Raw genomic sequence first — 144179 nt, forward strand, 5'->3', positions numbered from 1 at the left:
ACCTTCCAGCCAATGGGAAGGGGAGAGCGCGAAAAACACGCCCCCGAATCTGCCGGCCGGGACACCCCAGTGACGTCATTCCCCGGGCCGCGCTGTGATTGGCTGCCGGCCCGGGACCTGACTTGTTTTTTTTTGTCGTCCGTTTGTTTTCTTCCCATTCCGCGGCCGACCGCCGCCGGAAGAAGTCCAGGTGAGTGCCCGTTCCCGCCCCGCCCCCCCTCCCGCTGACCGTGTGCCGTTCCCGCCCCCCCTCCCGCTGTCCGTGTGCCTGCCCGCCACCGCTGGGTTGCGCTAACAAGTGCCTGTTGTTTACCTCGCCTTAAAACTGCAGGCTGCTATGATAGCTCTTTGGTCTTGGCATCCACCCAGAGTCTAGCCGTCAAATTTGAATTTATGCCGGTTGGAGACAGTCTTACATCCATAGCTCGACAGAATGACTACCCTTGAGTTATGCAGCGATAGGACAATGGTTGAGGGCTAGAACCATTCAACTTGTGCTCTGTGCTGCTATGTAAATAGCCTGTGTTCTTCAGACAAGTTGACATTGCAAGCTTATGTCTGTACATTGCAAGCTTCAGACTTTCAGAAACCCACACAGCTGGGACACGCATTTTAGTGAATAGATGCCACCGGCTGGCACCTTTTGCCCTCGGTGCCATCTCCTCCGCCCTGCTCCTTGCATTCCATCACCACGCGGGTCCATTCACAGATTTTGTGGGGCCACGTTTCCACCATGCAGCATTTCATGCAACGACAAACCTCCCCCACTGCTGGCGCATGTCAGAGGGGCTGGGGTGGAGGCAGTGTGAACATAAGTATGACCAATGCTGCATGTCGTGTGTGTGTGCGTGTCACTTACAGCGCAGTCTTCACCCCCTGCCCCCTTTCCGCGGGGTACATCTCACCGTCACTAATATAGTTGGTTCAGCAAAGGAGGTCTGCTCCGAACCAGTGTCCCCCAAGATGTGGCTTCACTGGGACTGGGAGGTGGCACTGGAAGGGGCCTGCGCGAGAAGCCATCTCAGGCTGGGCGTAGTGTGGGGGTGTAAACGGGGGATGTCAGCCATGGATGCAAGCCAATGATGGCCTTGGGAGCGGAGGGAAGCTTTTGGGTTGTGGGGGGGGGGGGTTGGCGGATGGGGGGACTCTTGGCCTCGTTCAGGCAGTGGTGGAACGGGCTCCGCCGGGTTCTTCATTCTAGGTGCATGCCCGCTGCTCTGCATCCGTGGGGGGCCCTGTGTGTGCAGGGGGTGGTGTATGCAGGGGGGGGGCTTCCATTCTCCCAGGACAATGGTCCCCACACAGCACCGAGGCCCGGCGCTGGGAACTGGGCCGAGCTCCACTGTGATCCCCAAATTCTCTGGGGAAAGGGGGCCTTGTAATCCCCGAAGCCTACGGGGGCATTATGCAAAATGAGAACACGGGGGCAAGGACGAGGGTCGCCAGGCCTCGCCCACTCCTTCAGAGCGGGCAGAGGCCGCCAACTTACTTTATGACTATAAGCGGCTGAAACCGTTTGTATAGTGCCCACTGCGAGCCGCGCAAAGCGCCCACTAGAAACCTTAAAAGAATATATCATCTAAGCTTGACATTTTATGATTCTAATCACGAAACTAGCTTGTGTCGATGGCGCTTATGACTGACAGCGCGCCTCTTCAGGGCGTTATACATGAATCGGCGCTGCCTTATCCATCTCAATAGTTTTCGTTCCATCGGTCTCGGAAGGATGAAAAGTAGAACCGATCCTCAGAGCCCGTGTCCTGCGGTTACGCGCAGGATAGTATAGCGGTTGAACCCACCGAGCTATCCTGCAGCAGCAACGCTGCTCCTTTTCAGCGAGGAAGCGTCTCCCTGTCTCTCACTTCCAGTTTTCCCAGCACCTTTGACTCCGCCTCACCCGCCTCCCACACCTGCCTGGGAGGAGAGGCGCATAGGGAGTGCAGAGTGCATAGGGAGTGCAGAGTGCATAGGGAGTGCATAGGGACTGCATAGGGAGTGCAGAGTGCATAGGGAGTGCAGAGTGCAGAGTGCATAGGGAAAGCAGAGTGAGTAGGGAGTGCTAGGGAGTGCTAGAGAGTGCAGAGTGAGTAGGGAGTGCTAGGGAGTGCTAGAGAGTGCAGAGTGAGTAGGGAGTTCTAGAGAGTGCAGAGTGACTGCAGAGATTAAGCTAATGGCAATGTAAATGACAATGCCATTTATTTATCTGTTTTCAAAACCAACACATAAATACAAATTTTGTCATTTACAATGCCAATAACTCTAACTTTTCCAAAGGCGAAACCATTACATTGTAAATGCTTGTTTATTTTTCTTATGAGGTGAGCTTGGACTGTGGGGGCCGCAGGAGCCTTTTTTGCTTCCTTGAACTTCAACTAAAGAAAACTCTGATCTCTCTTACAGGTACATTATTCACCGCCCTTATCTTGGTATTTTTATTATCCATCCACTGAGAAGAAGTGGGAACATGAGGAGCTCTACAACAACAGATGACTTTACCTTTGGGGTCCGCTGGTTTATTGACTTACTTTTATACATTATTATACACAGACAAAGAGAAGGGCTTGTACACATGAGGTTCCCGCTGTTCTTTTTGCTCCGCTGCCAACCTGAGAGCACATTCATTTAAATGCACATTAGGTGCTTTGAAAGGCTTAAATGATGGGCTGCCTACCAGGCGTGCCTCATGTGCTCGTCAGGTCTTAGGCTGTCTGTCAGTGCTCATGAACAACAAGACATGCTTCTCTGAGTTATTAGCAAGATAAGAAACACCAAAATGCACATCAATGGAACTGTCCTTCAGTGGTTTGACTCCTTCCTGAACCAACGCTCACAGCTAATCAAACTAAACAACTCGACCTCAAGAGTCCCCCAACAGCTGCATTCAGTCCATTGGGGCAGAGGGGCCACGCCCCTCACCCTTTTGCCCCTCACGAATGTTGTCTGTCAGGCTGAATAAAGGTAAGGCTGACAGATACTGTTCATTTCAGGTAAGGCAGCTAGGTGCCAGACATGCGCTAAATGCACAGGCTCCTGGCTGCCTGAGCTGAACTTTTATGGGCTGAGGAAGTCACAGCTCCTTTGGGCGTGACGTCCTCAGCTCAGCAAAGGTCCCTGAGATCCTCCCCTTAGTGATGAGGGGTAGAGTCACTGATAGCCTCGCACCTGGGCACTTCAATTTTAAGCCTTGAAGTGCCCAGGGTCGAGTGTCAATCAGTGACACTTCATCACAGAGTGGGGAGGGGTCAGCAGTCTCACTGACCATATCCCACTCTGTGATGACTTTGGGACTGCTGCCTTTCATCATTGGCTGACCTTGAGTCACCCAATGAGGAAAGGCATTAGTCCCAAGCCTCCTGACCCTCTGAGGCAGAGCTGGTTGCAGGTAAGTGTGATTTTCTTTAAAAAAATGTTTGGTGCGTGCTTGCGTGTATGTATGAATGTTTAGTAAAGAGTGTTGTGAATGGATGTGTGTGTGTGCACGCATGTGAATTCATGGCTGTGAGTGTTATGTGTATGTGTCCAGTCCCACCCTCCAAAACGTACCGGACGCCACTGTCCCTCAAGGGTCAATTCTGTCTCCTGCCCTATTCAACCTTTATATGGAACCCCTTGCAATGATCCTGAAGCAAGCTAGAATTGCTTATCATCTCTCTGCAAGTGACACCCAATTCTAGCTGAAAATCTCGCTAGATAAAGATGTCCGGCAACTTAACTGCATTCTCTCCACTGTTCACACACTGAAACTCCATACAAAAGCCATCAAAGCTCTAAAGACAGAGGTGCAATACTTAGTCCTTACCAAGCTGGACTACGGTAACACAACAATCACATACGCCCCAAAAACACACCTAGCCCCCTTGAAAGCTACATTCCATGCAGTGGCTAGACTACTTTTGGGGGAGAGTCGCTTCAACCACATCACTCCCAGTCTCAAACAACTCAACTGGCTTCCAATCGAGCATGAGCTATACTCAAACCTGCTTCCATAACTCACAAAGCTCTCTACACGGGAAAACCAGTCTACCTCACAAATACATTATCAAAAGCCATTCAAAAGAGACCTCTTCGAAGCTCTAACAGACTACTCTTGATTCCACCAAAATTCAAGAAAGAGAACTTTTGTGCCTACTCCCATGATCTGGAACTCACTGCCCTAGTAATCATTCCCTCACTTTAAGAAAAAAACTGAAACTTCTTCGCTCCAACAAATATCTAAACCCTCCTTAAACCATCTGACTGGTCTGTTGCTCCTTTCCCCGCACCCTCTAAATAAATCTGTGCGTCACTACCTAGGTAAAAACTATGTCTCAACTCTCTCCACTGTTCACAAGAACCTATTCTAGCTATCTCAGAACTATATTGTCCATCTATACAACTGTTCATGGTAATTTCCCTTTAAATGTTGTGAGTATTTATTTTTACTCACTCCATGTGTAATCTTGTGCAATGCTGCTGTGCTCTGTAAAGCAATATATATATATATATGACCCTGCTTGCAGGCAGATCACACCCCATGCTGCTGTGCGGCTCTGCCAGTCTGGGTTTGCCTTGTCGCCCATACCCGCATTGTTGTGCTCGTAACTGTTGTCCGCTGCCTAACTTGTTTTCCTTTTTTTCCTTTTACCAACTTGTTTGCCCTTTTGTGTAACTTGATTTTCCTCTGTATTATTCTGTTCCCACTTGTCCTCTTGTGCATATTTTCTGTCCCTCGTCCGTTTTCCACCGCTGTGTCCCTGTGGCCCGCCCCCCTGCAATCCCATTCGCCACCCTGCTCCCGCCTCCCAGTTGCTCCTCCCTCCCACACCCCCTCATATGAAGGCCGCGCAGCGGGCGCGCCGTTGGCGCGCCTAAGGCAAGCCCGTCGGCGCCCGTCTGTGCCTGGACTGCGCCCAGCGCCAGAACCCCTGGCCCCCACGAACACCACGACGCCCGACTCCACTACGATGCCAGCACCCTCCACGCACTCAACTCCGGACAACAACACACCTGCTACCGGCCACCCCAAGCGCACCCAAGGACCCTTCACCTGCCAGGAACTTCAGCTTCACCAGCATCACCTCCGCCAAACCTACGCCCAGGAAAAAACCAAACCACCTCAGTTGCATCCTCCTCAACACCCGCTCCACCTTCCAGGACCGGCCCTGGCAAAGTGCTCGTCCGGCCCGCCTCCCCGGTCGGAGGGGTTGGGGGTGCGACCAAGCTCTTTGCCGGGGCTGGTTATCGGCCGATTTTGTTACAGGGCCGATTTTGCAGCTATGCTGCAAAAACAGCCCTGTAACATAAATGGCCCCCAGGGGCCCAAAACCGGCCCCCACCCTTGCGGCGCACCGGGGGATTGCCCGGTGCCCGCAACGGCCAGTCCGGGCCTGCCACCCGCAAACACGCAGTTGAATTCTGGGACCTTCGCGGTGAGGAATAGGAATACAATTAGGCCTTTCACGGGGACATAGAGCGTAGTTTCTTAGTTAGTGTTCAGCGTGATGCAACTAATTAGCATGCTACGTACGCCTCTATGGCATAAGACACCCTTTTAGTTACACTCTGTCATCCTTTATGAAAACCATACTCTAACCCCTCCTTGTAAATAGGTTAGCGCCGCTTAGCAGGACCGGGGCCATTTTTAGGCCTAGTCAGTCTGTAATGCTGTTTGAAATCTTCCATGGCTCTGCGTTTTCACGTTTCCCTGTTCTCATGAGAAATAGCTTAACATATGTTGCAAGCAGCTGCTTCTGCTTTTGGGCCTGTCAAGGTTATAGGAGGGGGCCGGCCAGATAAGCACATTCTTGCAAGCGCTGTGCGGACTCTCACCGAAACTACCAGAAGGGAGTCGACCAGCGTGACCTTGCTATACTGAGCTCAGATAGAAGCTTTGTGTTCCATATATGGTCATATCCCTTGCCACCTCCTGTACCAACTTGTACTTTTCCATCTTAGGTAACGGTTGCAAAATGTGATAGTATATATGTGTTGTCCTGACAATGTGCCAGCAGTCTTCTCGGCGGTCCTCGGGGTGTGGGGTCGCTGGGAGCTCCTCTGGCAGAGTATTTTTGCTAATAAACGATTGAACTTTCTACACTGCCAATCGACTGATTATTGATGAATGATATTTGGTAATTGTAAGTATAATCCTTTGGGGGTTGGTGAAATTTAGGTACTTCAGCGGCTCAACCTCCCCAGACGTCGCCTACCTTACAAAGACCTGGCTGAACCCCGCCTCAGCACCCAACATCACCATAGCCATCCCGGAAGGCTACAAGATCACCCGCAGGGATTGCACCAACGGAGTAGGAGCAGGAATCGCCATTGTCCACAAGTACACCCTCAGAGTCTCGACCAAAACTGATGACACCCTCAGCACCGCCGAACACCCGCACTTCCAGATCCACACTGACCCCAACACCACCTCAGAGGAACCCTCATCTACAGACCCCCCGGACCCGACCACAGTTCAGCGACTCCATCACCGACTTCATCAGCACACATGCCCTCACCTCCACGGACTACATCCTTCTCGGGGACCTGAACTTCCACTTCAAGAACACCAAAAACACCAACTCAACCACCCTGATCGAAAACCTCGCCATCCTCGGACTCAGACAGCTCGTGACCACACCCATTCACGCCGCCGGCCACACGCTCGAACCCATCTTCTTTGCAAGCCCCCACATCTCCTTCGACCACACCAATGAACTCCACTGGACCGACCATCACTGCATCCACTTCACCTTCAGGAAGCCCACCACGCACCACCGCACCCAAGAGATGCCTCGTCGCAGCTGGAGCAAAGTCACCGAAGACCAGCTTACAACTACCCTCGCCCAGAGCCCACCCACCAACCCCAGCGATCCCGACACCGCCACCCGCAACTTCAGACAGTGGATCGACGACTGCGCCAACATCCTCGCCCTGCTCAAGAAACCCTCCAACAGCCACACCAGCAAGAAAGCCACCTGGTTCACCGAAGACCTCCATGCCTCCAAACGATTATGCCGAAAACTGGAGAAGAACTGGCTCCACGAACGAACACCAGACAGCTACGCAGCCCACCCGAAAAACACCATCACCTCATCATATCCGCCAAAAGGGCCTCATTCAACGACCGCCTAGATAACAACGCACACAACAGCAAAGAACTCTTCAACATCGTGAAAGAACTCTCCAACACCAATGACATTCCACCTTCGCAAGACCTGTGCGACTCGCTGGCCACCTTCTTCCACCGCAAGATCGCCGACATCCACAACAGCTTCAATGGGTGAACAACCTTTACAACGAAACTTTTACAACGCACTACCATTACAACGCGGTCATTACAATGCAAACCATTACAACGCATTGCGCTGGGGGGCGCTCTAGGATAGGGAATATGTTTAATTTACTATCCAACACCTTCCCTAGTGTCCACGGGGACTGGTGTTGGAATAGTAAATTAAACTTTTCACTATCCAGCACCCCAAAGCGCTATGCGTTGTAATGATTGCGATGTAAAAACCACGTTGTAAAGGCAGGCGTTGTAATAGCCTGCGTTGTAACGTCATACATCCGCTTCAATGTCACGACTGCCCCAACAACCACGGAGACTTCTGCCCCCACAACTACCACCCACACCAACCGCCTGCTCTCCTGGACCAACACCAATGACAAGGACACCAGCAAAATCATGAACACCGTCGACTCCGGATCACCACTAGACCCTTGTCCACACCACATCTTCAACAAAGCCAGCACAACCATCGCACCCCATCTCCGGAAAGTAATCAACATCTCCTTCAAGACAGCAACGTTCCTGGAAAGCTGGAAGCATTCCAAGATCAACGCCTTACTCAAGAAACCCAAGGTGGACCCCAAGGACCTCAAGAACTTCCGGCCCATCTCCCTGCTCCCATTCCCGGCGAAGGTCATCGAGAATACCGTCAACAAACAACTAAACCACTAACTCGAGGAGAACAGCATCCTGGACCCATCCCAGTACGGATTCCGCAGCAACCACAGCACCCAAACCGCCCTCATCGCCACCACCGATGACATCAGGACCCTGTTAGACAACGGAGAAACAGCGGCCCTCATCCTCCTGGACCTGTCAGCCGCCTTCAACACGGTCTGCCACCGCACACTACGAACATGCCTACACAACGCCGGGATCCAAGAGAAGGCCCTAGACTGGACCATATCCTCTCCGGCAGAACACAGAGCCTCCGCCTCCCCGCTTCCGCTCCAATGCCACCAAGATCATCTGCGGCGTACCCCAGGGCTCATCCCTCAGCTCAACCCTGTTCAACATCTACATGGCACCTCTCGCCCTCGTCACCCGACAGCACGACCTCAACATCATCTCCTACGCTGATGACACCCAGCTGATCCTCTCCCTCACCAAAGACCCTCACACCACCCAAACCAACCTCCACAAAGGACAGAAGGCCGTCGCTGAATGGATGAGGAACAGCCGACTGAAGCTGAACTCGGACAGGACGGAGGTCCTCATCCTCGGATCCACCCCTTCAGCCTGGGACGAATTCTGGTGGCCGACCACACTGGGAACAGCTCCAACACCCACCGATCATGCACGCAACCTAGGGGTCATCCTCGACTCCACCCTCTCCATGTCTAAGCAGGTCAACGCCGTCTCCTCCTCCTGCTTCAACACCCTCCGCATGCTCCGCAGGATCTACAAGTGCATCCACACCGAAACGAGAAGAACGGTCACTCAAGCCCTCATCGGCAGCAGGTTGGGGCAGCCACATCACACCACACCTGAGAGACCTGCACTGGCTCCCCGTCAACAAGATGATAACCTTCAACTCCTCACCCACGCACACAAAGCACTCCACAACACCAGACCAGCATACCTCAACAGACGACTCAGCTTCTACACCCCCACCCGTCAGCTCCGCTCCACTGGCCTTGCCCTCGCCGTAGTCTCCCGCATCCAAAGAACAACTGCCGGCAGCAGATCCTTCTCCCACCCCGCCGCTAAGACCTGGAATACCCTCCCCACCCACCTACGGCAGACCCAAGACCTGCTGACCTTCAGAAGACTCCTCAAGACCTGGCTCTTCGAACAGTAGCAGCACCCCCCCCTGACCCCCCAGCGCCTTGAGACCCTCACGGGTAAGTAGTGCGCTTTACAAGTGATTGATTGAGATATATATCTATATATATATATATATATCTATATATATATATTACCTACTGGCGGTCGCCAGTAGGTATATATAGTTAGGATTTTTTCTCTATGGGATTTTAGAAAATTCTATGTCTAATAACTTTGGAGATTGAGGACGGAATTGGCTGAAATTTTCTGGAAAATGGCACATTTTGTTTCTGAGCAGCCCTTGAAAATTTGGGGGGGGTTCATCAAGGGGGGGCCGAGAAAAAAGGGGGGTCCCAAAACGTGTTTTTAACATTGAGTTTTCCATAGGGCGGTTGGCCTCACTTCTAGCCCGAACGGCTGAATGGATTTGCACGAAACTTGGCAAAATTGTAGGGACTGGTAGCCCGATGTGCCTTTTGTAGGTCTCAATATATGTGCTACAGTGGATTTTGAGAAATTAACGTTTAAAAAAAGATATATATCTGTAACAGCGGACCGGGCAGCGCTCCAGGACGCGTACTTTTCGCGCAACGGAGCTTTGTGAAGCGAAGCTGATTGGTTCTCCGGCGTCTGTCAACATTCCAAATAGTCCGTAGCGGCCGCCATCTTGTCTCTCGGTAGGATCGAGAGACAAGAGGAGGCGAAAGCGAAGGGGCAAATGACCATAAGGGGGAATAGTAGATCCTCGCTGACCCCCTAGGTTTGATGTGGAGGTTTTAAAAGGGCCCCGCGGGGCAAAAAAAAAAGATTATAATAATAATCGAACGGCTGAATGGATTTGCACGAAACTTGGTAAAATATTAGGGACTGGTAGCCCGATGTGCCTTTGCTAGGTCTCAATATATGTGCTCTAGTGGATTTTGAGAAATTAACGTTCAAAAAAAGATATATATCTGTAACAGCGCTCCGCTTCGCGTAATGGAGGTTTGCGAAGCTGATTGGTCATTCTGTCACTGGGCTATAGTTGGGCTACATCTGGCTGATATTTGGGCTACATTTGTTTTTTTTGTCTCTGGCGGCCATCTTTGGGCTACATTGGGCTACATTGGGCTTCATTGGGCGTCATTGGGCTACATTGGGCTACATTTGGGCTCCAACATATATATAGGCCAATGTAGCCCAATATATATTTTTCAAAGTTAATTTTCGTAAAAACCACTGGAGCATATATCTTGAGACATAGCAAAGGCACATCGGGCTACCAGTCCCTACAATTTTGCCAAGTTTCGTGGAAATCCATTCAGCCGTTCGAGCTAAAAGTGAGTCCAACCGCCCTATGGAAATGAAGGAAATGAATGGGTAATTTGTAATTAGCAAATAGCTAATCGCAAACTAGGAATGGTAAAGAATCGCTATTTATTCCTTAAAGTTCGCTATTTAGGAAATGCAAAAAACTTTGATGATACATATGGCGGTTCATCTCGAACAAGATAAGAAGCATAGGGATAGATTTATGATGACTGGCGCATCACCAGGGATGTGTTAGTCATTCTGTGCCGCTGTTCCGTCACCTATGGTGTGCTGCATTTACAATGCGGCGCATCATGGGGCAAAAACAGCACAGATGCGTGATGTAACTGTGCCGTAAAGGTGGCGCATTGCTGGAGTTGTATCGCAAGTGTGATGAAGCTCCAGGAAGGGTCGGGGGTGCCCCTGTCGCAGCAAGCTAGGTACAGTGTCACATTGGATATAACAAACTCTCAATGTTTAGACAATCCAGAATATGAACTTATAGTACCTCAGGATACGTGGAACTCATGAACAGTCGGTCGTTATATATTTCTTAGAAACCAGAACATGGAGTTAAGAAGAACACATGTGTATTTGAAATGTTTATTTACTAATGCCGTCTTCTCAGGCGTAGTATCTTAGATAATACAAGTACACATATTATCAGTAGCAAAATTACCAGCATAGTTACTAGTACATAAAAAGCGAATGGTGACAGTATGTTAACATGCTGTAAATGAATAAGAGTTATCAACACTTATAAGCAGCCACGGGCCGTGGAGGGAGTTACGGTGGGGCAGGGAGGCGGGGAGGGGGAGGGGCAGGGTGGAGAGGGCTCCACCCTGCCCCTCCCCCTCCCCGCCTCCCTGCCCCACCGTAACTCCCTCCACGGCCCGCGGCTGCTTATATCTCACCCTCCCTAATACACATATTATATTATTTGCTAAGAAGGTCTCTTTGTGTTGGTTTAGGGCGTGCCCATACTTTAGTGTCTTAGATTTGAAGGAATCACATCAGCATACACCAGCTCTCTCTTCATGTGAACCGCATCAAGTGTTGTGGATGTGTGTTCGGCAAAGCAATATAAAACCCGCCTCATGCCCAGAATTGGCAGAAGCTGCACTTATGTTATGAGTATGAAGTCGTGGAGATCAGACCTCATAACAATTCTGTATCGTGTTGTTCTTGAAACTTCAGCACTCGCTGTACAGATATAGTTTAACAAGTAAAGCAGATAGTAGAGCAATAACATATTATTCTCATGTAAATCACGATGAACTATTAGGTTGAAAGCTAAAGCAACAACTAAGTGTCGTGTGCAGAAGTTGCAAAAAAGGAAAAATGGCGTTTAAACCGGTAATGAGCCCATGCTAACTTAACACTGTGTAAAGATATCCAGGACCTAGATGACACCTCCCCATGATCCGGAAACGAACTGAATAAGATAATAGAAGTGCCATCTCATGAGAGCAGATTGCAACTTTATATGTGGACGGTCCGCAAGGTAAAATATTAAAAACTAGGAAAATTTAATGCTAAAGAAAAATAAAACAGCCAAGTACTTTATCGAGTCTTAAGCCAATAGGCAAGCTAAATAATAAAAACTTGACAAATAAGTCAATGAATTGTCAATGAAATGCTAGTACTCAGCATATCAAAAATGAAAAAGGTCTATGACATAACTGTGTATGCAAAATAAGCTGCAACAGCCTCCAATAGGAAGTCACCGTCTTCATCCGAAAAGAGTTCAGCCATCCAATTTAAAAGCGGAAAAGAACATACGTGCTCTCCCAGCACCGGATCCTCTATCACCATCAGAGGACAGCTCGGTGGGTTTTCAAGAAAGCTCTGTTCCAAGAAAGACTGTGTTGCCGCCAGTAAATTCCAGGGACCAATTAGTCCATGCATCAATGCCACAGCCATAATCCTTTCGCCAGGACAAACCAACTCGTGAGTAATGATAGGAGTCATCAGCTGATTATAGTCGACGTCAGGAGAAACCGGTCCGCAGAGACACAAATCAATGGCCCAATCGAAATCACAGGTCAGGCAGTGAAATACAGGCTGGACACAGGTGAAGTAGGAGAATCGAAAAGATAATCCATATGCCGTGCTTAATATCGCCAACGGCATTGTGCCATAATATTCTAGCATGCGATTGCGGAACAGTGTCAGCAGCTGCAGGGCGGGAGGTTGCATAGGAGGGACATCCATATTTAACAAGCATTTACAATGCAATGGTTTTGCCTTTGACAAAGTTAGAGCGATTGGCATTGTCAATGACAAATTTTTTATTTATGTGTTGGTTTTGAAAACAGATAAATTAATGCCATTGTCATTTACAATGCCAATAGCATAATCTCACGCAAATGGACGATGGTTACAAATTTTTTTTAAAAAGTGCTCTATAGAATCAGGAGGAGTTGGGGAGGGATAATGAATAGAGATAGAGCCAAGAAGGAAAAACAAATTAGGGTGAGAGAGAGTGGTGCATTGGAGAGAGTTAGCAGTGTGTTGAAGGGAGAGTGAGTGACGGGATGAGAGAATGAGCAGAAGAAAGAGAGGCAGTGAGAGAAGGAGAGTGTGGTGAAAGGGAAGAGTGAGTGATGGGATGAGAGTATGAGCAGAAGAGAGAGAGGCAGTGAGAGAAGGAGAGTGTGGTGAAAGGGAAGAGTGAGTGACGGGATGAGAGTATGAGCAGAAGAGAGAGAGGCGGTGAGAGAAGGAGAGTGTGGTGAAAGGGAAGAGTGAGTGACGGGATGAGAGTATGAGCAGAAGAGAGAGAGGCGGTGAGAGAAGGAGAGTGTGGTGAAAGGGAAGAGTGAGTGACGGGATGAGAGTATGAGCAGAAGAGAGAGAGGCGGTGAGAGAAGGAGAGTGTGGTGAAAGGGAAGAGTGAGTGACGGGATGAGAGTATGAGCAGAAGAGAGAGTCAGTGAGAGAAGGAGAGTGTGGTGAAAGGGAAGAGTGAGTGACGGGATGAGAGTATGAGCAGAAGAGAGAGAGGCAGTGAGAGAAGGAGAGTGTGGTGAAAGGGAAGAGTGAGTGACGGGATGAGAGTATGAGCAGAAGAGAGAGAGGCGGTGAGAGAAGGAGAGTGTGGTGAAAGGGAAGAGTGAGTGACGGGATGAGAGTATGAGCAGAAGAGAGAGAGGCGGTGAGAGAAGGAGAGTGTGGTGAAAGGGAAGAGTGAGTGACGGGATGAGAGTATGAGCAGAAGAGAGAGAGGCGGTGAGAGAAGGAGAGTGTGGTGAAACGGAAGAGTGAGTGACTATTATCTGAATGGAACAGTCTTGAATACCAGTATCCAGCAGGGGCGCTGCCGAGCAACCCCCCGACAGGATTTAAAGAAAAGTTCTTACAATGCACTCCGATCTTCTGCCCACGACATGAAACTATCGGGGGAGCTTGAACCGGCTTCAATGCAGGGAGTGGTGCTTATGATCGACCTAGACGGGATCCCTAGTGAGGCGGGCAAGTCAATGGGGTGGAGCACAATAAAAGCGTGTGGGCCAGCGGGCATGACGCCATGGATAGGACCACGACAGCGGCACACACCTGCCCAACGCCGCCCTCTCTCTGACCCGGGCGCCGGGCTGTGACCTGTGAGGCTGGCCGCCACCAGGGGCCCAGCTGACGAGCTAGGACCATCGGTCAATGCCCGGCGGGCAGGCAGCACCGGAGGCCCCTCGCTGCAGGGGTACAGGCTCCCCCACAGCCCCCCTAAAAGTATTAATAAGCCGCGCACCCACACACCCATCTCACGATGACACCCCCGCGCACTCGGCGCCTCCCGCGCCCCGCCGAGACTTGTTCCCAGGGCAGGCGGGCGGACGGCCGAGTGCGCCCCTCCCCCCAGGGCTGCACCCCTTACCTGCACATCAACCGCGGGAGGGAAAGCGATGGCGGCCGCGCCGAGAGCAGGCCCTGCGTCCTTGTCGAGGCGGGGTGGGGCTTGGACAGTGTATTAATATCTGGGTCCTGATTCACGGGCCTGGAATGGCAGCTGTGAGAGGGGGCACCCGGGCATTCCTCCCAGCTCGGGCAGAAATAGCAGCCTCCGGCTCCCGGAATGCGCGGGCCACCGTGCCATGACACAGACATTCCTAGCGTCCGTCACAGCGACCCGAGGCTTCGCAGCGCACGTCAGAACGGAGCACAGGCTCGCCTCTGGCGTCTCTACACAACTGAGCACAAAAATGTACATAAAAGGACACTAGGTACCTGCGAGTATTCTGAAATATATATATAATTACAGACATTATTTGCCAATGAAGCACTCCATTGTCTAGTGCCTCCAATTACTCCAATGAAAGAAGTTATACTGTTAAAGTTAAGCGCCTCTCTAGCACTCAAAAGGTGCAGTGAAAAGCCTCAAAACATCAACAGCAAGCAGCGAGGCTTCCGTGTGCGCGGTACAGCAAAGGACGGCGTTTTTGCACTTGGGAAGACAAAGACAGGTGCAAATAACAGAACCGGTATTTGTGAAAAGCACGCTCCCCCGTGAGGATCTTTGCGCTGAATAACATATGTTTGCTGTTACCCAACCCAATGGGACTCATTTTATCGACCTCAGAAGGATGGGAGACTTAGTGACCCGCCGGGATTTGAGCTTGTGGCCATGAGGTCAAGCTAAATGGGCAGAGTACAACACTAAAATATAAGACGGTTTTATGTCTAAAATGTGTTTTAATGAGCAATAATGCAAAGGCTTCTATAATACTTTTACCAGGTATAAAAACGATTTCATTTATAGTGCCATCTTCTGTTGCTTTTAGACAAATTGGGAATTCAACAGCAAAATGAATGGCTGTAGTGTACAGAGTTTAGACCAGAAATCTATGCAAAAATCCTGGACATGCTATCCAACTCCAACATAATTTTAGGCAAACAGGCAGATGAAGTTCTTCAGTCAATAAGGACTGATTTTGACACTGCAACATCAATAGGGGTCACTTCAGCGGAGACAGGATTCATGAGGTTACAGACTTCTGTCTCAGTGTAGGGGTTACTACTACTGCAGTGGACATTTTCATAATTATAGATTAAATATGCAAAATTATACCCCATACCAGTCTGGCAACTCACAACAGCAGCTAAGAGGACAAAGAATAACACAGCAGAAAACATATAGAAGTAACTGGGTCAAGGGGTGGCGCACAAGCGGATTGGCCGCCATGGGGTGAGGCTCCCGCTGACCGGTTAAACAGTCCTTCAGTTATCCTGCTCTTCGCCTGCATCTAAAGTAATAAATTGCAGGGTGTGATTCCTATCGACTTCGGAGGTAGAGCGGTGCAGTTACTGAAGATGCTGGAGTCGGTGTGTGCTGGTGAGCGAGGGAAGTGCCGGGCGAACTATCCTCTCGCTGTCCCTGGAGCTGCTGAGCGGGGCACTCAGCCACGGGAGGTCCAGGCTCCCCACGAGGTGACCAGGCCAGTGCGAGAGGCAGAGTGACAGATCAGCGGAGGGGGCCGGCACGGAGAAGGACTGCTACCGCTACTGTGCGGCGAATATCTGGCAGGCGCATCGGGGCTACGGACTTTGAGTGGCTGCCCTCGAAGGTCCCGCGACGGCGAGGTGCCCTTTCCTGTATGTACGGAGCGGCCATTTTGGTGGTGCTTGCTGCGGACCCTGATTGCGCTGATACCCGCATTCGTGCTACTGATAGTGCCTCCCGCCATCGCCCATGATACCTGCTTGAGCAGTGAGTGCAAATCCGGTGTGCTGTTTGCGGCTCCTGTGAGATCGATTGGTGGCCGCTGAGTCGGAATAAGCAGAGGAGGTAGACGAGCTGAGGTGGTGCCGCCATTTCCCGCTTTCCATGGTGGCGCCTGCAAGTGAGAGACGCTGCACTACTCCTAAGGAGCGTCAGCGGCTGTGAAACGCGAGGAGAGCACGGTGCCTGATTGTGTGAAGAAGCCTGGGACCATACAATTGTTGCTGATGCCAGGGGTATAAGGAGGGACGGTGAACAGTGCTGAGGGTGCACTACCCCTGTGGACAGTGACACGGAGGTCGGAGCTGGGAGCGGACCCTCGTGCAGATAGGCGGCTGTGCTGTGGCGGCAAGAGACTAGGAACTGTGTAGGAAGGCGTGTGCCTTCAATGCCGGACCAGATTCGGGGGCAGGTCCCGGCCGCGCTGTGATTGGCTGACGTCACGGGGGTGTCCCGGGCCGGCAGCCAATCGCAGCGCGGCCCAGGACAAAGGGGCGGGGCTTAAAAAAGCACCAGAAACGCCCCCGAATCGCGTTTTCGAGAGAAAACGCGATTGACAGCCTCTGCCTCCCAATGGCTAGCCTCCATTTATGGAGCTAGCCAATGATAGGCAGAGGCGGGTCATCACCCCAGATAGAAATCAAGAGGTTTTGCTAGCGCATGCGTACTTCGTACGCATGGCTAAGGCAAAACCTAAAAATGTAAAAAAGCACAAGAGCGTCCGCTGGTAATGCAAGTAAAAATGGCAATCCACGAAGCAGAGTGGAAAAAATAGAATGAAAGAAAGCAGGGATGACTCCAAAGATTTTCTCAAATGAAGTCACGAGACCACTGGTAACAACTTTAAAAAAGTGCGCCAGGGCCTTTGTGGAGGATGCGTTAAAGATAGTCCGAACCATGTCGCTGAAATGCAAAGGCGAATCTGTATTTAAAAGGGTCTGCACCTCTGTACGGGTGTTCGCTATGTGAAGCACGAAAGTTTCACGGGCCGAACTCAAGGCCACCTCTCTCTGAGACAAAAGAGCTCTTATTCTTGCCATGCCGTTGAAATCTGCTCCCAAGGTTGGTATTTGTGGCGAGATTGAAAACTCCCTATGTTCATGTGTGGGAGGAAATAGAACATTTCTGCAGCAAATAACCCGTTCACTTACTGTTACGATAAAAGGAATACTTTTAATTAACCCAGAACAATCTTCATTATTGAGCATCAAATAACTACCATTTTCCAACAACTTGAACGTGGGGATGATAGTAGGAAGTGGCGTGCCTTGCAACACGCAAGCCATATTTGGTCGGTGTTTGTTGCATGAACCGTGTAACTGTATGTGCCTACACATTAGTGAATGATCTGGCGTCTCAGTGCATTCCTCTCCATTCAGATAAACTTCTTGATCATCTTTGAAACATCTGTATGTGTATGGAAGCGACCAGACCTCATGAAGAAAAGCACTACCTAAAGGTTCATAACGACCTATTGGTATATATTTCATACAATTTGAAAACTTATATAAAGCAAAAGGCAGCGTTATTAAACCGTGGATAAGGCACGTTGCCAAAAAACCCGCAATCCTCTGCTGATGATGTCACTGAGCATGTCATGAATGATGTAATATGTGACATCATCAGCAGTGGATTACGGGTAATAGTATCTCTAGTTTACTCCCCTATAGCTGTCTTTCTTTTAACATAAGTGTCTGTTTCCTTCCCTTATACTTACTGTTTTTGGTTCGCTTCCGGTTCGCGTACCGGCGAGCGAACTGGGAAGCGAACTAAGAGAAATAGAGGTTGGCACAGTTCCAAATATTGTACCAATTTTTTAATAACGGGGAGGTAGTTCTGAAAAGAACTTTTTTTTAAATTGTTTTTGTTGTTTTATATTTTTTTTATTATTTTTCGGAACATTTTTTTACTTTTTTTGAATTTTTCTGAACAGTTTTATATTTTTTTGGGTTTTTCTTGGAGGGGGCAATGAAAACGATTCATTGTAAAGGGCTCAACAGGAGCAACAAAACAAAAAAAAAGTATTTATTATTTTGGGCGTTTCGTACAAACTTGCATATGATAGTCAATAGCTCTGTTGATCAGAGTGATGCTTCTTTCTCCGTAGCAAATGAATCCATCGCAATATACGCAGATGTGTTTTACTTCACCAAATCTCATTTGTATATTTGGCACCATCTCCCTACCCTCTGGTCCCGTTACTTCCGGTACAACAGATCTTCTGGCCATAATAGGGAGATTATCTAGGTCGTTCCGAAACTGTGCAGCACTGTAGTTGTTAGGATGCCACCTAGTCATATGGCGATGCATTGTGTAGTTTCCGAAACTGTATTTTTTCTCGGTTCCTCTGGACAGTCTATCTTGACATATAAGGCAAGTTACGTATCTTGCATTTACTTTTTTCTGACCTTTGGGAATTTTAAAAAATTGCCAAATGAAGTTTTCTTTCCGGTGAGACGTCCTGGGCTCCTCAGGCAAAAACTGCCTCTCTTCGTGCTCGTCGTCCTGTTCCTCTTCTTCCTCTTCTTGTTGAATTATAACTTGAGCAGGTGGTCCACTCTTCCTTGGATGTGGTGGAGGTGGTGGGGAAGCACCAGCTGAAGCTACTAAAGAAGCCATTGCTCAGTGATCACAAAGGGTCTTTCTCTCACAATGATGAAAGTCAGAGTGAGGAAAGAAGGAGGGATTTTCATCATTTGGGAAAAACAAGAGTTCTCAACCAATGAAAAGTGTTCATTTTAGATTATATGACCTAGTCTTACATCATTAGGAAACCAAAAGTGAAATGAACCAATGAAAAGTGTTATTACCAAGTCACATGACCTGCTGTGTTTACGTTAAGCGCTTTGCAGGGCCTCCCGGTTTGCTTCCAGAAACCTGCGCTTTGCGACTCGCTTCGCGTACCAGTTCGCTAACGTAGCACGTCATATGACGTATCACGCGACAACGTGAAACGTCATGCGGACGGGAGGCGTCACGATGTTGTTTTGTAACGCGGCAGTTGCGGTAAAGAAACGTTTACCGGCTCGCGGTCTATTTCGCGGCATCAAGGTCAGCTAACGGGAAGCTTCCCGATTCGCGAAGCGGGAACGAAGAAAAAAAATATTAAAAAAAAAAATTATTCATAAACATATAAAATATATTTTTGGATTTAAAGAAGAATACATTTTACAGCTACAGATATTAGCTGTTAAAAAACCAATGAAATTCACTGAAAAAACCATAGGTTATAGACCATATATAGTTAGGAATTAGCATTTACAAAACCTTGAAAATTCACTGAAAAAAACATAGGTTATAGACCATATATAGTTAGGAATTAGCATTTACAAAACCTTATTTTACTCACACAAAACCATTGAAATTCCATATATAGTTAGTTGCACTAACTATATATCGCGCACCCGCAATCCACTGCTGATGATGTCACATATTACATCATTCATGACATGGTCAGTGACATCACTGATGACATCACTGATGACATCTCAAATGACATCACTGATGACATCACTGATGACATGTGATTTGACATCAATGACCACATCACTGATGATATCATTCATGTGACAATACAATGCATCTCTTCACATTTTAATATAACCTCTGTTTCACCCAGTGTTAAATACAGAGTATAATTTTTAAACCATTGACACACCAATACTAGTTACTACATACGCACTCACTGATTCCTATGTCTACACACACATTCACTCATTCACCCATACAATCATTCATACATACAATCACTCATCTTTACAACACTATCATATGCACTCATACACCTATACAGACACTCACAGTCTGCCACTCATCCATGGGGTTACTCACACACGTAGTCAGTCCTGTTAAAGAATCAATGACACTTCCATTTTCTTGTCTATACAGTTAAACATAGAGCACCTTACATTTTCAAACATATACTAACACATACTTACCTTCTTATAGAATCATTGATACAAGTACACATTGATCTGCACAGAGTCACACACCTCTCAGCCAGCCAGCCACACACACACTCAGTCTCCCATACAAATACTTGGACAATCAATCAGTAACCCATATAGTTAATCATATAGCTACTGATCAACACGTGCAGCAGTTTACAGAACAACAGACATAATGATGCTCAAATTAAGATAGTTTAGTCACTAACCCATGCACTCAGTGAGACACATTTAATCACTCACTCATACATTCAGTCATGCACCTACTAAATCCTTTGTCCAGACACTTATACTTCCACTCATTCTTCAATATGTAAGACACATTTTAACTTTACAGAAACACACAGTCACTGGATGATGTCATCAGTGATGTCATCAGTGATGTCATTTGAGATGTCATCAGTGATGTCATCAGTGATGTCATTTGAGATGTTATCAGTGATGTCATTTGAGATGTCGTCAGTGATGTCATCAGTGATGTCATTTGAGATGTCATCAGTGATGTCATCAGTGATGTCACTGACCATGTCATGAATGATGTAATATGTGACATCATCAGCAGTGGATTGCGGGTGCGCGATATATAGTTAGTGCAACTAACTATATATGGAATTTCAATGGTTTTGTGTGAGTAAAATAAGGTTTTGTAAATGCTAATTCCTAACTATATATGGTCTATAACCTATGGTTTTTTCAGTGAATTTTCAAGGTTTTGTAAATGCTAATTCCTAACTATATATGGTCTATAACCTATGGTTTTTTCAGTGAATATATATATATATATATAAAACCCACTGGAGGGTAATAATTTGTAAAAAAGCACTACATAACCCAGCATGCAACATTTGTTGGACTCACCTGCAAAGCCCACTGGGGGCAATTTAAATGAATCACATGCAGAGGGAAGAGCCTTTTGAAAACTACTGCGCAATCCTTTCTACATGCCTGTGAACAAGGGGCTGCTGCCCTGAAACGCGTAAGGCTAAAGAATTATTCTGAAGGGAAAATGCTCACCTTGTCTTAATAAAGAATTGAAAGAATTCACCAGCCTTTGTGTGCGTCTTCGAACAGGAGGATACTTTGCAAGCATCATATATATAAAACTATACATATATATATATGTGTGTGTGTGTGTGTGTGTTTGTGTGTACCGTGTCTGCCTCAAATCTGTATAGTTAACTTTTCCAAATGTCTTTCGTAGACTTTGTTTACATACGGTCACTATGGATTTATTTTTCCTCCAAATGTAACTTTAATAAATAATATAAACACAGTAAAATTCCTTATGAATGATGCAAGAAAATTTTACACAAAACTCACTCACCTCCTTATTCTACCTGGGCCTGGTGTCTGGAGTGCAGTGGCATAAACTTAACCTACACTGTACCTGAATATCAAAGGAAGCTGCTGGACACCTCCGTCAGACTCCAGCCCGCCTATCATAAAAAAATCAACAGGAGTTGCTGGGTCCCAGTGGAAGAGACAAAGATCACTGACACACCCACTCCTATATTGTCTCAGACAGCCTGCCCTGGCCCCAGCCATTGAGATTAATGGAGGTCTTCTAAAGTAACAAGCACTGGCGTTGCCAATAGGTTTCGCATTTGGAAAGTTGGAGCTATTGGTTTTGTAAATGACATTTTATATTTATATATCGTTATTGGCATTGTCAATAACAATATATAAATATAAAATGTCATTTACAAAACCAATAGCTCCAACTTTCCAAATGCGAAACCTATTGGCAACGCCAGTGCTTGTTTACTTGGGTACTTTCAGTCCAGGAGTCTACCTACCCGGTGCTTTTCGATGTCATGTCACTTACACCCTTCACAACCAATGGCAGGTCGGCACGCTGCTGTGGACACGCGGGGAAAGCAAGCGTTAGGGAAAGCATTGTTCATTCGTTGCTTGGCCTCTGTGCTGGAAGCCTGCATACTGGGTGTGTCTTTAAGTGCTCGCTTGGAATGGGTGGAGGGCCGGGGCTGTCTGAGGGGCAGGCAGGGGATTCACACTGGGTAATGTTTCTTTTCTTTTATATGGCGCACGTGTAGTCCGACAGTAGACACTGTCAACTATGTGCATTTAGAGTCGAAATAATCGAATCAGGACGCTTCATCAGGGGTAATAAGCGCTATATAAATAAATAAATTGCCTTGCACTCGTGTCTTCGTCACAGAAGTGCTCTATGGATGAAGGAAGGTTGTGAGTGAAGTGTTTGGTGACCCGCAGAGCAAGAGCGGCATGGCCGGGAGAGGCGCGAGATGTAAAAACAAGAGCCTGTGGGTTGTGTCGCTACATTTTCTGAGATACCTGATGTGTGTCAGCCTATGTATCTCGCATGCATTACCCAAAGGTTACAACACGGGTGTTAATTCTGTGACCGATGCAAACTCCCAATGTGGGCAGCATTTGCCGAGGTGCTGAGGTCACAAGTTTCCGATTCCGCGCTATTGGCTCTTGTGTTTTTGATGGGGAAAAACAACTGAGAATCTTTATTGTCAAATAGCTAAATTTTTTGATTGAGTCCTCTAAATGCACATGGACATTCCAGAACCTGCAAATTGGAGCACCCCTCTGATTTCCAGATCACACAAATCGTGATGTTGTGGTTATTACTGAACCAGATTCTTAGCAAGTTGGACCTGCCAGAAAACATCAGGCAAACAACTGCAAGTTGCGATTTGCCAAAGGCATATGTGAAATCAGCTCGTGGGCAAATACCACCGGATTTGAAACTTTGCGCCGGAAACGGAACACCAAAGGGGAAGATTTGCAAGCCCCGTGCGCCACTTTTGCGTCACTTTTAACTTGGGAAAAGTGACGCAAAAGTGGCGCAAGGGTTTTTAAATCTGCCCCCAAGATTGTAATCCGGGTCTAAGTGCGGATTGCTGTGTGGCTTTAAATGACCTGAGAACCAGCCCTAAAAGGTGCCGTGGTCGTTTCCTGTTCTCTCGTGCGAAGGTAAAGGATTTGTTGCACGCACATGTGCACTTGGTTATGCAGGATATGTTCTAATTGGATTAAACACACATGTAACCGAGAAACAGACAGACACTACAGGAATTAGGAGCACTGTAGGATACACACAACAGAGAACTAGAAATACGGCGTTGTACTCATAAAAAACAGGAACGTGGTAGTAGACACACAGCAAAGTAACAAGACACATAAACAGGAGTAAAACGTATACAGAGAAGGGAAACACATGTACAAAAACACGGGGTTCATTATGCACACACATGTGCTATGTAGACACTGCAGAGGCAACAGAAAAAGCACCCATTAAATTAAAAGGAGGGACACGCGAAAATAAAATTATTCAGAAAAGAAACAGACCCAGGTGCGAGTTGATACGAATCAGATGTACTGAAACACACAGGACTAGACACACACTTATGTTATGAATAAATGCACAGCTATCAGCCCGCCGAGAACTGTGCATACAACAGAGAAATAGACATACACATAGTTGGATACGCACACAACTAACGTGTAGTGACTGCACACAGAGCAGAATAAACACTGATAAAAGTGCCCCGACATATACACGCAAATGATTTAGTCCCTCATGCAACAGAGGAGATGGACACGCTGTCAAATGTGTATAACACAAAACACGTGTCCGCCATATTTCAATGTAAACAAGAGAACATTACAAGCAAATACATTTCAAAAGCAAACGTTACATTATATGAGGCAAAAGTGGCAATTGTGAGCAAACAAAATACAAGAGGAGCAAACGGTGCAATACAGTAGGAACAAGAAACACCGACAACAAGCAGAAGTGGCATAAACAAAGCAATTAGACATGATATTTGAGCCGAGACAATGCAAATGCAGAGGAACCCGGTACATGGAAACAAGGATGAAACAGCGAGTGAAGCTGGGGGAGTTCCTATCTCCATCCAAGCCGGTGCAGTGTGGGGTCCCACAGGGGTCGGCGTTAAGCCCGACCCTTTTCAACATCTATGTGACCCCACTGGCCAGGCTTATCAGATCGTTTGGGATGGAGGTAGTTTCCTACGCCGATGACACCCCGATCCTGCTGTCTCTCGCTTAATCTGTCAGCTCTTCTGCCTCCAATTTTAGACACTGTATGGAGGCAGTTGCTCAATGGATGATTGACAATTCATTGAGGCTGAATGGCGAGAAGACAGAGATCCTAGTGTTTGGCGGGAAGGATGACATCTGGTCCGCGGAATGGTGGCCTTCATCTCTGGGGACTTGCTCCGTACCCACGCTTTTGGCCCGTAATCTGGGGGTCATGATTGACCCGGCCCTGGCGATGGGACAACAAGTGAATAGGACAATCTTCACTTGTTGGGGCATTATCAAGATCCTGCGGAAGATTAATCACTATTTATCCCTGCAAGCCCGGAAGCAAATTGTGGTTGCACTAATAGCCTCGCGGCTTGATTACTGCAATGCTTTATATGCAGGAATAAATAAGTGCTTACTACAGCGACTACAAACTGTGCAGAACGCCGCGGCTAAGTTTGTGCTGGACATGCCTAGGAGGTCATCAGCCACTGTCGCTAGGAAATCCTTGCACTGGCTTCCGATTGAAGCTAGGATTTCCTTTAAGGTTCTCTGTCTGGTTTATGGGGCTTTGACCAGAAAAGAGATGGGAGGATTAAAAGAACTGTTGGTTCCATATGCTCCTTCTAGAAACCTCCGTTCTTCCAAGAAGCTTTTTCTATCAGTCCCTCGAGTCCGAAGAGCTAAATGGGGAGGTAGGGCTTTCTCCAGCCTTGCTCCGAGATGGTGGAATGCTTTACCCTGGGAAATCAGGTCCCTGCCATCGATGCAGGCTTTCAGAAAGGCCTTGAAGACATGGCTTTTTGCCAAAGCTTATCCTTAGTTTTGGGATCTGCCTTTTATGAATCTTTTTTAGGCGCCTTGATGCCTTCGGGCAAAGTTGCGCGTTATAAGTTATTATTCATTTCATTTCATTTCATTTTCACTACCAGGACATGTTACACACATCAACACATGTCCTACCTTTTACATACACTGTACCCTGCCCACAGGAATACCTTGGGCCTACCTTAGTGGTGACTCACATGTAAGAAAGGGGAAGTTTAGGGCCTGGCAAGTGGGTACTAAACTGCACATAGACATTGCAATGGCAGGTCTGAGAACCTTTTGCACGGCTACTCGTGTGGGTGGCACAGTCAGTGCTACAGGCCCACTAGCAGCATTTACTTTACAGGCCCTGGGTACACATAATGCACGGTAATAGGGACTTAGTAGTCAATCATATAAGCAAATTATGGAAACACTAATCCATGACAACAATTTACAGAGGGAGCACTTGCACTTTGGTATTGTACCGCAGTGGCAAAGTGCCCAAAGCATCTAGACCAGCAAAAACGAAGTTCAACAGATAGTAAAAATACAGGAGGCAAAGCAAAAAATAAGGTGGAAATCCACTCTAAGGATGCCAGGTCTAACAGAAAGCAATGTGTTCCACCTGTAAACGGTACGTTAGTGACATTAATTGATTATGGTGTGTGACCTCCCCATGAACACTCACATTAGCTCATCCCATGGACAAAAATTATGGAGGAACAATTTTAAAAAATTACCTTACGCGCAGGAGATGACTGAGGAAACAGCTTTTTTGGATAGTGCTACATGTAGTGGACATGACCATTTTGAATGTATATGCCCCCAATGTAGATAACAGGGAGTTCTTTCTGTGACGGACCAAGTGGCGGACCAACTAGTATGGGATGGGACTTTAACTGTGTCCTGGACGCAGATATGAACAGGCAGCCTCCCCGTGCACACGCCAAACCTGGTATAATGAAGTCACTCACTGTGGTTATGCACAACCTGGGATGTGGGGACATATGGAGGGACCTCTACATGACTAGGAAAGAGTACTCATGCTATTCAGCTACTCATGACATCTATAGCAGATTGGATCGTATTTTGGAGACAGCGACCATACAGTTGGCCACGTATTTGGGCAGGTATCTATAAGACCACTCATGCTTACTCTAGGGGGTGCAGTTCTCCTGGGGGTGTCAGGCAGGCTGGCATCCAAAGGTGGAAGCCCTGTAGAATGCCCCATTAAGTCAAGGAATCAGGGAAACATTCACTGATTATCTGGGGGTAACTGGGACACCACAGGAATGTGGGGTATTAAGTGGGAGGCACTTGAAATAGTGGAAAGCAGTGATCCGGGGGGGGTGTCTGGGTAAGGTGTGTTATCTGAAGACAATTGCAGGAAGACCTCACAGACCTAGAGGACAACCTCACTAAGGCTCAGTGAGGGGAGGCCACCTCCTGGGAAATGAGGGGCATGCTTTGGTGCTGCCAAGATGCCTGGGAGACAATTGGGATAGACACGATAGGCTGACGAGACGTGAATACAGATAGCGGAGACATCGGGAGGGGGACAACCTGGGAAACTGGCTGTCTAGGCATGCAAAGAACAGGACACCCATAGTGGCCCTGAGGAGACGAGTCGCTAGTAACCTACCAATTGGTTATCAATGCCACTATGTGGGAACACCTGCACAAGTTGTGTTGGGGGTGCTGTGGCAGACCCTGATGTTGTGGCTAGAAATTCAGGTGGGGTGGGGCTACGAGTATTTCTTCCTTTTTTGAGGTAGGAGTTGGATGGAGACATAAATATCAAAGAACTTAAGGAGGTTTGGGCAAGGTGAACAGGGGTAAGACACCAGGTGGCGATGGTTTCTCAGTAGAGTTCTATCAAGTATATGCAGCGCAGCTGGCAGAAATGCTGCTTGGCACATGTGATGCACTCTGTGCACTGTAGTGGGGAAGATTTAGCCCTGGCATCGGTGGACATCACCAAGGCATTTGATACCCTTGAGTGGATGTATCTGATACAAGTACTCAAGCAGATGGGTTTTGGATTCAACGTCATTAAGTGGGTTAGGCTCCTCCATGCACCTCCCCCCCCAAGGCCAGAGTGCGGAGTGGCGGTATGTGTCACGGTTCCCAGCTGGCCTAGTAGCTAATTCTCATTCTGCTCTCCAATCAATGCACCAGCACCTGCGTATATATATTTATGCACCTGTGTACATATACTTTTGCTTGTGAGTTGGGTATATGTGCAAATGTATCAGGTATCTGTGTCTGTTATTCACATGTTGCTTTGTTTTCAGAACATGCCAAATTCTATGTTTTGTTGAACCCCGGCACTGCGTGCCATAGATAAAATTCCACATTAGTATGCTTGGTAAATTGTAACATCATTGTGTGGGCCATTACGGCAGTTGCCGAGATCTAGCTGGACCGCGGCAACTCTCGGCAGCCATCTTGGCCATCGTTTGCCTATATAAACCCCATCCAAACTTTCAGCAACCGCTTTGCCTCAAGAACCTTCCTGAGGTAACACCCTACACATCGGAGAAGACCCCCGAAGGCCTGAACTCACCTGATTTGAAGCCGCTCAGCCACCGGTGCCTACAGCTATTCTTTAAGGTTGGATCCCATGCTGTTTGGCCTTCCTGAATCGTCTGTAACTGTCCTGCCAAGTATCACACATCAGGTGTGACGCTCACGCATTTTAGTGTGGTGCTCTGCATCACTGCACTGAAATGCATTGTCACGCACAATGCATAGTGGCAGTCTCAGGTGCACACTCACTGATGGCTGCAAATTTGCGTGTGTCAGCTGGCTGTAGGCTCTGCCTGGGGTCTGCCTGTGCTGGTGCGCTGCTTCCATGGTCTTGAGGCAGTGATCCCAGCTAAGCTATGGCCTGCCAGCCCCTGGCTCTCTGCTACAATGAATCACCTGCGGCGCCGTGCGCTGCTGAGTCCCCCTTCCTGGCGTCACCGCTGGAGCCTAACAGATACTATCGAGGGCGTTGCAGGGTTATGTCATGTCCTGCTGGCTGATAGATCTGGAGTTTATTCTACAGGAAGGCCGCCGCAATCATGTAAGTCACACCTGAAAGAAAGAAAAGAGTTCATCAGTCACAAGGTACCCAACGCAAGCAGGCGCCCCACGCAAGTCTGAAATCCAGTATAGGGGATTTAATAAAAACATTGTATAACACGAACTGCACGTAATACGGTTATATGATATAATGTGAATTTTGAACTTTAGGCTTTAAGATTTGGGAAATTTCATAGTACAGTGCTTATGAACATTGATTATACGAGATAACGTGGACCTAGAAATTGTGGGTAAAGGATAAAGAGAATCCCGAAAAGCATCAGGTTACATGTGGTGATTAACTAGACAGTATGTGCAAAGTGTTCTTGTATGGTTCTATGTTACCTTGAATGTGTAGGAGGTTGTGCGAGCAATAGCCCTGGGTGATAGACACACATGTTTTGTTTCGTTTATCAGGGATGTTACAACGCATGCTTTTACATCGCATGCCTTTACAACGCTGTTTTTACAACGCATGCCTTTACAACGCATAGTGCTTTGGGGTGCTGTATAGTGAATAGTTTAATTTACTATTCCAACTCCAGTCCCCGTGGATAGTAGGGAAGGTGTTGGATAGTAAATTAAACCTATTCCCTATCCTAGAGCGCCCCCCAGCGCAATGCGTTGTAATGGTTTGCGTTGTAAAAGTTGCGTGGTAAAGTTACAGCGTGGTAAAAGTTGCATTGTAAAGGATGTTTCCCGTTTATCAGATGTGCATGTACACGCTACGCAGTCAGCATCCTATCCGAAGACAAATGTGAACGGGCACTACACAACACTATGGATAGCAGTCACTAAAACTACTCAGAGGACATCATGACTGACATAGTTTTAAAAAAAAGTTTTATATAGCACAAACTAGACCCAAGAGATGGCGTATTATAGTGCTTTACATGAGCACCAGTTTCGTTACATGAGGACACAATCATTTTTTTTAGCCATGGGAGATTAAGTGATTTGCCCAGAATCACAGGCTGTTGAGCGTCGCTGCTGAGACTCGAACCCGGTTCCCCAGCTTCTAGGTCGACCACTCTAGCCGTAAGGATACCTCCTCTCCCCAGTTGTAGAAAGGGAGACTAACCACACTATGGGCCATAAACCGAGTGTGGGTGCACCTAACACTAGCAGACCAACTTATGATCCTCTCCTTGGGCCTCATTTATGAAAAGTGAGGCATCGCTGCGTGAAAACAGCGATGCGTCACTTTTCACTGCGCACTCCTTGCGACACCAATGATGCGTCATATTTAATGTATGACGCATCATGTCGCAAGGAGTTACAGATACGTCAGTGTTTCTGACGCATCTGTATGGCGCAAAAGTGACGCATTGCTGGAGTGTGTCACAAAAGTGACACAACTCCAGCAATGCTCCCTTTCACATGGGGCAGGCCCCATGTGAAAGGGCCTGCGTCAGTCTTACGCCTGCTGTGAGGCAGGCACAAGATTTTAACGCAGCGGCGACCTAAAAGTGACGCAGTGAAACCTCATAGATTTCACTGCGTCACTTCTACGACCCTTCCTTGCGTCAATACGCCCCCCTTGCATACATTATACCTGGCGCAGGTATAATGTGGCGCAGGGGTTTACAAAGTGACGCATCTACCTAGATGCGTCACTTTGTAAATATGGTGCAACAAGGCACATTATTTACGCTGCTGGTGCGTCACAAAAAGTGACGCACCGGTGGCGTAAAAGTGACGCACGGCCTCATAAATGAGGCCTCTTGTTTTTAAGGTTCAACAACTATCCCAGCGCACCAAAGACTGAAGAAATATAAACCTCTTATAGGGGTTTACTGATACACCTGGTTCTTTTCAACCAACAAAGAAGGAATTGGCACAGAAGCTGTAATAAAAAAATAATTCATTTATTAACCTCAGATGAGGGAGATTGCGTCACACAGTACCCTCAGGCCACTGTAGGAGGCATTCAAAAGAGTACAGAAAGCAGGGGCCTCGCATATGCATAGGTTACATTAGTCAGCATAAAACCAAGGGGAGGTCGTGGCACATACCAGCATGCATAATGACTAATATGGGTGTTCAAAATTTGCTTGCTCAACAAAGTGGGAGGAGAGACATTTCTCCTTACATCAGCAAGAATAGCCTGACATATTTTTTAACTAGGAGCAGGTGCATTCTATCAGCTAGGCCTTTCTGAGCATGTGCAAGGCTCTGGAAGAGGGAGAAAGCACATGGCAAGCACATGGCTCACTAAGATGGCTGCCAAGTACAAAATGGCTTTCAGCTTATACTAACAGATTCCTGCAATCTTTAACAAGACGACGTCTAATCGGGCAGGGCAGGGTGTCAGGTAAGCGCCGCATTGTTGTAATCTTACAGTATGGTGTCTGACAAGTGGGATGTGCGGAGGGGCATACGACAGGGCTGCCCCTCTCCCTACTCTTGTTTGCCCTGGCACTGGAACCCCTTGTGGAGAGGCCTTGCCACACAATGGAGGAGTTTGGTATAAAGGTGGGCGACGCTACACATACTTTTTTAATAGTATGCTGAGGATGTTTTGTACTACCTGCGGAGGCCCCCTGAGGTGGTGCTGCTGCTGCTTGCTCAACTGAAAGAAGTGGTGGTGGAACTGCAGATAAATAGACGTTAGTCCCTGCTTTTCCTGCTGGGGGCGGTCAGAGAGATCCCGGAGAGGGATTTAGCTCTATTGTGGCTGAGGTGGGAGACCAAGGTATTCCAGTATCTCGGAATCATGGTCAAACATTTGTTGGATAGACAACGTGAACATAGTATCGACCCGCTCGTGAGTGGCCTTCTGGAACACCATGCCGCTCTCGGTGATAGAAAGGATTGCGATGGCCGAAATGGTGTTTATACATCTCCCGGAATCCACACTATACGCTGCACCGTAGCCTTTTTAAAACCCTTGATAGGCTTATGGTCTCCCTGGTTTTAGCGGGAAAAAGGAGGCTAGTGGCGTTGCCTTTTTGCTCAAGCGGGAATTCTTGGAGGGTGGCTTGGGCCTTTCGGACCTGGAACTCGACTATTATCCTCCAAGCTGCAACATGGCAACTCTGGGTAATGGAAGGCGACAACTGCGAGAAGCAACTCCTGGAGGGCACATGTGGCACAAACTCGTTATTGGCATTACTCATGAAGGCTCAAGGCGGCCGTGGAATGTTGCATATTTGGTGTGACCGCTGGTGGAGGTGTTGGAGCACACGATCACAAGGGTCTTTCAGAGACCACCATCTGATAGAGAGCTCAACCTATTGCCGCTCCTACCTGTTACTTGAATTAGCGCAGATATGTCAGTAGTGCGCTGAAGAGAGGGGGGATCAGAGACGTTTGGTGACCTTTACCCAGGGGAGACTTTTCTCACATTTGCAGAGGCTCTGGAGGCATTTGCAGTTGGAAGCGGGCAATTCCTACAGTCCGCTAAGAAGGAGAGTGTGGCACAGGAGATGTGGACAGACTTCCTCACAACCCCCAAATAAATAGAAACGCTATACTTATTGCTCATAGCTGGGGCGGCACAGCATATGGTGACACTCCTATACTGAGCACTTAAGGCGGACAGTCAGGACTGGCCCCACAGCATGTAAGGCCAATGGGGAGGAGTTGGAGTCCCCACTGACTGACAAGGAGAGTGACTTGTGAATTGGTCATGGTCAAGCGAGTTTCCTGCAATGCCAGGGTCCAGCTGCCACATTTTAACTGTACACCGTACTTACCTGAGTCTGATCAAGCTTGGTCTGATGTACAGGGTTAAGGGAGTGGACTGTCCTAGATGAGGAGGTGAAAATGCTTTCTTTTAGGGTCTCGGTTAGCGTAGGCTGCACACATGCGCAGCACCGCTGGCGAGATTTTATGTTTCTTAGTAGCGAGGGTAAACCCCGCCCCTCTTCTCCATTGGCTGGCTTCCTAAACGGCGGGCAGCCATTGGAGAAGAGGTTTCAGTGACGCCATTTTTTCCAGCTAAGCCCCGTCGTTTTCGGATTGAGGGGCGTGTTTTTTAACGTTCTTTCTCATTCTTTCTCATTCTTCTCCATTGGCTGGAATGTTGTTGTTGTTTACATTCTAGCCAATGGGTAGAAAGAAAAACACGCCCGCCCAGTCTGAAAAGGACAGGGCTTCTATAGAAAGAAATACGTCCTCCAGTGCAGTCATACACCGCTCAGCGCCGTTCGTAGGGAATCAGAGGTAGGTGATGTAGAAGACGGGGGAAAGGAGTAGTTGTTTTGAAGCCCGCAATGCCAGCGTCTAATCTGCAAAGCTGACACTGATCAATTACTAAAGCACATCGCAGCCAGGAGCCGCCGCCATCTGTACTGCCAATGCCAATCACCAGGACGTCCGTGGTCTCGTCCTCTCTCGGCGGGACAGGGCCGCGGAGCTCTGTAAGGCAAGTTCCTCGCAGACAGCCCACACCAGACCCCAAGGGTCTGCCGACTTACTCCCCCGTCGTCAGTCCCAGCACCGACGGCAGTCTTGCAACGTACAGACCTTAGCGCCCCAAGCAGTGCCTCCGTAATCCGCGAGCGCAGGCCCCCGGCACTCCAGCCTCCTGTCAGCAGGCCCAGGGATACGGACGTGAGCGAGTCTCACAGGCCGCAGCGCTCCGCCCAGGCCGCAGCCGCCAGACCCTCAGAGCGGGCAGGCTCACCCTATTGTAGCAGTGGCTCCGTCAGCGGGTCTCCCCAGACCGCACCAAGGAGTCGGGATGAAGAGCGTTCATGCAGCCCCCAGCAGAAGGGCCCCTCAATAAAATGGCAGCATGAACCTCCGATTAGGACGGTAGGTGGCCATCTTCTTGCAGCAGCAGTGCTCGGCTCACACCGACGATGCTTGTTGTTTACTGCCACGCTGTGAATGGCTGCAGCTAGCAGCTGCCACGTCAGCGTCGCCATGTTTGTGTTTTCTCTACTGCTGTTTTAAGTCTCTGAGATCCAGCAGAGTACACACGAGCTCACACTGTAATTAAAAATAATTAATTTCTTAAATACTTCATCTAGCAGCAAATAAATTGGAAAATTAGAACCACATTATGCGCGAGTCCTCGCCGTTCCATACATTTTCTATCCAGCTGAAAAATTATGTGCTGGAAATGTGTGTGTTTATATTCCACAGTGTGCGTCTGAAACTCGGGCCACTGTCTTTGACACACCCAGACAGAGATTGTCTAGGCTGCTTAATGTTTGAACTGGTTGACACACTCTAGCTTAATACCCGGCTGCAGAGGCTACCATCGTCAAAGTCCCTCTATCAGAGATATAGATGCGCATGGGTGAGCCTGGAATGAGGGAGAGGGCCTTGAGATACCACCACAGCCTGAGGCAAAATGGCAACAATAATAGAACAATCCACTCACTTTAAAAGGCGTAAGTCGACCTGACATCTGCTCAAGTTTACACTGCGCAGTTACTCCAAAGATGCAGTCTAGCTGCATCAGTAATGTTGTACTGTAGCCGATGTCCATCTTGCATGTTACACCCCCCAAACAACCCTGGCCCCTTCATCTTGTACCCCCATGCCTTTCATCCTCCAGGGCAAGCAATCCCTCACTGTTGTATGTTTATTAGCAAAGTTAACGGCACGCCAAAGGCTTGTTCCCATCCCGTATATTGTAGTCATGATTTGGGTGCCGTCGTTTTTAGTATATTTCCCTTTGTTGCGATATAGGCTTTGGTGTCTGCCATTCCATTAGCACTCCTCTCATCTGCTGCACATTTAGAAGCAGGCTTAGCCCGCCGTGCTCTCTGGCGCGGCGATGCTCCTCCACGCATCGTTGTGACAACAACCACACAGACACTACGCCACTGTGCCCAGATGCACTTTTTCATCCACCTCCGGAGCGCTTAATAAGCCTCCCCTTTAATATCCCAAAACAATAGGCTCCTGTGACGCAATGGCAGCACTGACACAGGAGTGTTGTAGAAGAAACCGGGCCCAAAAGAAACATGAAACAAGTCTTGATGTTAGCACTTCATAAATCATTTTCAGGGCAACCAGGGGAACGGTCCAGGGCAGCCTACTCATTTATGTGGAATATGGGCCAGAAAATGGGAGCAGGCAACTTCTGTGTGTGTGTGGGGGGCTCTGTGTGTGTGTGTGTGTGGCTCTGCGTGTGTGTGTGGCTCTGTGTGTATGTGTGGCTCTGTCAATTACAACTGTCTCTACAACTCAAAATAATTATACTACTAACTTTCTACAATATTAATACCTATTACTCTATAGTACTCACTACTACTCTACTACACACTATATAAAACTATCTACTACTCACTATTATTCACTCTACAACTCACTCTTCACTGCTAACTCTCTAATACTCAGTTTATAATACCCTACTCAAACTATTCTAATAACTATATCTACAAAATACTACTCACTCATTACTACTCGCTATAACACTCACTCTCTACTACTCTACTACTCTCTACTACACTCTAATACTAAAAACTATTAACTAACTACTGCTCTCTAATATATACTCTATTTTAAAAGTCATTCACTACTCACTCTACTAAATAGATATACTACTCCATATACTATCTATAACTCACTACACTACATCTATTTCTATCTAGTACTTTTCATTACTCACTACTACTCTGTCTCTACTACTCACTAAATCCTACACGCTCTCTACACACTATCTACTACTCACTCTATACTACTCTCCACTAATCTACACCACTCACTAACTAATATTGCCTACAACTCACTCCTACTCTACTCTATACAAGTACACTCTCTATTAATCAACTAGTCACTCTCTACTAACTATTAATAACTGCTAATTCTCTCTACTACTCTCTAATGCTTACCTATTGCCATTGTAAATGACAATACCATTCTGAGAGGGACAAGACAGGGGTGCTCACTTTCTCCTCTGTTGTTCGCTTTGGCGATCGAGCCTCTCGCAGTCCAGGCTAGGATGGGACTACTGTATCGGGGCCTTGGGTGCCGTGGGCTTCCGCAATATATATCGCTGTATGCGGATGACCTGCTATTGTTTTTGGAAAATACGGCTGAGGCATTACAGGGAGCAGTGGCCCTGCTCTCGAGATTTGGAGAACTCTCGGGCCTTAGGGTTAATTGGAATAAAACGTGCCTCTTCCCGATACGAGCGAATATGCCTCATCCAACACTGGCTAGGGACATACTATGGGAACCGACTTGTTTCACCTACCTAGGGGCCCGAATATACCATGCAGCTGAGGACATACTAGAAGGGAATGTAGGACGCTGCGTGAGAGCCCTGAAGGGGAGCATGGCTTTCTGGTCTACGCTCCCCCTCTCAGTGGTTGGGAGAGTAGCTCTGCTTAAAATGGTGGCGTTACCTAGGTTGCTCTATTATTTCCGTACGTTGCCGATATGGATCCCCAACAAATTTTCAAGGAATTGAGATCGTTAATCACCGAATTTCTATGGGGTCACGGTAGACGGAGAGTAGCGCTGACCACATTGCTGAGACCTAAGGCTGAGGGAGGAATGGCAGTCCCCGACTTTGAGCTTTACTATTTAGCGGCACAGCTACAGGTCCTTACACAGAATGTTGCGGTAGAATTTCGGGGTCCTGACCTGGCACGAGGTAAAGGAATACAGAGGCATGTCCTCTCATACATAGTTATGCAGCAAAAACTTAACTTACGGGATTTGACATTGGAGGAGAAGACCTTGAGGTCATGCTGGAATAGAAGTCAACGTAGAGCGGGGGTGACACATCCCTATGCACCAGAAATCCCTTTGGGAATGCTGATTGCATTGCCACACGGAGGGGACTGGACCTCACTCGTGGACTGGGAAGAGTTGGGACTTCAGGTGGTAGGGGATTTATATGCTGAGGGTGAGTTGCTGCCATTCAGGGCATTACAAGAGCGGTATGGTCTTCCAGAGGGGAGTTTTCTGCTGCATGCGGCTGTAACAGCGGCAATACGGAAACACTGGAGGGGAGGACAGGTGGAGCCATTGACTACCGTGGCATGCCAATATGTTGTAATGGCTGCAGGGATATTTAAAGCGGTCACTTGCCTACACTCCCGAATGCTGCTTGAGGGCCTGAAGCCATTAGAGGCTTTGAAACTGAAGTGGGAAACGAATATAGGGCGACGAATACCGGACACGATATGGGGCCACATTCTTAGGAGAGCATGGAAGGGGAGCAGAAAAGCAAGATTCCAGCAGGTGCACTTTTTCATATTGCACAGAGCAAATTTGACCCCGGGGAAGATCCAGAATTATTTCCAGGCCCGAGATGCGGCATGCCCTGGATGCACGGCACCAGCTGTGGAACTGGAGCATATGCTGTGGGACTGTCCGAAGTTGGGAAATTATTGGTCTGAGGTAGGGACGCTCCTGTATGATATTACTGAAAGGCAGGGGGAGTATGATATGGCGACATGTCTGTTACATTGGTTTCCTCACACAGCTAAAACAAAAATTACCAGCAAATTCATTGATTTAGGGCTACTACTGGATCAAAGAGAGATAACTTGGCATTGGAAATCGAGAGAAGGCCCGTCGAGTGGGCGGTGGAAAACCGAATTATATAAGTGGGCCAGCAGTGAAAGTATTGTCAGACGGAGGCAGGCAACTCGAGCAGCCAACGACAAGAGTTTAGAGATGGCACAGGCATGGGAAGCGCTGGTACAAGCCTTACGGGATTCACAAATGGAGGATGAAGGCTAGTGAGTGGAGTACGAGCATGTGTACACAGTGATGAAAATTGAGCTGTCCAGTTGTCCGTTAAGCTTCTTTTGAATAATGGAAATGTATGCTTGAATCATGCCCACACCAATTGTTAATAGGGGGGAGGAATCCGAGGGGTTAGCTGGGAGTAACTATGAAGACATGTCTGATGGTTAAATGTAAAATGGTTTATACGCTGGTTTGTGTGCTAATAAAACCAATAAAATATGTTTTTAAAAAAAATTGTAAATGACAATACCATATATTTCTTGGTTTAAAAAAAAAACAATAAATGAAAACAATAACATTTGCAATGCCAATAGCTCTAACTTTAACAAAGACAAGACCATTGCATTGTAAATGCGTGTTGCAAATGGCATGGAAGTGCCCCAGGGTAAATGTGCTATTACGTTGCATGCAGCCACAACACTGTTTGTGGAGATGTCACCCCGGCTGTGTTTATTGGGGATTGTAAAACAACCCAAGAGGGTTAAGATGCAATGGAGGTTTCTGCAGATGGCCCTTGTGTCGTCAAAATGATGACTGGTTATGGGTTACGGGGGTGAAAGGGTCCCCTCACTCATGCTCTGGGTGAAGGATGCTACGTAGTGGGCTCTGGCTGAGAAGGGAAAATTTAAACTTTCACATCATGATGAAAAACTGCAGAATGATTTAGAGGCCTGAGCCATGATGTTCGAACCGTTACAAACAGAGATGGACGGGTGAGTAGCAACTGGGGTACACAGTCACAGGGGTCAGCACTTTCTGCTTCACAGGCTCAACCATCAGTGGGGGAGGGAGAAGCAGTGCACCCACCTTAGCAACCTCTAAAATCATGCCGGGGAGAGGACATTTGGGAGGGGTGACCCTTTCCTTTTTTACTATGAGGGACTGGATGATTCCATGATTAATGACTAATAGTATTTCTTCTCCTTTACCATACAAGATACTTGCCTAGGGAATTGGTAGGGATGTGTCTGGAGAGATGGGAGGAAGGGCCGGATCCTGCTGGAGAATATGATTGGGATTGTCATGCACACTGGGCACATGTACCATTTGCTATTTTCTTATGTTCTATCTGTTGGTTATAATGCACAAAAAAGTAATGTACTGATACCATTCTGTATTACCACGGATGTGGGGTTGCCTCACAAGAATGACTAATAAAAACAGTGTTGTTATAAAAAATATAAATGTTCACTTATATTAAAAAAACAAATATTGGAAACAAAAATATTATCACCTTAAAATAAACATGTATAATATTGATACACACAATATTGACTATAATAATATCACCAAAATAATACAATATCATTAACATATCATTATTATTTAATATAATATAAGTATTTTATACATACGTTTAAATTAAAAATAAACTTAATACGTCACAAAAATATTTACAATTAAACCAAAAAAACATATAACTAACATTATAACACTATAACAAAAAACATTGCCATTAACTACAAACATTTATAAATTAACTTACATTTCAATTGGTAGATAAATATAAAAAAAATTATATTAAAAAATATCAAACTATATTTCAACATTTATAAATAAAACCAAAATTAGAGTTTATCATAAAAGGACAAAACAGATAAAAACATTCAAATTACAAATAAACAAACAAATAAAATCAAACTATAAATAATTGTAATTAATAAAATCAGACAAACATTTAAATCAACACTATAAAAGGTACAAAATGTTACCAACAAAATACTTCTAAAACGCCAACCACTGCAAAATGTGGAAACTCGTTTGGATTTTCTAACCAGAAACTTAAGGAAATAAATATACAGATATCGATGACTACCTAATCAAGTAAGTAAAGAATGACTAATAAAAACAGTGTTGTTATAAAAAATATAAATGTTCACTTATATCAAAAAAACAAATATTGGAAACAAAAATATTATCACCTTAAAATAAACATGTATAATATTGATACACACAATATTGACTATAATAATATCACCAAAATAATACAATATCATTAACATATACTTATTATTTAATATAATATAAGTATTTTATACATACGTTTAAATTAAAAATAAACTTAATACGTCACAAAAATATTTACAATTAAACCAAAAAAACATATAACTAACATTATAACACTATAACAAAAAACATTGCCATTAACTACAAACATTTATAAATTAACTTACATTTCAATTGGTAGATAAATATAAAAAAAATTATATTAAAAAATATCAAACTATATTTCAACATTTATAAATAAAACCAAAATTAGAGTTTATCATAAAAGGACAAAACAGATAAAAACATTCAAATTACAAATAAACAAACAAATAAAATCAAACTATAAATAATTGTAATTAATAAAATCAGACAAACATTTAAATCAACACTATAAAAGGTACAAAATGTTACCAATAAAATACTTCTAAAACGCCAACCACTGCAAAATGTGGAAACTCGTTTAGATTTTCTAACCAGAAACTTAAGGAAATAAATATACAGATATCGATGACTACCTAATCAAGTAAGTAAAGTGAACTGAAAGTAAATAAACTTAAAAATGTAAAGAAGCTTATAATTAACAAAACACTCTCCAACTTATATCTCTTTACATGTAATTCCTAAAAGAAAAGACTGTGGACCTGATTACGACTTTGGCGGTGCTGCACCGGCTTTACGCCGGCACAGCACCATCAAAGCCGTACATGGCTAGCCTGCCAGATTACGAGTTCAACTTGTGTCTGGTAGGCTTTTCTTCTGCCGTTCACACGCGGGTGCCTTGAAAACGGGCACCGCAATGGGAACGCAAAAGTAGTTCCAGCATGGCATGGAATATGCTTATTTCTCATAGTTTTTTCCTCTTTCTACAAAGGAAAAAGTCTCAGGGGATCGTTTTTGTGCAGTAAGGTGGCACTTCCTGCACAAAAACAATTCTGCCTACAATGCTGGGGAGCCTGAGTTGGCGCTAGGCAGCAGTTTGTGCGCAGGCAGAGAGCAGGAATGCTTCGTATAATGTTAAATATGGTGCATTTCTGCCCTCTCCCTTTCACGCAGCACAGCAAGGTGGCTTATTGCGTTGTGTGAATATTTGATAAATATGGGGCGCTAGAGGGCGCACTGCAGAATGGCCGCCTGAGGGTGAGGCTCCTGCAGCCTGGTTCATAATCCTGCAACTATCCTTGCTGTCCGGTGTCTGAGCCTGCTGCAATTGTACACGTTCGTGCAGGATACCATAATCTGCACTCATTCGAAGTTTTAGGGAAATCGAACGTCGGGAACTGGTACTTCGGTGCCACTGAAGTTTCCCCGGGACTAGCGTTGGAGAGCTGGCAGTGACCGCTGCTGGGGATTGCGGCTGGGAAACACCGCGGCTGCACACGCGGGCGGTGGGCCGCGCCACACTGAAATCGCCTTGTGGGAGGTAGAGACTATCGGCGATTGGGGGCTGCCAGGAGCCCTGGAGCAGCGCTCCTAGTTATACACCTACCCGGAGCTGATGCGATGTGTGCACTGGGCGGAGGGCGCCCTTGATGCCTGCTGAGACCCGCGATTGAAATACTGAGGTGGACCCAAAGGCGCCATTTTGGTCCGGAAGCGCGGGTGTGAGCTGACGTGCACGGCGCCGGGAGGCGATCCCAATATAAGGCCACCTGGTGTGAGGCACCTCGGAGATCCTTGCGGGGCAGCTTGTGCAGCGGAGAGGTACAGGCTGCGCAGTATAAGACTGGCAATAGAGGTGGAATACTGGTGGATGTGGCGCGCTGGCTGGAGCACCGATACTCTGCATGTTTTTGCACTGCTGCGGGGCTGACCTGCTTTCCATGAACTAGGACAAGGAAGTTGATGGTTGATCCTCCAAGTGGGTGGCATGATGTTGATACTAATGGATTGATTGCACTAAGCTGAGTGCCATAGTGAAATGTGCAGTGGCGTTCGGTCACAGTGGATTGGTGCTCACATCCTCCCAGCCTGAGGTGGGTCATGATCAAGGCGCAGTGGTGAAGACTACATTGATTAATGCATGGGGACACGCTGATCCTTTGCGTATTTACAACCTAGGTGGCAAATTCGACCTGTGTCACGCTGCGCAGAACTGTGACCCCGGGATTTACAGCGGACTCGATTTTTCTTCGCTCTTTCTCCCCTACAGTTGAACTTGCTGGCTCTGACGTTGGCAGAATGCGGGTAGTGCTTTGCATCGTGCTGCCCGCTAGCCAGTAGGGGTTCTGAGGTGACTATAGTGCACGGTCTGCGCTGATTGCACGAGGAGCCCACTGTGTGCCTATTACGTGTCAGGTTGCAGACATGGGACGTCCAGACTCCCGTCAACCTAAACTCACATTTGACAATTCTAAAAAGGGTTCGACGTCAAGTCAGGACAATGCTCAATCACAGAAGGTTGACCAGGCGCCTGATGGGTCCTCGACTGCGGAGCTGAATAACTAGCAGCTCTTACAGGAAATCAGGCAAGGCTTTGCCACGGTAGTGGACAAGGTGGACAGAATGTCCTCCCGAATGGACGCTATAGTGCATAAAATGGACCAGCATGAAGAACGCATTGTCGAGACGGAGCGTCGGATTTTTGAAAATACTGATGTCACTACAGGACACACGACACAGCTACAGAGGATGGAGAACCTACTGCGGGTCATAGCGGCGAAGAACGAGGATTTGGAGGCTCGCAGTAGGCACAATAATATATGCATAACGGATGTGCCGGAGTCCACAAATACTGGGCGTATGGAGGAGTATGTGGAGAAACTACTGAAATCTGCGATTGGTGCTGATGTATTCTCTACTCAATTTATAGTGGAGCGAGCCCACCGCTCACTAGGACCGGTGCCGAAGCCTGGCGCGCCGCCTAGGCCGATTATTACACGCTTACTGAACTATAGAGATCGAGATGTGGCGTTGCGGGCGGCACGCACTAAACAAACACTGAGCTATGATGAAGTGTCCTTTTCTATATACCCAGATTTCACTCAAATGGTCCAGGAGGAACGGCGCAAATTCCTGGAAGTGAAGAGGAAGCTGAGGACGGCGCAAATTGACTATGCTCTGTTATACCCTGCCAAGCTACGGATTACCCATCAAGGGAAACAGAGATTCTTCAATAATACGGAACAGGTGGAGAATTATCTGCGATCTCTGAAGCAGGCGAAGCGTGGGCCGACGGAGCGAGGTGCAGAGGGTCGAGCGCAGCATCCTGAGGACGATGATGAATCCTGAGATTCTGCTGACTGACCGGGGGGTACCCCCCACCCCCGCGAAGGGGGCACACAGCTGATGGACAAGGAAGTGCCTATGTTGATAAGAGACGGATATTCGGAAGACTATTCCAGCTTGCAGGCTCCGGTTATACCGGTGGTAATGTAAACCAGGCCCCCACCTTCCCCTCTCTCATAGGGCCTGGGAATATACTGGGTCATAGGGCTTGGAGAGGGGAGGTGGTTGTGTTGCCAACTAGTTCTGTCCCCCATCGGGTGATCCCCATTACTACGATCAGTTGATTGGGAGTTGCTAAACTGTTGTATGGAGTTGTGGTCCGGGGGGGGATGCAATCTATTGGAAGGTTGGGGCTGACTGAGTGGGGGGGGTGGGGGAGGGGGCGGGGGAGCTTACAGTATGGTGGGCCTCCACTGAGTTGTGGTTTCTGTTGTTTGCTGAATGGGAAAGGATCGGGGACTGTTGGAATGGGGGGGCGCTCTGACAAGGTTGGGGGTTGTCAGTGGGAGGAGGGGGGGCGGGGTGGGCAGTTACACAGTTGAGTGGGTGGAAGTGCAGATACATGTCTCTATGCAGGTGTTTGATGCTGGAAGCGACTATGTGCTAGGCCTTAGGCGAATATTTTGCTTTGATACGATCATTAACGATCATGAATGATGAACATGGGGGGAAGGTATCGGTGATGTCCTGGAATGTGCGAGGATTGAATGACGCCTGAAAATGTAGAAATGTGTTGGCATATTTGGACAGGCATAGTGTGCACATAGCCATGCTACAGGAGACGCATTTACACCCACACTCCAGTCCCACTTTCGCAGCTAGATGGGCCTTGATTAGGAGATTTTCTTCATATTCGTCATATGCCAGAGGTACGGTGGTGCTCATTAGGAACTTGGTCCGTTTTCAGGCCCTTGGGGATATGGTAGACCCAGATGGTCGTTATGTGGTATTGTGGGGCAGACTTGGCACCGACACGATTACTATTGTTAATTGCTATGCTCCAAATGTGGATACACCTGATTTTTTCACTACACTGTGGGGAAAGGTTGTCAGCATTGGATCAATGCACGTCCTCTGGGGGGGAGATTTTAATGTGGCATTAAAACCGGGCATGGACAGATCGGATGGAAATGCACACTATAACAGGAATGCCAGGGATGTATTGACTGGAATTATAGACGAGGGTGGATTGATAGATGGCTGGCGGTTTGCGCACCCCATGCGCAAAGAAGGCACACATTTTACGACATATGCCAATACCTGGGCTCGTCTTGATTATTTTCTACTGTCCCGAGGATTGGTTGTAGATTTGGGTAAAGTTACACATCTGGCTAGAACTTATTCGGATCACTGCTCGGTGTTGCTTCAGGTTGCTGTGCCCGGATATAGTAGAACACGACCGCAATGGCGGCTTATACCTACGGCACTACTGGATCAGGTTTTTAAGACTGAGCTTGGTGAGGAGATTGAGGCATTCTTTCTTAGGAACAAGGGATCTGTTGATAGTGTGGAAGTGATTTGGGAGGCTTTTAAGGTCACGGTGAGGGGGTGCTGCATAGCTAAGAGTTGTGGTGTACTGAGAGACATACAGAATACTATCAGAAAGCTGGAGATGGACCTGAAGGGGCTTGAACTACAGATGGCGCAAAGCGCAGATGCGGACTTCCATAAAATGTTTAGAGATAAATTGTCACTGTATGAAGAGGAGGCTGCCAGGGAAGCAAAGCTTAAGGGAAAAAACTGGACTGCGAGACAGTATTGTGAAGGGGGTAGGCCGGGTAAGGTATTAGCAACACTCACGAGACACCCACGATGTAGTACACACATTTTGGAAATACACACCGAAGATGGTGGGAGATGTCAGGATACTAGAGGGATACAGGATCTTTTTTTGGAGCACTATGGACAGTTGTATACCACTCAACAAATAGGAGAGGAGAATTACGGGGATTTCTTAGATGACATAGCATTGTGCTGGCTGAGTGATCACCACAGATCATTCCTCGGTGCCCCACTAGAAGTGGATGAGATAAGGGACGTAATAATGTCCTTAAGTAATGGTAAACAACCGGACTCGACGGTATTCCTGTCGAGTTCTACAAATGCTACATTGACATAATGGCACCAGTATTGAAAGCAGTATTTGAGGAATCATTAGAGATGGGCGTGCTGCCTCGCTCAATGCGGGAGGTGGTGATAACTTCGCTCTTGAAACCTGGCAAAGACCCTACGGAGTGCGATTCCTATCGTCCGCTTTCGCTTATTAATTGTGATGCTTAAATACTGGCAAAAGTCCTCGCAACGCGCTTAACCCTTATAATGCAAAAAATTGTTTTGCCGGATCAAGCCGGTTTTGTCCCTGGTAGGTCCACCAACCATAACTTACGCACTCTTTTTTCTTTAATCCACACAATAGCTCCAGAGTTGCCGGTAGCTGCAATATTCCTCGACGCTACTAAAGCGTTTGACTCGGTCGAATGGAACTACCTCTTCGCCATATTACATAGGATGGGATTCCCTAAGATGTTTATAGCATGGATAAAATTGCTTTATACTGAACCTGTGGCGAGGTTGGTAATTACCGGAGAATTATCTAAGCAGATGTCCATCACAAGGGGCACTAGGCAGGGGTGCCCTCTATCCCCCTTGCTTTTTGCGATAGCGATTGAGGCATTGGCGTGTCGCATTCGGCAATTACATAAGGAAAGTGCCTTTAAATGTTTTCAACGACAAATAGGAGTGTCACTATATGCGGATGATGTGACCCTGTATGTCGTGAACCCCCAAGCAAACATTAACCCTATCTTGCGAGAATTCTTGGTGTTTGGGCGCCTTTCAGGTATACATATTAATTGGAAAAAATCGCTGTTCTTTCCACTCACGCCAGCGGTTACACGATTTGCGCTGGATTACCCGATTGAGTGGTGTGACTCAGATCTGCACTACCTAGGAATTATAGTGACTCTGGACCGGGAGGAGACTCTCAGATTGAACTATGGAACTGCTATTACCAAAGTGGCAGATAATATTACACGTTGGATGACGATGCCGTTGTCTATGGTGGGTAGAGCATCTCTCATCAAGATGGTCATACTGCCACGTTTTTTATATCTATTTCGGAACATTCCTTATTTCCCGGGTGCATATTTTTTAAAAAGATTGCGTTCGGAACTCCTCCGATTGTTTTGGGGTGGCAAACAACCGCGGTTGAGGTGGTCCGTCATCACACAACCGTATAGCAAAGGAGGGTTTGATGTCCCAGACTTTGAGATATATTATATGAGTGCACAGGCACAATACGCTTATCACTAGATCCACCCAACGCCGTTCATGCCGCAATTAGCGGTAGAAGATTGGATAGCAAAGCCTCTCCGCTCCATGGCCTGATTCATGGCTCTATAGATGTACTTGAGACTCTGTATACTACGGTGACTTGCACCATTGACACCTGGAGGAGAGTAGCCAGGGTATTAAATGTTGATCTGTTGTATTCGCCACACATGCCGCTTGCCTATCACCCTCGGATAGCTCTATTGCAGGAAACAGGCTTCTGCTTGCTGTGCAGGCGCCTCAAGATTGCCACATGGGGAGACCTGTTTTTCAATGGGCAATTTCGTACACAAGAGCATATGTTTCAAGAGATGCACCCTACACCTTTAGAGGTTTTTTGTTACATAAGATTAAGGCAAGCACTGAAAGAGATATGAGCCGGAAATAGTGATGCCACTTCATACTATGTTAACGCCGACGGGCGGTAGTCATCTAGTTTCTGAACTGTACAATGCTATCAGACTACAACGCACTAGTGTGGAGAACAATGTTTGTCAGTTATGGAGCACTGATTTGGGTAGTGAGATCTCGGACGAGCAATGGACCTCATGTTGTGGCATTACTGCCAACATCTCATCTAGTTGTGGACTTAAGATAATTCATTATAAATTCTTGCAGAGGTTTTATTACACGCCTGCCAGGAAGCTCGATTCTGCCTTTCTGATAATGACAGATGTGAAAGATGCCACGCAGAGGGGGCAGGTTTCTTTCACTTGGCTTGGGAATGTCCAGGGGTATATGAATACTGGACCCAGGTGCACGCTGCACTGCAAGTTATGATTGAGGGGCACTTGGATAAGGACCCCCTCATTATGCTCCTAGGGTACACACTGCATACTCCCCGGCCCACTAGGAAATTTCTTGATCTTGTTTTACTGCTGGCGAAACGAAAGATTGCATGTAGATGGGGTAGGGGGAGGGCTCCAAAATTTAAGGACTGGTTGAAAGACGTTATTTACTGTCAAGATCAAAATGCGGTCTATGCTGAGCTACAACCTATTAGTAGTAGGCCCAAGGATATTTGGGGCCCATTACAGGTTTATTTACAAAAAAGTGCCGAAGACCAAGCAACTGCTGAGCTTAATAACGTTTAGAAGGGGTTACATATGTAGATCCACATGTATTAGGCCTGACACTTGGAGGCCCCTTCTACTTAATTGTTGTGTCTTATGTCGGGTACAGAGAGGTTGCCCCGGGGGTATGTACTGAGGATTGGACCCACTCGAGACATGATGCTATGTATACGTTACCGTACTATTGTTTATCATTTTTATAATATACAATGATTGATCGTCTCTGGGCTCATGTGTTACCACCCTTGAAGTATTGCACTACATGTATTATTGTAGACCTGATCATGTCGCTTCCTTCCAGCTGGATGTCATTTATGAGAGTGTATCATACATCTGTATTTGAATGCTGAGAAAATGTACTGTTCATGTTTTTTCTTATGTCATAAAAGCAATAAAAATAAAATAAATTAAAAAAAATATTTGATAAATATGTGTCCTGGTTTTTATTATACACATCCATTGTTTTTTCTCCGCATTTTGGTGTATAGTCCCTTTTGTCAGGGGAGTTAATTTTTACATTCACAAATTGCAGCTAAACACAATTGTAATTTATAATCAATCTATTAGGTCTCGAAAAGACAGCTAGCATAATTGAAAAATGTAAGGTATCACATTCATTCATAACGAAATTAACATCTCTCTACGCAATGATATAATTGTAAAGAAATAGAAAGTTAATAGGTGGTATAATTTTGTATCAATATGGGCCTCGTCGAAGAATTTAATACAAAAGAGAAAATAAAAAGCATGTATCATGTCTGTTCCAATTAGTCCTAAGTGATCTACACGCCAGGCAGGTTTTGTTTATTTTATAGATGTGCGTCTGTTAATTTGCTTCCTCACTCTTCACTTGGTGTGAACTTCATGTTTCTGTATTATGTGTATGAAAGCTGGTTCTAGTATATATGCAAATGTGTATGAGTTTGATCCACTCTCCATCACCATTCTCTTTGGTTCAGAATTTCTATCTTTAAAGCAAATAACGGAGGTCTTGTGAATATTCAGTTTTCCTGTGGGATTCTGGGTCATGTGGTGTAGCTGACAATAAATGGCATTGTTTCAATTCTTTTAGCATTATTACCCCATGATCATTTATTTTGGCAACTTTTATTATACGGCATCAGCTTGGTTGTTCTCAGGTTGCTTTTCTGAGTTTCAAGCTACTTCTTAGATATTAATCCAGATCTGGTGTGTTATATTTCTTTTGCTGTATGGGTGATGTTGGTTATTGGAATTATATTGATTTGTTGTTTAAGAAGGTTAATATATTCAGTTTTATGAGGTTGTGTGTTGGTTGATGTTCCGTGTGTTTGTATTAAGGTGTGTCTCAAGTTATTTATCTTCCATATCAATTTAAAGAAAACATTACAGGCGCTCTTTATAATTTAGGTCAGGCGTCTCTAACGGGTCGATAGCAAGTTACCAGTAATTGCCTGTCAGCAGGCTTAAGACTGCACAGCTTCTCACCTGATAAGGCAGCTATTTAAAACATTGTGGCCTTTTCTGTGAGGGCTCGAAAGCTGAAGGTGCAGGATGATGCAGCCTCTTCTGAAAAAGTCTTTACTTCTCCTTTCTTTTTTGCAGCTCTCTTATGTCTTTTTCTCCTTAATAAATTTCCTTTATCCACGTTCTTGCTTTCCTTGTTTCTTTTCCCTTCTTTCCCTCTTTCTTTTTCCATGTTTTTACATTACTTCTTTATTTCCCTACTTTTTTCTTTTTTTCCTATGTTGTGCACTCTTTTTCAGTTTCTTTCTCTTTCTTTTTTCATCTTGTCCTTATTGTACCCTTGCTATATTTTTCTTATTTTCTCTTTATTTCTCATTACATCTACTTTTCCTATTTTCCTTATTTTTCCCTTCTTTCTTTCTAACGTTTTGCTTTTTTCTCCTTTCATTCTCCAGTTTTGTTACTTCTTTCTTTTTCTCTCTAATTCTTCTTCACTTTTCTTTCTTTGGGTAATTCTTTCCTTTGTTCTTACATTGGTTTTTTTTCACTCCCCTTTCTGTCTCTCTCCTTTCTCCATGTATTTTTCCTTCCTCCCCTCTTTCTTGAATTCTGACAAGCACCCAATTTAGCACTTCTCAGGGTCTCGAGGCAGAGACTGAGGGCCATATGTATCAAGCTAATTAGCATTCGCAAAGGCCGAAATTCTGCGAATTTCGGCCTTTGCGAATGCTAATTTGACAAATGGTATGTATCAAACATGTTTGATGCAAAATAAGGAATAGCAAAATTTGCAATTCCTTATTTTGCGATTGCACTAAAGGAATCGCAAATTTAGCGATTCCTTAAATGCAATGTATCAAACAAAAAATATTCAAAAAATGCCATTAAGGATTCACAAATTACCACCAACTTCTAGTTGGTGGTAATTTGCGAATTCTTTTCAAAAAGCTTTTTTCCAAAAAACAAAAGGTGCCATATGACGCCCATACATGCCCTTAGGCATGTATGTGCGCCATATGCCCCCAAATGTCTTTTTCAGGGGTGCAGCAGGGTGTTCTTGGGACACCCCTGCACCCTTGAAGAAATTCCTAATTTGCGATTAGCTAATTGCTAATCACAAATTGCACCTTCATTCCTATGGGCCTCCTGGCCCATAGAAATGAATGGGTAATTTGCGATTAGCAATTTGCTAATCGCAAATTAGGAATGGTAAAGAATCGCTATTTAATAGTGATTTTGTACATACATACCGTTTTGCAAATTCCAAATAGCGATTCCTTAAAATTCGCTATTTGGAATTCGCAAAACGGTAGTATGATACATATGGCCCTGAATGAGAGAGGTGTAAAATGGGCTGTTGACCCAAAACTGGGGAACAAACAAAATTGCACTCTATGAACCATTCTCCATTCAGTGGTTTTTCTTTTCAAAAGAAAGAATACTTTAATACACACACAACTAAATACTAAGCACAAAACTACAAATATTTAGGAAAGGGCAGATGTAAATAGTAATTGGAGGTTTTCCAAAATGGGTTTTTAGAAAGTAACCAGTGTGCATATCACGCACCCTGAAGAAAGGACCCAGTGGACAACTAACTTCCTAAATTTAGAATTGGCACTCTAGTTTTGAGGCATCTTGTTCCATTTAAGTACCAGCAGACCCTCTCCCTTAAAACAGCAATACACCCAATATGTGCCGATAGCACATCATGCAAAGGTATTCACTCTTAAGAAGTCAGGCCTACTGCTTTTCACAGGCTGATGCCATCAACAATCACACCTTCAATATTCTATGCTTAACAGCTTTAGCATAGCAATTATATCGGTCATGCACAATAAAAACAAGCATTTGCAATACAATAGGTCTCGCATTTGGGAGAGTTTACGCTATTGGCACTGTAAATGACAATGCCTTTTATTCATATGTTTAGTTAACTAACACATAAATAAAAGACATTGTCATGTACAATGCCAATAGCTCAAACTCTTGTAAATGCGAGACCGATGCAAAGAAGCATCCGCCATTGTCCCAAGCTGCTTAGAAAGTGAAAGCTTGCATGGCATGGCATGCTGAATGTTGCAGGAAAGCATGTCATGACTGCAGTAGGAGAAACTACTTAAAGAAAATAGTGCTGACAGACTAAAAAATACTTGTGTGTAACAACCGAAGTAAAACAGCCAGTTCTCATGGGAGGTTACGAAGGAAGACAATGCGGTACTAATTAGGGACTAACAAGCCTATTAACGAATTAGAAGCCAGCATTTACAAAGGACAATGACACAAGCCAATGACAAATATGAGCGGAGAGTGGGCGGGGCTTCTATTCAATATTCCAATACAGCATGGCTCGCAGAGCTGCGCATGCGCTGCCCAGGCTCGACCTAAAAATAGAATTACATTCATTTTTGAAGCTCTGAAAAGATTCTTAGCTCTCTACATGGGGGTGCGGTGGGCGGGGAGTGCCAGGTCCTCTACTGTATGTTATAAAGTCGAAGACTATCCTTGTTATTTTATACAGCGCCCTAATGGGGACCTGCTCTTTTACTAAAAGCCTAGATCACATGTTCATAAATTGCCTTTGAAAACCTTTTACCCCTGTATGTTGCATGGGTCAAGAGCTTGATTCTTCTATCTGCTTTGGTAGACATTAATCAGATCATGTACTTCATAGAGCCCAAGGAGGCAGGAACCCACACTTTTAACATCACTTATCATCGACTCATTTAGCGCATCCTCGGAAGGAGCATTTCAGAAAGGTAACAGGAAGTCAAGCTGGAGGAATATAAGCTCTCCTTGATGGCAATAATAGCATCTATGCTTAGAACAGTGCATAAACTAGTGTTAAATAAGTAAGTTAGCGGTTGAATGGATGCATGGGTACAAGAATGAGTGACCGCGCATGTGTGATCGATACCTTATTGAATATCTAAATCCATCAATGACTGAATAGGCACTTTCATTTAGAAGCCAGGCCCATTGGCATTGTAAAGGCTTGTTTACTTATTTCTGCATATAAACACAGTAGGAAAACATCAGTTTTCCCTGCATGAACTTTTAAAAACTGAAAAATACAGTTGTTAGGCCATCATTTGAGTATCTCTCTATTATCAATCCTGTCTAGTCAATAGCTGTGCTGACAGAATAGAAACTCAATAAACAAAGGATGATATTTACTATTGAATGTACATACAAGTGCACGTGGCAATGCTACACAGAGGGACACCTTCCCTCACTTTTCCACCCCAAAATCTGCCTCTGTATTGGAAACAGGTTCGGTCAAAGCACAAGTGGTTCTAATGCTCCTCATAGATATGGTGCATGTCTCTTTGCAGTGCCAGGACCTGTATTGTTTGGCGTGGTATTCTATAATGTAAGTATTGATTCATACCCCTGAAGAGACTAAGAAAAACTCCTGGGTTAGTTGATGTAAACACAAACCTGCTACTATCCGGCAGCTCTCTGAAGCACCTAACAGCAATTCGTACTATACTTACTGCAACTTAAATGTTTCACTAACAAAAAGTATGAACAACTGCCAGTTTTATGAGAAGGCTGACCCTCTCTCTAGCAAGAATACCATTGTACTGCCCTATCTACTCGCATCCATCACCACTTGTGTTTTCTCCCACTTTCACACTTGTCACCTGAGTGTGGAGTGACTGAGATGTGCTGTCAAGTGAACAGGAAAGTGGTAAACACCATAGCTAGCAACATGGTTATCTGTTCAGAAAATAAACACGCCAGATGTAGCGACAACCTCCCCAAAGGCATCGCTGGGTTGACCCCTTCTGTCTACAATGGCCCCTGAGGAGCTCCCCATTTGCTTGGAGATTTAAAAAAAAAAAAAAAAAAGACACTTGACTTCTGCAACTATATTAAACAAGAAATATGGATAGTCCCTAGCTTTGAGATGAGGACATTCTCGTTTTTCGTTGTAGTGACCCCAGCGTGTGTTGGTTTGTGTGACTTGAAGTTGTTGCTTGTAAATGTAGTACTTGTATAGCGCACGTATCACCGCAAGGGCATCAAGGCGCTTGTACGCATACCGCTGTGGAACCCTTCCTGGCTTTTCTCTGTGAAGTGTCCACTCCTGGGCACCGCCAGGGTGAAGCCAGTCATCCTAGCACTGTTGGGGCCGTTGTGGATGTAGTGTCTTCACTGCAGCTCGAAGATGCACAAACGGAGAGACACAGGTTGGGTTATTACACTTCTTTTATTCATTAATATCGTAGCTGCTTACAGGCATGTCCGCCCTGCTTGCTGTCCTGGTCAGTCTGTCCTGCTTCCTGTCCCAAACCGGATGTGGTGTCCGGTGACCTGGTCACCTCCCTCATGACCCACAGGGTCCTAGTGTCCTTCTGTCCTGTCGCCCTATCTGTCGGGTCACGACATCTCCCCCTTTGTTGCAAACAAGTGTTCATGGTACAGTTTTACTGATAGTTATGATGAGAGAGAGAGAGAGAGAGAGAGAGAGAGAGAGAGAGAGAGAGAGAGAGAGAGATAGACTCTCTCTGACTCCTACGTTTCATCACTTACCCCCACATGCATCAACCTATTTAGGAAGTGCAAACGGTGCGAATCGGTAAATTCGGCCGTTTGCACTTCCTAAATACGTTTTTGGGATGCATGAAACAGAGTGTCAAAATTCGCTATTTTTTGCATTTCTTAAAAATGCGAATGCAATTAAGGAATCGCATTTGTGCGATTCCTTAAATGCAATGCACCTTTTTTTTTTAAATTGCGAATTTTGAAATTGGAAGTGCAAATTAACACGAGGTTGACCCTCGTGTTAATTTGCGAACATTTTTAAAAAAGCAAAAAAATGCATTTTTTAAACTTGCATGTTACAGACACACATGTCCTTAGGACATGTGTGTGTGAAACATGCACTTTAAAATAAATTTCAGGGGTGCAGGGGGGGTCCTTTGGACCCCCCTCTGCACCCTTGCAATGCATCAACAAATTGCGAGTGCAAAAAAAAAAATGCAAAACGGCATTGATTCCTATGGGCCTCTAGGCCCATAGGAATCGATGTAATGCCATTCCTTAATTGCGATTTGCAATTAAGGAATCGCAATTTCCGAAAATTAAGAAATCCTAAAAACTTTTAGGATTTCTTGATGCATAGGATTTTGCATTTCCTAAATAGCGATTCCTTAATTTTCGCTATTTAGGAAATGCAAAATCCTAGATTGATGCATGTGGCCGTTAGTCTCTTTGTCCTCTCGCATTCTTCTCTTGGTCGCTGTTCTCTGCCATCAGCTTTTGCTTCTGTTTGTCGGTTGTCCTCCTTCTGCTCTCTTCTTACCAGCCTCTCTTCGTCTGCTTCTAGCTCCTTGCCATGTGCTCCGTGATGCGGGCCGGCTGGCGCCATCTCCGTAAGTTCCTCTCTTTCTCCTGCCACCCTTCGTGGTGTTTGTTCCCTCCGTGATTCTTTTTCATTCTCTTTCTCTTTCTCTGGTCCCTGCATCTTCTCTTCGCTTGCGCTCAGTGTGTCTTTCTTTTGTTTCGTGTCATATCTCATGGTTATGAGCCCCATTGCTTTGGTGGTGATGTTGCTCAGCAGGCAAGGTCCGGGAACATCGCCCTTCAGCACATGGATGTCCTCTTTGTTCTTTTTGTCTTGGTGCTTCAGTTCCTCTGTGAACTTTCCCAGGTTTATTACCTGTTTCTTTGACCCCCAGGTAAAAACCTCAACCCTTGACGCTCTCAGTGTCGGCTTGGCTTCCATCTTCTCGTACTCTGATGCACACATGACGTTGCATGTTGCACCACTATCCAGTATAAATTCCACTTCATGTGCTCCTACTCCTATTCTTGCCGAGTCTGTCTTTTCCCGTGTGCTTCTGTTTGTTGGGTGTGTTGTTTCTCCTTTTTCATCTCCCCCACTCAGTTCTGTGTGTGCTTCCGACATGTAATATAGCCTTTCCACTTACTCTTCTTCCTCTTCTTCGCTTGACCCTCGTGATGAACTTCTCCTTTCTTTGTCAACATATCTGACGTGTCTTGTTGTCGACTCTTGTGGTCTTCCTGTTCTTCCTCTGTCATCTCTGAATTGTACGCCTTGGCACATACTGGCGTAGTGGTTTCTTCCATTACATCTTTTGCACGTCTGGCCAAACGCTGGGCATGGGCCTCTGTGTGGAAATTCCATTCCGCACCTGTAGCACGTTCCTTCAGGTTGTCTCCTCTCTGTTTGTTCCCTCCAGTCGTTCCTCCACCGGCCGGTGCGATATTTGTTCGTCACGTAGTGTGCGTTTTCGATATTGACGTTCTTCCCTCTTTCAATTTCCTTGGCATGTGCCGTTGCTCTCGCCTCTGCTCTTGCCAGTGACAGGATGCTTTCCAATGAGGTCGGTTCTTTTAGGATCCTTGCCCTAAATCCTGTGTCACGACAGCCTTCAATGATCCGTAGCCTTATTGCTTGTTCGTTGTCGAACTTGTCGAACTCACAATGTGTCACCAATTTTCTCAGCCTTGTCGCGAAGTCATCCAGCGTCTCGTCCACTTGTTGACACGCAATAGTGAATGTATATCGTTCAAAGTCAATATTCCGTTGGGGGTCAAATTTGGCCGTTAGGCATTTCTTTAGTCTCTCATATGTCTTTGTTTCTTCGGTTGGCAGTGTCACCAGAAGTTCTTCGGTGTCATCCCCTGCTAAGTTCAGCAGCAACCATAGTCTCTTTCCTTCTGTTACGTCTGTTGCTTCCATATATCTTTCGAACCGTCTGATCCACTTCTCCCACCTTATTCCTGTTTGTGGCTCTGATAAGTTGAACGGCAGTGGCCTCCTGTATTGTGCGCTGGGCTTTGGGTCTGCCATCCTTGCCTTCTTGCCTTTATCTGCTCTTTCCTCTTTCTGTTCTTTCGCTCCTTTGTGCGTTGTTCTATGTTTCCTTTGCTCTTTGTCTTTTCTTCTTTTTTCCTTTACCGTCTCTTTTCTCTTTCCTTTCTTTCTTTCTTTCTCTTTCTCTTCTTTTCTCTTTTCTTTCTTTCTTTCTCTTTCTCTTCTTTTTTTTTTTCTTTCTTTCTTTCTCTTTCTCTTCTTTTCTCTTTTTCTTCCTTTTATTTCTTCTTTTTATTCCTTTGCTTAGCTTTGTTTGGCCTCTCCTGGGCTTTCTTGGTCCTTTTTATCCTTTATTCTGTTCTTTTTCCTTGTTTTTTTGTCTTCTTTTCTGTTTTGCCTGGCCTTAATATGGCCGCCCTGTTGATTTCTATGGTTATGTCCTTTTTTCAAAATGGCCGCACTCTTCTCGCGAGATTTCGCGTTCGAAATCTCACTCGCCTGACTTAAAAATGGCCGCTTCCCAGATCTCGTCTCTGATTGGCCCAGCCGCCTGATCCCAAAATGGCCGCCGAGACTCTCGCGAGAGCTCGCGCCTCTATTCCAAGACCACGCTTTCCTTCGCGCTTACCGCAGTTTGCTGGCAATTCTTCAGAAGCGGTCGGGTGGGCTCCGATGTCGCTCGTTTTTCTTCTTTCTCCTGCACATCCAGGGTGGGCACCTGGTTGTTCCTGATGGCGCCGTCGACCGCTACTCGTCTGTTTCCGCGTCGGCTCGTATCCCACCTGCGTCGCCAGTTGTAGTGTCTTCACTGCAGCTCGAAGATGCACAAACGGAGAGACACAGGTTGGGTTATTACACTTCTTTTATTCATTAATATCGTAGCTGCTTACAGGCATGTCCGCCCTGCTTGCTGTCCTGGTCAGTCTGTCCTGCTTCCTGTCCCTAACCGGATGTGGTGTCCGGTGACCTGGTCACCTCCCTCATGACCCACAGGGTCCTAGTGTCCTTCTGTCCTGTCGCCCTATCTGTCGGGTCACGACAGTGGAGATTAAGCAAGCTATTGCCCATAGTTGCAGAGTGGGACCCACAATTAAAATAGGCACCGAGGCGAGAGAAATATCAGGTCCAAGGGAATTATTGTGCCCAAGACCCGCCGAGGCGGGAATTGAACCCTGGTCCCGGGCCAGATCTCTGCATCAGGGTCTGCCGCTCTAATCATTGAGCCACACTTCTCCGCTTGTGAATGCTGTTAAGCTGCTCGGAAATGTTTCTGCTGTTTCTTTTTGTTCTGGATGGCTGTGCCATGGCCGTAAGTGCCATATAAAGGGAGAGTTAGAAACTGGGCATGGAAAGAGGCAGTGGAAGAGAGAAAGAGGGGCAAAGCAGAAAAAGACAGACACAAACAGCCAGAGAGAAAAAGACAGACACTGCATGCGCACACTGAATTAAACCGAAGCAGAGACACAAAAGAAAACAGAAAAAAAACACAGAGCAGAGATGCAAAAAACAGAGAGGAGACATGTGAATATAAACACCAAGAACAAACGGCTGGGAGAGGGGTTTGATAAAGAGGGCCCGCAACACGGAGACGGTGATGCATGAGGATAAAAGCAGAGATAAGAAGTATGCACAGTTAGTGGAACAAAGGCAGAGGCAAAAAACTGAAACCTGTTACACGCTGCACGCAAAAGGAATGTGCACAAAGTGCAGTCATAAACAATTGCAGAAATAAAAGAAAAAAGCTTTACAATGCAATAGGTCTCGCATTGACGCAAGTTTGAGCTATTGGCATTGAAAATTACAATGCCTTTTATTTTTGTTTTCTTTTTGAAAACATAAATAAAAGGCATTGTAATTTACAATACCAATAGCTTAAACTCTCGTCACTGCGAGACCTATTGCATTGCAAATGGTTGTTTTTATTTGGCTTGGTAAAAAAGAAGACTCATGCAATTGACTGTAACCAATCCTTCACAAACAAGGTTGAAATTGAGAGCCAATACACCCATACCCACCTAGACTCCCCATAGATGTGCCTACTCCAATACTACAGGACATTACCTGTGGTTGTATGTCATTATATCGAGATTGACAATATTAAGTTACCTACACAATTATTGTATCCTCTACATTGCCTACCACTATATGGTCAAGGTAGCTGAGTATAAATGTACTATTTGTAACTCCATATCTACTAAACGATATATACGGGTAAATGATATAGGGGATGCAATATTTTTGTCATGCAATAAAAAGCATGTGATTTAGTGAACCCTCTCAATCTGGTTTATCGCTGTTCTCCATATACCAATGCTTTTTGCGTCCATTTTATGTAACTCCTGCGTATTTACTGAATTTACATTCATTACTCCGGTCAGAGGACTAAGCGCTCTGAACAACTGTGGAGTTGAATCTCGTATGGAAAGAACCATGGAATGGGCGACCAATGCTGACTAAGAAGAACACGTCATCTCTAGCGGCCATCTTGCCCGAAGCAAGTTGGTATCTCAATCCCTAAAGAAATACAGCTCCCAAGATGTCTTACAGGACACAAATAACAATAACAGTGACAGGGTAGAGAAGTGAAGAGCACAGCACGAGTCATGCCACTAAAACGACTCCGTCGGCACATCATTCATCCCTCCACATGCCTGTCAGACGCAGATGGACTGGGCCATTAACACAGAGGGGGGTGCTACAATAGACGCATCCGGCCTTCATTTATTATTCAAACTGCGCAGGGAACAGTGTCGCAGCCGGAAGTCGGTGCAGAAGTTTTCTGCGGACAAGCGCGAGGCGGGGAGACAAATCCCCTCGCGCTTGATGGCCCATTAGTCTCGTCTGCCTCAAATCTTCAATGCCACTATGCAGGAGAGTGATAAAACTGGCAAATGGGCTACGTAGCAGCATTTCAATTTCCTTCGCACTAAAAATAATTGCCATAGCTATCAGCCAAATGTTCTTATCATCAATAAAAATCAACCACCAGAAACATCCATTGGCAGTTCAAAGATAAGACGGGACATTTTCACTGCAGGGCACTGCCGCCTTCATTAATTCAGGGAAAATGGATTTTAATACTTTAAATGCGTATTTACACCCTGTTTTCTTTCGTTATTTTTCTCACTTGGTTTCTTTCCTACGATAAGAGAAAAATGAGCCTCACACCTGGTTCCCCGATGTCTGCAACTCTGGCTGCTACACCCCATCCTCTTCCAGTGTCACAGTTAGCCAGGAGTGGCAGCTGCTTCCCTGGGTTGCCCTAAGGTAAGGGTACCTATTCAGTTGCTTTGCTGTAAAATGGATAAAAAAAAAAATCAGAAGCCTGCGAGTGGTGCGCGCGTGCGCGCCACAGTGAGCCGTGGTTTCAATTATTGCGCCTGTGTCTGGGCACGATAATTGAAACCACATGGCCTATTGGTGTCTATTACACGCATCAAGCGTGTAAAACACCAATAGGCCGTGGGAAGAGCAACCCGCCCGCCTTTGGCCTATTGCGTGCCGTTTTACTGAAAAACACGCACGCAAAGGCCAATAGCGGGACACAACAGGAAAAGCACACGCATGAGCGTGTGCTTTTCCTAGGTCACTCTCCTACACCCCGTTTTTGCCTACTAAATGTCTTGTGCTGCGCGAGCAGTGCTGCGCACTGCACCTCTAGGCGCTAGACCTAAAAATATAACTATTTTCTTCAAAAAAGCTTTTCATACTGGTACAATCAGCTGTTGCACAGAAACCTTTCAAGATACCACAACATAAGAAATGACACTATTCCCAGAACATACAAAAGCTCAGAACTAGGAAAGGAATTCGAAAACTCAGTCCTGGGATGGGTGCCATCTGTCCTTTAAGGAAGCACTCAGCAAAATATTTCCATTTTTGTAAGTCTCCGGGGTTATGGTGCACACTTTTGACGTTTCTTAATGTAGCAGTGAAATTCGTCCTCTCTAGCTGGTGTTGGTTGTGCTAAGATCCCCCTAGAAGACTCAACTTGTCTCAGACTCCCCAAGTGAAACCAAGACCTGTGGTTTTCTTGAGGCTGCGGGAGCCGCTGCCATGCGGGCTTCTGCTCAATGATTAAAATGCAGTGCATGAGCGTCTAACTATTATTACAATATCTTGTGCTCCGTTGGGAACGTTTTAATGTTTTTTTTGCATTGTGCTACTCTGCACTCCAAACACCAGTGGCATGCTCCAAGGACCTTCTGATCCTTATCCTATAGCACCGCTACTTTCTGCTCCTTATCAGTAGGAGAGCTATGTGCTACTAGGAGTGCCATCATGTTTAGTCTTGGGGCTCGACAGCTTCTCCAATCACTCCTCTACCTCAGACACCTCCCCTCACTAGCACTTCCAGGCCACCCAGGTCTAATCAATCTCTTACATGGTGACTGCGCACCTCAAGCCATAGTCCACGAGGACCACTCTTAAATGCCCTATAACAGGAGAAGTCAAACAGAAATACAGGGGATGTCTTCCTTCAGTGTACCCTGCAAATCCACCCTCTACCGGCTTGAGAGTCAGGGAGCTAGGGCAACCATTTCTGAAGGGAGTCCACAGAAGACAAGTTAGAGGTCTTCAGGCTCTTGACACGGGCGTGTCGGCACAGACTGATCCTTGCTCCAGGTTTTGGAATCTCCTTCTCAGCCTTGAGGCTTTGGAAAGACTTATAAAGGGAGGTGCGGTTTATTTTGATTGATGGGTAACTCACTCAACCTGTTGGTGCACATCATTCCTCCACCAATTATTTTTCTCATAGGATCCTGCCTACTGCATGTCCCACCCCGTGTTGCTTTCTGAGAAGGTTTCAAAAGGGCAACCCGCTTAAATATTGTAGGAAATCTCTACCTCTGAGCAAAGCTCTGCCCATTCCGATCAGTTTTATTCTATCATAATCTTCAAATAAACCCTCTGGGAAAAAGGTTCTGCCAGTCCTCTCTTTGCCACAGGTGGGATAATTCTCGAAGCCAATTTTATGATATATATATATTTTTTTAAATATTTTTATTGCGGTAGGTACAGAGAATACATACAATCAAGCAAATCTACCGAAAGGCACTCATAAAGGAAAATAACTAAAATGATCATACAGGAGAATACACATCCATGGAGCCCACAGCCCGGAGGCCAGGCGGCGGAAAGTCAGAGAGTGCCAAAAATATATTAGCATAAACATTTGCAGGAAATAAATAATTATCTCCAGTATCCGCTGTTTTCAAGGTTTGAATTCCTTGTGCGTACAAAGATCACACTCCAACATATAACAACAAAACAATTCCCCCCCACACTTGGCATCGCTGAAAACAGTTCGGTTACCTACTTAGGGCTCATTTGGGTGCAGACATCACAGTTTAAAGCAAACCTCTGGGAATCAAAGCAAATCACATAAAAAGACAATAAGAAACCAACGTACGCGTCTAATAGGGCTCTACCCCGAACCAAGTCCCCCCTCCCTGCCTCCCGCCACGTCCTCTTCGGAGCTAGACTCCTCAGGGGATAACAGTTCAGCACTGGTGGCATCCGAGTCATCGTCAGGCAACCCTTCGGCACACATCATCCTCCAAGCTAATAAATCTCCCTGGAGCCTCTCATCACGGCGTGTACGCTGCATATGTGTTTCCTCGGCTAGGAACCACTCTCTAATATCCTTAAGCCACAGGGAGAACTCAGGGGACCTCTGCCCCATCCAAGTAATAGCCACACATCACCTCGCCAGCACCAGGAGCAACTGCAGCAGCTTATAGGACAAATTCCTCTTTTTTCGGGCTTAGGGACTAGGGCCAGTAGACAATGGAGCGGGCTCAAGGCAACCCGGAGGCCCGTGGCACGGCCGACATGTTCTACCACCTCCTTCCAGAAGCTCCGCACCAGTGGGCACTCCCAGGCCAGATGTAGGAATCCGGCTTTTCCCATCCCACATCTAGGGCAGTCATCCCGTCTATCCGCGGAAATCCGGTTCAGGGAGACTGGGGTCATGTAAGTGCGATGTACAAAATTAAAATGGATCAGTTTGAACCGCGCATTGCACAACACTTTCCGAGTCAGGCGTCCGATACGTTTGCGCTGTCCAGGCTCTAAAGCAATCCCCAAGTCCGCCTCCCAGGCCGCCCAGGACGGCGAGACCAGCGGGGCAGAGTCCCGTCGCATGGCCGAGTACAGTAAAGTGATCAGCCGCTTTCCCCTGCCGCAGGAGAGGAGGATGTCGAGAGTGTGGGTCAACGAGGGTGCCTCTGGGAACTGGGGCCAGGTCACCTTCGCCATCTCCTGGAGTCCCCTGTAGTGTAGGTACTGCCCCCTGTGCAGACCAAAAGCTTCCATAGCTCGCTCAAAGGACACAAAGGAGTTGTCTGGATAAAGGTCTGCCAGAGTCTCGCAGCCGCCGTCCCGCCAGTCCCGGAAGGACATGTTCTCCTCCATAAGCATCACCGGGGCCAAAATCCACACTAGCAGTTCCCTGTGAAAGGGGGCCTGCCGCAAGATTTTCTCAACAAACCGCTGCCAGACCCCTGCCGCATGGTGCACTACATATGGCAGGGTCTCGTCCGCTCCCCGTCCCTTCATCAGAGCTACCTGCAGCGTCGTCTCGTCCGCCCTATCCGCAAGGAGCCGCAGTTCCCAATTGTCCGTGGCTGCGAACCACCTCGCGGCAGGCAGGAGCTGTGCAGCATATTAATAATTTATAATAATTACTTGTATTAGCCAAACCCAAGGAGCATTTTAGTCTTACCATGTTTTTATTGGGTGAGTTCTATCCTTTCACTGCTGACGTCAGGATCTAGCATTGTACTAGAGACTATTTTCTTTCCACTGTCTATCTCCCTCTCTCTTTCTTTCTTTTTGAGCTCCCTTGACTGTTTATTTAAAAATGATGTCTCCCCTTTATCTGTTTGGCCCATATGCATCAATGGCCGTCCATCTTTTAATGGTTTTTAATCCATTCCAAAATGGTCACCCATGAATGGTGTCAATGTGCGTATGCAAGGCAAACATCTTGAAATGCTTTTTAACATGCTTTATAACAAACTTTGCCAAGATGCCCAACCGTGCTTCCCTATGCAATGTGTATGAAGAACAGATGTTCACACAGGTCTCATTCAAAGAGATATGTACACAATGCAGCAAAATTATTGTAAGCAATCAAATTAATGACATCAGTAGGGCTAACTTAAAGGTTTTTGTTTATTTAATTGCCATTGCATTTATAGTTTGCGTCATTCACCCAATGAGTTTACCCAATGAGCTAAAACACAATTTCAGCTGGGCAGCATGCTACTAAATGGGTGTATTTGGATCGAAGAGGGTGAATTTCTTTTGTGGTCTAAAAAGAAAGTTGTGTTATATGGTGTAAAGAAGAATGAAGAATAAAACAAAAATACACACAAATTGGCTTCTTTGGATGTTTTATTGGGCTGGACGTTCCATACCACGTTACCATCACTGTTGAAACGGAGGAAATTATAGATATATTAAATGAAAAGATTTTAGACTATAAAAATATATATTTACATATATGAAGTACTTCTCTCCTGATCTAAGTAGAAAGCATTTTGATACCGTGCTGACCACCAAAATTGTTCTTTAATTGTGGTTATGTTGCTGTGGCAATGGTGTGCAGTGAAGTGACAGGATTGCTAAGATGCTTCGCTTGTACGAAAGTAGTGTCAGATGCAGTGTTGCATATGTTGGAAGTATTTTAGTGTTGTGTGTTTGGCAGAAGCACCTCATATTGTGTTGCTGAGAACTTAGAAAGAGATTTACAAACAAGTTGTGTCGGATTTGCATTACTTATTTAAGACAGACCCGACACAAAGTGTTGGATTGGTCTTTACAATGAAACGTAAATCACAATTTGCGTTGCAGTGTAACCCAAAGTAGTTCAACAAAGCCCAAGTATATTCCATGGATGGAGCATGGGTGTTCCCATGCATCCACTCATGGATTGTGATTAAAATCTTTATCTACAAAGGCTTCTAGACATGGCTTTATGCCACAATCATGCATCTCTTTGAGGCTGGTGTAACGAGGAGAAATATATTTACTTCTCCCCGATTTTTTCTCATTGCAGGTGTGCTACATTGTGCAGCACACATACAAAGAGTAAAATGCCTTTCTGCGTAGTTTTTTTGTGCAGGGAGTGACCCCTTTCCTAGGGAAAACTCCAGGATCCCCTCCTTAGTTCCTCTCCCCCAACTGTTCCTCAGGAGGCATAAGGGGGCCAGCACCACTGGACATGGACAGGCCCACTCTAGTCCTGGAGTCGGTTGGACTCAAAGTTGTCAAGTCCATCCTGGCAGGGGCATCACAGTGATTCTCCTTTCAGATGGCCATTCTTTCCCCATCATCGCTTACATATCCAGTGTCTTTTCAACTGTCTCTCCCTTGTGCAGGGGCTTTAACCCCTTCGATGCTGATGACGGAGCGGTTCCGTCATCAGCATCGGTTGGGCTGTGCTGATGACGGAACCGCTCCGTCATCAGTACAGCCCTGGGGGGAGCGCTGGCGCTCCCCCCCTGGGGAATCGATGTTGGTGTTTGTACCTGGGGTGGCAGCGGAAGACTTTCCGCTGCCACCCCCTGGCCCCCCCACGCTTCCTGGTGACGTCAGCGCACACAGCGCGCGCCGATGTCATCAGGAAGCGCTGGACGCGCTTGAAGCCATTTGTTTCCAGCACGTCCAGCAGAGAGGTGGGTGTTGTGCTGCTCCGGTGGGGCGGGGGGGCCGTTTTTCGGTGCCTTGAGGCATCGGGGGGGATGAAACTGTGTTTCCTCTCCCCTGATGTCCCAATGCACGGCATTCCTGGTGCACGATCGCGCACAGCGTCGCGATCGTGCACCAGGAATGCCCCACTAGACACCAGGGATTATTTTTGTCCATATTTATTTGTGCAGGAAGGGACCCCTTGGGCAAGGGTCGCTTCCTTTTAGCGCCATAATATTTATCAGACTTTTCTGCCCCCCCCTGGGGCAGATCGGCTGTGTTTTTGGCCGATCTGAACCCAGGGAGGGCAGAAAAGCCCACTAGTCACCAGGGATTTGGTTATATTTGAAAAAGGAAGCGACCCCTTGGGGAAGGGTCGCTTCCTAGTGGCCCTAATTTTTTTTTAGACTTTTCTGCCCCTCCCCCTGGGGGCTGATCGGCCGTTTTTTGGGCCGCATCTGGACCCAAGGGGGGCAGAAAAGCCCACTAGACACCAGGGATTGAATTATAGTTATAAAGGAAGCGACCCCTTGGGCAAGGGTCGCTTCCTTAGGGGGATAAAGTATTTTTCAGACTTTTCTGCCCCCCCTGGGGCAAATCGGCCGTTTTTTTGGCCGATCTGCACCCAGGGGGGGGGGGGGCAGAAAAGCCCACTAGTCACCAGGGATTTATTTACAATTGAAAAGGAAGCGACCCCTTGGGGAAGGGTCCCTTCCTAGTGGCCCTTATTTTTTTTTAGACTTGTCTGCCCCCCCTGGGGGCAGATCAGCCATTTTTTGTGCCGCATCTGGACCCAGGGGGGGTAGAAAAGCCCACTAGACACCAGGGATTTTATTATATTTATAAAGGAAGCGACCCCTTGGGCAAGGGTCGCTTCCAGGGGGCATTATAAATATTGTAGACTGTTCTGCCCCCCCTGGGGGCAGATCGACAGTTTTTTTACCGCTTCTGGACCCAGGGGGGGATAGAAAAGCCCACTAGACTCCAGGTTTTTTTTTATAGGGAGCGACCCCTTGGCCAAGGGTTGCTTCCTTGGGCCCATTTGTTTTCTAAAGTATGTTCTGCCGTGTCTTTATTTGGCCTCTCTGCCCTCCGTAGGGTTGCTTCCAGGGGGCCCACGTTTTTAATGATTTATAATCTTCCCCCCTTTGGGACAGACACCCCATTTGTGACATACCTTGTGACATAGCCTGTTGTAATGTGTGTTGTTTTTGTTTCTTCTAATGTGTATTGGTTTTTTTTCTCTTTAGATTGTTGCAGTGTGCGGTTCCGTTACTTGTGGTTCTGTTGTTCTGCTGTTTCTGTAGTTGCATGTGTTTGGTAAGAGACCTCTTTTTTGTTCAATTGTAATGTAATTGTTTATTTTGCAAAGTGTGTAGTAATACGAGTATGTTTGGTTTCTGTTTGTTGTGATTGTAAAACATGTTTTGCATTTGTTTTTGATGTGTCCTTCTGAAGATGTAAGTTTTTTTTCTTCTTTCGAGTGGAATATCATTGCCTATTTGCTGTGTCTTGGCAGAGTAGGTGCTGGTGAGTGTAGTTGTGTCTTGTAAGTGAATTGTATATTTTTTCTAAATATAGTTTTTTGTGAAAAAGGCTTACATTTTTTATCTTACTTTGCGCAGTGTTGGGGTTGTTGAGTTGTTTGTGCAGACTCCTTTATTTGTAAGGAAAATGGCTAGCCGCCGGATTACTGCTCAGCAAGTTGTTGGAATGCTTTTTGATTCTTCCTCTGACCATGGTCCAGAGACTGACTCTGAATCTGAGCCAGAGGTGGGAGGTGAAGATTCAGGTAGTGAGTTTTCTCTACACATGGCTTCATCTGATGATGAAGACACTCTGAGTGCTGATGAAGCTACTTTTGGTGTGGATGATGTGCCTGTGGTTGCGGAGGACATTGCTGTGCCTGTGGTTGCGGAGGACATTGCTGTGCCAATAGTGCGGCAAGAGACATCTGGGCTGCAGCCTGGGGCTGCTAGATTTCCAGTTGGTGTAGTGAGACAATAGGCAGCTGTGCGGCAGCCTGCGGCTGGAAGACTTGACGTTGAAAGTTCTGACCTCTGGGTTCCACCAGGCATGATGCAGCCGGCATTGCCTGAATTTACTGGTGTTCCAGGGTTTAGGGTGAACACTGAAAACTTTTTGCCTATTGATTTTTTCAAGTTGTTTATGGATGATGTGTTTTTGGCAGAGATTGTAGAGCAGACTAATTTGTATGCTGAAATTTTTTTGAGGGAGAAACAGTGCCAGCCTTAAGCCCCACGCTAGAGCTACCCGGTGGACACCCACAAATTTGGAGGAGATGAAAAAGTTTTTGGGTTTATCTTTTTTGATGGGCTTGCTTAGGAAACCATCAATGGCTTCATATTGGTCTACTAGTCCCTTGATGGCAACAGCTATATTTCCAGCAGTCATGAGTCGTGAAATGGGATTTGCTTCTGCTTCGGATGATGCATTTTGTTGACAATAGTCTTGCTTTGCCACGAGATCACCCTGAATGTGACCGTCTTTTCAAGATTCGGCCAGTCATTGATCATTTTGTTGATCGATTTCCTGAGATCTTTATCATGGGAAAGAAATTGCAGTGGCTGAGTCTTTGCTGTTGTTCAAGGGCCGCTTGGTAATTCGGCAATACATTCCTAGTAAGAGGGCCTGCTATGGAATCAAACTGTATATGCTGTGTGAAAGTGAGACTGGATATGTCTCTAATTTCATGGTGTACACTGGTAAGGAATCCAGGATTAACCCCACTGGTTGTCCGTCGACTTTTGGAGTGACTGAGAAAATTGTGTGGGAACTTGGTCGTGGATTTTTTAACAAAGGCCATCATTTGTATGTCGATAACTTCTACACTGGTGTGCGGTTGTTCAGGGAATTGGCCAAAGTGGACACTGTTGCTTGTGGCACAATCCGCTCAAACCGTAAAGGTTTCCCAAAAGAACTTGTTTGTCGAAAGCTTGCTCGCGGACAGTGCAGTGCATTGCGTTGTGAGGAGATTCTAGCTGTGAAGTTTTCAGACAGGAGAGATGTCTACATGTTGACTACAATACATGATGAAAGCACTGAACCGGTGCCTGTTTGGGGTCAGGTTGCAGAAGTGCGCAAACCTGTGTGCATAATGCACTACAATAAGTACCTGGGTGGTGTTGGCAGAGTAGATCAGAGGTTGGAACCGTATGCTGCTCTTCGTAAGGCTTACATTTGGTACAAGAAGTTGGCTATCCATCTTTTCCACTTGGCAATCTTTAATGCTTTTGTTGTGTTCCAGAAATCTTGTCCCCAGTCAAAGATGACTTTTGTGAAGTTTCAGGAGTCTGTAGTAGGCAGCCTTGTTTTAGTGGAACAGGCAAGTGTTCCTAAAGTTGGAGTGGTGGAGGATGTTGCCAGATTGAAAGATCGCCACTTTCCTGATACAATTCCTCCTACAACCTCAAACGACTTTCCCAGTCGGAGATGTAGAGTCTGTTGGCGAAGAGGTTTGCGGAAGGAGGTTCGTATGTACTGCCCCGACTGCCCTTCAAACCCTGGGCTGTGTGTACCTGCTTGTTTTAGATTGTACCACACACAAAAGAATTTTTGGGAGTATCAATGAGTGGTAAAGTGAACTGGTTGGCCTTTATTCTTTAAAACTTATTGTTCAGTTTCAAAGTTTGCATTTGTGTAGTCTTTTTAGATTTAGTTGTTGAGTTAGTAGATTTGTATCAATTTGCAATTTGTTTTTGTTTTTCTTTTATTTAAAAAAACAAAACTAAAGTATGATGTTGGTTTGCGTGTAGTGTCCATTGTCTGAAGGTGTGCATGATTTGGCGCTTGGCTGCCGGTGTCTGTGGACTGGTGCTTGTCTGGCGGTGTCTGTGGACTGGTGCTTGGCTGGCGGTGTGCGTGGTCTGGTGTTTGGTTGGCGCTGTGCGTGCTCTTGCGCTTGCCTGGTGTTGTGTTTGGATTTGTCTGGTGGTGTGCGTGGAGTGGTGCTTGGCTGGCGGTGTGTGTGGAGTTGCGCTTGGCTGGTGGTGTGTGTTGAGTTGCGCTTGGCTGGTGGTGTGTGTTGAGTGGCGCTTGGCTGGTGGTGTGTGTGGAGTGGTACTTGGCTGTCTGTGCACGAAGTGGTGCTTGGCTGGCGGTGTGTGTGGAGTGGCGCTTGGCTTGCGGTGTGCGTGGAGTGGTGCTTGGCTGGTGGTGTGTGTGGAGTGGTACTTGGCTGTCGGTGTGCGCTGAGTGGTGTTTGCCTGGCGGTGTGCATGGTCTGGTGCTTGGATGGTGGTGTGTGTGGAGTGGCGCTTGGCTGGTGGTGTGCGTGGAGTGGTACTTGGCTGTCTGTGCACGGAGTGGTGCTTGGCTGGTGGTGTGTGTGGAGTGGCGCTTTGCTGGATGGTGTGCGTGGAGTGGTACTTGACTGTCTGTGCACGGAGTGGTGCTTGGCTGGTGTTGTGTTTGTGGAGTGGCGCTTGGCTGGTGGTGTGTGTGGAGTGGCGCTTGGCTGGTGGTGTGCGTGGAGTGGTACTTGGCTGTCTGTGCACGGAGTGGTGTTTGGCTGGCGGTGTGCGTGGAGTGATGCTTGGCTGGTGGTGTGTGTGGAGTGGTACTTGGCTGTCGGTGTGCGCTGAGTGGTGTTTGGCTGGCGGTGTGCATGGTCTGGTGCTTGGATGGTGGTGTGCGTGGAGTGGCGCTTGGCTGGCGGTGTGTGTGGAGTGGCGCTTGGCTGGATGGTGTGCGTGGAGTGATACTTGGCTGTCTGTGCATGGAGTGGTGCTTGGCTGGTGTTGTGTTTGTGGAGTGGCGCTTGGCTGGTGGTGTGCGTGGAGTGATGCTTGGCTGGTGGTGTGTGTGGAGTGGTACTTGGCTGTCGGTGTGCGCTGAGTGGTGTTTGGCTGGCGGTGTGCATGGTCTGGTGCTTGGATGGTGGTGTGGGTGGACTGGCGCTCGGCTGGCGGTGTGTGAGTAGTTACTTTCTGTTGGTCACTACACACACTGCTAGTTGAGTGACACTCCACGCAGTCCATCATTTTGTGTAGATGCAATGTCAGAAATGTGGGCGTGTGAAAGTGATGGGCCCTTGAATGGCGCTGTCTGCTCTGGTGTGAGTGTTGAAATGTGATGGGTCCGCGGCTGGCGGTGTGAATGTTTTGTATGTGTCACACGTACGAAAGGTGTATGAATGGCCTGTAAAGAGGTTGGTGCCTTGACGTGGCTTTACAGCTCACGAGCTGTGAGTCAGTGGATCAGTTTATCATACTTTCAATTATACGCAGTGTATTTCATTTTTGTGAAATTACTTGCGAATACAATTGTATGTACTGAATCATCACTCACCCTCGTGCCAAATCCAACCAGTATGTTTGTGTGCTTGCGGTTTAGATGGCTGTGCAGTAATATTTGTCTTTTATCCCTTTCTGAAGTAGGGTGTACCTTGTCCCTTATTGTGATTGTTGTTATGTGTTGCTTTTCCTTCTGGATGGTGTCAATGGTCTGGTTTGTATCAGGTATGAAAGGTGTGTGAATGGCCTGTAAAACGGTTGGTGCCTTGTCGTGGCTTTACAGCTCACGAGTTGCGAGTCACTGGTTCGGTTTTTATGCATTTATTTGTTGACAGAGCATTTCATTTTTTTGAAATATCTTGTTAATAAAATGTTATGTACTGAACCATCACTCGCCCTCGTGCCAAATCCAACCAGTATGTGTGTGTGCTTGCGGATTAGATGGCTGTGCAGTAATATTTGTCTTTTATCTCTTTCTGAAGTAGGGTGTACCTTGTCCCTTATTGTGATTGTTGTTATGTGTTGCTTTTCCTTCCGGATGGTGTCAATGGTCTGGTTTGTATCAGGTATGAAAGGTGCGTGAATGGCCTGTAAAACGGTTGGTGCCTTGTCGTGGCTTTACAGTTTTTTCACACTTTTTTGTGTGGGAAAGCGAGGCATCACTGGGCTCACACAAATTACCTCCCACCCAGCGTTCCCCCAGGTCTCCCGATACAAATGGTACCTCACTTGCGTGGGTAGGCTTAGTGGCTGCAACAGGAAAAGGTCCAAATCGTACGGTGGAGAATTTAAAATACCCTATAGCAAAATAACCTTGATTTTTAGGGGGGGGGGGGGCACCTGAGTTTTTGGCCCGGGGCGGAAGCTACCAAACCCGAACAGTTCTGAAAACTAGACACCCGGGGGAGTCCAGGGAGGTATGGCATGCGTGGGTCCCCCAATGTTTTCCTACCCAGAATTCCTTGCAAACCTTAAAATTAGGTAAAAATATCACTTTTCCAAACGTATTTGCGTGGGATCTCCGTGCCAGCAAAAATGTCCTACCACCCAGCGTTCCCCTTGTTCTCCCGAGTAAAATGATACCTCACTTGTGTGGGTGCCCCAAAGCATAACAGGCTAAAAATGAATTTTTTAAAAATGGAGTATTTAAGTTTGACAAATTAAGCACCCCACCTTAGTCACAGGCCTTTGGCCCACCAACACAAGTGAGGTATCATTTTACTCGGGAGAACAAAGGGAACGCTGGGTGGTAGGACATTTGTGCCGGCAGGGAGATCCCACCCAAAAATGTATGGAAAAGTGCATTTTTTAACCTAAATTTAAGGATTGCAGGGATTTCTGGGTAGGAAAATATTGGGGGACCCACGCATGCCATACCTCCCTGGACTCCCCCGGGTGTCTAGTTTTCAGAACTGTTTGGGTTTGGCCACTGAGCCCCGGGCCAAAAACTCAGGTGCCCCCCCCAAAAAATCAAGGTAGTTTTGCTATAGGGTATTGTAAATTCACCACCGTACGATTTGAACCTTTTCCTGTTGCACCCACTATGCCTACCCACGCAAGTGAGGTACCATTTTTTTTGGGAGACCTGGGGGAACGCGGGGTGGGTAGAAATTTGTTGATCCACGCAGATTCCAGAACTTTCCACCACAGAAATGTGAGGAAAATGTGTTTTTTATGTCAAATTCTTAGCTTTGCAAGGGATTCTGGGTAGCAAAACCTGGTGGTAGGCAGTGGAGTCACTCCATCCTGAATTTCCCTGGGTGTCTAGTTTTCAAAGATGTATAGGTTTGCTAGGTTTTCCTAGGTGCTGGCAGAGCTAGGGCTCAAAAACACAAGGTAGTCTCTTTGTCCAAAAAGGGCAAGATTTCACTGGGAAATTGAGGTGCGACCACGTTGCGTTTTGCGCTGTTTCATGTCGCGGCCACTATGCCTACCCACGCAAGTGAGGTACCATTTTTTTCTGGAGACCTGGGGGAAGGCTAGGTGGGTGGAAATTTGTTGATCCACGCAGATTCCAGAACTTTCCCCCACAGAAATGTGAGGAAAATGTGTTTTTTTTGTCAAATTCTTAGCTTTGCAAGGGATTCTGGGTAACAAAACATGGTGGTAAGCAGTCGAGTCATCCCATCCTGAATTCCCCTGGGTGTCTAGTTTTCAAAAATGTATAGGTTTGCTAGGTTTCCCTAGGTGCTGGCAGAGCTAGGGCTCAAAAACAAAAGGTAGTCTCTTTGTCCAAAAAGCGCAAGATTTCACTGGGAAATTGAGGTGCGACCACGTTGCGTTTTGCGCTGTTTCATGTCGCAGCCACTATGCCTACCCACACAAGTGAGAAACCATTTTTTTTTCGGGAGACCTGGGGGAACGCTGGGTGGGTGGAAATTTGTTGATCCACGCAGATTCCAGAACTTTCCACCACAGAAATGTGAGGAAAATGTGTTTTTTTGTCAAATTCTTAGCTTTGCAAGGGATTCTGGGTAACAAAACCTGGTGGTAAGCAGTCGAGTCACCCCATCCTGAATTTCCCTGGGTGTCTAGTTTTCAAAAATGTATAGGTTTGATAGGTTTCCCTAGGTGCTGGCAGAGCTAGGGCTCAAAAACAAAAGGTAGTCTCTTTGTCCAAAAAGCGCAAGATTTCACTGGGAAATTGAGGTGCGACCACGTTGCGTTTTAAGCTGTTTCATGTCGCAGACACTATGCCTACCCACGCAAGTGAGGTACCATTTGTTTCGGGAGACCTGGGGGAATGCTGGGTGGGTAGAAATTTGTTGATCCACGCAGATTCCAGAACTTTCCACCACAGAAATGTGAGGAAAATGTGTTTTTTTTGTCAAATTCTTAGCTTTGCAAGGGATTCTGGGTAACAAAAGCTGGTGGTAGGCAGTCGAGTCACCCCATCCTGAATTTCCCTGGGTGTCTACTTTTCAAAAATGTATAGGTTTGCTAGGTTTCCCTAGGTGCCGGCAGAGCTAGGGTGCAAAAACTACAGGTAGGCACTTTTCCATAAAAGGGTCAATTTTTAACTGCAAAATTGAGGTGTGACCACGTTGCATTTTGCGCCGTTTCCTGTCGCAGGCACAAGGCCGACCCACACAAGTGAGGTACCGTTTTTATCGGGAGACTTAGGGTAATTCAGATTTGTAAATCAACTGTTATTACCAATTGAGTTTTCATGCATTTCTCCCTTCCCAATGAAAGACATTGTGTAAAAAAAAAAACAATCTTTTTTAAAAATGACCAATAATTCTCATGCTAGTATGGGTATTCCCAATTTTGAAAATGTGCAATTATATACTGTTTCTAGACTCTATAATTTGTACCCAATTCAGAAATACATATGTGTCTTTCATACCGATTTTTCCACATATACATTTTCCAAGAATAAGTGCTCTATACCCAGTAAATAAAAAAAAAATCATTGCAAGTTGCTGCTCAGTTTTTGGATCTGGGTTCGTCAGGTTCTTGGAGAAACTACAAGTCCTATATATCCCCACAACCAGGAAGGTCTACCGAATGTAATGGTACATTGCTTTCCAATAGCTGTCAAAATTACAAGAAGTTATAGGTGAAAATGTTGAGACAAAAGGCTGTTTTTTTCAACAAATTTTCAAATATTCCAATATTTAACTGTTAGTTTCTACAAGGAAACCTACATGGATTTAGACAAATGACCCCTTTGTGAATTCAGAAATGTTTCTACTTGTCGAAAATGTATAGCTTTCCAGGATCCCTTATTGCTTTCAAACTCATTTCTACCATTAACTGAAAGGAGGTGAAAAGCTCTAAAAATAGCAAAGATAGGCTATGTCCCAGAAAAATGCCAAAACTGTGTGAAAAATGTTGGTTCTCTGACAAAAGACTGTCATTCCCTAAAAGCTGAGAAAATGGAGATTTCAGCCCCATAAACCCTTTTTTGATACCATTTGCAGGGAAAAACCCAGAGGCTTTCATTTGCAGCCCGTTTTTCCAATTGTTCTGAAAAAAACAACAATTTCACTATATTTTGGTTAATTTCTGGGACCCCTCCAAGGGAATTCACAAACCTTGGGCACCTTTAGAATCCACATGATGTTGGAAGAAAAGGACGCAAATTTGGCGTGGATACCCTATGTGGTCAAAAAGTTACAGGGGCCTAAGCGCGCACTACCCCAAATCGCCAAAAAAAGGCTTAGCACAGGAGGGGAAAAGGCCTAGCAGCGAAGGGGTTAAAGAAGGGGTGATTAGCTCTAAAAGCCAGGCACCTCTCATCTGCCCCAGAGTGGTACATCATCACTTCTCCTCTGTCCCAACCATCCTGCTCAGAATTCTGGGACTATCCAATATGGCAACTTCAAGTTGTCTGTGGAAAAAACTCCTAGCTGACACAGCTGCCTGATCCATTCCCACCCAGAACTTCAAAAGTGAGCCCCTTCTATGTTGGCTCTAGAGGTCTAGTCTTCCTACTTTATTTCTGTGGGCCGGCCCAGGTACAGAGTGAAAAGCTAATTACCAGGTGCAAATTTCTTCCCTAGCCCTTCCTTTACCACTTACTGTGTCGAGCACTGTGAATGACTATATTGTGTGTAAAGTCCTTGAACCTTCCTCTTGAGAGCAGAGTAATTAGCTTGGCTCACTAGTGGCAGTCAAAGTATTTGAATCTGATTATGAGATGAGCCAGGGAAATATGGCAATTGTTAAAGTGCCAAAAGAAAATTATGTAGGATGTTAGGGACTGTAAATCTACACTTGTAGTGAGTGTTTAAACCTAGATTATTACCTTGTTAGCTTAAGTGTGGTGAAACTGTACTGTAGTACGGATTTCACCAACAATGTATATTATACAGTATGAACATCACAGACCTTCAGTAAGCATTATATACCTGCACTATGAATGCCCACTAACCTCATAAGGCCTACTCCAGGTCAGTACCAGTTCTTGAAGAGTCCCTTCTCCGGCAAGCTACCAGACTGCACAATGAGCCTCAATCAGACAGCCCGCACACATGCATACATGCATATGCTTTTGATGAAGCAAAGCTTCGCATTTTGCGACTTGCTTTTGTCATGAACCTCGTCCATGTATAACCAAATAATAAATGTACGTCTTACTAATGTTTATTCTATGTTTAAACGAGGTTTCCCGACGCTTGCCTATATGTTTTACTAAAATAATTAACTCAAGTCTTTTTAAAATGGCCGCTGCTTGAAAGTAAGTGTCTGCGCATGCGTCAGTCACACTCACGTGTCCTGATGTGTTTGCAGAAATGGAGGGAAATAGTTGCGCATGCGTAATGCATAGCTTTGCCAGCAACGTGGTACTGCTCGTGCCACTGCTCTTGTGTACGTATACATGTAGCTAACATTTAGACTGCATAAGTATATTTTATAGTGATAAGTTGAAAGTACAAACCCTGTGATGTGTTTTCATAATGTTATTTCTATGTATTAATTTGTTCTCGCTTACTTTTCATGTACCGCGGGGAATGGGGGTCTGACTGAGCTGAGTGCCATCTTGGAGGGCCTTTCTGCGCATGCTCCTCTATCTGGGGAACTGACAACCTTGACTGGTGGAACTTGGCCAGCTGGCAGGGATGGGCAAGATGCTCCTGAGAACTGACCTGAAAACCCAGGAAAATGGAGCCATGTGTCCCTACTCTGCAACAATGTAAATTGTCATTGTATTTCCCTGCAGTTTCTCCTGGGAACCCCAATCTTGCTAGGCGGTACCCAAAGATGCAAATTAGGCATCCAAATAGTGTGTTATGATTGGTGTGTTGCCCAAACCCTACCTTAGGACCAATCCAAATTGAGGGATTCTGACACTTTGCAACATTTGGGGGGTGGTACTCCGTCCCCAAACTGTATATCTACCCTGGGTTCACCTAGGGAAATTGTCCGACTTGTCTGGTTTAGCTGACCTGTCACTGACCCATCGTACTCAATAGGTGACTGAAGATACAGAGCGCTGCGGAGCACTCTGTCTGAAATTTGACCATAGACTAAGGTTTTACTAAACCTTAAAGTGCTGGCGAAGCACTTTGCTGGGAGTTCGCTGATCCAATCGGGGTCTTGATCGATAGCTGCAGAGAGGGTGGAGCGCAGGCGTTGCTCCCAAACTGCGGGTGTGGTCCTGTCCTGAGCGGTCCTGTCCTGAGGGTTTGCTGTCCTGTCCTGAGGGTCCTGTCCTGATTCCTAATCTGAGGGTATCCTGTCCTGTCCTGGGTGTCCGTTCTGCACCTAATGTCCTTTGAGGGGTGTCCTTCCTTGAGGGTTTTCCTGTCCTTAACTGACCCGTGGCCAGGGTTTGGTTTTCACACCAGTCTAGGTAAATATTGCTCTAAATTCTTTGAACTTGCACCTTTCTATTTTTCTGTCTTTTGCTTCAATAAAGAGACACCTTTTGCACATGTTGATTTTTCCATGCTTTTTGCCGCAACTATTGAAACGTAAAGTCAATTGCATATTTTCTTAACTTGTTCCTATGTTATCCTACCTTTTAGAAATCATATTTTGCATTGCAGTTTGTCATTTCCTGATATGGTCTAGAACGGCCTTACTTAATTTGTCTAAAGCACTCTTACCCTGAATACATAGTGTTTTCCTGTTGCATCTCATATTAGTATTTCCATGATTACCCTGACTTTATTTTTCTATAGTTATGTACTTTTCATTATTTTGATTATTGATTGTCTCATTCTTGTAAACTTAATGCTCAACGAAAACGAACTTTAGATAAAGCTTTTAAAACTTCCAGTTGTCCGTGGTCATTTTACAACAGTATTGAATGTCATTTGGAGTTGGTATTTTGCTGCCTTTCCCTTTACAGCTAGCTCCCTGATCCGTTGAGGTCATAGGTACCCGTGTCGGTGGATGGTAAGTCGGGTACGCTGAGTAATAACAGTAGGGAAATTCACACAAATTGGTAGCAGCCCGTGAAGTCACCCTGTCAATGAATAGTGTGAATTGAAAGTATATGGGCCCGAAGCCGGAAACAGCGAAATTATTGGCTGGGTGACCTCGCGCGCTCTATCAGTTTTTCTGGCTAGCAGAGGATGGTTAGGGACTAGTTGAAGGTTAGGCAGGATTAGTCAGACTAGTTAAGTCGGTAGCTGCTAGTATATCAATGCTGCTACAAAAGCGGCCATTTCGAGGGAACCGATCACTCTCTTGAAAGGTGTTGCTTTTTGAAAATTCATGAATTGTTTTATTATTGTTATTCTTGTTCTTATATTGTTATATGTATTAATCCATGCGTTTGTAAACCGTCTAGTTCATTGTTGTCCGAACTCCCCGGGGAATTGAAAAGGCAAGTGGTGAATAGAATCCATTGTCTTGAGGTCACAGGCTTAAGGAAAAGTTAGGTGCAGGTTAGGATAACCGGCAAGCACTAACTAGGGTTTTTTCTGAATACGTGTGTGAATAAATGTCAGTAACGAGGTTCATTGGCAAAATTCCCATAGTGGCGTAACCTAGTAAGGGTCACATCGGAAGAGTAGCAGGTTCCTCGGAGCTTGGGTGAAAGCAGAGGGGTCCGCTGGGAAACCTTAGACTCGGATATATCCCGGAAGAGTGGATGAGTTTAGGGGAATAACAGGTTCACCGATGCTAGAGTGAAGGGTAGGCGGAAGAGATCTACCCGCAGCGCGTGAAAAGTAAATGGAAGTAGTTTACTTGCAGTAAAACAACGCTGTCCTGTCTAGACACTTGAGCACTGTGGCGAATGTGTATTCGTTGTTAAATAACCAAGCACTAGCACTTTAAAAAGAAAGAAAGTTTCCGTTACCTTGTGAAGGGAGGGAGTCAGTCGCGAAGCGCCTCTGACGTCACTCCGTGCCGCGCTGGGATTGGTAGAAGCAGCGGGCGGGTAGCGGGGCTGGAATTGTAAAGGAGGGGTGAAGCGCCGGAGCGTGAGGACAGTCTCACGAAGGGGCCGCGCACCCATTGGCCGAGATTCTTTGAACGCGTGCACCTCATTGGTCGCACAGAACTGCAAGGCGCAGTCTGATTGGAGGTGACTTTGTAAACAGAGTTAAGTGTAGAAATCGTATGTGGCACTCGTATTGTCCAGAGACTAGACCCGATCCAAGAAACCAAGGGTTTGAAAGGGATCAGTGGAAAGCCAATAGATACGATATTATGTACGGAGCTAAGAGAAAAATGTCCCTTGTAAATAGGGTAAAGAATTATTTCAAAACGGACAAACCAATTAAGTCCAGAGAGGGCGTTATTGTCCCGCCACCGAATACTCCCGCCTCATTCATGATGTTTGACCGGGGGTACAATACCTGTGTGTGGTTGGAAAATTGGGTAAAGTACACAAAAGATGACGGAATATTGGCTTTTCCGTTAGACGGTACTTTCAATGGCAGGATTTTATTTAATTTAAGAACCCGCATGAATGAATTGCATCCCAGACCGAGACTAACGCAGTATGAGGCATTAGAGGAATGGGAAATTGAGGCTTTCGAAAGGGAGAAACCCCGAATGGACAAAGGTCTGACCAAGTGGTACCCAAGGCTGAAGCAAGAGACCAGGGATAAAAAGATGAAACAGTGGAGGCAGAGCATGATTGTTGAGGGTCTGTTTCCAATGATGCCAGCAGGTACCCCTTCTATGGGAGAGAAAAAGACAGAAAAGAGTAAGCATTGGGGAGCGCCTGGAGAGTCAGACGATGAATTGTTAGATGACATCTTTACGAGAAGTCCGCCCCCTTATGATGAGGGAGCCCGACTTTCCAGTACAGGAGGGAATCCCCAGCGTCCATCTATTAAGGAGGAGGACAGATCCTTAAGTAGGGGGGGAGGTGGTCAAGTACTGCCCTATTTTGAGAATCCTGGACCCGCGGAGGTACGAGATATATATCCTAGAGTGCCCGTGAGCCCGGAGGAAAAATATTCCCGTGAAAGAGCCTTTTTCCCCGGACCTCTTTATGAAAACGAAGAAAAGCCATTAAGTTCAGGAATGCCCTTTTTGCAGCCTCCCTATGGGGAGGAGCGCAGGTCATTTGGCACAGGAACTTTGTTCCCAAAACCAAATTATGGTGGAGGACCAAGTGAAACGCATCCTACTGCCCCGAGTCTTACCCCTCACCTGACCCCACAGATGATACCTGACCGGACATTAGGAAGAGAACTAGATGAAAGGGAGCAAGAGGCCCTAGCTAGACAGAGGACAGAAATAATTCAGAAAATCTCCCAATTAAATACCAGTCCTGAGGCTTTGACTATTCCGGTAACAATCGGACCAGTGGTTCCATTGTATGGGAATAATCAAGGAGGTCCAAACCCTCCAGTTATGAACCCTATCATGGCCCCGCCGAGGCAGGAGCCCCTACTGATAGATGATCAGTCCAGTGAGTGCGAGTCCGAAGTTGTGTTTTTGGACCTGCCAAACAAACAGACCGGGAAGGGAGTGCAGAAGAGGCATAATCCTTTTAATGCGAAAGAGATAAAATTAGAATCCACGTCAGGTACTAGGAGTGTTTCCTTGGTGACTCCGGAAGAAATTGAAAATTGGAGTCGTGAATTAGAGAAACAGACTCCGCAAACGAAACCTTTAGACCTCTACAAACTGAGGGTAGAAATAGAGGAATTAATGGCAGGAAATGTGGGATTAGACAGATTAAATACCTACTCTGAAGAAGAGTTGCTGTTTATGTGTAAGAGCCTTACCAGAAGTACCAGAGTGCTCCACGAAAAACTGACAGACACTGCAGCTAGTATGGGGGTAGATATTTCAAGATCCAAGCCCTTACAAAAGCCTTACAGAGCTGAATTCTCAGACAAGGATATAGAGAACTTGAATGTGTCAGGGAAAAAGTTGCAGATTAAAGAGTTGATTGCAGTTTTGCAGAAATGGGGAGACGTGGAAAAATGGAAAAGCAGGTGGGCACGAAAGAAAGATGAGGCTCGATCCAGACAAACCAACCCTGAGTTCCCTTTGAGAGAGGTAGACAAGCCCGAAACGTTATGCCCCATGCGTGAAGTACCAGGTGGGAGGTATGTGCACGTTCCATGGTCCAGACAGGATATTGTGTCCTTTACTAACGATTTCCCGAAACTGCGCGAAAAGCCAGTTGACTGGTACCGGCGGGTGGAAAGGTTCGTAAAGGTGCAAAAAAGCCTGTGGAAAGACCTGGATGGATTTTTCGACATTGTGGTTCCGGTAGATCTATGGACCGAGTGTAAAATTGCCATAGGCTGGCCTAGTGAGGAGTACCCGAGGGACTCTAACACAGGGGAGCCGTCGATTGAAGTGATGAAAAAATACGAACAAGTAATGCTGCATTTGAAAAATAAGGTGCCCGCAAAGGAAACTGATTGGACCAGAATAGATAGAACTACACAGGAGAGAGACGAGACAGTGCACTCCTATTATGAAAGGCTGTTGCAGGTGTTTAAAACATACAGTGGTATAGATAACATCGAGATGAAGGATATGACGCATTTCATTTACAGGTTTGTAAACGGTTTAAGGCCTGAAATTTGTCAGTGGATAAAAGATAACAAAATTTGTTGGCACTCCAAAAAGATAGACGAGGTCCTGCGGTATGCAAAGTACTGCGAGGACGAGATGGCAGAAAAGAAAAAGGCCCTCAAAGAAAAAGTCATGTGGGCTCAGGTGAAGCTCGCAGAACAGCAGGAAAAACAGTTGAGTAACATGGGCAAAACAACCCAGAACCAAGGTCCTGGGGGTGGGGGAGGAGGTAAGCCCCGGCCCAAAATGAGCAGGGAGGAGGCTATGAAGAAATTTCCCTGTCACCAGTGCGGAGAAATTGGACACTGGCGTAACGAGTGTCCTTATTTACCTGATGATAACCCCAAAACACCTGATTTAACTCCACAGACGCAGAAAGAAAGACCAAGAAAGACTCAACCACAGGTAAAAACGGTTTAGGTGCCCCGAGCTCCTAAGCAAGTACATAAGGGAAAAGGAACAGAGGGTGATGAGATAGAAGTCTGGGAAAGCAATGAGAACAGAAATGCAGCAACTTCGCAGTATCTGTTGAACGATACCTTCCTTTGTGATGACCAGTACTGACGGGGCCTGAGAGGGGAGGACGAGGAGTGCGTACTTGGCGCCTCCTTGCCGGTAGACCAGTCCGGACCATACATTGAAGGAAAGGTTGACGGAAATGATGTCACTTTTCTGTTGGACACTGGCGCTACCCGTTCTACTGTGAGAACAGTGGACGTTCCAAACCTACCCCTCTCGGGAGAAGCCATCCAAGTAGTGGGTGTATCTAATCAATTGATTAGAACTCCTGTTACCAAGCCCATGGAGATCTCAATTGGAAACTTTAAGGAAATGCATAGATTTGTCGTTTGCGACACTAGTCCAGTGAACTTACTGGGACGTGATTTGCTGTGCAAAATGAACTGTACCATCTTTTGCACACCAAAGGGTGTTGAAATTCAGACCCCAGATGAAGACGGCATTTATAAATTAATGTTAATCAGACCTGACTCAGAAATTAAACGAATGACCATGCAGGATTTGCCCAAAGAACTCCAAGAAGCAGTGAAGCCAGAGGTATGGGACTTTACTGGGAAAGATGTAGGGTTAATGAAAAACGTAGACCCCATACAGATAGCAATAAAGGACAATGCGGTATACCCCAATACTAAACCCTACAGAATGAATGCAGAAGTGAGAGCTGGTGTTACCCTGGAAATACAGAAATTGCTGGAAGGAAACATCATACAGGAAGTAATGAGTAGCCCATGCAACTCCCCGATTATGGGCATCAAAAAGCCTAGTGGCAAGTACAGAGTAGTGCAGGACCTACGAAAAGTCAACAAGATAGTAGTCCCCTGCTGCCCTATTGTCCCGAACCCAGCAGTGATTCTGTATCAGATTCCCTGGGATGCTGAGTGGTTCACTGTGATAGACCTGTGTCATGCATTCTTTTCCATTCCCTTGCATCCAGATAGCAAATTTCTTTTCTCATTTGCCTTCAATGGTCACGTGTATGTCTGGAACAGGGTCCCTCAAGGGTACACAGAGAGCCCCTCTATCTTTAATCAGATCTTGAAAAAATGTTTGGAAACTTTGGTCTTACCTGGGAACTCTGTCCTGGTGCAATACATAGACGACCTCTTGGTGGCGTCTAAAAGTCATAGGGATTGTGTGATTGACACCATTGCCCTACTGAATCACCTGAGTGAAAATGGACATAAAGTGGCCCCTGACAAACTACAGTTTTGTGCAAAATCAGTGAAATATCTGGGGCACCAGATAGAGAAAGGTGTCAGGAAAGTGACATCAGAAAGAGTGAGAATAATCCAAAAGATGCAGTTACCCCGTACTCAGAAAGAGATCAGAATGTTCCTGGGAGTGATAGGATACTGCAGGCAGTGGATTCTGGGATTTGCGGTCCTAGCTAGGCCCTTGATAAAAATGACCAAGAGAGGAACACCAGATGTTGTAGAATGGGATGATGAAAGCTTAACAGCCTTCACCAAACTGCGAGATTGTCTGTGTACAGCCCCTGCATTAGGAATGCCAGACTATTCCAAAGAGTTTGCCCTATTCAGTGACACTCGCGATAATTGCGCGTTGTCAGTCCTGACACAAGATCATGGCACAACGAGAAGGCCTGTGGCATATTTCTCTGCCACCTTGGATCCAGTGGCTGCTGGATTACCAGGTTGTCTGAAAGCAGTAGCTGCTACCTGCGCAAGTTTAGAGCAGAGTGAGTCCATTGTCATGGGACATCCGGTAACTGTGTATGTCCCACATGGAGTGGTAATTTTACTGACCAGAACAAAGACTCAGTATCTCACCCCTAGTCGGCTGACTAAATACGAAAGGATTCTTGTGGGTGCTGCAAATGTAAACATTGTTAGGTGCAGTATTTTGAACCCTGCCACTTTACTCCCCGACCCAATGGATATGGAAGGTGGGGTGGATGATGAGCATGATTGCATTGATTTAACAGAATTCAATACCAAGCCACGTCCAGACATTAAAGAAACACCATTGCCTGTGCATGACAAGGAATTATTTGTGGATGGTTCATGTCTAAGACATGAACAAGGAGGCCTGAGTGCTGCCTATGCGGTAGTCTCCTTAACAAAAATTGAAGAAGCAGGTTATCTATATCACATAAAGTCTGCACAAGTAGCCGAATTGATTGCTATGATAAAAGCTTGCCAAATTGGGAAAAACCTACGCATAACAGTGTATACTGACAGTCAGTACTGTTATGGGGTTGTGCATGACTTTGGCCAGTTGTGGCTACAGAGGGAGTTCCTGACTTCCTCAGGTACCCCAATTTGAAATGGAAAAGTCATTCAAGACCTTTTAGAGGCAATCCAGTTACCAAAGGAACTGGCAGTGGTGAAGTGTGTTGCTCATAAGAAGAGTATGGACACTGTATCACTGGGAAATGATTTTGCTGATCGAGTGGCCCAATGGTGCGCCAGAGATCGGTATATCGTAAATCCAAAACGAGGGGGGCCAGGAACCAGCTGCCAACTTCAGGTGTTTGAAGAAGTGCCTACATGGGATGAAGTGAAAGAGTGGCAGCAGGCGGCACCTTGGCAAGAGAGAGAGAAGTGGAAGGAAGATGGGTGTAGACCAAGACGTGTGGATGGTGTCATCTTAGGTCCAACTGGTATGCCTGTGTTACCTAGACACTTACTTAGCACAATGGCGAGGTTGATACATGAAGGATCACACATTGGTAGGGACGCCATGATTCTAGTGTTCCAACAGACTTGGTACAGTAAAAAGTTCAGGAAAGTAGCAGAGTCCCTCTGCCAGAGGTGCCTGCCATGTCAAAGGATGAACGCAGGGAAGAAAACTGTGGTGGAATTGGGAAAAATTGGGAGGTCCGGGGGTCCCTTTGTGAGAATACAGGTTGATTTCATCACCATGCCCCGTTGTGAAGGGAAGCGATATGTCCTTGTCATGGTCTGTTTATTTTCAAAGTGGGTGGAAGCCTTCCCTACTCCCCAAAATGACGCAATGACAGTAGCTAAGTGTTTACTGAAGGAACTGATACCTAGGTTCGGGGTTCCAGTCACTACTGAATCAGATAGAGGCCGACATTTTCAGAATGAGGTGATCGACGAACTCTGTAAGGCCTTTGGAATCTCACAAAAGCTTCACTGTGCATACCGTCCAGAGGCTTCTGGAATAGTGGAACAAGTAAATGGAACTATCAAAAACAGACTAGCAAAATTGTGTGATGCAACTAAAATGACCTGGGTGAAGGCCCTGCCCCTGGTCCTGATGGGACTCAGAAGTGTTCCTGACCGCAAGACAGGCCTAAGTCCCCATGAAATCATTATGGGAAGAGTGATGAGACAAGCATGGGTGCCAGGAAGCAAACTGTTGAGTATTACTGATGATTTGGTGCTTGAATACTGCAAGAGATTGGGTGACCAAGTGCGTTCTATCTCTCGCCAGATCGGAGAAGACGCCATCCTCAATCCAACGACTCCCCTCCACAAACTGGTCCCGGGGGACTGGGTGAAGATAAAGAAACATACTCGGAAGAGCTGCCTGGAGCCAAGGTGGGGAGAGAAACGTCAGGTGATCCTGGTAACTACCACAGCAGTAAAGTGTGCAGGGGTTCCACGCTGGGTACACGCCAGCCACACCCAGAAGGTATTACCAGACGAGGAGCCTGAAGAAGAAGGGCGTCCAGCAGAGGACTCTGCAGGAGCCAGACCAGAAGTAGCTGACGACGTACAGCCCAGTACCAGTCGAGCTGCAGAATCAGCAGATGTTGGCCCAAGAATAGTTGATAACGAACTACCAGGAGCCCAGCCTGCTGAAGGGGTCCAAGAAGCTGAGCCAGAAGTAGCTGAAGACGAGCTGCCGAGCATATGGCCAGAGGAGTGGATACCATTGATTGATCTCACTGAAGACCCCATTCGAACAAGTGAGCGACTTTGGGAAGGTAGAGAGTGGAATAGGGAGGAAAAGCAAGGCACAGGCGAAGAACCTCAGAATCTTGAGATTCACATCAAAACTGAGGAAGGAGAAGGTCAGACAGGGACAGAACAAGTGATTGATACAGAACAAGTGATTGATACTCCTCCACTGACTCCTGATATCGGGAAGGGACAGACTAGACATAGCGTAATAGTTCGAGCAGAAGAAAGTCCAGAGATCGAAGTGCTTGAACAGGATCAGGTAGGATTAGAAGAACGTGTTCAGGAAACAGAAACAGAGACATTTGAAAAGCAAAAACAAAATTCTCCTGAACAAGGCCAGATTAGTAACCAGGCAGAAGAAATAGATGCTAGCCCTGGAAACAGTCAGATAGAAGAGGAAGAAACTGAAACAGAATTGCCACAAACTAAGGAGAACAAGAGGGCCAGAGAAGAAAACGAAGTCCAAGTACCAACTAAAAGACTCAAGAAAAGAAAGCACATTGAGCCTGGATACATAAAGAAATTGAGACTGAGAATAAAAACAGTAGAAGAAAAACGTGCAGAAGAAAGGAGAAGTGCTCGCATAGCAGAACAACCAGAAGACACTTCCAAAAGAAGGAGTGATCGAATAAAGAGACAGAACAAAAAGTACAAGTCACCTGAATGGACACTTGTGTTGGAAGAATTTGAAGATCTTGATCTAACTGACGAGAGCGACGGAGAACCCGTCCCTGAGTACTCTGCCGAAGAAGAAGACGAGCCACCGTGAATTTGCACAAAGTAAGCTACTCGTGTAAAGTCACAAAGAGGGGTCGAGAAACTTCTTCTGAGCCAAAATGTCTGATTCAACTGTGGATGGTAGACCTAGTCGCAGCTGTTGCAAAACTTGCTGCAAGGTATGTGTCTGTAGTATAGTTGTCCTGATATTAGTTTGGATAGGACTAACAATTTTCATTCCCTTTGCTGTAAGTAAAAATACTAATATTGTCCCTACTGAAGTTGTAAATACTGACAGTGAGGAGCTGACAACACAGAGTGTAGCCAGACATGAGAGAGCACTGAGACAAACAAAACAAGACTTAGAAGCATCAGATGAGGGAGAACTACATTATCATGGAATTAAAAATAAGACGCGCTTAAATGTTTTCGCAAATTTGTTAATACACTATGTAGAGACTATGGAAATTGAAGATTGCTATGTCTGCATGAAGCTACCTACCTCTGTAGCTGAAGGCGTGACATACCATCATTTGCCGCTGACATACGGAATCTCCTGTAGCATTTTAGCTAGTTTATTTTACAAAAGAGGACCGTTACAGTACTATTACTCTAATAATGACGTGATCTTTTCTGAGCTTCCTATACGTGGGAACTTGAATCCTGTACATACCAAAAGTGACGTAATACGATATATGGGAGATTATATCCTGACTATTGGTGATATAGACATAGGTGACGCACACAGAGATAACTTGACTTGTTCTTTGCGTGAGCAGGAAAAGATGTTCCTGAACATGGCAGAGAAAAGGAGAATTAAAATACAAAAGAAAGCAAATGACGAAAGTCAGAAAAGACCAAGGTGGGCAGAGAACATGAAAGGCACCTCAACTGGTGGGGCGGGTCCTGCTCTGTTGCTGGATTTTGAAAAGAAAGGCAAGCTATGTCTTCACCGCGAGAAGACTAGCTATTATAATAACATTTTCATTGGTTCCAGTGAATGCAAACATAATTACAAGGTAATTGGAGGTTGGGGTTTCAAAAATGGGTCAGAGCCTGTGTTTCCTGGAATTTATTATATTTGTGGGGACAAGGCTTATTTCAAATTGCCGGATCACTGGTATGGAAGCTGCTACTTTGGCATTGTCTTCCCGAAAATATACCATGTGAATGGAGTTGCTGGAAGCAGTGAAAATACTAATGGCTTAGTGCGTAGTAAAAGAGAAAGCATAGGTGAAATAATGGGTAGTATTTTCAGTGCACTGATACCTGGAGTGGGAGTGGTTCTGAATACTCACAGAATTTGCAAATTGTCCACTATAGTGGATGCGTTGTCTACTGACACAGCTCATGGATTTCTGCTGGTCAATACCGAAATGGTTGCGATCAGATCAATGGTTTTGCAGAACAGACTTGCTCTTGATACCTTATTAGCAAAAGAGGGCGGAGTCTGCCGGATGTTGAAGGCGCAACATTGTTGCACTTATATTCCGGACAAAAGTGTGCAGCTCAAAAGATACGTGAAAAACATTACTAATTTGGAAAGGGAACTCAAACCACTCGAGGTTGACAGTGCCTGGAAGAGACTGGTAGATGGTCTCTCAAATGTAGGTCATTGGTTTGCTAGCTTAGGTAAAAGCTTATTGTTTAAGATACTGATGCCAATTGGAATTATAGGTCTTATCCTATGTTTCATATTTGCCTGTTGCAAATGTCGCAAGCACACCGGAAAGCATCAAGTGAATGCCAGAGGAGTGAAACGAAGTGTGGATGAGCTTGAATTGGAAGAAATGAATAATCAGATATACAAAAGGGTGAAAAATTCTCACCCTACCAAAGATGAAAAAGAGAAATTGAATCGTTTGCTGGAAGAGATAGAGATGTATAAGGTGTGATAAGTTGGCATCTGGTTCCATTTAATTTGTGATGATAGTAAATATCATCAAAGAGGGGATTGATGAAGCAAAGCTTCGCATTTTGCGACTTGCTTTTGTCATGAACCTCGTCCATGTATAACCAAATAATAAATGTACGTCTTACTAATGTTTATTCTATGTTTAAACGAGGTTTCCCGACGCTTGCCTATATGTTTTACTAAAATAATTAACTCGAGTCTTTTTAAAATGGCCGCTGCTTGAAAGTAAGTGTCTGCGCATGCGTCAGTCACACTCACGTGTCCTGATGTGTTTGCAGAAATGGAGGGAAATAGTTGCGCATGCGTAATGCATAGCTTTGCCAGCAACGTGGTACTGCTCGTGCCACTGCTCTTGTGTACGTATACATGTAGCTAACATTTAGACTGCATAAGTATATTTTATAGTGATAAGTTGAAAGTACAAACCCTGTGATGTGTTTTCATAATGTTATTTCTATGTATTAATTTGTTCTCGCTTACTTTTCATGTACCGCGGGGAATGGGGGTCTGACTGAGCTGAGTGCCATCTTGGATGGCCTTTCTGCGCATGCTCCTCCATCTGGGGAACTGACAACCTTGACTGGTGGAACTTGGCCAGCTGGCAGGGATGGGCAAGATGCTCCTGAGAACTGACCTGAAAACCCAGGAAAATGGAGCCATGTGTCCCTACTCTGCAACAATGTAAATTGTCATTGTATTTCCCTGCAGTTTCTCATGGGAACCCCAATCTTGCTAGGCGGTACCCAAAGATGCAAATTAGGCATCCAAATAGTGTGTTATGATTGGTGTGTTGCCCAAACCCTACCTTAGGACCAATCCAAATTGAGGGATTCTGACACTTTGCAACATTTGGGGGGTGGTACTCCGTCCCCAAACTGTATATCTACCCTGGGTTCACCTAGGGAAATTGTCCGACTTGTCTGGTTTAGCTGACCTGTCACTGACCCATCGTACTCAATAGGTGACTGAAGATACAGAGCGCTGCGGAGCACTCTGTCTGAAATTTGACCATAGACTAAGGTTTTACTAAACCTTAAAGTACTGGCGAAGCACTTTGCTGGGAGTTCGCTGATCCAATCGGGGTCTTGATCGATAGCTGCAGAGAGGGTGGAGCGCAGGCGTTGCTCCCAAACTGCGGGTGTGGTCCTGTCCTGAGCGGTCCTGTCCTGAGGGTTTGCTGTCCTGTCCTGAGGGTCCTGTCCTGATTCCTAATCTGAGGGTATCCTGTCCTGTCCTGGGTGTCCGTTCTGCACCTGCTGTCCTTTGAGGGGTGTCCTTCCTTGAGGGTTTTCCTGTCCTTAACTGACCCGTGGCCAGGGTTTGGTTTTCACACCAGTCTAGGTAAATATTGCTCTAAATTCTTTGAACTTGCACCTTTCTATTTTTCTGTCTTTTGCTTCAATAAAGAGACACCTTTTGCACATGTTGATTTTTCCATGCTTTTTGCCGCAACTATTGAAACGTAAAGTCAATTGCATATTTTCTTAACTTGTTCCTATGTTATCCTACCTTTTAGAAATCATATTTTGCATTGCAGTTTGTCATTTCCTGATATGGTCTAGAACGGCCTTACTTAATTTGTCTAAAGCACTCTTACCCTGAATACATAGTGTTTTCCTGTTGCATCTCATATTAGTATTTCCATGATTACCCTGACTTTATTTTTCTATAGTTATGTACTTTTCATTATTTTGATTATTGATTGTCTCATTCTTGTAAACTTAATGCTCAACGAAAACGAACTTTAGATAAAGCTTTTAAAACTTCCAGTTGTCCGTGGTCATTTTACAACAGTATTGAATGTCATTTTGAGTTGGTATTTTGCTGCCTTTCCCTTTACAGCTAGCTCCCTGATCCGTTGAGGTCATAGGTACCCGTGTCGGTGGATGGTAAGTCGGGTACGTTGAGTAATAACAGTAGGGAAATTCACACAAATTGGTAGCAGCCCGTGAAGTCACCCTGTCAATGAATAGTGTGAATTGAAAGTATATGGGCCCGAAGCCCGAAACGGCGAAATTATTGGCTGGGTGACCTCGCGCGCTCTATCACTTTCATAGTCATGTGTAACCAGCTCAGAGCCTCTTATCCTATATGAGCATCCGCGGCCTTACTCACAAAGGCAGGCACTGGCAGTTAGCACTCTCCGTCCAATTACTGTGAATTTACTGCAAGAGAAACTCAGATAGTGAGACTGTGTTATACTTGCTGCTCAGCCAGTGTGAGTGTGGTGTGGAATGTTGGTGCGTGATGATGCTGTGGAATGTTGGTGCGTGATGATGCTGTAGAGTGTTGGATGAGTGGAGGCAGCAGTTGGTGTATGGGCTGAGCAGCAGGAAGGCTGCTCCTGGTGGGACTCTCTGTACTACAGCTCTTCATGATTACATCTAAAAAAAACCTATCTTAAGGTACCCTGAAAGACGGATCCTCTCTTCATTTGAACATTTTGGTGACGATTTGACTGAGAAGAACCTACGCGTGGGAACTGGTTGGGAGAAGAGATCATGGTAACAAATTCTTCAAGCCTAAAGGAACCACAGAAGGAATTCCATTTATTGAGACCACTAATAACTAGTGTAACAGTGAGTCTGGCAGCCTGAGGTCACTGGTGGGGCTCAGGAAGACAGATCCTCTCTTCATTATAACAGACTCACTAACATCAAAAGTCCAACCACCAGGTAGTCAATTACAAAAAGACCAGGAGGACTAAATTAGAAGAACCCATTTGCTACAGACACCTTTTATTTCCTTGTGTTAAAATTTTTATTGAGACCTTACAGATTCAGGAAAGAAGACAAAGAAGAAGGAATTCAACAAGAATTATGATAATGTCTTTCAGTATTTTCAGTCCTAAATCCCCACACTATACCATACCATAAGTTTCTTTATTCAGCACAAAGCCATAACATATTATCATGGCAGCTGATTGCGATGCCCACTTTTTTGCTTCTATTCTCCTAATCCTTCCATTTCTGATTTTGCTGAGAATTGTTTCTATGTTTCTGGTACAGTGTGAACGGGGCTAGCTTATTCTCCAGGTGACTCCCCTGACCACGACAACAATCCCATAACTCTTTCTGAGGTCAGGACTGCTTAAGACTGGATCATCCCCAATAAAGCCCCAGGCTTGGACTAAGTTCCTGGGGACTTATTCAGGGCTGAAAAGGGCATTTGGTGTCCGTATCTGGCCATATTTTGTAATGCTGTTCTGAAAGGCACACCTCTGCCGCCCACTTGGGATGGGGCTGAAATAAATCCGATTTTTAAAAGGGGGTCCCGGTCTCTTCCCTCGAATTACTGGCCTATAAGCCTTATTGACAGCATGCAGAATATCTTTAGTAGGTGTCATTCTGTCTAAATTGCGTGAGTGGCTCACAGATGCTGCGATATTGACACCACTACAAGCTAGGTTTCGAGAAGGCATTGGTTCAATTGACCAGGTCTTCCGACCCCAGTTGTTGCATTGGAAGTATGTCTCACTCAGGGGTTGTCACATCCATGTGACGTTCGTTGACCTTCGGTCAGCTTTTGACCTAATTTCAAGAGATTTCTTGTGAGAGGCTTTGGATGAAAGGGCATCCCTAGGTATCTTTTGTTAGTCTTGATTAGGTTACATTCTGGCAACTTTGCACAGGTACTCTGCTGGACACAGGGTGAACACACAGATGTTATGCCTGTTATTCGGGGTGCTCAACAGGGATGTGTTCCGGACCCAACTCTATTTTAGCTCTTCATTAATGGTCTGGTGGCGTATTTGGCTGACTGCAAGAATGATGCCCCTAGTCTTGCTGGTGTTAGAATCCCAGCCCAACTGTTTGCTGGTGACACCCTTCTAATTTCTAGTTGTCCAATGGGGTTTCAAAAGCTCTTGGCACAGTTTGGGTCCTTCTGCAGGTAGAGGGGCTTGGAGGTCAACATCAGCAAGACCAAGTAAATGGTCTTCAGTCCTTGTCCAACATCTAGGGCAGACCCTGAACTTCATAGAATACGGCTGGAGAGAGTTCCAATCTTTGATTACCTAGGGGTCACACTTACTGAATGTTTCGATTCGCCTTTGTATTTTGTAAAGTGTAGGTTGAAGTTCAATCAGTACTCTGGCAGAATCATTAGGTTCCTTAGGGGTTCCCAATTCTGCCTTATTGCTCCAGCCCTCAAGCTGTGTGGGCTGCTTCGTATGGTGCAGAACATTTGGACCACAAGGATTGCAGCTCGTTGGACATAGTTGAAAACTGTTTTATGTGCTCACTGACCAGTCTCCTTGTCAGCACTATGCTCATTTCCTTGTATTTAGACTTGTGACTGAGAGCACTCTGCTCCAAAATAAGGCTTAGACCAATACTGTATTGGTGCAGAATTTGGGTGATACCTGAGTTATTAGTCTATTAGAAGGGTTTAGAGGATGTACTTAGGTCACCTGGTGCCTCAAAAATACCATGGGTCAGGTATCTTAAACAAACTTTTATCCAATTAAGCTGTGCAAATCTTTGGGCCATTCCAGCAGACCTTAGAGGGGTCCAAGGCTGCCTTAAAGAGCTTGTACTGGTAGTATAAGGCATCCACATATATTGGGCAAGTAAGAGCAGGTTCCCTAGGAACAGAATTCCTTGATATTAAAGTAGGTTTTAATTGAAACCCTTTCTCGATGATGTTGGGTCCCTTTTACCTAAGTCATTATATTTGAAATTCTTTTATGGGACTCTTCCTCTATGTTCCTTTACATGGCAGTGAGCAAATAGGGATCTGGAAGGAACCTGCCCTCTTTGTGCCAGACCCAATGAGACCATCGAACATGTCTTGCTCTTTTGCCCAGCTTACCTAGGATATGGGACAAAATTGATACTTCCATTCTGTCGGCTTTTTGGCATCCAAGACTAGAGAATAGCAATAAGGATATTGAGAAGCAATACAAGGCTATCTATAGTGTTTGCGGTCTCACATTTTTTGATTTGTAGGTGGAGACTAAGGTCTAAATGTGTGCAGTCTAGTGAACCTGCTTTAATTATTGCTTGATTTGCACATATTTTGCATGTAAATTAGTTGTTAAATTGTATTGCTGGGATGTTTTTATTAGTTTATTTATTTATGCATTGTAATAATTGATTTTATTTAATCATATGTTTTTATGTACTGTTATGGCTTTGTGCTGAATAAAGAGTCTTATGTTAAACCCCCAAACATGTTACTTAATCTGGATCAGATGTGCCTCTTGTCATGGTCTTTGGCCATATGGCTCCATCTCTGTCCAATGCCCAGAGTTTTTCACAACACTGATTAATGTTTTGTACTTATTTTCTTTTATGGAACACTTTGAGTTGCTCTGAGGAAATGTGATGTAATGTAAATGGGGTCTTATATAGCCCAGCTGTCACTCCAAGGAGCATCTTGGCGCTGATACCGAACACCAGGGGTGGAGAAAAAGAAACTGGTTTTCTGCTCCTATGGGAAAAGATACGGCATTCAGATCAAAACTTTACACAGTATGTCAAGTGCACTATAAATCCAAGTTTTAAGTGTCTTCCTAAACACCGATTCAGATGCAATTTGGCGGATATGAGGTGGGAGTTGATTCCATGCCTTAGACCCTATGACCGCCAGTGATTTTCCTCCCTTTGAGACCAGTCTAAAGGTTGTGATCTTAGGTTACGGGAAGGGAAATAGCGTTTAAAACCAGATTGGAGATATTGGGACCTCGTGAATGAAAGGCCCTATAAGTAATAATTAGGACCTTAAACAAAACACGTTTATGAATTGGCAGCCAGTGTAGGACATCCAATGCAGCAGTTGCAGAGACCATCTGTAGCTTATGCATGACTGTTTTGTTGGTTCCAGCGTAAAGGCTGTTACAGTAGTCTAGCCTGGATGTTATGAGAGCAACAGTTTGTCTGGCTGAGTATGGAATCAGGTTGAAGAATTTCCTTAGACTTTTAATGATGTGGAAGCAAGTGCCCACAACTGCCAGGGATTGTTGTTTAAAAGAAAGAGTGGTATCAAATTTAATTCCTAAATTCCTAGCTGCATTTATTGTATTGGGAGGGAGGTGGCATTCTCTGGCCACCAGAGTTTAGGCACAAAGGGTTTGTATTTTTTCTGAGTTACACCTCAAATGGTTGTTGTTCATCCATTCGAAGGTAGCTGAGAGGCAGTTTCTGAGATCTTCTTCAGCTTCAGTAGTGTCATTATCGAGGACCAGAATAAGCTGCGTATCCTCCACAGTAGAGATTTTATTGATCTTGAAGGACGATATTAGCTTGATCAGGGGGGACATATATACATTAAAAAGGGTCGGGCTCAGGCTCGATCTCTGAGGAACCCCTGAGATGAGCACTTTTTCTTCTGAGTTAAATTGTCCTAGAGTGATCACTTGGCGCCTGTCTTGCAGAAAGTTCTTGATCCATTCTAGGACATTACCAGATATGCCATATGTTGATAAACTGTCTGTAAGAATGGAATGGGAGACCGTATCCAAGGCCACGGACAGGTCCAACAGCACCAGAACTGCTTTCTTTTTCTGATCCATGGCTATACGTAGGGTTTCCGCGGTATACAAGAGGGCGGATTCTGTAGAGTGTAGGGCTCTAAAACCAGATTAGTTGGAGTGCCATACATTTGTTTCCTCTAAAAAAGTAGTGAGTTGTCTATTCACGAATTTTTCAGTTAGCTTGCACAAGGTAGGTAAGAGCCAAATAGGCCGTAAGTTAGAGAGGGTTGTAGGATCTGCCAATTGCTTATTCTGGCGTGGTTTTACCGCCGCAAGTTTCCATTCTATAGGAATCTTTGCTGTGAGAAGTGAGGAGTTTATTATATTATTAATGGTGGGGTTTACAATGTCAATGAGGGCCTGTGGTAGAGTGGAGGGGCAAGGGTCAAAAGGAGAGCCTGATTTGATAGACAGGATAGGCAGACGAGATTCTTCCCGTGTGATGGGCAGGAAAGTTTTCATACAGGCTGTATTTATGACTGCAGTGGTTCCCTCATCTGAAATAGATGGAATAGGAGAAGGGAAGTCTTTTGTAAGTGTCAGTACTTTTCCTTCAAAATAGTCTGCTATGCTGTTACAAAGGCTCTGGGAGGGAGGGATCTCTTGCAGTAGGCTTTTAGGATTCGTAAATAAATTTACTATTTTGAAAATCTCTTTCTGTTTGTTGTTGGTATTTTTTATGGCGTCCGTGTAATCGTTTTTTTTGTGGTTTTGATCAAAACATGATATTTTCTGCGTGCGGATTTGTGGATTTTAAGGTCATTACTTTCGTAATTTCGGCGACATCTACGTTCTAGCGCCCTTACTTCACCTTGTATTTCTTTTAAGGATTGTAAGAACCATGGCGCAGATGGTTTCTTTATTAGTGGCCTATGAGTTGGGACTATAGGTGCCGATTGATCTCTTAGTCCGAGCATCCAATGCCCAAAACGCTGGTTGCCAGTTATAGGGTCTCCAGTCATATTGGGCCTACCTTCGAGGGCTTTTGGAATGTGGTCTGGGAGCCCTATGATTGACTCCCAGCTTACTTTATCCTGCTGAAAAGTTTTAGTTTTTTCTTTGCTTGGGGGCTGTCCTTTATCAGGAGTTCAAAGGGGATTAGTTTATGGTCTGACCATGTTTGCGTGACCGTGGACTTCACTTTAAGAGTCTCCAGATTAGAGCAGATGCAGTCCAAGATATGCCCTGCGCTGTGTGTAGCAGCTAGCGAGATTTGTTGTAGGCCAAAAACATCCATTATCTCCATGAAGCAAGTTGCCCCCGGATCTTTATGGGAATCAAGGTGAAGATTGATATCGCCTAGCAGGGTAAAGTTGGAGAACCTAAGAGCCAGGGTACTGACCACCTCTAATGCTTTCTAAAAACTCATTGTTCTGTCCCGGAGGCCGGTAAACTAGTGCCCCTGCAAAGGTGAAGGAGTCATGAAGCTGAATGCGAAAACTGATGCTTTCTGCTCCTTTCAGATCAGGAAGCTGATCTATTGTGCATCTCGGAGTATCGCAATAGATAATTACGAGGCCACCTCCACGTTGCTCTGATCTGTCTGCCCTTTGAATAAAATAACCGGGGGGGGGGAGAGTGTTCACGATGTCTGGGTTGCACCAAGCTTTTAACCATGTCTCGGTTATAAAGAGGCAATCCAGGTCGCTGTCAACTATAAGGTCAAAGATAAGCAGTGCGTGTTTGCACATTGATCTTGCATTTATAAGGCCCCCATGCAAACTTCTATGTGAGCTCTTCTCCAAAGGTATAGGTGCTTGAGTAAAATTAAAGGCCTTTTTACAATGGTTACTGCTGATCGGTCCCTCCCATGTGGCAACATTCAGGGACTGATGGCATTTGTTTGGAGCATTATTTACAGATAATATAAAATTCCTTGAGAGAGACTGTTTTGGCCATGGAGAGGCAGCTTGTCTGGCCCTAGGCCCAGCCCTGGCGCGGATGGGGGCAGACGGGCTTGCCTTTGGCGCGCCAGCGGCGCGCCCCCTGCACGCGTCCACTGCACGTCGGCGCCATCTGTGCTTGAAATAGGTGACTGAGATCGGTCCCAGTCAGGAGACCAGACCGTCACCTTCACCAAAATGGTCACCTCTAGTGTGCTACAGGAAGTGAGTATTGCTCATAGTGGTGCCGTTATGCAGCCTCCCTCCACACAACCAGCACAAGCTGTGGTGGACCAGGGAGAGAAAACGACGCCCAGCAAGGTAGGGATTAAAATCAGACGATTATTGTGCACACAACATAGACGCGATTAAAAAAATGTGACTGAGCAGAATAGTAATCATTCGGCAGTCATTTCCAGTCATACGGTGGGAAAAACTATTTTTAGAATGGTATCAAACGTGCCCCAATAGAGAAACAGCAGGGTACCAGATTTCTTAAGCAACAGCTGTTCCGAAATGTGCGTCTGCAAGCTAAAATTGCACTTGTTCCAGCAGATGATGCAAAAAATCTTGGAGTGATTCTATATACTGAGCTTTCTCTTAACGGACAGGCCACTCTCACAGTTGCAACAAACTCGTGGCTTATAAGAATGTAAAAAGAAATCTTTCACTTAATTCCCATCTCAGCATGGAAGCAGGTTGCTATGGCATTGGTTATGTCGAGAACCGATTACTGCAATGCTCTCTATCTGGATTCTAATATCAGTACCCAAGCAATACTGCAATTAGCACAGAATGCTCTTGTCAGGGCTGTTCTTGATATTCCCAAGCGTCAATCTGCTTCTGCTGGGCTGCGTGAGCTTTCTATCAGAAAGCCTATCACATTTAAGGCTATCTGTATGGTACATAAGGCTCTCTATCAAACAAACCCAGCTTGGATAATGGAGATGTTCCATTTGTACATTCCAGGTTGAGAACTGCGATGAGCCTATCTCAATCTGGTCACTTTGCCCAGAGCAAGATGAGATGGGGTGGCAGAGCTTTCTTAGTTTGCTGTTGCCAGACTCTGGAACTTGCTCCCCCAGTCTTAGACTTCAAAGGGCATTTACCTTTCAGAAAGGCATTAAAGACCTGGCAGTACACTGTATAGGCTGTCTCTTTTCTTGGCCTCGTAACTGTTTAATTTACCGCTGTATTATGCATGCTGCTGTGACTATAGAGCCTTGATGACTATGGGCATTTGTTGCGCTTTCTAAATAAAAAATCGACTCACTTATAAAGTGTGATGCTCCCTTTAATGAGAAGCACCAGTTTGAAATCATGTCTGGTGTCTTACTGCGAGATTTGCCAAAATCTCATTAGACTTTGGGAAAATCTCAGCGGCCATGATGGGCGTAGTGAGTATTAAAATCGCAACCATCTTGGAGCACATGCTTTGCCTTAAGACCCTTGAGGAAGCAGGTTTTCCGCAGCATTCCGCTTCACTTACCTTGATTTTGTTACAGCAACGGTCACACCAACCTTTGGGTCTACCTTCATCATTCCGGTAATGACTGCCTTCTTCCAGCTTGGGTGCAGCCAGTAACAAATTAATCTGAAAGAAAAACACAAAGCAAAACAGTAAGCCTGAAACAACCACCGGAACTATCATTCAGGTACACGCTTAAATTACTATTACCTGCATCGCTATGCAGTTTGCTAATTCTATTCACAGTTGAACTAAAAACAAAGAACTTCTGGCGATTTGGTATTCACAGAGAAAATGTACAAGGTTTGATTAAGAAATACATTTCCAGGACTAAGAGAACTTTAGAAAGAATGTAAAAAGATAAAATGAAGCTTTCAATAATCATCAGTGTGCATTAAACACTCAATTGAGTGTAACTCATTATGTCATAAGAAGTGAGTGGAACTTTGTATTAGTAAATGTATAAGCCTATTGAGTATTATTGTGTATTATTTTAAGTATGGGTTGGCAGTTTAAGACGAATCAAATTCCCCTTCATTTATTGTTATTTGAAGACTAATAAACAACACAATAGAAGACCTAAGAGAAACTAATCAGAAGTCTTCCTGTACACACCACTGTAGTGCACCCATCCCATGCAAGCAAGCAAGTTGATCGCAGGTAGTTGTTGCTCCTAAAAGGTGCATAGAACAAGAAAGTAGGCACTACAACTCAACATACCAAATTCCTCTTTGTTTTTTAAGGTTCTTCAACAGGCAAGAGTACAGGGATATGGAAAAGCACCAACAACCATACCCTCTTCCCCAGACCCGACCAAGTCTTCCTAATGGAGAATCAATCGCTAGAAAGTAAGGTAGGGCATCAGGAGTTGGGTCCATATAGTCCCAGAGAAGTCACAGCGCAAACAATAAGGTAAGATCGCACTGTAGCTCTGACACCTCCTTTCTAAATTATTCTCCAAAGCCCTAACTTTATTTCAGACATTACTATCCTGCTCATATAGCTGTATTTACATATATATTTCTTGGCTAAGGAACTGTAGTGAATATAAAGGCTTACTGCATCAACATCTGCATGTCACTGTAAATACTGTACTCTTTTCGTCTTTTAAATTACGGAATGTTTGACCTGCTGAAATGTAACCAAGGATGTGGACTATGTCACACACAGTAGATACCAGATGCAGTAAACTCCACTTCACTCAGAATTCCAACCCCTGTGCAATGAGCGGTTAGCGCATGGGTTGGAAAACTCCTACCCACTTTGAATCAAGGACTAACTTGGGCATAAACCTTAGTGCAATCATGTTGCGTTACCATTGTGCAAACCTTTCCCAAAACTCAAAAGAGGACTGTTTTATTTAACATGTGAATTTTTCCACTGGTGAATTTTCGACCAATATTTTCTACTGTAAGACTCAACACCACAAAGCATAGCACCAAATGCTGTACCTCCAGAGTGTGACAGAGAACATGACTGTTGGATTTGGCCCTTTTTGGCTAAAGTTTCCTAAACGTTTTGCCTTCCCCCTAGACCTTTTTTCTGACATGGTGTTGCCAACTCTGATGCTTTGGGCACTTTGCCACTGCTGAACAGTGTTAAAGTGCAAGTGCCCCATTTGTAAAGTGTAATGGTAATTGATTGTCCATAATTGGTATGTTTCCCTTACTAGTAAAGTCCCTAGCAAAGTGCACTATGTGTGCCAGGGCTGGTTATGTAAATGCTACTAGTGGGCCTGCAGCACTAATTGTGCCACCACACAAGAAACCCTAAAGAGATAACTCAGGCCTGCCACTGCAGTGCCTGAGTGCAGTTTCTTAAACTACCTTGTTGTCCTGAAAAGGGCCTTATTCTTCCCTTTTTATGCACATCGGACACCCCTATGGTAGGCCCAAGGTACCCCCCTGGGCAGGGTGCAGTAAATGTGAAAGGTAGGACATGTACTAAGGTGTGTACCATGTCCTGACAGGGAAAAAATACCAAATTTGTTTTTCACTTTTGCAAGGCCATCTTGCCCATAGAACAGAATGGGGAAAGCTGAGTAATATGTTTCCAGCCTATCTTCCCATAGGCTTAAGATGGAGAGGAGAAGTTTAGTGTGCCTGAATTCAGAATTTAATAACACATCTTTTTGTGAAGGTGGTTTTTGATTTGTGTGTTTAGAAACCATGCTTTTAGAAGTGACTGGTTTCTGTGTTCTAACACTTCTGTGTGTCTCTGCCTGGTTGTGGATTGACTGGCTGAATTTGAATGTGATAGGATCTAGGGAATGTCTTGACCCAGGGGAGGAGGTGAGAGAGCAACAGGCTGACCGGCATCTGGAGTGTAGGGGGGTGGAGTAGACCCTGGAGGTGAAGAGGCCTGGGCTGCTGCCATAAAGCAATGGCTCCATCTCCTGCTGAGTGATTGAGGATCCAGACCCCCACTAATCAAAGGAAGAAGGTGTCACTGGCAGGGAGACACCCAGAACTGGTTTGGACAGGGGCCAGTGCCCCCCTGAACACAAAGACTTCAAATACATTTAGGGGTATAACTATCAGAGCTGAAACCCCTGAACATTGGACTGAGCAATTCTGAAAAGGAATGAAAACTACTTTGTGGTCAAGAGGAACCTCTGCCAAAGGAAGAACAGTTGAAGGACTGAGTGCTGTGTGTTCTAGGCCTGGCCTGTAGTTTTCTGATCTAACTAAGGAGAGGCTAAGGGACTTTGCTGTGTGCTATGTTCCCCTGCTTGAAAGGACTTTGCTATGTGCCGTGTCCTAAAGTAACTTTTCCCTAAGGGCCCGAGGAGAGCTGGCTCCCGGTTGTGGAAACTCAGGAACATAAAAGTTTGCAAGGGTGTCTCAGCGACACTGTGTGCGTGTGCTTTTTGCACCCTGAGACCTTCGTAAGAACTTCCCCGTGATCGTGTGCACTCGGAGTCCAAGGGAGTCTCAGCAATGCTGTGTGCATGTGCTTTGTGCAACTTGAGACCTTCATGAGGATTATCCTGTAATCGTGTGCACACGAAGCTCAAGTGAGTCTCAGCAACGCTGTGTGCGTGTGCTTTGTGCAGCCTGAGACCTCCGTGAGGATTGCCCTGTGATCGTGGGCACCCAGAGCTCAAGTGAGTCTCAGGGATGCTGTGTGTGTGTGTGTGCCTTGTTGCGACCTAAGACCTTCATGAGGATTGTTCTGTGATCATGTGCACCCGGAGTCAAGTGAGTCTCAGCGATGCTGTGTGTGTGCTTCATACAGCCTGAGACCTTCATGAGGATTTCCCTGTGATTGTGTGCACCCGTAGCTCAAGTGAGTCTCAGCGACGCTGTGTGCATGTGCCCTGTGGCAGCCTGAGACCTTCGTGAGAACTTGCCCCGTGACTGTATGTCCCGGAGTAGTCTTGTTCTCTACTTTGATCAACAGTGTGACCAGAAGTGCTGTAATCGTCATTGCCATCGGCCCAGACCGGCATCCCCAGAGGAGCTGTGGGAATTCACCTCCGCTGGCCCGAGCCTGCCTTTACCAAAGAGAGACCTCGAACCATCTCCTTCGGGGGTCCGAGTTCTACTGCCCAAGATCAATGAAGTCGCATTGGAGGCCCAAGCCACGAGGAGAGTGAGAACGTACCCCTCAGGTAACTCTCAGCAAGCGTGGGGCAGAGTGTGGCCTACTAGAAAAACACTCTCGGCCTTTCCCCTCTTTGGCAGCGCGAGCCTCTGCTCAAGTCCATATCGTGGAGCGTACTTGCCGAGGAGTGGCAGTACCAGGGCCAGAGTGTGGAGCTGCACTTTGTTTTCCATCATAACAGTTGGGGGCATATTTTGGCAGTAGCGGACTGTGAATAAGTAAGAGGGGCATAGAGACCATCCAGGACACCGCGATCGGTGCCGGAGTACATTATTTCTGCATTACGAATTGCATTATTTTTGCATTACGAACTGCCTGATAGTTGCATTACGAATTGCATTAATTTTGCATTACGAACTGCCTGATTGTTGTATTACGAACTGCCTGATTGTTGCATTGCGAATTGCATTATTTTGGCATTACGACCTGCCTGATTGTTGCATTACGAATTGCATTATTTTTACATTACGAAGTGCCTGATTCTTGCATTACCAACTGCATAGCATTGCATTAGGACTGCATTGGATCATCGAGAATTGCTCATTAATACTGCAAGAACCTACAAGGGCTTGCTGGCCTAATAACTGGCAAGGCAAAAATTACAAATATGCATTTGTTGGATTTTTATTGTGTGGTCTCATCGTATAACTTTTTTTTATAAACATATAATTGTTTATATGAAACTCGTGTGGAGTCCATTTGTGGTGTTATCACTAGGTTACTGAGAGCGTGGTGCAAATACTTTACACAGTTGCCTTGGAAATAGGCCTGGCTGCTCGTGCCAGCTACCGAGGGGGTGAGCAGGGGCTATCTGAGAAGATGACCTTACATTCCCTGACTTTCCCTGAGTTAGAAGCAAGGGTCCCTATTTGGACTAAGGTACCTACCTCAGCCAACTAGAGACTCCCAGTTCTAACAATGACTATGAAGAATATGGTGTGATAATGACCAAAGCTGCTGTATATGCTCTGTTTTAAAAGCATATTCGTCCACAAATCCTCTGGCCGAAAACTAAATGCTGCCATAAACCCTCTGCTTAGGCACTAATGCCTGAGGACTAAGAAAAAGGCCATGAACACTATAGCCCTTAGACTATAATTATTTTATTTCACCATTAATGTTACAAAAAATTGATTAATAGTTGTGGCCTCCGACATTCACTTTTCTGTCTTACTAAAGAAACTTAAAAAAATTAAATCCACAAAGTCCTTCCCTAAATGTATTTTTACTGGTAATACCTGCACTTGTACAAAGGAGTTTCCTAAAGCATTTAAAACGATCTGGATGATAAAAGATGTATTTCATTTTGAATGCTGGAATTATAATGATGCTTCTAATCAAAGCGCTTTTGGTATAAATGGAAGTTTGCTAATGACAGTGTATGACAAGTAGCTTTAAACTAAGTGAAAACATGCCTGTTTCATTTCATTGACAAAGTCTAACAGAGAAACACGCGGCCTGTTAGGGCAACGTTCCATTTCCTTTCCTTTCTTCTTTTCTTTCATTTTTTATGCTTCATTAGTAAGCATCGCCTTTACAAGAACAAAACACTTTTCTGTTTTGCCTCATCCAGTCCCTGTAATTTCTGATTCACCCTTCCTGTCTCCATTATTGTTCTACCTGTCCCATTTTAGGTCTTGCCTATGTTTAGCAACCGACCTATTATATCCAGTATATCATTAAGCCATCTAAATTACCAGGTGTGTGATGATAATTGTCACACCCTCGCGGTTTTCCGCTGATAGATTCAGGCAGGTCAATCCTGCTGAAATGTATTGAGGAGAATATATTTAGAAATTAGCAAAACATGAAGGATTCAGTGTGTTAAATTCGATTCTGCACAATATGTCTCATTTCTAAGTTAACAACTAAGAATATGCGGTATTTACGACACTCACACAGTGGCTTAAAAATATTTACTGGCTGTGGTAAATACCGCACCCTGTACCACACAATGGAATCAGGCTCTTATAGTGGGCTTTGGGTATGACCTCTTTCTGCTGAAATGGGATAATGTTTCACAACACCTGCCACACCCAATAGCAATTCGCAGCTGTCAATAAAACTTTAAAACAATGCCAGCAATTTGGATATGTTAGAAACTTAGGAGTGGAAGTGAGGTGCCCTTTTTGGAAGGCAGTGTGAGAACTTTAAAGAAGGGCCCACATACATTGTAAATTGTTAGATTTTCAGATTCTGTTATGCTATAATTTTACTAGAATGCACCTCTTCTACTAAATGCAGAGTTCAAACAATGAGACTTGTTGTATACATGCGACTGCTGTAGGCATCAATTAGCTTGCATTACACAAGACGTTTGCATTGCTTGAGGCAAGTTTGTTCACTTTTGAGATTCCGTGCCACATCCCTAAAACACAAGGGCCCTGATTTAGATTTCACGGATGGGTTATTGGTCACAATGGCGACGGATATTCCATCCGCCGAAATATAAATCCCATAGGATATAATGGGAATTATATTTAGGCGGACAGGATATCTGTCACCATTGTGATGGAGTAACTCATTCGCCAAGATCTAAATCAGGCCAAACATCTCCCCATTTGGGATAATACCTTCTCCCCACACAGTTATACAGCTTAACAATGCTGTCGTCATGATTAAAATTAATGTTATCCACAGTAGATGAAGTGGCTGATCCATGATGCTGACTTTTGTGGCATATCCACCTAGGCATCTTTCTAGTCCTGCGGCAACTTCTACAACTTTATGAACTGTTCTGTCTTGTTAAGAATTAACCCAGTCACCAGTAATCAACTTGCGAAATGTAACCTTACAATGTTGAGAATCAGTGGCAACCTTCTGTCATCAAGGCTCGTTATGTATCAGAAAACAGTAGCCAATGCATGGTCACCAAGGCCCCAGCTTGCAGTCTTCCTCTAATTAAGCATTGGTCCTTTTCCATGATAGCAATCTATCTTAACATATTTAGTTGCAACCAGAGTGAGAAGCGTGGGCCAAAGAAGGCCTACTATTGAAGGTTATCTTGGTTTAAGGAAGCAGGCCTTCTTTCACCTAAAGTTAAGAACTTACTCCATGTTTTTACTAATGTGGTAAAAGTAGTGACTTATATTACAATGAATTATTAGCTTGGCTCTTTCACTCAATTGATTGGGGTTTTTAGGTTTCGCCTGTCGAAAGCTGCGCAAGCAGCGTTTCACGCAGGCGAAAACTTTTGTCTAGAGTATGTGTGTGTAGTCCCGCCCCTCTGTTCCCTTGGCTAGCTCCATAAATGGAGGCTAGCCATTGGAACAGAGATCTGTCCGTCAATGCCGGAGCAGATTCGTGGGCGTTCCCGAGAATTTTAGGCTTTTGCCCACGTAATGCGGCTGTGGGCGTGTTTTTTTGTTGTTTTTTTTAAGCTTTGTTTTCGCCATTTCGGAAGTGTCCTTTGCAGGGGTGGGTTGCGCGATGTCCCGCTGTCCGTTCCCGCCCCCCTCCCGCTGTCCGTGAGCCCGTTCCCGCCCCCCCTCCCGCTGTCCGTGAGCCCATTCCCACCCCCCTCCCGCTGTCCGTGTGCCCGTCCCCCCTCCCGCTGTCCGTGTGCCCGTCAATCTGCCATCAAACTGCATGATTTAACGCCACATGCAAAGCAGGTGTTACAGTGTTAGTAGGTATTGAAAAACCCGCAGGTTTCGATGCCTCTTTATTAGACAGAATGAAAATAGCGTGAAAACGAGGCACTACGCGCACACCTCTTTAATGCAGCGCTTGAAGACTGGCACGGCGCCCGGACCATTCGAGTGCCCCACCGGCTCAGCGGATGTGCATATCCAACGCTGGGCACATACCGCACACAATAACGCCCCCTCGCCCCTTAGGGAGGCCGGAAACACAAAAAAGGCTAGAACTTTGAGAGATCCTAAACAAGCCATGGGGCAGGAAACAGGACACCGGGCATCCGCTTCTTCTTTAGTCCTGTGTGTACCCTCCTTCAGTGCCCCTCCCACCGTGCCCGCTCACCTGTTGGCATCAGCAGGCACCCCGTGAGGGAGAGTAGAGGCGGCATGAACCCTGCGGCAGCCATTCGTGTTGCTGCTGCCGCCCCGGGGATGTCACTGAGCAGCACAGGCCTGGCCCCCGAGCCCCACCACCGGCAGAACGAGCACGCACCGCCTGGCTCTGCTCCGGGGTCAGTGGGGGCGACCCGGTGAGTGCTGCACCATGTTTCCCTTGGATAGGTCCTGGGCTTCCGGAGTGTCCCCTCGAGCGGTCCAGAGTCCCACTGGAGAGTGCATTCAGTGCGCCTGTGGCAGTGGGGCATCTCTCCCTTCAGTGGTGTTAATTTCCAGGCGATTGCAGCCTCACCCTTCAATTATTGTGCCCCTCGGGGGTTCCTCTTTAGTGGTCTTGTGTCGTTTGTGGTGTCTCACTTGAGAGGTCCAGTATCCCTCAAGGTGCGCCCCTTAAGCGGGTCTTTATTCCAGGGGTCTACCCCTTCAGGGGTCCTGTATCCGTCGGGGGTCTCCCCTTCGGTGGTTCCTTATTCCTGTGTGTGTACCCCCTCAGTGGTCCTGTATCCGTCGGGGGTCTCCCCCTCTGTGGTTCCTTATTTCCTTATTCCTGGGTGTGTACCCCTTCTGTGGTCCTGTATCCTTCGGGGGTCTCCCCCTCGGTGGTTCCTTATTCCTGGGTGTGTACCCCTTCTGTGGTTGTGTATCACTCGGAGGTCTTCACCTTCAGTAGTTCCTGGGGTCTTCCCCTTCAGTTGCCCTGTATCCCTCAGGGGTCTCCCCTTTAGTGGTTCCTGGGGTCTAATCCTTCGTATGTCCTGTGCTGCCTAGGGGTCTCCTCCCGGCTGCCCTCCTGCAGTGCCCCATGGTCACAGAGCTCTCCTACTGATGCCCGCTTCACTGAGCCCTTTCGCGCCTCTCTTCCAGCAGTGGCTCTGGCTTCAAACGCCGTCCTCCAGGTGAAACCTCACCAACCCTGCCCAGGTCTGCGCATCCATTCACTTTGATCGTTTGTATGGCAAGTTCGGCTCTATTCAGTTTGCTTGCTGATTTACCTGACTTTTTTGTATATTTATTATTTCACTTCACTTAATTTGGTTTGTGGGGTTGTTTTCGATTTTGCTTTTTTATTCTTTTTAATTGAGTGCAAGCCGCGATTGGCAGATTTGAACGTAGACTTTGCACTGCGGATGTAAGTTCATGTGTAGTATGCATCTATTGAGCTTTTACAATATAGATTTGTTTTTTAGGTCTCGGCCTGCGATAACTTAACAGTTGACAATGGTGCAACATCTTGGATGCATAAAAACGACTGCTATTTTAAACAATAGACACTTGCATGACGACCTTACTGAGCTATAGGGTTTAGGCGTGCCACTTGGGAGTCCATAGCCCCTCAGACTGACTGTATGGGTCACACCAGCGCCTTTTGTCCCTATTGTTAAGACGGTCATAGCTGTTGCGTCACTGACAGCTCCAGTGAATTGTACGCTGCATTTTTGCAGTGATCCATTGGCTGCCACACAATTACTGCCCAGGCATGCCAACTTGCAGATACATTTCACAATGGGGGGCGAGGTTTTGGGGGGAGGATCTTATAGGAGATGTGTCTATAAAGGGACAAAATCATAAGCCAATTGCGTTTACAAGGCATGAGGGCACAAGGTCATGAAGAGGGGTCGAGGCTTTGGGCTGAGATTTGACCCCCAACATCTCTCCCCTCAAAATAAAAGCTTCTGAAGCAACCGCTAATGCCCTGGGGAGTATGTATAAAAAAAATACCCATGAAAGGCAGCAGCGCCCACCCTCAAGATATGAGCTGGAAACCCACATCCCACAACCCACACCTGCAGTGTGAGAGACAGCAGTGTGTATGAGAGACAGCAGTGTGAGAGACAGCATTGTGTGTAAGAAAGACAGCAGTGTGGGAGAAACAGCAGTGTGTGAGAGAGACAGCAGCGTGAGACAGCAGTGTGTGTGTTCTAGGGAGAGACAGCAGTGTGAGAGACCTTTTATTTATGTTTTGGTTTTTGAAACATAAATAAAACGTATTGTTATTTGCAATGTCAATAGCTCAAACTTGCGTAAATATGCGACCTATTGCATTGCAAATGCAATAGGACTCGCATTTGCGCAAGATTAAGCTATTGGCATTGTAAATGACAATGCCATTTATTTATCTGTTTTCCAAACCAACACATAAATGAAAGGTTTGTCATTTAAAATACCAATAGCTCCAACTTTTATAAAGGTGAAACCATTGCATTGTAAATGCTTGTTAGTTCTCGCCTACAGATAGCTTTAGCTGTTCATTGGCAACAGACCCATTGTGTTCAATATAAATTGAGAGCCCGATTCACTAAGGGACTTACGACTCGTAGAAGTTATGAGTGCAAAGTCTCCTCACTCGTGGTGGACTCTCCGCACTTGTGGAGGAATTTTTGCATTGAGCACTGCAGTGTGGAGATTCCACCCTGAGTTCGGAGATTCCGCCATGACTGTGGAGACTCCGCACTTGTAATTTTACGAGTCGTATGTCTTTTTGTGAATTGGACCTTTAGAGAGGGTTTTGTGTCCATCCTTGCTCATTATTTGATGGCTTTCTTATTTAGTTCTGTTCCTTGATTCTGATTTGATAGCTTTCTCCCTTATTCTTGTGTTTGCCCCACCCAAGGAGCATTTCGGTCTTACCATGTTTTTTATTGAATGAGTACTATCCTTCCACTGCTGACGTCAAGACACAACATTGTACAAGGGACTATTTTTTTTTCTCTCTCTCTCTCTCTCTCTCTCTCTCTCTCTCTTTCTTTCTTTCTTTCTTTCTTTCTTCCTTTCTTTCTTCCTTTCTTTCTTTCTTTCTTTCTTCCTTTCTTTCTTTCTTTCTTTCTTTCTTTCTTTCTTTCTTTCTCATAATCCATTCCAAAGTGGTCACCCATGCATGGTGCCCATGTGCATATGCATGGCAAACATCTTGGAATGCTTTTTCTTATGCTTTAAAACAGACGTTCCCAAGATGTCCTACCATGCTTGCCTATGCAATGTTAATGAAGAACAAAGGTTCGCACAGGTCTCATTCAAAGAGATATGTACACAATGCAGCAAAACTATTGTAGGCAATCAAATGAATGACATCAGTAGGGCTAACTAACAGATTTATGGTTATTTCATTGCATATGCATTTTCGGTTTGCTTCATTCACTCAGTGAGCTAACGCACAATTGGGCAGCATGCTACTGAATGGGTGCCCTTGGATCGAAGAGGCTGAATTTATTTTGTGGCCTAAATAGAAAGTTTTTTTATATGGGGTAAAGAAGAATAAAAATTAAAACAGAAATACAAATTGGCCTCTTTGGATGTTTTAATGGACTGAACGTGCCATCACTATTTAAACACATGAAATTATAGATATGTTACATGTAACGATTTTGGACTACACACATATACATTTACATTTTGAAGTGCTTCTTTCCTGGTCTAAGTAGAAAACATTTTGATGTTGTGCAGATCACCAAAATTGTTCTTTTATTATGATTGTGTTGCTGTGGCAATGGTGTGCGGCGAAGTGACAGGATTGATAGGTTGCTTATGCTTGTAAGGTAGTAGTGTCAGAATGAAAAAGTGTGTGAATGCAGTATTGCGTAAGTTAGAAGCGTTTCAGTGTTGTGTGTATGGCAGAAGCACATCATATTGTGTTGCTGCGAACATAAGCCGATATTTAAAATTAAGTTGTGTTGGATTCCCATTACTTTTTTAATGCAGACTGGACACATAGGGCCCCATTAGTATGGGGGGCGGACTTTGTCCGCCCACCATACCCTCGGGAACCAGGACCGCCCGCTGAGGGCGCGGGGGTCCTGCACTCCCAATTTGCATGCACCCGCCACACTGGCGGGTGCATTGGGCATCTGCAACATTGCGGCGGGCGATGCAGAGAGCATCGCCCCTACTTAATGCCACAGAGGCAGGTTGTGCGTTTCAATGCACAACGTGACAGGCACTGCGCGGTGCCTGCCACGTTGTTCATTGAAAGGCAGGGGGGTACCATAGGTACTCCCCATGTGCACCATCCACCCCCCCAGAGTCCCTGGGGGGCCCGCAACGCGCCCCCCAAGCAATCTCTGCATGCCTTTCCATTGCTGCCACGGAAAGGCATGTTCAAGGCCAAATTGTAATATGGCTGGCGGTGTCTGTCAGACACTGCCACCATATTGTACACTTTTCCACCCGATCGACATGTCGACCGGGCGGAAAAGCAGCGGACGGTCTTTTCGTCCGCCGCGGACCCCCCAGCCACTGTGATATGTCAGGGGGTCTTTTTTGTGGGGATGGCTGGCGGATTGCCCCCTCCGGCACGGCGGGAGCAATCCGCCTGCAATCCTAATGGGTCCCAAAGTGTTAGGTTGGTATGTACAATCAAATCAAATCATGATTTACGTTGCATTGTAACCCAAAGTAATTCAACACAGGACAATTTACATTCCATGGGTGGCACAGGTGTGTTTCCATGCATCCACTCATGGATTGTGATGAAAATACTTATCTTCAAAGGGTTGTAGAAATTGATTTATGACAAAATCCTGCAGCTCCCCAAGGCTGATGTAACTGTAGTGTAGTTCCTATTATCGCAATAGGCTCTGCGCATTGGAATACTATCTTCAACAGTATAGACGTAGGACTGTGGTTAACTAGGTCTTCTACTGACGATATTAGACTTAAAGTTATGTGTGCCAGCTAGCTCAGAGTTCACTAGAAACTTTCTCGAATAGGCAAGGAGGAGTTTAACCTCCCTGGATAGACAAGAAGGGATTTAGTTTCTGACAACCATAGAACATGACAACTTTGGTATATCTCTAGAGTCGTGTGAAAACAAAAGACAATCATTTTACTCAGTCAGTACGTGCATACTTAGTTCCACCAGTTTGTAGAGATAGAAGAGATGGGCGTGTTCAATAAAAGGTGTTATTTATTGATCAGTCTCTTTTTCTCATACAAGAGAAATGAATCGCTACAGTAGCAATACTTAAGGTTAAGTAAAGTGCATACAGTAAAAGCAGGATTATAAAATAATACTGTAAAAGCATTGATATGGTTTCGTAGCCATATGATACTTTAAAATGGATAAAAGATATACCTACATATATACATTGACTAATCGTACTCAACTGGTGCTTCTAACTACGCCTACCCCGGTGTACCTGACCTAAGCCTAATACGTGGGAGGGAGTAAGTAAGTAGCAGTTTAAGTTAAGTTTGTTTTGCCAAGAATCTGACTCAAGAATTCTCTGTAAGGGGTTAGTCAGTTCAGTACCTGGGATTTAGAAGGCTGGAGGGTTGGTATCTCTGTCTCAGGACTCGATATCCCAGTTACCCGCGAGGGCGGCTGGAAGCGCCGGAGGCTGGATTTCTCGGCAGGAGAAAAGGCAGCGTCTCTCTCAGCGCGTCAAAAGGGAGGGGCAGCGTCCGTGGGCTTTTCTGCATCAGCTGGGCTCTCCGGCAAGTAGCGCTGCTCCAAGCTCGTCACCACCGTGTCTTTGCTTAGGGCAGCGTTGGTATATTTATACCTGAAAGGTGCCGAGTTTGACGTAAGGATGGACATAAGACGTCAGTAAGAATGTCATAAGGACTGGTCGTTCTTACATTCTTTTCAGGAGTTCTCGAGCGAAATCAAAACAATAGCTGCGGGGGATTTCCCAGGTCTGCTGGAGGTTTGATTTGTTTTGAGAACTCGGTGTGCTTTCTAGGGGGCTGGAGGGATAGTGCTTGCTTAATGTGACAGCATGCGCTATGACCTAATCTGAAAACGGGTTTCTGTGCCGTTGTATGGACATTAGTGAATTAATAACCGGACAAGGGTCAGAAATAGGAGTATCAATATAGGTACCTAGATAAACACACTACACCCACTCCACGATTTTATGTACATATTTACTAACCTAAGCAATAGTAAACATAACTAACAGTGCATGTGTATACCGAACCACCCCAAAAACACTTTTTTTTTTGTATTTGAAAAATGGCGTATGCGAAATGCACGAAATGAGTATAGGTACTGTATGCATTCAAGTAGTATAATCATTCAAAAGGGAGATGCACATTTTATATCAGCATGAATGATTTGCGAAATTACACATGAAATGGCTCTTGATACAGAAAAAAAATTGCGAGACCATCTCATCACATATAAACACAGTTAATTGCATATAAGCTAGAGGTTGAGGTAATGTAACGTCTCTAGAATTCCTAAGAATAGAAGCTCTGTTCTCTAAGAATAGTTTTACTTTAAGCAGAAGATAAGTGCCAAAAGGTAAATATTTTGGAATTGGGAAAAAAAGTTTTCGCTTTTCATGGGAGAAGAGAAAAAATAGTTCACAGTCACTTTGTTTTCAAAAGACTGAAGGCCAAATTCAGAGTTCAGGGAACGCCGTGTGCAAGTTTGATTAAAATTCATTCTCTCTGTTCTGGTGAAAACATCATTTCAGACAGACTCTCGAAAAACAGTCTACAGCTTCTGGTGAAAGTTCGACTAGGTTGGAAAATGTCGCTACCATGCAGTCATGCGCATGATTGCTTTCAATGATGGTTCGATCAGAACTGCTTACAGAAGGTCGTACCTGGTCGATGCTGCTTTCATCTTGTACTTCACTACCCTTCAATCGTAGTGGTGAAGTCTCCACGAATGCCATCATCAGGATAGGTAGCCGCTGGGGACAGCACAATGCATGAGCCTTTACTGGACCCAACAAAGTATCTGCATCCAATGGTACGTCCGATTGTAGTGTAAGACAGGTGTCCAACACGCATTTTTCGCCGCATACCATGCACCTTAATACAGGCATTACACAATTCTGCCAGATCGGTCTGAATGAAAGAAACCAGGTCATATTTAGATCTCGTAGCCGGGCTAAGCCAAGGACTTTAGTTATGCGGTCCCGGTAGCGGATAGCTAGGATCGTTTCTTCCATTGTTGCTGGAGTCTTGTCTGTGACATGGCTTGCCATAACGAAGCAAGAGTAGCAAGAATAAAATGCCTGCTACGAGTCCCAACAGGAGTGGAAGTCCGCCAAAGATGGAATGGACGAAATTTGGAAAAATACCCAGGATCGCTTTGAATGGGGTTAAAGCTCCTGAAAAAACTGTCTTAAATACACTTGCGATACCACTTGTATCAGAAATATTTAAGATTTCGTACAGCATTTCTGCGAAGTGTAGGGGGCAATTTGTTGATAACATTGAATGAATCTCTGCCGTTGTCCTTGCAACTTGGAGATCATACGTTTCTTTTGATGACGTCAACTGGGTTGGCGTCTGTAGAAGCACAGTCTTCATTCTGCTTAAAGTATCAATTCGAATAGAAGAGATTTTTAAACTGGGCCATAACCTTCCCTCCCTGTCTGGAGCATCATTCGGGAACAATACTCTTTCACAGCACATGACCCTGGAAGTCACGCTTACAAGATAAGGTTTTCCTGGCAGCAAGCCACAACATCTGTGATCCACAATTAGAATGTAACTCCCGTTCGAAAGTCTTCTAAAGAATGGTTCTATTTGTGTTGCAGGTGTGCCTAACTGGTGACATGAAAGGTTATTTGAAGTCCCTTCGCAGGCCCCATGCAAACTTATACCCTGACACAGAAGTATGCCACTTAGTGATTTTTCACAATTATTACCACTAAGAAATACACTCTGTCCTTTATTACTGACACATGTGTGTGTATAGGGCAAGTTCCATGTTGACTTAAGGTATCCTTTACCCAACCTTTCATACTGGCCTGCCTGTATATATTTTTGGCAGTATTGAAACTGGAAAGTTGTTATCGGTATATTTATCATCCCATGTATTCTCCATTCAATGACAGGTCGTTCTGACATTGTCAATGGTAATCTCTCAAGTTTTTCAATGCTCAGAATTGTATAGTCAGCACCCTTTTGTGCCAAACTGATTTGTTTATCAGTAAGGTTAAATATATTAAATAGTGACGTTGTGTTGATTAAACGCCAAGGCACATAGCCTGAACGCAGATTTTGTAACGTCCAGCCAATCTGTACAATAGAACGTAATTGAGACTGACCGTGTTGCAACATCAGTAAGTCTTGCTCTATTATATCGATTGCAGAAGATACAATACTGTCCAGTGAATATATTCTGGAAGACAGAGTCATTAACCCATTGTCTACAACAGAAAGTGATTTTTCCAAATGAACACGGTCAATTTCCCGTATTTTTTCTCCTGTCTCAATTTGAGTTACTTTCCAAGCTTCGTTGTAAGCTGCATATATAGAGGCCGCTATGAAACGTTTTTGACGCTGTTTGCGTGGTCCCATGATGAAATCACGCAAGTCAGCACCTTCTTTAAGTAAAGTTGTGTTTCTTAATTTCTGACAGTGTGGATGTATGTAGCCATTGAAGGCAGAGTTTCCCCACACTGTAAGTAGTTACAATCCCTGGATGTTGTCTCTGGGAGTATCTTGGGTCTGGCCTGGTCAATGTGAACCCCTGTATTTTGTTCAGGAATCTGTCTTGACAGTTATTTGTGTCTGTGGGCCAGATCAACCATTGTTTCCAATCAGGATGTGTTCTGTTTTGGTTTAAAATATAGGATATATCTATCTCAACATCCGTAGTGCTATTACTGTTAGGTGTTGGTTTTGGAATAGACGGTTTATTTAAGTCTTTGATTTTTGCTAGTCCAAGACAGGTAGTCTGTTGAATTGTGTCATTCAAAAATATAATTTGTTCTGGGATCATGCAGGCTCCAAATAATGATTCTATACCTTGCACTTGCCAATCTTTTGTGCCCCAGATTGTTTTCGTTTCAATGTTATTGTTCCAAAAATCAAAACCGAATGTATTCATTTTTTCAAAAAATGAGTCCGAATATATCAATTTTGTGTTTGTAAGCATGGTTTTCACTCCTGTCTTATTTAACAATTTGAAATAAAATGATTCTGCATTACTTGTGTTAAACCCTGAAAAGTATGAATATTTATCAAAAAATGTCTTTGAACTGCCTTTTGGTGGAGTTGCACAATGCTCCCATTGGTTAAAATTTAAAACATTTCTAGGTTGTGTAGATTTATGCAGATAATGGTTACCATAATGGTTGTAACAAAACATTTGATCGTAATTAGATGAACCTTGCAAATAATCATGTTCTGTAAATTTAGCTGACATTACTAGATCAGACATCATATCATTAATACTTTCAAAGTCCCAATCATCAGCGAATGTGCTCGGTTTTACAAAGTCACTCAATGAAATCTTGAATTGATGAGGATACTTCAGGAGCTCAACCGGACCATATATTTCGTAATCAGTTTTGTCCCATGCTACCCCACCGGGTATAGGATTGGCTGTGAAGTTTACTGAAGAAAGTTCTCTTTTCTCGAGGTGTGAAGACTTGTGTGGTTTCAGGACCAAGTTGATATTCTGACTTGCTGTGTCCATTGTAGCATATTTTCCCTCAATGAAATGTCCCAAGCATAGTACCATGATGAGCCAAAGTATGAGGATGAATACTCCTAGTGCCACCCAAAGTTCAATCCATGGAGAAACCAGATAGGTTTCTTTTAGTTGATGAAAGAGTTCCTTTGCTTTGTCTTTAAAAGTTTTTGTTGTCGGCTGTTCCTCAGGTTCACTCAGATCCTCAGAAAAATCATCGAAGTTGATGAAGTAGCCTGATGCTGTTCTGTCAATTGTTTCAATTGCTTCTGGATTCTTTTTTGTTTTTGGAATTTTCTTTGTTTCATTAGCATAGTCTGTGGTTACATCATTGTAGACTGGTGTTTCTTGATTTAAGATTTTAATTTGGGTTTCAAGAGGTTTAAGTTCCATGGCTTTGTTGCATAGTCCTTGTTGTTTTACTGTAGGTTTATCAATTGTGATTAGTCTTTCAGTTTGAACCTCTGTGTTTGTAGCAAACTTTGGTGTTCTGCTACTTCTTGGGAGTCCACTTGGCCTACTACTTGTTATTGGCCACATGATTGTGGTTTAACCAGGTCGATGGATACAACTCGGTTCTCCTTTTTACCAGCAAGGGGCGGTAGTACTACTGATCTTGTCCCGTTGACAGACAAGACAGGAACTGCTTTTCTGTAAGAAGGCCCAAATTCCTTCTTCACCGCGATCTTCTCTCTGACCAGATCCCCGATTTTTGGAATCCAGACAGGCCTTGCTGGGACAGGGGGTTTCTCCTCAGTGGTTATTGGCTGCTGTTTCAACTTTATGTTGCTCAGGTCTTTTCTTGTTTCGTTTAAGTCCTGTAAAATAGCCAAACGATCTTTGATATCAAAGCATTTTTCTTTAACCACTGAAGTTTGACTGTCGAGGTCCTGGATTAACATTCTAGTCCCAAACAATAGTTCGTACGGACTGAGACCTTTCAGAGAATTTCTTGGTAGATTGTTAAGACTACGTTGGACACTTATTAAATGTTTGACCCACCCAGCTCCCGAACCTAATACCTTTGCCGTTACAGATTGCTCTATGCCTTGGTTTTTTCTTTACACCATCCCGTCTCCCTCAGGAAGGAAGTGATAAGAGTCCCGCAATGCAATGCCCATGCTGGCCATACGCCCCCCATAAGCTCGAGAGCTAAAAGCAGGGCAATGGTCAGAATGTAGCATGCCCCATGCGTATATGCCATTATAGACTCGCAAATCTTTATATAACAGTTCAGACGTCAGCCGAGAGCTGGGGTCTACATTTTAAGTGATGATAGTCTCTATATGTTAATTTGACGCATTAATCATATTGGGTTTTTATATTTTTATTGTTTAATCCCGTCTTGAGCGAACCGCCATGGTAAAACACCGTCTCGGTCGCCACTGCGATCTCTGTTGCAGTTTGGACAGTTTTTTGCAAATATGTGGTGTTGCAGGCTCATTCCTGGCCACCAGTATGTGGATTGCAATTCTTCCAGAGAATCTTTTAGTTTGAGGTGTCTAAGACCCTCACCCATATGTGCGTCTGCTATTAACAAGCCTCTCCTGTTCGTGTTTGGAATTACTCTATCCCCCACTCCAGGGATTTGAGCAAAAGGAACGGAGTTCGCATCGATTATGTATGTATAATTGAGTGGATAGTTGATGGGTAGCGCTGAGCAGTCGCCTTTTGATGACGTTTTCACCGCCAGCATTGTTTCCCCGTCAATGTATTTTCCTGAACACTTTTTTGTAGCTACGGAAGCCGATTTAGTTGCTTCCGCTGTGCCTTTCTCAGCCAATAAATTCCCGGCAACGTGAACGCCATCACGCTGATGACTCGGTGAGTGTATCACGTGAGTCTTTGGTAGTTCTTCCTGTAAAAGAACTACTTGTTCCCAAAGCGATTTTTGCTTTATTGTGGCACCTGTGTCATCTTTGTACCCATTTTCAACCCATTTCTGCAAGTCGTTATTGTATGATTTGACGCAGTAATATGAATCGCACACTATTAGTGTCGGGAATTCGCGATCCGCATTATCTAGCGCCATTTTTAACGCTATTATTTCAGTTTGTTGTTCTGAATTATTTTCCACTGAGTGTGTTTTTGTAAATAGAGGTTTCAATTTACCTTTGCACCACACGCCTTTTGTAATCTCGCATGTGGCGCTATAAGCTTGCTCTCCCCACACTGAGGGCTGAGCATGTCCGTCTGTATATATTACACAGGCGTACTGTCGTATGGGCAGAATGTCGCCAGGCAGAGGATATTCTCTTTCATATTCTAGATCTTTTAATTTTTTCATTTCCGGATCAAAATAGTATTTCACTCTGTCTGTAGCAAGAGAATCTTCCCATTGTATCCATTTTGGATTTAGTGCCGCCATTGTAGGTAAATTACATGGGCTTGTTAATGCCTCAAAGGCTGATTCTGCTGTTCTGACTGTAATCCGTCTGCCGTCAGCTTGGTATCTTTATCTTGCTACAGATGTTTGAACCGCATGAACAATGTTTTCCTTAATGCTGAATGTTTTTTCCGCTTCTGTGTACAAGCGTGATTTGTAAGCTATTGGTACTGTTTCTCCCTCATTAGAGGTTAGGTATGTGAATCCGCATCTTCCTGGGATGACTCGGATTACAAGGTTGCGTGTGTTATCGCGTGTTTGTAGTTTTGTTTTAACTAACATGTCTGTTTGTAAAGATCTCAAAATTTCTGTGTGTTTTTGAGTCCAATTGATTCTTTTAAAATCTGGTTTTATTAGATCATAGAGCGGTTTAACCCTCTCTGCATAATTTATAATGTAAGTTCTTCCGAAATTTAGGAAACCTAGAATTGATTGCAAGTTTTTCAGTGTTCTAGGTGCTTGGATTACAGCACATTTCTCTAGGAAATTGTCAGCCAGGCTTTTGCCTTCACTTGATAATTCATATCCTAACAACGGGACAGTTAGATGGGCAATTCTTACTTTTTGAAGTTGAATTTGTAACCCTCTGCTGCGAACCCAAGTATTATGGTGTTCACTCTTTTCAAGTGAGTATCCAAGTCATTATCTGTTAGATAGGTGTCATCGACATAAGATAATGCCTCGTCATCATATATTTGTAGTAATTCTGTTACTCTCGCTGAGAATAATCCTGGGCTGTTCTTGAACCCTTGGGGCAAACAACAGAAATTTCTGCGAGCCATTTATTGAGAATGCGGTCAAATATCTGCTTTCAGGTGCTATATTTTGACAAAAGAATCCATTAGATATGTCTAATGTTGTTTTGTATTTTTTGCGCACTATGCTATTCATTAGTGCGGCACTGTGTGAGTTTTGTACTGCAAACGTTTTGCAGCATGAGTTAAGGTGTCTGTAGTCCAAAACTAGACGATATGAATCATCTGGTTTGGAGACAGGAAACAAAGGATTGTTCGTTTGTGAGGTGCATGTTTCAATCACCCCCTGGTATTCAAGTTGATCTAAGATCTCCCTGACCTGTTTTTTAGCTTCTTGCTTAATTGGGTAATGCCTCTGTGCAGTTGGTTGAGATTTTAACTGGATCTTGTGAGGAGGAGAGTCCTCATCCCATCCCACATGATTTTTAAATAGTGCAGGAGCTTGGGCTACTGCCCACTTTCTTGCAAGTGTATATTTTTATGAATTGGAATATGATTTGAGAAGGCAGGCATAATCATTTCTTCGCCATGAGGGCATTCCCTGACAAACTCTGGTGGCCAGTCTTTTTCAGCTAAAAGGATGTCATAGCCTTTGGAGAGATTATCCCAAAACAGACCCCTTATTTTCCTAGTCTTATCTCCCTCTATACGTAAAGTTATTTCATATATTTTATGAGGTTTGCTAACTCTGGTATCTGCAGTTTCCACTTGAATGTATTCATTCATGTCCACTGTCTCCAGATGATTCATCAGGATCTTGCGAGCTATGCTAACTTCTGCTGCGCTGTCTAGCATTGTCTGAGCCCACTCTCCGTTTTTCAACTGAGTCCTCAGGATCCTCGGCATGTTTGATTATTTTAATGCTGGCTACCTTCTTCTTTGGAAATTGTAACTTTTTACTTTGATGAGCAGGTTCTTTGTCTTTGGACTTGATGTGCTCTTCCCTTTGTTCTGACCGTCCTCTTCTTTCCGATTTCTGCGAGGAAGTCTGAAAAGATCGAGAGGGACGTGTATCAATATCTTGATATCTATCAGGTTTCTTCAAATTATCCCTATTTCTAAGGTTGTATTTTTTCTCAGAGGGCTCCCTCTGGGGAGACTTGTGTCCTTGGTCCGGAGATCTTTCTCTCCGCCGAGGAGACCTTCCTCTGGACTGGAATCTTTTTTCTTTGGGAGTGGATTGTTTATTTCCATCCCAGTTCTTTTTTGAAGTGTTTAGATTATTTTTAATAAATACCTTTTCAGGATTTTCTATTAGTTGGGGTTTTACTGGTTTCCCACCCAAACTATCTCTTCCTAGCTCTTCATAGGATTTTTCTATGATTCTGGCAAGTTCAAATGGTTGTTCTGCTATATCTGTTTCCTTCAATCTTTGGCGGATTGCCACATTTGCTGCTTCCCCTTTTATGTTTGCTAGTAATATTGCCGAGACCTGCTTAAAGTCTTTCAGTAATTTCATACCCAGAGTTAAAGCAGGTTCCGGACCGTATTCATTTTGAATCGGTTTTAGCACCTCTGGTATTACCGACATGGACGGAACACCATGTGTTTTTGTGTAAATGGAAGCAAACACTGTACCCCAAGTGTCACAGTCCTCCACATGTGGTACGATCCCCATTGGGAGACAGATAGTCAGAATCCTGTGTTTCTCAACAGGGGTGGTATCTGGAAATACCGCCTCTATTTGAGTGATTTTCTGTGCTAACCAGAATGGAATTTGTTCCCTTTTAATGGGTACTTTACCTAGACAGGACTGTATGTTCTGTGGTGTGATTTTATTTGTGTTCCCCTGATGAGGGGTCAGCTGTGGAATTTTAATAGTTGGTTGGACTGTTGAAGTCCGCATTACATATTGGACTAATTGTCTGTGTATTTTAACCAGTTGTTCTAGCTGTGCTAAAAGTTCTGGTTTCGACATTTTTCCAATGTCTGGATGTGGTGTGTAGCCGGCTAGAACTGGCTACGTTGCTCCTGGTCTAACTAGTGGACCGAGCCTGGTGATGTGATCATTATGTTTTAGGGCGCCTTTAAACCAGAGCAGGTGCTCTTGGTATTTGAGTGGTATTTCCACCTCCTCGAAAGGGGTGTACTCATCCGGAGGTTCCTCTATCTTGTAATAGTGGAACTCCTTTGTTACAGCGTTTGCTGCTGGAAAATTTATCCATGAATAGAATACCTCTGTCTGCCGATATTCGTGTGCCTCAATTACGAATATGACTGTACCACCTCTCGATGTCAGTCCATTTTCTATGAGTTTTAAAGTTATAGTTTTTCTTATGCTGACCGGGATGAGTATTGCATCCGGGTCTTGCTGTAGGAGACTTGTGTCTTCCGCTAGGAGTTGAGCTGCTAATCTAGCTGTCTCCCTATCTCCTTCACCGTCTGACATTTTACTGACAGGAAGGGTTTTTGTTGCAGATCAGGTTTCTACGGAAACAAAGATTGGATGCACAATATTTTGGAACACTGTATCCTTCAACGTTGAATAAACCAAAACCCATACATAGGAGTCTCCTCCTACTAAGTTTGGCGGATTTAACCTTTGACCCACTCCAGACGTCTTTGGAGTTTTATGGGAGAAAAGGGTCTGTGTGGAAAAGCACGACTGAGTTACTCTAATGCCTTGCGTTAGTTTTATCGCCTTACCAAACGTTGGGCGCCATGTAGTGTAGTTCCTATTATCCCAATAGGCTCTGCGCATTGGAATACTATCTTCAATAGTATAGACGTAGGACTGTGGTTAACTAGGTCTTCTACTGACGATATTAGACTTAAAGTTATGTGTGCCAGCTAGCTCAGAGTTCACTAGAAACTTTCTCAAATAGGCAAGGAGGAGTTTAACCTCCCTGGATAGACAAGAAGGGATTTAGTTTCTGACAACCATAGAACATGACAACTTTGCTCCCCCCTAATCAAGAGTATATCTCTAGAGTCGTGTGAAAACAAAAGACAATCATTTTACTCAGTCAGTACGTGCATACTTAGTTCCACCAGTTTGTAGAGATAGAAGAGATGGGCGTGTTCAATAAAAGGTGTTATTTATTGATCAGTCTCTTTTTCTCATACAAGAGAAATGAATCGCTACAGTAGCAATACTTAAGGTTAAGTAAAGTGCATACAGTAAAAGCAGGATTATAAAATAATACTGTAAAAGCATTGATATGGTTTCGTAGCCATATGATACTTTAAAATGGATAAAAGATATACCTACATATATACATTGACTAATCGTACTCAACTGGTGCTTCTAACTACGCCTACCCCGGTGTACCTGACCTAAGCCTAATACGTGGGAGGGAGTAAGTAAGTAGCAGTTTAAGTTAAGTTTGTTTTGCCAAGAATCTGACTCAAGAATTCTCTGTAAGGGGTTAGTCAGTTCAGTACCTGGGATTTAGAAGGCTGGAGGGTTGGTATCTCTGTCTCAGGACTCGATATCCCAGTTACCCGCGAGGGCGGCTGGAAACGCCGGAAACCGGTCCCCGGAAGCTTGTTTCCTTTCCAGTAAAGAATTGGCTTGGTAGTTTGGTCTGCCCTGTTCCCATGATGCACTGGGCCAGGGTCAGACTAATTTGCATGTAGCCAGGTTCTGAACTGGGATGGTGCAGTGAGCTAAAAAACGGTGATGGATCAAGCCCTGATCTTTTGACTGGGTAGGAGTGTTCTGCTTAATTCAGATACTCTGTCCATCACCACCCCCTTTTGAATCGGGTCGTGGCCCAAGGCAAGTACCTTTGAGGGGTGCATTCTGGTGGGGGGATGATAAGGGGAAGTAAAAGTCACTGATTTTGTCGGCATCCCTTCCGGCACACCCAGCCCTTTTCCCCGTTTTTTCTTTAATTCCCCCTCCCTACACTACGTCTGGTGATGGTAGCACACAAGTAGCCATAGGAAGAACAGTGTAATTAATCCTGGTCCCTTTCTTTTACTCTCTACCCTTCTGGGGAGGCTTACGGGGGCGAAGAAGTCCGGAAAGCAGCAAGACAAGCTCAGAGGCCAAGACTAATAAGTAGACGGCCCACCTTGAAGTCAACCCAAGACCTTCTTCATCTTTTGTTTTTTTAATATATGTTTTCTGAAAAGTGAAAGAAATTACCCATAGAGTAATAGACTAAAAATCCTGAAAATTAAAAGGAACTGGTTTAAAGTCTAAAAACGACCCCATTCTTGTGTTGGACACTCGGACAGCCTACACTCCCCTATATTTTCTACTTGCATGTGTGCTATATTGTGCAGCACACATACAAACACATACAAAGAGAAAAATGCCTTTCTGCATAGTTTTTTGTGCAGGAATGCCCCACTGTTTCTAGGGAAAAACTCCAGGATCCACCCCTTAGGTTCAGCTGCTGGTGTCGAACGACTCCCTTCCACTTATGGCGTGGATCATTACCGGGCTCAATGGCAACTCCTGGGCCTTTCAAGTAATGCTGCGAACCTCCTCTTTTGAACAATTAAGGGATATTGTTCAGCCTGGTCTTGCTGGATGGCTTGGTGTCTGCAATGAAGTCTGGATCCCTTGGAGGCAGACATTGTCCGTATCTTAAATTTCCTGGCATCTCTTGCCTCAGACGGCATGGCTTATCACTTAGTTAATACCTTTCGGTCTGCCATCTCAGCAGGTCATAATGTGGTGAATCTTCTGGTGGGTGAACATCCGTTGGTCAAGAAACTGCTACGTGGTATTCGGCGGTCCCTTCCACTGGAACTGTGGTATCCAGTCCTTTGGGATGTGAATAAGGTATTGAATTTGTTGTTAGGGTGACCTAGCAATAAATACCTTTCATGCAAGCAGTTGTCAGCGAAGCTAGCAATGTTGCTCTGTTTGATATTTTGCAGACGGGTGTCCGACGTCCATGCCCTCAATATCACGGGTCACTCCTTCACCCCTGAGGGGGCCAAGTTTCATGTGACATGTCGAACTAAGTGCCAGTCCCGGTGATCTCCTACCTGGCCTTCCCAGTTGCACCCAAATTGTGCATGGTATGGTGTATTAAGGCCTACGAGTCGATGACGGAGGAGTAACGGCCTCATGGGGAACGACAATTGTTGATTGCTCTGAGGAAACCTTTTAGAGCAGTGTTGTCACCGACCATAGCCAAGTGGGTTCGATGGCAGATGTCGGAAGCAGGCATCGACACCAAAGTCTTTGGTGCGCATTCGGCACGGGGGACAATGGCTTCAAAGACTTTTGTTTTGAGAGCTCGTTTGGAGGACATTCTGAATGCTGCAGACTGGTTGTCAGATTCAACCTTCAAAATGTTTTTATTTTAAACCAGGGTCCTGACATAGAGTGAAAAATTTCCTAGCCTGCGCAAAGGAAAGTTTCAATTCTTTCACGGACTCGGAGGTGAGGATTAGCCCACCCATGGATGAATCATGACCCGTCCGGGTTATTGGATCTACGTGTAAGTAACACATTTTCATTTTTCTCTGTAATGACTGCTGTTCAATGAGCTTGCTGTTCGTAAGCCTTCGTTTTCTCCAGGAGTCACAAATGTTTCTGCTTTTAGGTCCGGAATCAGCAAAACAAGAGTAAAGATCTTCCACTGTCTGCTTGGTTGCAGAAAGAAAGAGGGAATCCGACAAGGGACAAGACCAGTTCATGGGACTGACGGCTCCTGATTGATGGAGCATGTTTTTTTGTTGAACTTTATGGTTTCCCTTTGGTTCTTGGGAAATTAAGTCCTGTTCTGAGCAGTTACAAGTCAATATGGCTGCTATTGAAAATAAAGAAGAAAAATATGCGCGCCTACTGTCACGCATGCTTTACACAGGATTGCAAGAGAGTGGTTGCAAGACTCAAGCTAACAATAGATACAGCAGTTTGTTGAGCATGGGTCAAAAAACCACACACGTAGAGGTGAGCGTTTCAGCTCTTTGCATCACGCTAATCCTTAGCGTAAAACGTCATTGCACTTTTCGATGAGTGAAGCGCTCCGTGCTCCTGCCACCCGGCAATCTTTTTAATTTAAAACACACGCAAAGCAGACACCTAGCTATCCTTGGGGTCCAAGGAAGGAAGTATGCAGGTGAAACACGGGCATGTGTCTTTGATGAAGTAAGTGGATTCGAGAGCGCTACCACGAATTTAAGGTAACCCAAGGGCAACTACTAATTTGACCGGAGTTTTTTGTTTTCTTGAATCCCTACAGTGTTTGACTATAAGTCACCGCCCCCCACCGGGATCCATGTCGCGAGGCCATACATTTCCTCACGTAAGCCCTACTTTTAACAACATACTTGTAACAACAAGTTTTTTAACACTTGCTCAACAAACTGCCGTATCTGTTTTTAGCTTGAGTCTTGTAATCACTCTCGCTCCAGCAGCATAGTCATGTTCTTTGCTTAAATTAGAACACTTAACCGTAATTTCCGTGTAAAGCGTGCATGACAGTAGGCGCGCCTCTTTTTTCATGTTTTAATGCTATACAATAATAGAGCACGTCTCGAAAGCACCTGTATAGCACAAAGTGTTAGTGTTGATTCACATGTCACTGACACAAATGCATTACATGAAGTTGCTAGTGATATAACTGCACTTCAAAGAGCACTAAACAGCAGCATGACTCTAGACACTCTGGATTATGGATAAGCACTTGAGCTATAATGTACCACTTTGCCATATGACTTGTTCTGTGTGTCTGTTTGCTTGTCTGTTTAATTTCACAGATATTATGGACTCTCAGAAGTCCTGAAGGGTCAACTAGATAACCGTGAGTTGATTCTGTTCATTCCACCACAGTTAGGGGGCGCCTTAGCGTGCACATAGCCCCGTGGTGTGCTGGTCCTGATGAATGCTTCGCCAATTGCATTTCGAAGCAGAAACATGTCAACCAATTTCTTTCTTCTCAGAATAGGATGTATCTGGTCAATTTAGCCAGTTACTAGACATCCAACGCACCTGTTTTTATTGATGCCTGGTTTTCCACCAATAACAATTTTTTGGGATTAATTCAGGCACCTTTTAGATTACATATTCGCACCACTGCACTCACGTCACACACACAAATACTTGCTCCGCTGTAGTCAGGCGTTGTAGCACACCGGAGAGGCACTCTGCCTCTCTGGTGGGGACCCTCTGATGAAGCATGCCACCAACTAGGTTGGTGAGTGAGTGGCTGGCTCTCTTTGTCTGTTCGGCACACTCTTTCGTTGTTGTTTTAATATTGTTTAGGGGGAACAAGAGTGGCCCCATTTGTTACACCCTCTCTCTCTCTCGTTGTTTTTCCTGTATCCACACTTCCCCAAACCCACTGACATCCATGCAAAGATTATTTATGCTGACCAACAGTAAATCTGGGATGAAACGAACTGTACGAGAGAGAGAGAAAGAGAGAGAGAGAGAGAGAGAGAGAGAGAGAGAGAGAGAGAGAGAAAGAGAGAGAGAGAGAGAGAGAGAGAGAGAGAGGGAGAGAGAGACAATGGATAGCTTCACTCTGTCTTTTCTTACAGTGGGGTTTATCCTGCACTGCAGAAAAGGTGATATTGGAGAAGCGTTCAAAAATATAGAGAATTAATATTTAATAATGTGCAAAGCTATTGACACTTTGTGACGTGGGGGACCCGGATGAGGGGCCCCCTGGTATGCCTATTAATGTTTCTACCCTTTTTGTCCAGCATACAGAGGCATGGAATACACCTGATGACATACGAAGACGGCCCGATGCGGAGAACCGACAAGCTTACCCCTTTAAGGGGGCGGATCTGGAATGGCGGCACGCCCTCCCCGAAGAGGTAAAACCCATCCCAGAATCAATCCAGGTGTGCGAGGCACCCGGAGGCGGAGTAGGAGACTGGTGGCGTGAGTGGAGAGACAGCGGAGCGGAGTGGACAGAAGAGGAAGGCGATCGGAGGGCGGAGGAAAGACTGAGAACCGAGGAAGAGGAGGAAGGAGAGCGGAGTACGGAAGCGGAGGAAGAGGAGGAACATCGGAGGACATACGAGGGAACACCAGCGCGACCCCGGAGGAGGACGGGGAGAGAAGCAGAGGCGGAGCGGAGCTACGAGGGGACTCCAGGAGAGAAGGCAACGACAGGACCGGTGGACGAAGCTGAGGGCGGCTACCGCTATAAGCCAGGAGGCTCTGTGGAACGCGCATCGCCCAGCCACACTAACACGGAAGTGTGGCTCGACCAGGTACGGTCCAAGTTCACAGGGTGGGCAGGCATCAGGCGAGGGAAGCCCCCTTAAATGCACGAAACCCCCTCTGCACACCCTTGTTGTTGTTTTCTGCGCACAAGGGGTCACGTCACTGAGCAGGGGTATTAGCGGGCACGTGTGTTTTCCTCACCCCCTTTCCCCTACAAGCAGTGTCTTACCGAAGTCTTGTACTGAGACGGGTTTTCTTTTCTTTATCCTATACCGGCACAACGAGGACATCGAGACGGCGGGTAAAAGGCCTACAACTCCCAGAAGACCTTGGGATCGACGCTCCGGAGGGGGAAGAACCACGGCGGAGGAGGCAGAACAACCCCTACCCTTTTATCGTGTGCCTGTACAGAAACGCAGACATTATAAAATAATAAAACCTGCTCTACCCCGACAACCCGTGTGTGCGAATCTGTTTGAGACCCCCCCTGAAGTCCCACACACTTCAAAGATGAAATTATGGTGAAATTGCACTAGGCAATCCTACTTAAACATGCTAGGCCTAATACACTGAGACACTGCCATATTACAGTCAATAGAGCTAAGAAATTGTAAGTTCAGCATTTAAACTTGAACTTGACCTTTGAAACGGACTTGATTTTCCAATGCAACTTCCAAAAAGACCATTGTTAGCTAATGAATAAACTTGTTATTTAGAAGGTTAGGGATGACGTTTAACTTGTGGAAATATGGACTTGAATGGGCGAATGAATCATGAGGACTTAGACCTATTTGCAGTTTTAGAAGTTGTTGTCTGAAGAATATTGTGTTCCCATGAGAAGACGGGGAATATACGTTTCGGAAGCTGATTGCTCGACAGAAGAGGGAAGAAGCTACATAAAGATTGAAACTATATTCTTGTCTGTCTAGAATAGTGTGTGTTAACTCTACATTCCATCCACACATTTTCCAAATCCCTTCAAACTTTATTTGAGCTGCTCCATGACTTTGAATTTCTAGAATCTCTGTTTATGAGAAGTTCTGCTTTGAGCGATTCTTAACTGCCGAAGCTTCATGCTTTCTCTTGACATCAGAATTCTCAATGGGTATCTGAGACTGACACCTTTTCCTTCTCCTTCTTAGAGTAGGGATTTTTTTCCTATGGAACACGCTTATTGTTATTTATTGAGAACTTATTGATTTCTAATGATATTCTAATGACTGATATTGATGAATTTAACATATGACTTTAATATAGATTGCTTACTAAGAATTTAAATAATAAAACTCTTCACTCATAACAAACTCTCTTTATTGTCTGATCCAGATGGAAATTGTGATAATTTAATGTGATGTATAGCTCACTATCTTCTCTAAAACAATGCCAACTATTCAACGATCTGAGTAGAAAAATAGGACAGTGGGGATTAACCAATGATAGAATACCAAGACTCTGTTTACGACATATATGGTCTAGCAATATCAACAAAAATAAATACAGTTTTAGGTCTCTCCTAGGCAGTGCTCATTCGCTGCATAGGAGAGAGACCTTTAGCCATCGGCACAGCTTTGGGGGCAAAAACGTGCACGCGTTGCATTGCTTGCAATGGCAACGCATGCACATCTGGCAATTCCCTTGCGGGAGCGTGCATCGCCATATGGTGGCGCCATATGGTCGCAATCATCGCGCCTTGCTGCACGCTCCCGTAAAGGAATGGCGCAGGTCCCCACCCCCTGCTGCCGCGCGAGGCGCACACTTGTGCTGGTTAGTATATGGGGGTAGATTGCGTCCAGAATAGTGTAGCACCAAGTCCCTGCATACCTTTTATCCATGTCACACAGTGCTACGCTGTTGTTCTTGTTAGTGTCATGTACAAATTATGTGATGTTACACATTCTTTTACAGTGCATGTTTCCTATCTTGGGCTTCTTAACGCCGTGTGAACCCTCAAATTAATGACTTACAACCCTTGTTTCTTTTTTTTTATAACATTTGGAGCGACTGGTGTTCTCATTGATGCTCCACACTTGGACGCTCCACACTTGGTGACACACTAAGATTTAATCTTTGAAAACGTCCATAAAATGCATTAATATAAGCATTGCATTGTATCGATCGGGTAATCGTTTGGGTTCTGCATAAAGATGAAAGGGTAAAGAATAGGAAATATAGAGTTACGGAGGTAGCCTATTGGAATGTATTGCAGTGCGATTCCAATTTAACCACTTATTTCTGTGCTGTGGGTTTATAATAAACATATTGGCAACCTAAGTTGCACCAAGTTGCACAGAATAGCAGTTTCTGGACAGACTGGAGGCTGTTTATAGGAGCGTTTGCAATTTTCCAGCTTTCCTGGATGTCATCGGAATGGAAAAGCATTGAAAGTCGGGCAGAAGGGCTTTCCACAAGTTAGAGTTGAGCCTGGAGAGCTCCGTGTCCCCACTGCGTGTACACAGTGCTGTCTGTATGACTGTCCCTCGGTCGCAGGAGCAGACGGGTTGCAGTTGGATATGTATTACAAGATATTCTCAGCGAGGTACAGTTGTTTCAAGGTCTACACGCCATTGTCAAGATTGTGAAGGCCATTATGCAGGGTCTGTCTGAGGTGCAACACTGGTTCCCCTTCCACAAGAACAAGTAAAAGACACACTTTGGTGACATTGACGTGCTGCAAACATTGCAAATCAAAACACTGAAAGAAGAGCCAGCAGCATGGTCATGTTTGTCTTTAGCGTTCGCCAGGGTGCCAGTCACTGGCTGGTTTTGCGATGGAATGCCAGGTCAGTCCAGCGCTCTGTATCCAATATGGGGAATGATTGGTCCGCCTTGCAAAGGCAGAGCCTCTGCTTCAACATGTTCTTCACCAGCCAGAATGTTTTAAGAGCCCTCCGGGTAGCAGGCGAGTTTGCAGGCACGTAGCCTTTGGCTAAAAAAGGCTAGTGACCGGGTGGAATGTAACGCTCAGCTGAAGTCTAAGTTAGGAAGCAAGCTTGTGGAGATTTTGTGGCCTGAGTTTTGAGGTAAAATGAAATTTAAAGCCTCAGGCAGCCCTTGAAGTAAGGGAACCCTTCATGCAAGAGAGAAGCCAGAAAAATAAAATAATCCCCATTCTGAACAATATCACAAATGGTAATAAGTTAGCGAGTGCATTGAGTGAGCACAGCAAGCATTCTGGCGATTGCTATCCCTCAGAGATTTCAGAAATTTGCTACCCCCTATTCTTCTTCAGTCTTTCTTCCTTATTTCTTTTAATTCCTTCTCTCATCTTTTTTCTGCCCTTTCTCCACCCTTCCACCCATTCTTCACTTTCATCATACTACTTTCATCCAGCTTTCCTTCTTCAATGTCTTTGTCTTTTGGCTTTTTTCCTTTCTCCATCCATACCTACTTCATCCTTCTGTCCTTCCTTCTTTCCACTCATTTATCCAGATATTCATCCATCTTTCTATTATTTTTTCTTTAAATCATCCATCTATCCTCTGCTTCATCCATTCATCCTTCTCTGTATCTATCCACTCTCCTCCCCATCCATTCTCCCCACCCACCCACCCATCCTTCTCTCCGTCCATCACTGCTTCCATCCATCCACTTCGTCATTCGTGTTACATCTATCCATCCCTCAGTCAATCCATTCTTTCACCCATCCATCTTTCTCGCATACTTTCTTCCCTTCATGTTCTCTTGTTTCATTTGTTTCCGCACCCCACAGGTCCACCATACTATCCTCTTACACTTGTGTTTGAGCTCCTGTTTGGAAACCTGTTCTCTCCAATTAAAGAACAAGCATTGGCATAGCCAAGAGGTCTCGCCTTTGGGACATTAAAAGTGTTTAGCCATGCAACAGTTGATGTTGTTGCACCAATGATATTGTGCTGGAAAACTAAACACTTATAAGGTCCCAAAGGTGAGACCTATTGGATATGCCAATGCTTGTTTAATGCTGTATTGTTTATATCCCAGTTCCCCATTCCCAGTACACTGGACACCACACCTTGTAACAGTATCTGTATAACCTACTCTTTATGACTGGCTGAAACTTTATGAAATTGTAAAGCAGAAATATAAATGACATTTTTTTTATGTCTATATGAAGTAAACTAAACTGTAGTATGTGTGTCTATGAAGCAAGCTGCCTTCCACAGTTTGTAGGTTAGGGTTATAAACTGAATGATTCTTAATGTAACAAGTTTGTTAGCTCTAATTTAATTTAAAATTAGTATTGATCTTCTCCAGCACTGGCAATTCCACTGGCAGCACCCTAAACCATACGACACTCTAAGTAACATAAAGGCAGTACTAACTGAGGAGTCCTCTTGCTCCTCATGTGAAATAATAGGTGTTAGAAATTGGGTTTTGTATGCACCCAGGCCAGGCAGGAACCACCACTCTATTCAGGGTAAGATGGTACACACCTATGTTCACCCTCTGGTAGCTTGGCACAGAGCAGTCAGGTGATCTAAAGAGGCACTGTGTAAAGTATTTGTGCAACACACACAAATAGTAACATAATGAATACAACACAAAAGGTCTCCACACAGGTTTACAAAAATAGTTTTTATATTATAAGCCAACAAGACCAAAACAATCAAAATACAGGGAATACTTTTCAAGTTATGACTTTCAGAGATTGCATGTAAAAATAGTGCTCAACACAGTCTTCCTACAGCAATGAATAAGGACGGTCATGCAGGACCGGTTGACAGTAACCAATATCGGATCTGTGGTCCTCAAGAGAGGAGGGTCTCAGTCACAGTACCTTTGCGGACCTCGGGAATGGGTCCCGCATTGTCGTGTGGTTTCAGACAGGGAATCATCAGCGTAGAACACACAACGTTTTGTCAAGAAGTGGAGATGCACTGACGATCATAGTGTCTCGAGCACATCCCTAGGTTCTTGGGCAACGTAATGCTGAAGAACCACCTGGAAGGCCCTCCAGCAGCTTTGATGATTAGCAGACACAGCCTCGGAGGGTTGTAGTGTGGGTCGAAACTGACGCAGTGATGTTTGAACGGAGCAGAAGCACTAGTAGATCAACAATACAGCTTGTGTACAAGTCCAGTAGTGTCTGATTAGATGAGGTCAGAGAACCATTACTTATACCCAAAAGTGCCTAAGATGTGGAGGTGACTTCAAGGGAGCTGCTTTAAGTGTATGGGTCCCCCTTTCAGCCCAGTCCTGTCTGTCAGCCTAGCTATGACAGGTAAATCAGCCCATTGTGTGGGGACAGGACACTATCTTTTCAAGTGAAGGATTGCCTTCCCCCCTCCCTCTTCCCTAGGAAGACTCATCAGTATGCAGATGGAAGCAGATGTTGTTGAGTGGCCTATGTTGTGGATGTCTAGGGGAATTCCCAAATCTGGCTGTCATCCATCCCAGACATGTATTGGAGACAGGCTGTCAGGCACATTTAGCAGGTGAGAGGAGTGTGGCTCACTGATTAGAGCGGCAGACCCTGATGCAGAGGTCTGGCCCGTGACCAGGGTTCAATTCCCGACGCGGCAGGGTCCTGAGCCCAAAATGTCCACGGATTCGATAATTCTCACCTCGGTGCCTATTCTAATCATGGGGTCCCACGCTGCAACTCTGGGCAATAGTTGCTTAATCTCCACTACGGCGGCCCGCCCGCTGCGGGATGCCTGGCTTTCACCCTGGGGATACCCAGTAGGGGTTATCTCACAGGGAAAAGCCAGGACGGGTTCCCAAGGCAAGCGCCTTGATGCCTTCGGGTGATACGTGCGCTATATAAGTCGCAATACATACAGTAAGTCCACAGAAATGTCCACTTTCTAAAAGTCGCATTTCTAAAATAGTAAAGTTAAATGCAACCTCACCAGTAAGTAGGATTTATCAATACCATTCCAAAATTATGAAACATCCAAAAGCTACTCCTCTCTGATCAGGAATCAAAGCTTAAAAGAGTATTGACAAAATCCCAATGCTACCCTATGAGAGGGGTAGGCCTCACAGTAGTGAAAAACAAAATAGGCTGTTTGTCACTACCAGGACATGCCAAACATAAAAGTACATGCCCTAACTTTAACTTACATAGCACTCTGCCCTTAGGGCTACATAGGGCCTACCTTAGGGTGACTTATATGTCGTAAAAAGGGAGTTTCATGATTGGCAACAAGTTTTAAAGGTAAAGTCGAAGTTGCATTAAACTGAACACACAGGCCCTGCTCTGGCAGGCCTGAGATAGGTTCGGAAGGCTTCATCCATGGGTAGCACAATCAATGCTGAAAGCTCACTAAAAGCACTTAACTTATAGGCCCTGGGTATATGGTGTACCACTCTACAAAGGACTTACAAGTAAATTAAATAGGCCAATCAGGTATACAGCAATCACAAACATGTTTATGGAAGAAGCACATGCACTTTAGCACTGGTTAGCAGTGGCAAAGTGCCCAGAGTCCTAAGGCAAACAAAAAGATACAGCAAAAACGTGGAGATCAAACACAAAATGTTTGGGAGAAGACCACCTGAAGGCTGACAGATCTAAGAATAAGTGCAATAGTGTGTGGAATACTTTGATTGCAAGTATGGAAAGCACTGAAATCGCAGGAACGTATACTCTATGGAGCTAATATGGCTGCCACCATTGCAGGTCTTGTGAGAGTGCCGTGGGGCACTGGGACATGTGGTTTGTTGTGACTTGACTTGCATGTTTCAAATTGCACAAACATGGCAGCCACGGTGCTTCACACCAAGCAGAGTCCACGCTCTGCAGGTACTGCTGTCTTCCTGTGCAGCTGAAGATATATCATGTTTATATTCTTCAAGCGTCTAATTTGGTATTTAATTTTTTGAGCATCTTTAAGTTCTATAACCTACAATTCTTGTTAGTGTTTAGGGGCTTCCTCGTGGAAAGAGTGGAATTGTTCCTGATAAACTTTGTTTTAAAATTTTTCAATGTGCATTTCAAGCTATCTTCTTCCAGACAATGTTTCCAGCTGTTATCCTTATATGTTGAATATAGGCTTGTGCTGTTTCTATAGTGGGTATACATACAAAGGGTGGGAGTCCCCTAGTTGCGTAAAGTACGACTTTGGCGCAGTGCTACAAGATCTGCTTTCCCACCAACGGGTGACACTAGTGAACTCCGTTCAGTGCACCAACACTGAATGTGAAAGACAGGTTAATATAGCCCTGCAGAACCCTAACCAATACATTGTTGAAACAGAGTCACAATGGTAATAGAAACAAACCTATTTGGATGTTCACAATATCACACATGCTGCACTAAGAATAATAGACACTTTATATAAAAATCATTTATTATGACAGGAATAACCTGTTCCCAGTACATCTAAAACAATTACACAGATATCATAAAAACAGCAAAAAGGCACATAGTGAGCAACAAAAATTAATCTAAAATCTACCACCCTAAAACCTACTTCTATGAGCTACACTTAGAGAGCATGGAAAACAATCTAGAGTGTTTTAGGGAGAAGAGACGCACTGCATACCTTGTTGACAGCAAAGGCTGTAGTTATCAGTGGAAGCATGAAGGCAGTGTTCCCTGTGACTTGGCTTTATCAGCATTGAACAAGATGTAGCATCTTGAAGTGCGCTGGCAGTATGGAATACTATCTTCCGGCAGAATCTCGAGTGATAATCTGTAGCGCTTACCAGGGGTGCTAGGTTCAGAAAGGGACAAATAGCGTTGGTTAGACGATGTGGTTACCGCATATCGCCACTGGAGGGAGCCTGGCGGTTGCGGAACTACATTCCTCAGAGGCCCAGCAGACACGGGAACTACATTCCCCAGAGGCCCAGCAGACACGGAAACGGAAGCGTTGTATTGACAAAAGCCTTCCGAGGTAACGGCTCGGGGCTTGTCAATCAGGACCTTGAGTGCGAGCGGGGCGGAGCCTTGCCTGTTAAGTCGGAGTGAATTACCAGGTACATTGTTTGCCTTGAGCAGAACGAATTCTGCTTCTCAGCATTTCTCGAGACTGTTTTCTGTATTCTAGTCACGTTAGCGAGTCCCCGCATCTATAAGACGGGCGGCCTCGCTATTTTGAGTGGCGTTTGTGAGACCCGCGCAGGAGCGCGTTGTCGTCTCCGTCACTGGTGTTCTTCATGGGACATTACCTTTTGTGAATCCTGGCGTGCCGGTACCGGTACGTGCTACACGAAGAAACTCCTTGATGATTTTGTTTGTTCTTTGTTTAACATTCCTTGCTGATTTTGTCGACGTTTTGAAACCTTTGCTGATTTGGTACTGCCGCCATTTGTCAGGCTGCTCCTGAGGAGGATTGTTTCCACTCGAATATCTGCTGTTTTATGGTTTATGTTCCTGAGGGTTTTTCAGGCGCTCCAGTCCACCACAACAGTTAGTAACTATCCTATAGAGATGTTATGTTTCTTTGATTCCTGTGCAGCGCTGGGTTTCTAATTGTTGGTTCTTGTTCTTTCCTTACCTGCAGTAACCAACCGGGGGTTCTTAGAGACCAGCGAGAGAGTGGGTGGACGGCATACAGACACTTCTTCGGAAGCCCCTCTGGACAACCTTTATTATTTTCTCCACTTCCCTTTTTCCCCGGGAGGCATTTATACATAGTTGTGTTACCCTTACACTGTGTATTGTGCGTTCTGGAGAGGAGGGGGAATATTCATCTATCCATCGTTCCTGCTGACATCTCTCAGAGGTTAGTGGTAAATACCATTGACGTCGTGACATAATCTAGGTGATGGACCTTTCTATCAAGTGGTCAAAGGCAGTCCCTATTTGCTAAATATACTAAGTCTTATCGTATATTGGAATTTCTGACATAAGAGAACGTCAATTCAGACTACACTATTTTGACTATATGTCTGTACTCGTTCTTATTTGGTGATAAGTAGACCCCTGACCAGACTAATTCCACATCTATGTTATCAGTCAAACGAGCTGATACTTTCACAGTTGTAAGAAAGATAGGGCCATACGACATCTGCGTCAAATGGCAGACATGATAAGGTTCTATATTAATGGCAATCTCCATGATCTAAAATGGCGACCTCCATGGTCTAAAATGGTGACCTCTATGGTCTAAAATGGCGATGGGACTACCTTAATTTAAGCCAGATGAGTCGGACGTCAGGGGTTTTACATCACCCTCAAGTAAAACCTTAGTACCTTAAGATTTTCTGGTGGCCTTTTTTACCTGTCTTACACTCAATCTTCAAACCTCATATGGTGACAGTTTAGAGGAATAATGTAAAGCACAGCACCAGGATAAAAAAAATTGGTAGTCTGCCAGCTAGTTACAGAAAGTATACATGCACACCTGTTGTTACACTATGTTTGGCTGGCCCCCTTGCATTCTGGACACCTCTGACACATCTGGTTACAACATGACAGGGTTCACAGTGCTCCTGGGTCAGCTGAAACAGCTTCCAGTGGTTAACAGCATTCATTTACTACAGTCAACCAACAAATATACACCAACAAATATACAATGTTCCTCCTGAGCCACCTGCTCTTTCCTTGGATTTACTCAGAAAATATTTTCTAACACTTAGGACGTCCCTCTTTCGTACCCAAACATTTACATTCTTTTACACCCTACCAGACGTGTTCATCCCAAAAACCTATGGTAACGAAACAAATCCTTATCCATAGTTAAAGTTGTGAAAAGCTGTGTGCACTAGTTAATGATCTGCACACCAGGCTGTCCTCTATCCAAGTATCACTATAGAGAAGCATCCTTGTTCCCTTTGGTACACCTTGAGCAATAGAGTGGAAATCGGTCCACCCCAGACATCCTGCTTGGTCACATTGTTGCAATTCTGGCCAATGTACCAAGATTGTTGAAGAAAACACCAGAATTCAGTTATCAGTTGAGCCTGTGTAAGAACTGGGTTACTGGTTGATTGGAGTAGGCCAAGTAGAAACCACAGTTCTTGTAAGGGTAAGGCACAAGCGAACCCCAAAATAACCTGTACTCAACCCCCTGGTAGCTTGGCACAGAGCAGCCAGGCTTAACTTAGAGGGAATGTGTTAAGTATTTGTGCCACACTTCAAACAGCAACACAATAAAAACAATACACAAAAAGGACCCACACCACGTTAGAAATATAGAGCAAAGGTTAACAAATAAAACAAGACCAAAACGACAAAGATCCAGTCAGTAGAACTGGAGTTATGAATTTCTAAAGAATAAGTGGTAAAATAGCACAAAGCGCCAACCACGGCTATCTGATCGCACTGGATCGGTTCAAAGTCAAACGTTCAGGCCGACCATGATGGCCCGTGGGTCCAATACAGTTCCAGATTAGTCCCACTGAATTTTTACCTTCTCAGGTTTTGTGCCAAGAGTTTCTTTCATGTTGAAGAGTGTTGCTCGGAGCCCGGAGAGAGTTGCGAGTGGCGTGAAGAACAGGTAAGCCGTTGTGGATAGGCGGGCTGGACCTATGCGGTGGCAGTCCTCTGTGGGCTGTTGATGCTTCTGTGAGAAGAGACGAGGTGGTTTTTTGTGCTGATTTTTGGAGTGAGCTGCATGGTTCGGTGCGAACAGGCCAGTTTGAAGTCAGGAAGAGCCAAAAAGCTTGATTTAAAGAGTCTGTTAGCCACATCAAGGGTCCAGGGCATGAGAGGCACCACTTGGGGGTCACTGCAGCTTGGTCTAGGAGCTGGGTGGGGAGCCTTTTGTGTCCCGGAGGCTCAGATCAGGATGCCAGCAGACTCGCCCGTTGAGTCACTCCTGGGTTCAAAATGAATTTGTAGGTCCAGCTCTTCTTCCTCAGGCAGCAGGGCAGCAGTTGCTTTAGAGCAGAGGTCCAGCAGAGTGGCAGTCTTTGTAGCAGCACAGCAGTCTTTATTCCTGGTAGAGTCTCCACAGGTCAAGAAGTGTATTGAAGAGTTGGTTTCTGAGGTCCTTCTGATATACCCTGGTGTCCTCATTCTGGAAGGTGAGAAAAGCTTCTAGACAGTGGCTCTGAAGTGGATAGAATTTCATGTTCCCCCTGCCCTGTCTTCAAGCTGGGTGAAGTGACAATGCGGGCTCATTAGGCACTTTTTGTGAAGGCATAGCACAGGTTATTCAGATGTAAGTGGGGCTATGCTCAGTTCTTCCCCCATCCTGCCAGCAGATGGCCCCCACAGACACACCTGATAACCTATATTATGTGACTGTCAGGGAGGAATTCACAAAGTCTAACTATCAGTTACACCCAGTCATGTGACCCAGCGAAAGGCTGTAGACACAAAAGGGCTATGGAAGGAAAATGCCATCTTTCTAAATGTGGAAAAACCAAAGGAGGTGATGGACGGAGCGTTGACAATACAAACACTCACCCCCAGTCAACTGATCTGGGTTTAATCCATCACCGTTCTTTAGCTCACTCCGCCACCCCAGTTCAGACATGGCCATATGCAAATCAGTCTGACCCTGTGCCTCATGGGAACAGTCCAGCCCGAACTGCCAAGCCATGTCTTCCCTGGACCGGAATCAAGCTTCCCAGGACCGGTTTCTGGCATTACAGCCGTCTTCAGCCGGGCTTGCTTGACTCCAGTGGCAAAGTGAGCAAGGGACTCACGTCTGAGCATACCCTGCCAACTTAGGGCGAACAAAGAAAAACCAAAGGAGGTGATGGACGGAGCGTTGACAATACAAACACTCACCCCCAGTCAACTGATCTGGGTTTAATCCATCACCGTTCTTTAGCTCACTCCGCCACCCCAGTTCAGACATGGCCATATGCAAATCAGTCTGACCCTGTGCCTCATGGGAACAGTCCAGCCCGAACTGCCAAGCCATGTCTTCCCTGGACCGGAATCAAGCTTCCCAGGACCGGTTTCTGGCATTACAGCCGTCTTCAGCCGGGCTTGCTTGACTCCAGTGGCAAAGTGAGCAAGGGACTCACGTCTGAGCATACCCTGCCAACTTAGGGCGAACAAAGAAAAACCAAAGGAGGTGATGGACGGAGCGTTGACAATACAAACACTCACCCCCAGTCAACTGATCTGGGTTTAATCCATCACCGTTCTTTAGCTCACTCCGCCACCCCAGTTCAGACATGGCCATATGCAAATCAGTCTGACCCTGTGCCTCATGGGAACAGTCCAGCCCGAACTGCCAAGCCATGTCTTCCCTGGACCGGAATCAAGCTTCCCAGGACCGGTTTCTGGCATTACAGCCGTCTTCAGCCGGGCTTGCTTGACTCCAGTGGCAAAGTGAGCAAGGGACTCACGTCTGAGCATACCCTGCCAACTTAGGGCGAACAAAGAAAAACCAAAGGAGGTGATGGACGGAGCGTTGACAATACAAACACTCACCCCCAGTCAACTGATCTGGGTTTAATCCATCACCGTTCTTTAGCTCACTCCGCCACCCCAGTTCAGACATGGCCATATGCAAATCAGTCTGACCCTGTGCCTCATGGGAACAGTCCAGCCCGAACTGCCAAGCCATGTCTTCCCTGGACCGGAATCAAGCTTCCCAGGACCGGTTTCTGGCATTACAGCCGTCTTCAGCCGGGCTTGCTTGACTCCAGTGGCAAAGTGAGCAAGGGACTCACGTCTGAGCATACCCTGCCAACTTAGGGCGAACAAAGAAAAACCAAAGGAGGTGATGGACGGAGCGTTGACAATACAAACACTCACCCCCAGTCAACTGATCTGGGTTTAATCCATCACCGTTCTTTAGCTCACTCCGCCACCCCAGTTCAGACATGGCCATATGCAAATCAGTCTGACCCTGTGCCTCATGGGAACAGTCCAGCCCGAACTGCCAAGCCATGTCTTCCCTGGACCGGAATCAAGCTTCCCAGGACCGGTTTCTGGCATTACAGCCGTCTTCAGCCGGGCTTGCTTGACTCCAGTGGCAAAGTGAGCAAGGGACTCACGTCTGAGCATACCCTGCCAACTTAGGGCGAACAAAGAAAAACCAAAGGAGGTGATGGACGGAGCGTTGACAATACAAACACTCACCCCCAGTCAACTGATCTGGGTTTAATCCATCACCGTTCTTTAGCTCACTCCGCCACCCCAGTTCAGACATGGCCATATGCAAATCAGTCTGACCCTGTGCCTCATGGGAACAGTCCAGCCCGAACTGCCAAGCCATGTCTTCCCTGGACCGGAATCAAGCTTCCCAGGACCGGTTTCTGGCATTACAGCCGTCTTCAGCCGGGCTTGCTTGACTCCAGTGGCAAAGTGAGCAAGGGACTCACGTCTGAGCATACCCTGCCAACTTAGGGCGAACAAAGAAAAACCAAAGGAGGTGATGGACGGAGCGTTGACAATACAAACACTCACCCCCAGTCAACTGATCTGGGTTTAATCCATCACCGTTCTTTAGCTCACTCCGCCACCCCAGTTCAGACATGGCCATATGCAAATCAGTCTGACCCTGTGCCTCATGGGAACAGTCCAGCCCGAACTGCCAAGCCATGTCTTCCCTGGACCGGAATCAAGCTTCCCAGGACCGGTTTCTGGCATTACAGCCGTCTTCAGCCGGGCTTGCTTGACTCCAGTGGCAAAGTGAGCAAGGGACTCACGTCTGAGCATACCCTGCCAACTTAGGGCGAACAAAGAAAAACCAAAGGAGGTGATGGACGGAGCGTTGACAATACAAACACTCACCCCCAGTCAACTGATCTGGGTTTAATCCATCACCGTTCTTTAGCTCACTCCGCCACCCCAGTTCAGACATGGCCATATGCAAATCAGTCTGACCCTGTGCCTCATGGGAACAGTCCAGCCCGAACTGCCAAGCCATGTCTTCCCTGGACCGGAATCAAGCTTCCCAGGACCGGTTTCTGGCATTACAGCCGTCTTCAGCCGGGCTTGCTTGACTCCAGTGGCAAAGTGAGCAAGGGACTCACGTCTGAGCATACCCTGCCAACTTAGGGCGAACAAAGAAAAACTGGGGGTGAGTGTTTGTATTGTCAATGCTCCATCCATCACCACCTTTGGTTTTTCTTTGTTCGCCCTAAGTTGGCAGGGTATGCTCAGACGTGAGTCCCTTGCTCACTTTGCCACTGGAGTCAAGCAAGCCCGGCTGAAGACGGCTGTAATGCCAGAAACCGGTCCTGGGAAGCTTGATTCCGGTCCAGGGAAGACATGGCTTGGCAGTTCGGGATGGACTGTTCCCATGAGGCACAGGGTCAGACTGATTTGCATATGGCCATGTCTGAACTGGGGTGGCGGAGTGAGCTAAAGAACGGTGATGGATTAAACCCAGATCAGTTGACTGGGGGTGAGTGTTTGTATTGTCAATGCTCCGTCCATCACCACCTTTGGTTTTTCTTTGTTCGCCCTAAGTTGGCAGGGTATGCTCAGACGTGAGTCCCTTGCTCACTTTGCCACTGGAGTCAAGCAAGCCCGGCTGAAGACGGCTGTAATGCCAGAAACCGGTCCTGGGAAGCTTGATTCCGGTCCAGGGAAGACATGGCTTGGCAGTTCGGGATGGACTGTTCCCATGAGGCACAGGGTCAGACTGATTTGCATATGGCCATGTCTGAACTGGGGTGGCGGAGTGAGCTAAAGAACGGTGATGGATTAAACCCAGATCAGTTGACTGGGGGTGAGTGTTTGTATTGTCAATGCTCCGTCCATCACCACCTTTGGTTTTTCTTTGTTCGCCCTAAGTTGGCAGGGTATGCTCAGACGTGAGTCCCTTGCTCACTTTGCCACTGGAGTCAAGCAAGCCCGGCTGAAGACGGCTGTAATGCCAGAAACCGGTCCTGGGAAGCTTGATTCCGGTCCAGGGAAGACATGGCTTGGCAGTTCGGGATGGACTGTTCCCATGAGGCACAGGGTCAGACTGATTTGCATATGGCCATGTCTGAACTGGGGTGGCGGAGTGAGCTAAAGAACGGTGATGGATTAAACCCAGATCAGTTGACTGGGGGTGAGTGTTTGTATTGTCAATGCTCCGTCCATCACCACCTTTGGTTTTTCTTTGTTCGCCCTAAGTTGGCAGGGTATGCTCAGACGTGAGTCCCTTGCTCACTTTGCCACTGGAGTCAAGCAAGCCCGGCTGAAGACGGCTGTAATGCCAGAAACCGGTCCTGGGAAGCTTGATTCCGGTCCAGGGAAGACATGGCTTGGCAGTTCGGGATGGACTGTTCCCATGAGGCACAGGGTCAGACTGATTTGCATATGGCCATGTCTGAACTGGGGTGGCGGAGTGAGCTAAAGAACGGTGATGGATTAAACCCAGATCAGTTGACTGGGGGTGAGTGTTTGTATTGTCAATGCTCCGTCCATCACCACCTTTGGTTTTTCTTTGTTCGCCCTAAGTTGGCAGGGTATGCTCAGACGTGAGTCCCTTGCTCACTTTGCCACTGGAGTCAAGCAAGCCCGGCTGAAGACGGCTGTAATGCCAGAAACCGGTCCTGGGAAGCTTGATTCCGGTCCAGGGAAGACATGGCTTGGCAGTTCGGGATGGACTGTTCCCATGAGGCACAGGGTCAGACTGATTTGCATATGGCCATGTCTGAACTGGGGTGGCGGAGTGAGCTAAAGAACGGTGATGGATTAAACCCAGATCAGTTGACTGGGGGTGAGTGTTTGTATTGTCAATGCTCCGTCCATCACCACCTTTGGTTTTTCTTTGTTCGCCCTAAGTTGGCAGGGTATGCTCAGACGTGAGTCCCTTGCTCACTTTGCCACTGGAGTCAAGCAAGCCCGGCTGAAGACGGCTGTAATGCCAGAAACCGGTCCTGGGAAGCTTGATTCCGGTCCAGGGAAGACATGGCTTGGCAGTTCGGGATGGACTGTTCCCATGAGGCACAGGGTCAGACTGATTTGCATATGGCCATGTCTGAACTGGGGTGGCGGAGTGAGCTAAAGAACGGTGATGGATTAAACCCAGATCAGTTGACTGGGGGTGAGTGTTTGTATTGTCAATGCTCCGTCCATCACCACCTTTGGTTTTTCTTTGTTCGCCCTAAGTTGGCAGGGTATGCTCAGACGTGAGTCCCTTGCTCACTTTGCCACTGGAGTCAAGCAAGCCCGGCTGAAGACGGCTGTAATGCCAGAAACCGGTCCTGGGAAGCTTGATTCCGGTCCAGGGAAGACATGGCTTGGCAGTTCGGGATGGACTGTTCCCATGAGGCACAGGGTCAGACTGATTTGCATATGGCCATGTCTGAACTGGGGTGGCGGAGTGAGCTAAAGAACGGTGATGGATTAAACCCAGATCAGTTGACTGGGGGTGAGTGTTTGTATTGTCAATGCTCCGTCCATCACCACCTTTGGTTTTTCTTTGTTCGCCCTAAGTTGGCAGGGTATGCTCAGACGTGAGTCCCTTGCTCACTTTGCCACTGGAGTCAAGCAAGCCCGGCTGAAGACGGCTGTAATGCCAGAAACCGGTCCTGGGAAGCTTGATTCCGGTCCAGGGAAGACATGGCTTGGCAGTTCGGGATGGACTGTTCCCATGAGGCACAGGGTCAGACTGATTTGCATATGGCCATGTCTGAACTGGGGTGGCGGAGTGAGCTAAAGAACGGTGATGGATTAAACCCAGATCAGTTGACTGGGGGTGAGTGTTTGTATTGTCAATGCTCCGTCCATCACCACCTTTGGTTTTTCTTTGTTCGCCCTAAGTTGGCAGGGTATGCTCAGACGTGAGTCCCTTGCTCACTTTGCCACTGGAGTCAAGCAAGCCCGGCTGAAGACGGCTGTAATGCCAGAAACCGGTCCTGGGAAGCTTGATTCCGGTCCAGGGAAGACATGGCTTGGCAGTTCGGGATGGACTGTTCCCATGAGGCACAGGGTCAGACTGATTTGCATATGGCCATGTCTGAACTGGGGTGGCGGAGTGAGCTAAAGAACGGTGATGGATTAAACCCAGATCAGTTGACTGGGGGTGAGTGTTTGTATTGTCAATGCTCCGTCCATCACCACCTTTGGTTTTTCTTTGTTCGCCCTAAGTTGGCAGGGTATGCTCAGACGTGAGTCCCTTGCTCACTTTGCCACTGGAGTCAAGCAAGCCCGGCTGAAGACGGCTGTAATGCCAGAAACCGGTCCTGGGAAGCTTGATTCCGGTCCAGGGAAGACATGGCTTGGCAGTTCGGGATGGACTGTTCCCATGAGGCACAGGGTCAGACTGATTTGCATATGGCCATGTCTGAACTGGGGTGGCGGAGTGAGCTAAAGAACGGTGATGGATTAAACCCAGATCAGTTGACTGGGGGTGAGTGTTTGTATTGTCAATGCTCCGTCCATCACCACCTTTGGTTTTTCTTTGTTCGCCCTAAGTTGGCAGGGTATGCTCAGACGTGAGTCCCTTGCTCACTTTGCCACTGGAGTCAAGCAAGCCCGGCTGAAGACGGCTGTAATGCCAGAAACCGGTCCTGGGAAGCTTGATTCCGGTCCAGGGAAGACATGGCTTGGCAGTTCGGGATGGACTGTTCCCATGAGGCACAGGGTCAGACTGATTTGCATATGGCCATGTCTGAACTGGGGTGGCGGAGTGAGCTAAAGAACGGTGATGGATTAAACCCAGATCAGTTGACTGGGGGTGAGTGTTTGTATTGTCAATGCTCCGTCCATCACCACCTTTGGTTTTTCTTTGTTCGCCCTAAGTTGGCAGGGTATGCTCAGACGTGAGTCCCTTGCTCACTTTGCCACTGGAGTCAAGCAAGCCCGGCTGAAGACGGCTGTAATGCCAGAAACCGGTCCTGGGAAGCTTGATTCCGGTCCAGGGAAGACATGGCTTGGCAGTTCGGGATGGACTGTTCCCATGAGGCACAGGGTCAGACTGATTTGCATATGGCCATGTCTGAACTGGGGTGGCGGAGTGAGCTAAAGAACGGTGATGGATTAAACCCAGATCAGTTGACTGGGGGTGAGTGTTTGTATTGTCAATGCTCCGTCCATCACCACCTTTGGTTTTTCTTTGTTCGCCCTAAGTTGGCAGGGTATGCTCAGACGTGAGTCCCTTGCTCACTTTGCCACTGGAGTCAAGCAAGCCCGGCTGAAGACGGCTGTAATGCCAGAAACCGGTCCTGGGAAGCTTGATTCCGGTCCAGGGAAGACATGGCTTGGCAGTTCGGGATGGACTGTTCCCATGAGGCACAGGGTCAGACTGATTTGCATATGGCCATGTCTGAACTGGGGTGGCGGAGTGAGCTAAAGAACGGTGATGGATTAAACCCAGATCAGTTGACTGGGGGTGAGTGTTTGTATTGTCAATGCTCCGTCCATCACCACCTTTGGTTTTTCTTTGTTCGCCCTAAGTTGGCAGGGTATGCTCAGACGTGAGTCCCTTGCTCACTTTGCCACTGGAGTCAAGCAAGCCCGGCTGAAGACGGCTGTAATGCCAGAAACCGGTCCTGGGAAGCTTGATTCCGGTCCAGGGAAGACATGGCTTGGCAGTTCGGGATGGACTGTTCCCATGAGGCACAGGGTCAGACTGATTTGCATATGGCCATGTCTGAACTGGGGTGGCGGAGTGAGCTAAAGAACGGTGATGGATTAAACCCAGATCAGTTGACTGGGGGTGAGTGTTTGTATTGTCAATGCTCCGTCCATCACCACCTTTGGTTTTTCTTTGTTCGCCCTAAGTTGGCAGGGTATGCTCAGACGTGAGTCCCTTGCTCACTTTGCCACTGGAGTCAAGCAAGCCCGGCTGAAGACGGCTGTAATGCCAGAAACCGGTCCTGGGAAGCTTGATTCCGGTCCAGGGAAGACATGGCTTGGCAGTTCGGGATGGACTGTTCCCATGAGGCACAGGGTCAGACTGATTTGCATATGGCCATGTCTGAACTGGGGTGGCGGAGTGAGCTAAAGAACGGTGATGGATTAAACCCAGATCAGTTGACTGGGGGTGAGTGTTTGTATTGTCAATGCTCCGTCCATCACCACCTTTGGTTTTTCTTTGTTCGCCCTAAGTTGGCAGGGTATGCTCAGACGTGAGTCCCTTGCTCACTTTGCCACTGGAGTCAAGCAAGCCCGGCTGAAGACGGCTGTAATGCCAGAAACCGGTCCTGGGAAGCTTGATTCCGGTCCAGGGAAGACATGGCTTGGCAGTTCGGGATGGACTGTTCCCATGAGGCACAGGGTCAGACTGATTTGCATATGGCCATGTCTGAACTGGGGTGGCGGAGTGAGCTAAAGAACGGTGATGGATTAAACCCAGATCAGTTGACTGGGGGTGAGTGTTTGTATTGTCAATGCTCCGTCCATCACCACCTTTGGTTTTTCTTTGTTCGCCCTAAGTTGGCAGGGTATGCTCAGACGTGAGTCCCTTGCTCACTTTGCCACTGGAGTCAAGCAAGCCCGGCTGAAGACGGCTGTAATGCCAGAAACCGGTCCTGGGAAGCTTGATTCCGGTCCAGGGAAGACATGGCTTGGCAGTTCGGGATGGACTGTTCCCATGAGGCACAGGGTCAGACTGATTTGCATATGGCCATGTCTGAACTGGGGTGGCGGAGTGAGCTAAAGAACGGTGATGGATTAAACCCAGATCAGTTGACTGGGGGTGAGTGTTTGTATTGTCAATGCTCCGTCCATCACCACCTTTGGTTTTTCTTTGTTCGCCCTAAGTTGGCAGGGTATGCTCAGACGTGAGTCCCTTGCTCACTTTGCCACTGGAGTCAAGCAAGCCCGGCTGAAGACGGCTGTAATGCCAGAAACCGGTCCTGGGAAGCTTGATTCCGGTCCAGGGAAGACATGGCTTGGCAGTTCGGGATGGACTGTTCCCATGAGGCACAGGGTCAGACTGATTTGCATATGGCCATGTCTGAACTGGGGTGGCGGAGTGAGCTAAAGAACGGTGATGGATTAAACCCAGATCAGTTGACTGGGGGTGAGTGTTTGTATTGTCAATGCTCCGTCCATCACCACCTTTGGTTTTTCTTTGTTCGCCCTAAGTTGGCAGGGTATGCTCAGACGTGAGTCCCTTGCTCACTTTGCCACTGGAGTCAAGCAAGCCCGGCTGAAGACGGCTGTAATGCCAGAAACCGGTCCTGGGAAGCTTGATTCCGGTCCAGGGAAGACATGGCTTGGCAGTTCGGGATGGACTGTTCCCATGAGGCACAGGGTCAGACTGATTTGCATATGGCCATGTCTGAACTGGGGTGGCGGAGTGAGCTAAAGAACGGTGATGGATTAAACCCAGATCAGTTGACTGGGGGTGAGTGTTTGTATTGTCAATGCTCCGTCCATCACCACCTTTGGTTTTTCTTTGTTCGCCCTAAGTTGGCAGGGTATGCTCAGACGTGAGTCCCTTGCTCACTTTGCCACTGGAGTCAAGCAAGCCCGGCTGAAGACGGCTGTAATGCCAGAAACCGGTC

The sequence above is a fragment of the Lissotriton helveticus genome, chromosome 10, assembly GCF_964261635.1.
Source record: "Lissotriton helveticus chromosome 10, aLisHel1.1, whole genome shotgun sequence".
NCBI classification, from domain to species: Eukaryota; Metazoa; Chordata; class Amphibia; order Caudata; family Salamandridae; genus Lissotriton; species Lissotriton helveticus.